This window comes from Dendrobates tinctorius, unplaced genomic scaffold (assembly GCF_039654945.1).
Source record: "Dendrobates tinctorius isolate UK_male_01 unplaced genomic scaffold, ASM3965494v1 ptg000351l, whole genome shotgun sequence".
Lineage (NCBI taxonomy): Eukaryota > Metazoa > Chordata > Amphibia > Anura > Dendrobatidae > Dendrobates > Dendrobates tinctorius.
The window spans coordinates 360,064-504,242 of NW_027362017.1; positions in this window are offsets into that span (position 1 = coordinate 360,064).

Genomic DNA, 144,179 nt, shown 5'->3' on the forward strand with positions numbered 1-144,179 from the left:
ACAATGATAGAGTCCAGAAATAATTGACCCTGTAATCTTAGAACAAGGCAGGTCCCTGTGTATGGGATAGGCTACGAATTAGCTTATTAAACCTATAGTGCTGATTTTTTTTAGTTAAATCCACTTTGCACATGTACATGGTAAGGCCCTGTGCATTGGGTCCGTATGGCAGTACATGGAGTCTTGATGACCCCTATAACAAAACTTTTGGGCACTATTGTACAAGTTCCATCAGAATTTGTATATTTGAAGAAATGCTTCTAGAGTTCAATGAAGCCCGTGACCGATTTGGTTTATTTTTTTATTACCCGTCATTACATGGCATTATCATATTCCATATCTCTATAAACAAATTACACTTACTCAGATAAGATGATGTCTCCAAATGGCTTCCATCCAATTTGCCTCATCTCAGTAGAATTGTGGGTCCAAGCTGAAAGGAATCAACAAGTATACCAAAAATGTTTTGAATATGAGAAGCTCATGGAATATTTTCAACTTTCCATGAGTATATTCAACAGGTTGAAAGTCTTTTGGACAATGCCTTGGGTTAAACGTATGTAAAACAACTCCTCCTTCTCATCAAAGAAAGTAGTCTCTCCAATGCTATCATAGGTAGCTACCATGTAAATCAACGTCTGGAATTACGGCTTCAACAGAGGCACCCAACTTGTCAGTACACATTAGAATATCCACCTATGGTGGTAGAAAGTTCTCTTCTTACTGTTTTGAAAATATGAGAAGAAACTCAAATGGTGGTGAGTTCTCCTTCAAAAGGAAGTCTTCAAACAGAGGCTGGACAGACATCTGACTGGGATGATATAGCGAATCCTGCTTTGAGCAGGGGGTTGGACCAGATGGCCCAGGAGGTCCCTTCCAACTCTACAATTCTATGATTCTATGATAATGAACACTCTCTTCTACCCAATTTTGCAGAGGAATTTCCCACTTTTCAATAGAATGTATATTTTGTTGTTGCCCAAATTATTGACATTAACCTTAATAACTAGCAAAATATTCTTGAAAAAAACTTCCAAATTGATAAACCACAGAAGAATGCCATGCTCAGCTTGTATTGAAGTTAACCGAAATATATGGCTCTATTATGGCTACTTCTCAGACAAAAGGTTCCCCAATAAATGATCCACCAGTCATCTAAATTCTATAAAAAAACTTGTCCTGTTTGTTGCTTCAAGGTAAAAATACTAATCATGCCAATAAATCATTATTTAATGCATCTTTTGATTGGACAAACCTTGAGTTAAAAGACTTCCAGTATTCAGTCATCTAAAGACTCCAGGACTTTCATCCACTGATGTAACAAAAGGTATGAAAAAGATAATTTAATTCCATCTTGCCTTGCACCTCTAGATTGCAAACTAGCTATCATAGGTTTACCGCAACAGAAAGGAGCCAGAAGACCGCAGTATCTGATTTCTCCCTCTCCTGCCATGATTAGAAACACTTCACGTTCATATTAAATGGTGTAAATTTATTTTTAGCCGTGCAAGGGTTAATCTGCTCAGTTGAGAAGTTGAGAGCTCCTGGAGGTTAAGGCTCTCAGCTGTGCACTGTTATCTCTTACATGATCTGGGTCCTGGTTAGCACTCATTGTCATAGCTTTGCTGCATGGCTGGAGGTTGTCGGTGGTTATTATTGGAGAAGGCGTTTGGTGAATTTATCTGCGACTGTTGCTATGTTTTGAGTGTGTGATAATTCCTGTCCATCTTCAACTTTGGTTTAACCCCATCCTCCACTACCAAACCTCAGTTGTTTATGTGTATATATTTGTAAAATTGGTATTTTCCTTTATCCCTGTTCGTATTACCTTGCTAGTCTGGTTGGTGTATGCCAGTACACTACCACTCCCCTCTTACCTGAGTGGGGGAAGGGTACAGACTGAGCGCAGATTCAGGAGCTAAGGCAAGGTACGTGGCCCTGGAGTTTTCAGCATCAGAATTAATCCAGGGAACATGGTGAGCTAGGGCGCCCCTAGCATTATTAAGAGGGAAGGATCCCCTGTTCCATTTCACTCATCTCGAAAACAAACCCCTAATTTACCTAATTTTTTTAACTAAAAGAAGCATGTGACTTAGCAATTAACTTGATCATTTCATATTGTCTAAATTTAAGACTCCATATATATTTTTGGATCTTTTTCTGTTCTTATAATGATGGATGACAGAAGTCCATAATATGTGTAGTCTAAAAAAAGTATATACAATATTTGAGTGCTAAATATTGCACTCTTTAAGGTCTTGTTCCTTACATCCATTTTTTATGTACATGTTCTATCACTGGTTTTCACAGCTATAGTCCATGACCCTGGGTCACATATGTCTTTGTGGACCAGGAAGAAACCAAGGAGACATGTACATTGACATGTACATGAGACATTTTTTTAGCTGCAATCACAGACAGCTGTAAGAAAGGAGAAAGTAAGATCCTTAATGGCAGATATGTGTCACCGAAGTGGTTGGCCTCAGTGATGTAAGTCCTGGGAGAAAGTGCAATAATAGGTTACTGTGATAGTTTTATGTTTGACTGGATTTTTGGGTCTGGTATTTTGGAGCGACAATAAAAGCCTGGGTGGGACAGGTTGATCACATACTCCTGTCCAGGTCTTACAGGTCTAATAACAGCAGCTGGGTTAGCTAATCAGTTTGTGTTGTATTGAAGCTGGAGAAAGACATGGTGGACAATCTAGGCTAGAAACTGAAAAGTGCCTGTGATACCAAGTGGGTGAGACAATTTTGATTTACTTTGCCTTACCCAAAGAAAGGACTGTTTTGTTATTTATTTGTGCTGATGAAAGGACTGTTTTGCTATTCATTTGTGGTAAAGGAAAGCTGTTTTCGTTTTGGAGCTGTAAAGTTTCTGAAACACAATAAACTTTATTTTGTTTTGATATAAAACCCCTGTGATCATGCGTATCCACGCTGCTACCAGTGAGATGATACCTCCACACAGCTCTCATATGAACTCTGTGGGCAGTCCATATGCTGTCTGGGATTAGCATTACATAGTATAGGAGAAACTTTATAATTTATTTATTTATCTATCCATAGATGAAAAACAATGATGGCAAAAACTGACACACAGATCAATCACTGATGACCAACATGGATATCTGAATAAGACCTCATGCATGTAGTGTCCTGCCTTCTAATATTGTCCTGTTAAAGAGAAAAAATTGCCCCTGATGGGAAAGAAAGCAATAAAATTCTACCATTGACCTAGTGGATTGTTTTATGAGCAATCAGCCTGATCGTTTAGACAGTGGTCAAGACTCAAGAAGTGTTTTGCTGCTGCTCAACTAAGTAAGGACTGTATGACACCGGTATGTTTTATACAAAGATTATTTTCCTGATGTTTCCTATGCAAGGGGTAATAATTGAGGCAATAATGTAGTAGCAGGAGTGGAATTGAGCTCTGTTTCATCAGATTTAATATAAAAAAATTAGGACGGCTCATAACAGGAGAGTTTCTGTGCAAAAGCCAGAAGAGCCGAGTTGTATCATTTTATTGTCTCAGTTGCTCTAAATTAAGTGGCATTTCCTCATCCAGTACTGATAAAAGCCGATTAAAATAGATAGATTGCAAAGAGGAAATCTGATTTACTACAGCTAATAAACTTAATGTAGATATTCCGGGATTCAACCCCTTCACGACATGCGCCAAATATATGCGGCGCTGCGGGATCTGCGTTTCCGCAATCCGCAGTATGTATGCGGCGTGATGATAGTGCAAGCTCATGCTGAGCACCGCAGCGATCAATTGAGTTTGTCAGTGCTATATAAGAGCTGACACCTTGCAGCAAATCCCACAATCGGTATTAGCACCGATCTCGGTCGTTTATCCCCTCCGATTCCACTGTCTTCAATAACAGTGACATCGGTTGGCATCACAGAGAGAGGGAGCTCCCTCTCTGCTCCCATTGGCACAACATGATTGTGATCACGTTGTGCTGGTGATCTCCATGGTGTCACCCAAAGGCGATGCCCTGTAAGCTCAAAATCACGACTCTGTTGTCAGGTGTCCCGGGACCAGGAGCTCCTTCACTGTCTCTAATACTAGAGGTGCCCTAGCTCCTAGCTTTCCTGCTCCCCAGATTACTTCTGACTGTGAAGATGCCAGGGCCATGTACCTTTCCTTATCTCCTGAATCGTCCTCAGTCTGTACCCTTCCACCACCCAGGGCAGAGAGGAGTTTTAGTGCACCGTAGTACATCAACCAGACTCGCAAGGTAATACAAACGGGGTAATGGAAAATGTCAAACATACAAATATACTCAGATATAACAGAGGCATGCATCTGTAAGTGAAGGGAGGGGTTAAACCAAAGTTGGAGAAGGAAGGGAATTGTCACACGCTGAAAACCAAGCAGCTGTCAAATACCCACCAACCATCTACTTAAATAACCACTAAAAACTTCCCTCCAAGCATGCAGCATAAGTTTGCTCTGATGATGTGTGTTAGTCAGGACCCAGATTATGTAGGGGATGGGAGTGGCTAACAGTGCACAGCTGAGAGCCTTAATGCTCCAGGAGCGCTCAACAGAGTAGATTAACCCCTGCAATGCCCAAAGAAATTAACACCATTTAATGAGAAGGTGAAGTGCTTCTATTAAGCGCAGGAGTAGGAGAACTCAGATGCTGCGGTCTTCTGGATCCTCTCTGTCACAGTAACCCAGTGACACTCATGCTCAGAACAGGAGCTGACATGCCAAATCCTTGTATGAGGGACGCTGATCTAATGCCCTGCATTGCAATAGCATTGAAGAGTATAAGATCAGCAATAAGGGCAGGGAACGTTGGGACAGTGTAAAAAAGTAAAAGAAAGTTTGTTAAAATTCTAAAAATATTTTTAAAAAATCACAAATTAAGAAACAAAAAAATGACAAATATTAATCCATTAAATACATTTACTTATATTAACAAAAAATAAATTAAAACGTTCACATATTTGGCATGTCCGCATCCAGTGGGACCCGACCTATAAAACTGCCCCACTAGTTAACTACTTCAGTGAACATCATTAAAAAAACTAAATAAAAAACAGGGCAAAAAATGATTTATAATCATACTAAACAAAATGTGGAATAAAACGCGATCAAAAAGACGAATGTAAATAAAAATGCTACTGCTGAAAACATCATCTTGTCTCATAAAAAAACAAGCCGCCATACAGCTCTGTCAGTGAAAAAATAAAGAAGTTATTGCTCTCAGAATAAAGCGATGCAAAAAAATTTTTTTCTAGAAAATAGTTTTTGCTGTGTAAAAGTGCCAAAACATAAAAATAATATAATGTCGTATCATTGTAATCATATTGACCTGAAGAATAAAGCTGCATTATCAATTTTACCACATGCTGAACAGCATTAAACCCAAAAAACAGTTTCTGAATTGCTGATTTTTGTTCATTCTGCCTACCAAAAATCGGAATAGAAAACGATAAAAAAAATGTAATGTGCCCAAAAACGGAACCAATAAAAGTAAATTTTTCCTGCAAAAGACAAACCCTTACATGATTCTGTCAACTCAAATATGGAAAAATTATAGCTGTGCAAATTTGGGGATGCAAAAACTTGTTATGGCAATAAAAATCGTCTTTTAGTGTGTGACAGCAGCCAAACAGAAAAATCCGATATAAATCTGGTATCGCTGTAATCGCACCAACCCGAAGAATAAAGTCACCTAATTACTTATACTGCACAAGGAATGACGTAAAAAATAAATAAAACCAATTCTACACATGCTGTTGATTTTTTCATTCTGCTTCCCAAAGATCGCAGTGAGGCTCGGAGGCCTGTTCTCTGCACTGAGCGCTTGCACCGGGGTTCCCGTGTAAATCTCTGAAATATCACGAAACAATCACTGACTTCATGGAGACCAGTCAAAGAAAACACTGCGGCAGTTGGCAAAGGCGCTCAATCAGTGAAATCCTAGGTGCATTGCTCCCTGGGAGATACGAATATGCAAATAAAGTCCGTGGAGCCTCATTTAAGAGTCTCAAACACGGGACTGGCCAGATCTTCTTCTAGGAAAGGACCCAGCCAAGGAGTGGCTCCTTTCGGAAACCACTAATACCACCATATCAAGTGGCCCTTTAAGTCAATATCCAGCTCTTTACGAGTTTACAGATATGACAAAGGAAATACCAAGGCCAGGTATCCATCCACAGACAGCTGTTTCGGCGTGTTGCCCCTCATCAGTGTGGAGTAGGATTCTGGCTAGGGTGGAGCAATGCCTAGTAGACCAACATCACGAAACAATCACTGACCTCAGGGAGACCAGTCAAAGAAAACACTGCGGCAGCCGGCAAAGGCGCTCAATCAGTGAAATCCTAGGTGCATTGCTCCCCGGGAAATCTGAATATGCAAATAAAGTCCGTGGAGCCTTATTTAAGAGTCTCAAACACGGGACTGGCCAGATCTTCCTCCAGGAAAGGACCCAGCCAAGGAGTGGCTCCTTTCGGAAACCACCATTACCACCATATTAAGTGGCCCTTTAAGTCAATATCCACCTCTTTACGAGTTTACAGATGTGACAAGGGAAATACCAAGGCCAGGCATCCATCCACAGACAGCTGTTTCGGGGTGTTGCCCCTGATCAGTGTGGAGTAGGATTCTGGCTAGGTGGGAGCAATGCCTAGTAGACCAACATCACGAAGCAATCACTGACCTCAGGGAGACCAGTCAAAGAAAACACTGCGGCAGCTGGCGAAGGCGCTCAATCAGTGAAATCCTAGGTGCATTGCTCCCTGGGAAATACGAATATGCAAATAAAGTCCGTGGAGCCTTATTTAAGAGTCTCAAACACGGGACTGGCCAGATCTTCCTCCAGGAAAGGACCCAGCCAAGGAGTGGCTCCTTTCGGAAACCACCATTACCACCATATTAAGTGGCCCTTTAAGTCAATATCCACCTCTTTACGAGTTTACAGATGTGACAAGGGAAATACCAAGGCCAGGCATCCATCCACAGACAGCTGTTTCGGGGTGTTGCCCCTGATCAGTGTAGAGTAGGATTCTGGCTAGGTGGGAGCAATGCCTAGTAGACCAACATCACAAAGCAATCACTGACCTCAGGGAGACCAGTCAAAGAAAACACTGCGGCAGCCGGCAAAGGCGCTCAATCAGTGAAATCCTAGGTGCATTGCTCCCTGGGAAATACGAATATGCAAATAAAGTTCGTGGAGCCTCATTTAAGAGTCTCCACGGACTTATTTGTTTGAGACTACTGTTTGCGGCATATTCGTATTTCCCAGAGAGCAATGCACCTAGGATTTCACTGATTGAGCGCCTTTGCCGGCTGCCGCAGTGTTTTCTTTGACTGGTCTCCCTGAGGTCAGTGATTGTTTCGTGATGTTGGTCTACTAGGCATTGCTCCCACCTAGCCAGAATCCTACTCCACACTGATGAGGGGCAACCCCCCGAAACAGCTGTCTGTGGATGGATACCTAGCCTTGGTATTTCCCTTGTCATATCTGTAAACTCATAAAGAGCTGGATATTGACTTAAAGGGCCACTTAATATGGTGGTAATGGTGATTTCCGAAAGGAGTCACCCCTTGGCTGGGTGCTTTCCTGGAGTCCCGTGTTTGAGACTCTTAAATGAGGTTCCACGGACTTTATTTGCAATCTCTGAAATATGTGATTCAAAAGGAATCTCTGGTGGAGGCACTGTGGACGCTGTTTGACTTGTGGTCCATCTTTTTTAAGCGTGCATGCAAGCGCGGTCCACTACAGTTTTGTGCACTTCTGAATAGGAGAATGATGAACTGAGGCCAGATGTAGTTCAGAGTAACTCTGCTGCCTCATTATAGCCAGTGGATTATCATAAAGTGCATGTGTATATATATATATATATATATATATATATAACAAATATCATGATTAATCAATTAATAAATAAATAAGTGGACACATAAATATAATTGGACACATGGTGGTGTGGCCTTCCTCCGAGACACACTTGTGCGGAGGACTCGATCTCATAATGGTGGTGTAGCCTTTCTCCGAGACACACTTGTGCGGGTAACTGGATCTCATAATGGTGGTGTAGCCTTCCTCCGAGACACACTTGTGTGTCTGGCTGTTACACTCCAAGATACCCTTTATTTACTTTCCAGTGCAGTATAAGGACAGCGAACGGTGTTATATGACATGTTATTACTGTCATTAAGATAAGGTTGGAGAAGTAGGTGCAGTGACACATTTATGGAAATTTTCTGCTTAATGCACTGCAAGGTACGCGCCCTGATCCATTAATACTGAGAGCTGACTAACCATTATAAAATAAATTGCCCTTAATTGTGATATCAAGTAATAATCCTGGAATGATAGTCCATCCCTGCCACCATATGAGTTGGCTGATGAAGGCTGACTTTAACCTCTCTTAGAAAAGACTGTTCCTCCATTTTTTTGTATGTTCTTACTAATGCTATAGCTTGTTGTCAGGTTTCACTGATTTCAAGTTTTCTTTTAATTTCCCTGAGTTGTGTATTATTTAAATTGGCCCTGGTGCCCATTGTGGAGACATGGAATAATAGGATGGGATGAGTGACAGGTATACAAGGATGCTGTCCAGCAACTCGGACTGTATATCAAGAAAAGTATGTGGCCGTTGTGAGATAAGTGAAGGCATACATATGATGTTTGTAGTGTGTAATGTCTAAACAGCGGTAAAACTTGTCAAGCTGGTTGGAACTGTGTGGGCATATGACATCTATAGCTGGAGCTACAGACACCGAAACACTGTGTAATGCCCATGAGAAAAAGTGCTGGAGGGTATCAGGCCATGAAATGTATAAAGTTCTGGTTGTGATTGTGAACAGTTCAATGACACCTGTGTAAGATCAAGCAGGAACGCGGATGAAGTGACAAGCAGGGGGCAGATCAAGAGTTAAACGGTGTTTAATACAGGGAATAGTCCACGCAGGGAGAGAATAAGGGAGGTATGGAGGTTAAGGTTCAAAACGAGAATAAGCGTTCAATAAATGGGTAAACTTATCAGTCTGATGTTTCCAGAGGATGGAGGGTTGGAGATCCTGTGGTGGTGCCGTAAGTGATGCGTGAAGTCTCTGGCCTGGTCCTGGAGGAATGAAAGGCACTCTCTCCTGACAGCTGTGACATATCCTGGTTCTCCTAGGTGTAAGACGTAGTCTTGTAGTAGCAGAGTGGAGTGTCTGTGGAGGAGGCGTCTGTGGCGCCGGTGTAGAAGGATGGAGGTCAGCGGCGGGGGTTGGGGATATGCTGGTCGACTCTGCATATTTACCCCAGTCCGGCTTGCAGCGTGCATCATGTATAGTCAACGTGATGGTACGGGATGTCTCCCTAGTATCGGAGGTGAGCGGTCCCACAGTCACACGTTGCTCACCGTCTGTCTGAGCGTGTGAGGATAGTCGACAATGCGGCCTGTTCTCCTGATGTCGCGCTGCGGAGAGTGAGTCAACCTTCTCCTGCTGCGCACTCTGTTTTCCCGCCAAAGACCCTGTTTTCGCGCACTCCGTCATTTTTATCTCTGACCCACCCCCTGCAGTCAAGTGCAAAGGTCTGTCTATGTGAGAAAGCGCTCCCCTCGGCATCATTGGTGACAGCCCCAATAGTTCCGGCACCGATACGAGAGAGGTACCACTTGCCCGGTCCATCTCCCTACACCCGCATAGAATCAGGACCGTAGAAGCGATTGCTAGAAAAGGCTCCATAAAGGCTACCTAGAAGTTAGAGCGAGTGTGCCTGGTGTAAAGGCTGCCTAGAAGTTACAGTTAGTGTGCCCGGTGGAACGGTGTGAAGTAAGACCTGGCTAGGCCAAGAAAAAGCCTGAGAGTTCAGTACCAGAGATAGTGCAAGTACTGTATATCTGGAAGTGAGTAAGAGGCTAATAGTTTTGCATAAAGTTCTTTTGCAAAGTAGTTGACTGTGCCTTCTGTTGTAAGTGTTATAGTAAAGGTTGTGGAACTATCTCCTACGTTGTGACTTTTTGTTAGGGGCCTTGGTTTCCTGCCTTGTGTTGGTAGATGAAAAAACCACAACCAGCACCTTTCTAGCAAACCGATCAGCAATAATGCAATTGAGAAGCCTAAAAAAATCTTTGAAAAGTGTCTTGTTGCATGCCATGGTGGCAGAGCTGGCACAACACCCATGTAGAGCTGAGTCATGCAATTTCTAATGGATCCCATGACTGGTAAAGACATGAGTCTCAGTAGAGTGCTGCAAGCCATGTTGGCTCATGCACATAATCTTTAACATAGAATAAACAAGTATTGTGGCTATGGCCAACAACACTACACAAGGAATCAGATGTGTGAGGGCAACTATTGTGAGTGTAATTGGTAGAGAGTGTGTGAAATGGAGGCCAGGGGGGTAGTCGTGGCAGCGGGTGGCAGTATTGGCACACCCTGGCCCTCAGCTCTATTAACACACAGTAGTTCACTCACTTGTAAGTCAGTGTCCATTCCACACGGCCGGGAGTCCTTTTCCTTTAACACCACACAATGACAGTCAGTGTCCAGGTTCATCTTCAACAATATCATTTTACTCAGCTCGTCCAGTTTAGTCACAGGAACAGCACAAGACTCTTCGCAGAATATCACCATTCTGTTCCCTGTACTGTCCCCTCACTCCTCCAGAAATATCCAGCCAGTCCCTCTGCTTCCTTACTGGTCAGTCTAACCGGCTTCAGAAGTTCCCCACCCGCTTCCCTTTCTGAAGGTGAAGTCGAGAAATGGCTCTTCCATTCCTTACAAGGCCCTAGGCCTCGGACGTTTAGGATTGTTCCCACAAAGTTAGCTGCTACCATCTTTAGGCTGCCAGATATTCCTCCATCTTGTGTGACTGTCAGCTCTAGGCTCTGGACTGCTTGGATCCTGGCTTAAACGTTCCCCTCCGGACATAACTGTCCTAGCTCCCGGCTCACACTCCCCCAAACTACCTTGTCTTAGCCCCTCCTAACTAACCTAATCCTATTGGTTGTCTAGTCCTTATTCTATTCTATTGGGCTTCCCCTACTGGGCGAAATCCTATACTATCCCTATATCTATACAACACATGAGCATCAGTACATTTGCAATACATAAGCATAAGTACAGCGTTATACAGAATATATACACGTATATACGTTACACAACACATGAAATATGATGTTTCTGTCAGGAACATATTTACACACCAGAGACATATGCAAGGAGTGCAGGGCATTAAACTGGCCCCCGTACCCCCTACACGTGCACCATACCATAGTGGGCCGATACATGAAAAATGAACCCCTGTGAAGTAAAGATCGAGATTAAACCTCCACATACACAATAGACACTTATCTCTCTGACTGTTCTCTATGAGAGAGCCACTGCTAGACTCCTCTATTCTCTCCAGATTCCTCTTGTGGTCGATTTTGTCCCAGATATCAAAAGGAACGACTCCTCCAAAATGGGACTTGTCGGATAATTCTTTCCCCTGTTAGGGTAGAGTTGGGAGGCCACAATACACATTAGACTGTCAACTGATTCTGCAGAATTTGGCAGATTTGGCTGTCGTAAGTCTAATGTGTACGGCATCCTTAGGTGAGTATGTTTGACGATTGAGTGACTGTGTGTGGCTGATATTGAAGAAACTGTAAGGAGAGTTGTGAGTAAGGGTGTGAGGCGGTGTGGTTGGTCACAGCACAATAACCATAACAGATATGTGACAACAGCAATCAATGTGAGATGAGCAATAAACAACGAAACCACGCAATGTGTGCGAAGCCATAAATATGAGTCACGCATTTGATACCTACATGCCAAACCAAACTCACCTTACAATGTGAATGTTTAATATGATATGGCAAGCAAATAGAAAAATATAGAAACATTTTTTCACCATAAAACCAAGATCACAAAAAGCAAAGAACAAGCATACAGCAAAACTATAATAAGGTTTTTCCATTATCATGCAAGTTAAAGGGAATCTGTCACCCCATTTTTGGACTATCAGCTGCCAACACCACCATCAGGGGCTCATCTACAGCATTCTGTAATGCTGTATATAGGCCCCCGATGTAGCCTGAAAGATAAGAAAAATTATTTATATTATACTCACCCAGGGGCGTTCCGGGTCCGGTTTTGGTCCGATGGATGTAGCGGTCCGGACCGGTGCCTCCCAACTTCTAACGGTCATGTCCTCTTCTTTGCTTCCCATCGTGGCTCCTGCGCAGGCACACTTTGCTCTGCCCTGTTGAGGGCAGAGCAGAGTACTGCTGTGTGCAGGCGCCGGACCAGGTCAGAGAGGTCCAGCGCCTGCGCACTACAGTACTTTACTCTGCCCTCAAAAAGGCAGGTAAAGTGCGCCGGAGCCGCAATGGGAATCAAAGAAGAGGACGTCATCGCTAGAAGATGGGAGGCGCCGGACCGCGACACCAATCGGACCAAGACCAGACTGCCACCCGGTGAGTATAATATTACTCATTTTTCTTCTCTTTCAGGTTACATCTGGGGCTTATATACAGCATTACAGAATGCTGTAGAGAAGCCCCTGATGGCGGTGCCGGCAGCTGGGGTAATAGATTCCCTTTAATCTTAATGGGATTGTCCACTACTCATACAACCCCTTCTCAGTCACTGATTCCCCCCATATAAAATAACAACACCTATACTCACCTCCAATGCCAGCGCCTTTCCATCTATGTCAGTGTAAGCAGAAGCACCGGACTAGGGGTACCTTTTTTGCGCCATGTCCGGAACTGTTGGGGATGTCTGCTCTGTTGTCCGAGGGAAAGCTTAAAGAACCAAACCAACCTTTGCATTTGGCAGCAGGGGACGTATCTAAGGTAAAAAAGGGGAAAGTGCTCGCAGACACAGGGAGACTTGGCAGGAACGAACGGCGCGTAGCAGGGGGAGGTGAGTGCTCCGATCTTTGAGCACTGTAGCAGCGCAGGCCCCCGCTCTGGCATCCTCACTGCTGCCCACAGAGCCTTTGAACTGAGAAATACTGTGTACCCATTGGCCCCAGCAAAGCAAGGTGCCAAACACTCTGTGCTTGTGAATACCGCATGCATGCCACCTAAGAAGTATCGGGTGTGTGACCGTGATCTGAATCCTGACCCCTGATGCATGTTTGTCGGGCTACGTTGGGCTCTGACATTGCTATAGCCTGAGCCTTACCCTCCACAGCACCCGTTGGACTGAGGATCCCACAGGAGACACTAGAGACTCCCCGCTGCCGGAAGGACACAGCTCGTTGTTGTCTACAGGACTACACCGGATTAACCCTGCGCTGACCATTGTTGGCGCCACCTCTCGTTTTGTGGACTCTACAGTCTGGAAGTCAACTGATCGGATAAGTGATACCTTAAGAATTTCTACCGTCATTGCCCCCCCCATTTTGTCCAAACTGCATACCCTTTATTACCTACTACCTGCATCATCCCTGTTTAACCCTATATCTCCCTGTGTGGAGTACTTATCTGTTAAAGTAAAATATGTTAACCCTTGCTCTGTCTCCTGTCTGTCACTACATCCCGCAACCTGCTCACATCAGCACTAGATCTCCCAAAGCTTATGGTCAATCGATGGCCACTATACTGACCCTTCTTTTAGACAAATCAAACATTGGCTGCTCTCTCATTTCCTCTGATTTTCAATTATGTTCAAAGGAGGGGCAGCGAAAGCCAGTGACAGTACCGCTGGAATGGCGAAACTTTGGGATTGAGAAGGGGTTGTCTGAGTAGTGGACCCCAGGGTAGTATAAAAACAAAAAAAATCTGTTCTCATTTCTCAAGATCAGTCATGCTCCTCTGCATTCTGTACTGTGTCCCCTGGCATTAAAATACTTTAGGGGTATCACATGACTGCTGATTAACTACCCCATACATGATGGCTCCCACTACATACTGGTTCTAGGAATACAGTACGGAGTGTTAAGAAAAGCATCGATTGGGTGAGACAAAGTTTTTTTGTTTTCTTACATTGCCCTTGGCCCGGCCTATTAAGATTAACCTATATAGTAGTGGACAAACAATTTATCTATATGAAAACCGGTTCAATAACAGTATCCATCAAATAATGTAAAAATTAACCAAAATTATGATGAAGAAAAGACGAGAGCAAAAAGAAGAAAGTATTAAGTTACGTACCGGTAACGGTATTGTTCGGAAGCCCATGACAGCACCACGGGAGAGGGGATCCGCCCTTTAGGAACAGGAAACCTACAGATACAAAAGGGCAGCACCTCTCCCATGCATCAGTTGGATTACAGAGCTTGAGAGGCTACCATGGTTAGTGGCACAGCATATATACAATGTATACAATCTATACATCCTATGTACAATTTATATATAATCTTTACTCCAAAATAAGGTAAATCCGTGAAACAGCCTTATAAGAGGAAGGAGTGCACCCCTATACGTGAACAAGGGAGGGAACTAAGGGTGCTGTCATGGGCTTCCGAAAAATACCGTTACCGGTATGTAACTTAATACTTTATTCGGACTCCCATGACAGCACTAAGAGAGAATTACAGAGATGTAAACTAACTTAGGGAGGGACTACAGCTTGCAGCACCCTTAGCCCAAAGGTGAGATCCGAGGAGGCACCCATATCTAACCAATAGTGGATAAAAAAGGTGGAAGGAGATGACCAGATGGCTGCCTTACATATCTGGTCAATTGACACTCCAGATCTCTCCGCCCAAGATGACGCCATGGCACGAGTGGAATGTGCCCTCAGATTCTGTGGAGCTGGACCGCCCCCTGTTGTGTAAGCAAGAGAGATAGCCTCCCTAATCCACTTTGCTAATGTGCGTTTTGATACCCTAAACCCTTTCTTAGGATCTTGGAAGGATAAAAATAATGCGTTCTTTTTCCTCCAAGGATCAGTAGCGGATATATATTTTAGTAGGCATCTTTTAACATCTAACGCATAAAGCTTCTGCTCTTTAGGGTTGGTAGGATTAGGCAGGAAGGAAGGGAGCACTATCTCTTGTTTCCTGTGAAAGTGTGACGCTACCTTGGGCAAGTATGCTGGGTCTGGTTTTAGGATTACTCTATCATGTAAAAACTCAGTATAAGATGGCAACCTAGAAAGTGCCTGTATATCACTTATCCTAAGTGCAGATGTTATTGCTACCAAAAAAGCTGTCTTAAGGGATATAATCTTTAGCGAGGCCGAATTCAGAGGTTCGAATGGCTTCTCTGTCATAGCTGTAAGGACTAAATTCAAGTCCCATGGTATACCTTTATCCCTGTGAATGGGTCTAGATCTACTAGCAGCTTTGCCAGTAGTTGCTGGCAATATCACAGGTAAATAGGGCCCCCAAGGCTGAAACCTGCACTTTTAAGGTACTTGAGGAAAGAACCAACTCGAGACCCCTCTGAAGGAATTCTAGAATCTGTTTCGTGGGTATTCCATCCCTGAGATTAAACTCAGAGGTGGACAGAAATCGCCTCCAGGTTCTAGCATAGATATTTGTAGTAATCTGCTTCCTCCTCTTCAGGAGGGTATTAATTAAATTTTGGGAGAAACCTCTATAGTTCAACCGTGCCCTCTCAAACTCCATGCCGTCAAATGGAGTCCTGCTACTTGTGGATGGTTGACTGGCCCCTGGTAGAGAAGATTCGGAAGGTTCGGCAGTACCCAGGGATCGCATACTGACATGGTCCTCAACCATGCGAAGCAGGTCCTCCTGGGCCAGAATGGGGCAATTAATATGACCCTTGCTCTATCTTCTCTGATCTTTCTCACCACCAGAGGTAAGAGGACTAACGGTGGAAAGGCATATGCCAGAGAGAAATCCCATTTTATCAGGAAGGCATCCACTGCCAGTGGATTTTCACTGGGGTTCAGAGAGCAGAACTACTATACTTTTCTGTTTTCTTTGCTGGCAAAGAGGTTTACCTCCAGCTGACCCCATCTGCGGACAATCTGGTTGTAAACGTCCGTGTTTAAAGCCCATTCTCCTTGCCTTAGGACCCTGCAGCTTAGAAAGTCTGCCTTCATGTTGTCTTTCCCTCTGATATGGAGCACAGTTAAAGATTGAAAATTTCTCTCGGCTATTTGAAATAGACGTTCTGTTATCCGCATCAGGGCCTCGGAGCCTGTTCCACCTTGGTGGTTGAAATAGGCTACTGCTACCTGGTTGTCTGAGAGGATCTTCACATGATGACCCTGTAGGTACATAATGAGTTTTTTAACTGCCAACTCAATCGCCAACAGCTCCCTCTGCTTAGATGAAGTCTCAGCTTTGGAGTCCCAATGTCCCTGGACCACTATGTCCCCCATATGGGCCCCCCAACCCGAGGGGCTAGCATCTGTGGTTATTATGCTGGTTATCTGCGTCACCCAGGGCACCCCTGAGGATAAGTTGTACTTATTAAGCCACCATCTAAGAGATGTAAGTGTGGCGCCCCTGAGGGTTCAGTCGCCACAGAGGTACTGCACCTCCTCCTGAGGTGTGGTACCCCACCATCCAGGTAAGGTGGAGACACCTGACCACACTCCAACACCTGCATCCCACGCAACACAGTAGTGTAGCAAAGCACCCTTTGGTGGCTCCCTGCTTGGAACACAAAGCGTGCTGGGAGGTGGGTGGAGTTTAGTTGGCACCAAAAGAGCGAGAAGAGTTTAGGATTTGGTCAGTCTGACAGAGTCAGTGGAAGAGTGAAGATCCCTTGAGTGGGATGGATGAAGGAAGTGCTGCAGCCGACCTCAGTAACCTGGGTCCGCTGGCACAGGAAAGGAACATTGATGGAAAGCCTGACTCTCTCCATAAGAAGGAAAGATTAGTACGAAATGTAAGGAGAGGAGGACTAAGGATTAGGGTTAGAGCAGAACCCTTCCCAAGTTCACAGCGCAAGGCCGGGGTCCGGTCCCCGAAGTTGTATGGATACTAATGGTCCTGCGACAGACACCGGAGGAATAGAAGTTGTCACCACTTTATTTCCACACAAAACTTGGGGGCACAACAGCAACGTGAGTGAGCCGGGACTAGGTAGTAAGGAGTCCCCAAAGTAGGCTACAGCTGTCTGCCGTACAAGTAGAGTTCATAGGAACGTTTGACAGGAGGAACTCCAGTGTAACTCAGTACAGTGAGTACTTCACTATAGGCGCAAGAAAGGAGACGTTCAGAAAAGGCACATATGTTGGCGGCGTGTTGGAACGGAGTACTTCATCTTGCCTGGAGGTTGGCTGAGCCCCTGACCCAGAGGGCACGGCACGGATGCGGGCACCTGTATGCACAACAGACTGTGAGTAAAGCTTTGGAACTACATGCCCTGGTGTCCTCTGCTTATTCCTGCGTCAACCCACTCAGCACTGCTACATCTTTGTGCCAAACACTGCACCATCCACGTCTCCCCTCACCGTCACTTCACCTACTCTGCGCTGGGACTACAGCCCTACCTGTGGAGGGCCACACCATCATTGCTGCACTACACCATCTGTCCTAGAGGATCTGCTTGCAGCGTCGGCTTAACATCTCCCTTGCCGAACACCACAGATGGCGTCACAAATCATTCACTCATAAACTTTATTCCATCACTTAACCCCTTTTACATTGGCGCCCAGGGCCACGGACCGGGTCACCGCTGCTGTGACACTTCCCTCTGAGATACCGGCCCAGTACCGAGTACAACACAGCCCTGGGAGGGCGACCCATAAGAGTCAAGGGGCTCAAATATATCTGACCTTGTGGAGACCCCTCTAAGGCCCTGTTGTTAACTAGGACCTCCCTCTGAAGGGATCTAGTGTGAAACTGCGCCCACCTGACTGCTGGCATACATGAGGTCAGGAAGCCTAACAAAGACATGGCTTGCCTGAGGGTCATGGAAGGTTTATCAATCGCCCGAAGTACCTGCTGTTGTTTATATTCTAACTTATCTGATGGCAGAAGACACTGCTGGGTTTCTGAATTTAACAGTAAGTCTAGGAACTTTTGGACTCTTAGGGGCTGAAATCGGGATTTCTCGTAATTTATTATCCATCCGAGGTGCTCTAGTCTGGACTTAACCCTTTTTACCTGGGAGAGACAATGGTCCACCGAATTCCCTACAATCAAAAAATTGTCTAGGTACGGGACAATCAGGATATCAGCCTCCCGTACATGAGCCATGACTTCAGCCACTATCTTCGTAAATACCCGGGGCGCTGCTGAGAGACCAAAAGGGAGAGCCCTAAACTGAAAATGACGGATTAGACCGTCCATTGAAACCGCCACTCTCAGGAACTGCTGGAAGTCTGCGTGGATAGGCACATGATAGTACACGTTTTTCAAATCCACGACTGCCATAAAACACCCTTTAAACAACATCTTTATTACTGAACTGATAGACTCCATCTTAAAGGTTCGGTTAACCAAGAATTCATTAAGGGAATGTAAATTAATAATGGTCCTAAATGGTTTATCCGGCTTTTGGATTAGGAACAGGGAGAGTAGAAGCCTCTACCTCTCTCAGATTTTGGAACCTCCACCAGGACCTTCTTTAAGCATAGACTCAAGACTTCTGCTTCTAAAGCAGCTTGTTGAAGTGGCGAAGATCGCAAGGGAGTTAGTTTAAAGGTTTCCCGAGGAACATAACTAAACTCCAGCTTGAGTCCGGTGGATATTACGTTCCGCACCCAGTCACTATTGGTGATCTGCAGCCATGCTGGGAGGAAGGCTGACAGTCTACCCCCCCATGGGAATCACTAGTCATTGGCCAGGTTTCTTTCGCTCTCTTGAAGAATGCCTGAACATAAAGCCCGTACCTCTCCTCCTTCTATCCTTCCATCTAGAACGGTCTCTATTAGGTGATGGGTTGCGCCTTCTTCTCTGACCGAATTTTCTTCTATTGAACGAACATCGGTAGGATGCGGACCACAGATTAGGGAACTTCTTCTTGTCATCCCCGGCTTTCTCAAGCAACTCATCCAGGACTGTTCCGAACAAATATTCCCCTTGGCATGGGATAGTGCAGAGTTTCGACCTGGATTGAATGTCTCCCGGCCAGCACTTTAGCCACAGGGCTCTACGAGTCGCATTGGAAAGTCCTGCTGCCCTAGCGTCCATTCTAACCGCATCCGCTGAGGCATCCGCTAGGAAGGCTGCAGCCCCCTGGATTACTGGTAGGGCCCCTAAAATTGTCTGTCTAGGCGTCCCTTGTTTTAATTGAGACTCCAATTGGTCTAACCAGATCATCATGGACCTTGCCGTACATGTTGAGGCTACTGCTGGTCTTAAGGAACCGGCTGCCATCTCCCAGATTCCTATAAGGAAGGTATCTGCCTTCCTGTCTAGGTGGTCTTTAAGGGTCCCCATGTCCTCGAAGGGTAGTGAGGATATTTTTGATGCCTTGGCGATTGCCGCATCTAATTTAGGGGCTTTGTCCCAAGTGTTGACCGCAGGATCATCAAAGGGGTATCTACGTTTGAGGGCTGGTGGTAGCGAACCTCTCTTATCTGTTTTTTTCCATTCTCTACGAATTAGATCCTGAATCTTTTCGTTCAAAGGGAAGACCCTTCGCTTTTTCTGATCCAGCCCCCCGAACATGACATCCTGCATGGATAATTGTGGTTTAGGCTCCTTCACTTCCATTGTCCCTCTCACCGCCTTTACCAGCTTGTCCACCCGGTCTAGCGGCAGACAAAACTGGCTGGAATCCTCTTCCTCCGAGGAGGACAAGGGGGATGAGCCAGGGGAGTCCTTACTTCTCCTCCATTCCACCGAGGAATCTGACTTCAAAGGGTCCCTAACCCTCGAGCTCCCCGGTTGGGACAGGGATTTCAGGGTTTCTCTCATCTCTGCCCTGACTATGTCTTTTAGACTTGCAGCTATTTTAGGCGATTCTTCTGCCACCGTATGCTGGATACAGGGGGGACACAACTTTTTTGGGCATTAGTCCGGTAATGGGCATGCACAGAGATTGCATTCCCTGTGTTTTGTCTTACTCGTGGACTTCTTCCCCTGAAAATAAAAACATAGAGGTAGGCCCCGTCACTGAGTGAACATTTACGTAGATCACTTACCAGTGCAGCAATTAAGTACCGGAGAATGAGGGGGATCTTTTTCAGTCGATGCTCCCGTCTGTCTGGAGGATCTTTTATGACTGGATTGGTCACCGTTTGGCACTCTTCTTACTGTCCCGGGAGTCTTTCTTCTTTTGCTTGACCTGCCTCTAGGGGTGGCAGTGCCGCTGCTGCTTCTGCTCTTGTTCGCTCTCCATCATTGCGTGCAATAGTGTGGCCAGAAGCAGGGAACCCCCCTTGGGCCCTGCTTAAATACCCCTCCTCCGGTCAGCAGACATGCCGCGCCCCCCGATTGGTCTCCCATTCCCAGCTGGCGCCGCTATCGGCCATTGAGCCGGCGCTTACCGGGCGCCCGTTCAGATGGGTGCCGCCATCTTGGAATGTTCATGCCTGCGCAGTGGCGCTGCTGACCCGGAAGCGCCCCGCGGCTTCACCCCCGACGTCACCGCGGCCCCGCACTCACTTGCTGTGTAACCGGAAGTCACGCGAGACGCCCGGGCGTCCTCCTACAGCGCTCCCCGGTCCCGGACACCATGCAGCTGCTCTGGCCACACCAACCCCAGCCACCGCTCCGCCGGAGCAGGGAGACCCCTGGGGGCATACTCACTGGCGGCGGCTTTTTCCCACGGAGGCGGATATCCTCCAGACACCGCTCCCTGCTGTAAACGCCACTGCTGTGCAGCCCAGCTAGGACCACCGTAGCGTCTCCAGGAGCTCCGCACCTGGCCGAGGTAGGAGACCCCCCCCGCTACCTGTACCGGCCGGTCGGCCTGGGATCCATCCAGATTCCATCTGTAGGATCCCGTCCCCTCAGGAACAGGAAACCAACTGATGTGTGGGAGAGGTGCCACCCTTTTGTATCTGTAGGTTTCCTGTTCCTGAAGGGCAGATCCCCTCTCTCATGGTGCTGTCATGGGAGTCCGAATAAAAAGTAATGTGGTAAAGGAATGTTGAGGGACCAGTGGGGAAGAAGGAGAAAAGAGCAGGTTAAGGGAGTGGGGACCGTAAAGGAAGAAGTGAAATAATTTTCACTGCTGCAGATCCAGAGCTTCCAAACTGATAACTTCTCTCTACCCAATTCATATACACTAAAAAAGGAGGATTTTGGCCCACTGGGACAAAGACATAGCACCCAAGGTGTTTACATCAATCAACCATTTGTGAGAGTATATGGATTTCGATGTTGAAAACGATCCACCCTTTCAAATTCAACAAGAATCTCTTGTTGAGATTTTAGGGGTAGATAGTTTTCAATACTTAAATCCATTTGTTCTTGCCAGTAGTTGGATGATGTTAAGTAGTGATGAGCATGCATACTCGGTAATGCTCGGTGTGTAGAAATCGACGGAACGCGGGATGCAGTGACGAGTAGGAGGCAGAACAAGAGTTAACGGGTTTATTACATGGAATACTCCACGCAGGGAGGTAATGGGTTAATAGAGAGTAAATGTGAATACTATATATACTGTATATGAGAATGATGGTTCATGAAACAGATAAACGTATCAGTCTGCTGGTGTCCTGGGTGTGAAGGCTTGCAATTCCATGGCGGCGTCCACGTAGGTGACGCGCAAAGTCTCTGACGTGATCCTGAAAATAGTTGAGAAGCTGGTTATCAACGAAGGCGGCGTATCCAGGTTCTCCTAAGCATGGTCTTGCGTTACCAGGCTGATGATCATGCGATGTCACTGTCCGTGGAATCACCGAAGCATGGCTCAGATCAGAGGTGGCAGCAGGGTTGAAACTGCCCGGCTCTAGGGGCATGGCCTAGGCTCTGAGCATGTAGGCAGTAAGAGCTCTAAGCTCCCACATTCACATTCTAAAGCTACAAAATAAGCATGCATAGGGTTAACCAAAATAACCTTGCTGGACTCTATTTTATTTATGAAGTTTGGGTGCCCATTTTGAGACAAAAAGCAGGACTCTGGTCCAAAGAGGACTGAAGAAATAAGCTTTTACAAGTCTGGATGGCTGCGGTGCAGCAGAAGCTGAGGGACATCACCCTACATCATCTGCCCTTCTGTGAAGAGATCGGAGTGCCAGCGCAGGCTTTACTGAAGCCAGGATTGATCTGGAGGATCATTATTGGTACTGAGGTCTTTATTTGGACCCCCCAGTAAGGCACAACGTGGATCCAGCTGTCTGCACGGCTTTCTGTGGTGTGTGGAGGATAACAGTGTGGCTGTGGTGGAGGGATACAGACTCCTGCATGTTCATCCCTGCTGATTACACCTGAGTGCCGCTGGAATTCTGACTGCTGTAACATCAGGGTGAGGTTAGCGGGGACAGAGGAGCTCCCTTGACATATTCTGGCGTGGCACGCTGAAGAGGAAAGCAAAGACACCGGCGGCACCGCAGCCATGTTGGTTGTGGCATTACAGTGATTAACTGGCCGCACAGCATCATCAGGACTATATCAGACCTGGCGCTGCCCTGCTCATGCCAGTCAGCTCCAGAATCACCAGTGTAGGGAGAGTTGCTGCAGTGATGGGACAGAATAGATGGGGTATCAGTTACTGTGGGTATACCATAATTGAATACACATCCAGCTAAATGAACAGTCCTTCTAAGGACTAATTATGGCGGGGTATATAGATATCAGTGCTAGATAGGCAGAGAGTGTATGTGGGTACATACATGTCAGTGCAAGGCATGCAGGCAGTGTATGTGGGTATATAGAAATCACTGCTAGGCAGGCAGGCAGTGTATGTGGCACACTTCATTGGATACATCAAGAGGGTCCATTCCATTACTGTCTGCTGCTTATTACATATATTGACCGTATATACAGTACATAGCTCCAGGTAACAATGGACAGGAATATTTTTTTTGCATCTTAATCCTGATTATTTATTTCAAAAGCAATCCAGAGCACATGTTTTTTTCTCCTTTTGCTTGTTGACACTGCAGAATACAGCCAGATCCTTTTCAAAGTACAGCGTGAAAATCCAGCTATTTTAAACGGGTTTGCCCGTCCTAGCGATCACATCTGAGTGCGCAGAAAATGCTGCCATTTTTGTGGTACAGCAAAATTTTTTGGAGTGTCTTATACAATTTCTTGACACTATTTTGCTGTCAAAAAAATATTTAGCTACAGGAGGAGTAGTCTCGAAAGCTTGCAATGTATTACCATCTTTTCAGTTAGCCATTAAAAGGTATCAACTACTGAGGACTCTCAATCCTGAATATTTTTCTAGCTACAGGACAGATATTTTCCATGAGGTTATATCCGCCATACAGATCGCATATCATTGCGGTCAAAATTGTGCCATTTCAGGCCTCCATAGAATTGTTTTTGTTGTGTCTTAGAATACTTATTGATATTGACACAATTTTACTGGTCAAAAAAAAAAAATACAGGCCACATATTTTACAGCGTGGTATCTCTGTCACATGCCTCATCTATCTGTGGGCTAAAAATTGTGGCATTTTAGGCCTACATTGAACTGTTTTTGCTGTGTACTACCCTAGTTAGCGACACTATTTTGCTGTAAAAAATAAAAATACAGGCCACATATTTTACAATGTGTCTTTGGCTAGTTATTTACACTATTTTTCTCTTTTTAAACAATATACCTGCCAGATAATTTAAAGTCTGGTATCTCTATCACCCAAATCACCTATCTGTTGTCCAAAAATTGTGGCATTTCAGGCCTACATTGAAATTTTTTTGCTGTGTCTTAGCCTAGTTATTGACACAGTTTTGCTGTGAAATTAATACAGGCCAGATATTTGAAAGTGGGGCATCATCGTCACATGGCTCATCTCTCTGTGGGCTACAAATTGTGCCATTTGAGGGCTCCATTGAAATTGGTTTGCTGTATCTTATCCTACTTATTGAAACAATTTTGCTGTAAAACAAAAAAAACTGAGTACGGATAATTTAAAGTCTGGTATCTCCATCACACGACTCACCTATCTGTGGGCTAACAATTGTGGCATTTTTGTTGCTCCATTGAACGGTTTTTGCTGTGTATTAGCTTAGTTATAGACACTATTTTGCTGTTTTAAAACATAAAACAGGCCAGATATTTTAAAGTGTGGTATCTCCGTTACACGCCTCACCTATATGTGGGCTAAAAGCTGAAAATTGTGTCATTTGAGGGCTCCACCAAGATGGTGAGCGGTAATGACGCCATAAGTAGCATCACCAGCCTACTTCTCTCTGTTCTGAAATGCTCTCTGCTCACAATCAAAGAGGTTGCATTGCAGGTGGAGATAGATGAAATGGAGTAAGGAACCATACAGGGTGATTACACACACCCAGCCTCATTTCATCCATACATGTATTGGGTGACAATGAGGAAGAGGAGGAGGAAGAACAGGAGCTACTTTCACGCACTCTAGACAGTACTACAAGCACAACTGTCATACCGTCTGTTCAGTGTGGATGGCCTGAGGACAGGGAGGAGTAAGAGAGCATGGTCAGTCGTCCTCTTGGTGAGGACACAAAAGTTTGCCTGTTAGCAGTCTGGCACACATGGCTGAGCTTGTTACGCTGCCTTTCCCGTGACCCTCTCAAATTTTTGGATGTCAGTCATTACTGGTTGGTGACACTTCTAGATCCACGCTACAAGGAGAACTTTCTATCTCTTATTCCAGAGGCAGACAGGTCTACTAAAATGGGGCAGTACCAGAGGGCCCTTGTTGCGGAATTATCAAAACAATTCCCATCTGAAAATGCTGGCAGCAGAGGTCACAGTTTGTTGGACAACCAAGGAGTACAGGTGAGAGAGACACAACTCCAATCCAGTAGAGGCGGGATTACACTGGCAAAGTTCTGGGAGAGTTATCTCAGACCCTCCCATCGCACAGACCCTGAGGTGCAGGGTACTCTCACAAGGAGTGCAAAGTTTTAGAAGATGCTGAGGGAGTACTGTGCTGACCGTACCAACATCCTCTGTGATTCCTCTGTGCCTTATAATTATTGGGTATCCAAGAGTCATGTCGGACGCTATTCACATCACAGCGTCCGGCAGGCAGCGGTAGTTCCATCTCCGTCCACTATAGCCTCAGTGGCGCCGGCTTGATTTTACTCAGGTTATTGGGGGTTAATCTAGCTGGAAATCAGGTGGGATGTTTGGTCACACCCACGGTCTTTAAATAGTCGTGCTGTCCTATGGGCGTCGCCAATTATAGCTTGTGTTTTATGCCAAGTGGTTCCGGTCTGGAGTGGAGGTGTTGGAGAGAGAAATTCGTAGCTGGTGGCGTATGATCCGTTGTTACCTTTTTGCCTTCCTATATTTGTGCTTTGTTTTGCCCTGTTCACATTACGGTATTGTCCTGTGTGTATGCGGCGCGGTGCGGTTTAAGTTCTCCCTGTCTGTCATTACTGTGTGGGCTTTGGAGGTTTGACGACTCACTGGGTGGAGGGTGGAGGGTTCAGCTTAGGGCTGAGCAGGAGATAAGGAAAGGTTGGAGGCTCAGGCATTTGCACCATTAGCAAAAACCCTGGGTTGAGGGTCAGACAGAGTTTTCCCTAGTTGGAGGGACTCCGCAGGGGCCCGGGGTATTTCAGCCTTCTTTGACCTAAGCCCCGCATAACATTATAATCGGCCCACAATATTTTGGTAGTCCATGGATTCCATGACTTCCATAAACCGACAGTTGGCGGCGCTGTCCTTACAGGTCACCGAGTTGAAGGGGGCAGTTCAGCAGCAGGGCCTGGTTGTAGCTAATGTGCAAGCGGCTTCTGCAGGTGCAGGTGCAGGTGCAGAGCCGAAGATTCCGCTGCCTGAACGATTTGCTGGGGAACGCAGCAAATTTGTCATCTTTCGGGAGGCCTGCAAGTTATACTTTCGCATGCGCCCTGTCTCCTCAGGTAATGAGGCTCAGCGGGTGGGTCTGGTGTTATCCTTACTGAGTGGGGACCCCCAAGCATGGGCGTTTTCCTTACCAGCTGACTTTGCTACGTTTCATTCGGTTGAGAGTGTTTTTTCAGCACTCGGCCTCATTTATGATGGTCCCGACAAATTGGCTCTAGCGGAATCTAAAATCCGCGCCCTCCGTCAGGGGGAACGTATGGCGGAAGACTATTGTTCAGAATTTCGCCGTTGGGCAGTAGACACACAGTGGAACGACCCAGCGCTGCGGAGTCAGTTTATTCATGGGGTTTCAGGAAGAGTTAAACAGGCCCTCCAGATGTATGAGACTCCTGCATTGTTAGAATCTGCCATGAGTTTGGTTATTCGTATTGATCGCCGTTTGCGTTAGGGGGCGCAGGAGACGCTGCCCCTAGGGGAAAGCAGGGGTGCAAGTGTGGTTACTGCAGGTGAGCCCACGGAACCTATGCAAATCGCTGGGGTATCACATGTTAAGCGTCGCGTTCCTGGGTTCAGGAAGCCTGGAGCATGTTTTTACTGTGGTAAAAGAGATCATTATGTAAATGCTTGTCCTGTGCTACTTAAGAAAGTCGCACCGGCGGAAAACTGGTAAGCTCAGAGGGTATGGAGGAGGCCCAACTGAGCGTATGCATATCCTCCATGATGGTATCTCAATGTATGCTCCCTGCCAGGGTTATTATTGCGGGCAGAGAGCTACCAATATCAATGTTTGTGGATAGCGGTTCCACCACCAATCTCATGGATGAGGAGTTTGCACGCACGGCCGGTTTTAAGATCAAAAAACTCCCTCATCCTATTCGCGTGGTTACCATTAATGCCGCTCCCCTCCCACAGGGGGAGATTACTGAGTTTGTAGCTGAGGTTAAACTCCACATTGGGGTCCTACATTCTGAGTGGGTTACATGTAGGGTACTCAATAATCTCCCAGCACAAATGGTCCTGGGTTTCCCATAGTTGTCCAAGCACAACCCGGTGATTGACTGGAGAACCCAGGACATAGTCCAGTGGAGTGGTTTCTGCCAGGAAAATTGCTTGGCCACAGGTGTGTCCGCCGTGAAGTCCAGCCTTCCGGAGGCATTGCTGGATTTTGCGGACGTATTCTCTGAGAGTGGTTGCTCAGAACTACCTCCACATCGAACCTATGACTGTGTGATTAGGTTAAAACCCGGGGCCAAATTGCCAAAGGCTAGGATGTTTAGTATTTCTGGTCCGGAGAGACAAGCTCTTAAAGACTACATCGCGGAGAGTTTAAGTAAAGGGCACATCCGGCCTTCATCCTCGCCTGTAGCAGCGGGGTTTTCTTCATTAAGAAGAAAGATGGGGGGTTACGCCCGTGTCTGGATTTCCGGGAGTTAAACCAGATTACGGTCCGTGATCCCTCCCGATGCCTCTGATCCCTGATTTGTTCAACCAGGTGGCTGGTGCGAAGTGGTTTTCCAAACTTGACCTCAGGGGGGCGTACAACCTCATAAGGGTCCGTCAGGGGGATGAGTGGAAGACGGCGTTTAATACCCCTGAGGGTCATTTTGAAAGCCTAGTTATGCCATTTGGGTTGACAACCGCGCCTGCTGTTTTCTATCATTTCATAAATGATGTATTCGCTCATGTGCTGGGGAAATTTGTGATTGTGCACCTGAATGATATCCTCATTTATTCGCGTGACCGGGACACTCATTTAGAGCATGTCAGGCAGGTGTTATAGTTGCTCCGTGAGAATAAGCTCTATGCTAAGCTTGAAAAATGCGTATTTTTTGTTCAGGAGTTGCCTTTTTTGGGATATATTGTGTCCGCTGCAGGGTTTAAAATGGACGCCGCGAAGGTGCAAGCGGTGCTGCGATGGGAATGGCCTGATAATCTAAAAGCGCTCCAGCGGTTCCTTGGGTTTGCCAACTATTATAGGAAGTTTAGTAAGAATTTTTCTACTATAGCCAAACCGCTCACGGACATAACGAGAAAAGGTACCAATCTCGCTATCTGGTCTGAGGTGGCGGTGCGTGCATTTGAGCTTCTGAAAAACTGTTTTGCTTCAGCCCCCATTCTGGTGCAACCGGATGTATCTAAACCTTTTACTGTGGAGGTCGATGCGTCTGAGGTGGGAGTGGGGGCAGTACTGTCACAGGGCTCGTCCTTGAACAATATGCGTCCATGCGCCTACTTCTCCAAGAAGCTGTCGCCTGCCGAACGGAATTACGATATCGGCAACAGGGAGTTGTTGGCCATCAAATTGGCTTTTGAAGAATGGCGAGACTTCTTGGAGGGGGCAGTCCACCAGGTCACAGTCATCACCGACCATAAAAACCTGCTCTTTCTGGAGTCAGCCAAGCGTCTGTCTCCCCGGCAGGCTCACTGGGCATTGTTTTTTACTCGATTTAACTTTCTGGTGACTTACCGTCCTGGGGCTAAAAACACCAAGGCGGATGCTTTGTCCAGGTGTTTTCCGGGGGGAGAACCTTGGGAAGATCCGGTACCCATCCTCCAGGAAGGTGTAGTGGTTTCGGCTCTCACGACTGAGGTAGAGGCGGAGATTGCCGAGGCCCAGGAGGAGGTACCGCCAGGACTTCCCACTAACAAGTCATTCGTACCCCTTCATCTTCGTCTTAAGGTGTTGGGGGAACACCACGACTCTGTCCTGGCCGGTCATCCAGGGGTTAGGGGCACCTTGGAGCTGGTATCGCGCCGCTTCTGGTGGCCAAAGATCCGGCAGGACGTGGTCTCGTACGTGGCAGCTTGCATCACATGCGCCAGGGCCAAGTCGCCCAGATCCCGTCCTGCTGGCACTCTACAGCCTCTGGGGGTACCTAGTAGGCCATGGACAGAAATCTCCATGGACTTTATCACAGACTTGCCTGCCTCGGCGGGGAACACGGTCATCCTGGTGGTGGTTGATCGATTTTCGAAGATGGCGCATTTTGTGTCGTTGCCTTCCTTGCCCAATGTGAAGACGTTGGCTCAGGTTTTTGTGCAGGAGGTGGTCAGACTACACGGAGTTACGTCGGACATAGTGTCTGATAGGGGTACCCAGTTTGTGGCGACATTTTGGAAAGCTTTTTGCTCACGATTGGGGATCAAGTTGTCTCATTCGTCGGCATTTCATCCGCAGTCAAATGGTCAAACTGAGCGCATGAACCAAAATCTGGAGCAGTATTTGCAATGTTTTGTGTCTGACAACCAAGAGGAGTGGTCGACATTCCTTCCCTTGGCCGAGTTCGCGTTAAATAATCACCGCCAAGAATCATCGGGAGAGTCTCCGTTCTTTTGTGTTTATGGGCACCATCCTCAATTTTGTACCTTGCGTCAGGGTGGCTCTGGGGGCGTCCCGGAGGAGGACCAGCTAGGAGTTCAACTATCATCAGTCTGGAGGAGTGTGAAACAGTGATTGCTGAGCATGAGTGCAAGGAACAAACGAGTGGCTGACGCTAGACGCGTGCCAGGTCCGGACCTGTGTGTGGGTGATTGGGTGTGGTTAGCTACTAAAAACATAAAACTCAAAATTCCATCATTGAAATTGTGTCCAAGGTTTATTGGCCCTTTTAAGATTGCTGCCATCATTAACCCGGTTGCTTATCGGTTGGAACTTCCTGCGGTATACAAGATACACAACGTGTTTCACAGGGCTTTATTGAAAAAGGTGGTAGGCTCTGTGGACACGACGCCGATGCTACCTCCAGTCATGGTGGATGGCGATTTAGAGTTTGAAGTCTCCAAGGTGGTGGACTCTCGAGTACTGCGCCATACTCTTCAGTATTTGGTACACTGGCCGGGGTATGGTCCGGAGGAGAGGTCTTGGGTACCAGCCACGGACATACATGCGGATCGGCTGGTCAGTTCGTTTCACCGCCGTCATCTGGACAAGCCGGGTCCTTTGAGTCTTGAGGGCCCTGGGGTCCCTCGTAGAAGACGGGGTACTGTCATGTCAGACGCTATTCACACCACAGCGTCTGTCAGGCAGCGGTAGTTCCATCTCCGTCCACTATAGCCTCAGTGGCGCCGGCTTGATTTTACTCAGGTTATTGGGGGTTAATCTAGCTGGAAATCAGGTGGGATGTTTGGTCACACCCACGGTCTTTAAATAGTCGTGCTGGCCTATGGGCGTCGCCGATTATAGCTTGTGTTTTATGCCAAGTGGTTCCGGTCTGGAGAGGAGGTGTTGGAGAGAGAAATTCGTAGCTGGTGGCGTATGATCCGTTGTTACCTTTTTGCCTTCCTATATTTGTGTTTTGTTTTGCCCTGTTCACATTACGGTATTGTCATGTGTGTATGCGGCGCGGTGCGGTTTAAGTTCTCCCTGTCTGTCATTACTGTGTGGGCTTTGGTGGTTTGACGACTCACTGGGTGGAGGGTGGAGGGTTCAGCTTAGGGCTGAGCAGGAAATAAGGAAAGGTTGGAGGCTCAGGCATTTGCACCATTAGTAAAAACCCTGGGTTGAGGGTCAGACAGGGTTTTCCCTAGTTGGAGGGACTCCGCAGGGGCCCCTGGTATTTCAGCCTTCTTTGACCTAAGTCCCGCGTAACACCAAGCTGGACACTTGGCATGAACTGGAGTTCCTGGCCTACCCTGCCACTAGCATATTGTCAGAGCGGATATTTAGTGCATCTAACTGATAAGCGCATCCGCCTGTCAACAGAAAATGCTGACAGGCTGACTCTTATAAAAATGAACAAGGGCTTGATTAGGCCAGACTTCTGTACACCACCGAGTGATAGCAGCGAAACATAAACTGTAATCCAGTGTCTTTTTTTGGGAACTCTATTACCATGCTCCTCTTTACACCCACACATGGGTATAAGCTTCCTGATTTTGCCTATTTGCTGTTGTCGTCCTCCTCCTTCTCCTCATCCTCATCATCCAGCACCACTAGAACACCATGGTGATCATGGTCCTTGATGCAACAGCCGCGTTATTGTGTTAAAGGGTGTTTTTGATGCCATTAAAAAAAATGTTTACACATTATGTTGTTGTATACCCCCCAGGAGGAAATGTTTGTCAGACTATACACTTAATGTATGGGCATTACAAGTATAGGACACCCGCTCCTTTGTAATAGGAAACATTTTTTATGAGGCACTCCTCCACGTTTCTTCCCAAGGGGGTTTGGTGTGCATGCAAATTTAGGGCAGGCCTTGCATTCATTTTATAGCTGAACAGTATGGGAGACCCAGTTCATAATAATGAGAACTGTCATGAACTCATTTTCTGCTCCACCAGTTGAGAGTTCCCCTTCCGTTCTCCCTCTGGTGGTGACAGGAGGTAGTGCTGTTGGTTTAAGTGGTAGTGATCTACCACCTGATGAGGAAGATAACGATTGGATCTCTGGAGTATCAGACTGGATATAAGACAGCCGACGCCCTATCCGGGTGCTGGTGATTCGGTCTGCTTCTCAGGTCCTGGACTTCAGCTCTCTTCCAGTCTTCTCAAGTTAAGTTTGTTTTTTGCTAATGTTCACACTTGCGCTTACTGGTCAATTCAGTTTTTTGTGTAATCAGCTTGCCCCTGCTGGGGCTATGCTGACATTCCACTCCTATTAATCAGTATTTGCCAATCTACTTTTTGTTCCTTATTAGATTGGCCTCTTTTTTGCTCTGTCTCAGAATATTTCAGAGTGCTGATATAGGTTTAGAAGTCTAGTGACTTCAGGGTTAATTTTGCTATCAGAAGTGTTGGACAATATTTTTGTAGGTTTTTTTGGCAGATTGCAGACAGTGTCTTTCCTTTCCTGTCCTTTTTAGTTAGCCGGGCCCATCGTTTGCTCAGCCTATTTTCCTGCCTTTGCTTGTAATTTCATCTTGTTTCACCATCAATACATTTGGGGGGCTGTCTTTCCTTTGGGGTCTGCTCTGGGGCAGTTAGTTTTCCTTTTTTCCTGCTTTAGGCTTATGTAGTTCTCCAGTTGTGACGAGGCGTCTAGGACCAACGTAGGAACGCTCCACGACTGCTGCTAGTTGTGCGGTTAAGTTCAGGGATCTGCAATCTGCATAGTTACCAACTTCTCTGGTTTTCTGAGACTTAGCTTGTTGTTTATTTTTTCCTCCTTGGTGACCCATTCATAACAGGGAACTGTAGGGGTTGATCAGCTGCTTCAACAATGCAATTCCCAACTTTTGAGTCTTAATCCTCAACAATGAGATTCTCCACTGCAGGTTCTTCAGCCTCAACACTGCAATTCTCCACTCCAGGTTCTTCATCCAAAAACACTGCAATTCTCCGATGCAGGTTCTTCAGGCTTAACACTGCAATTCACTGCATAGTCAAATAGTATGGTAGTACCAACTTCCTAATAATGGGAAGTTTGGTTTCATGTGGCCATCCAGTATGTCAGTTCAAAGGGATATTGGAGTGCGTGTAACTTTGGAGCAAGGCAGGCGTTCCATTCAATGGATAGGCAAACACTATGGGAGACCCACTTTCTTATAATGGGAACTTTTTTTATGAGAACCTGCTGTACGTCTCGTCAAAGGGGTATTGGGGTGCGTCCTAATTTTTGGCAGCCCAGCCACTCACTGCATAGGCAATAACAGTATAGGAGACCCACTGTTTAATAATGGAAACAACAAAGCATAGCCGGGTGATGGTCCTTTAAGAATATTACTGCAAGATGATATTTTGAATTCATCAAGCATTGTGCTGTGTTGAGTGGTCTCCGTTACTTTATTTATTGTGTTTGGGACTCCCAGGAAAAAGTCTAATGCTGTATTCGACTATTTCTGACAGTCCTATTAACAATGAATGGAGAGGCGTTAAAGCATAAACTTTTCTGCTCCATTCAAGATGGGGATCCAGAGCTTCAGGATCGCTAGGGTTTCCTACTGTAGAACCCCCAGGGATTAATAAGCTATTCCTTAATCATTGGATAAGGGTAACTTGTATTTTTTGGGAATAACTCTATATGGTTAATTCCCTTTCTAATTCTTCCAAGGCTCTTAACTTTTGTTCATTTGCTGTAGGAAATCAAGTACTCAATTCTTCATTGTGGATCCAGTCTTTTTGTGAAGTTTTTTTTTTTAACCAAAAATATGTATAGCTTTAACAGTTGTGAATAAATTGAAATTTGGAGGAAAGTTATGCCTTTTTCTAATATTAATAAGTCAATAATATCAATAAGTTGGCGTGGAAAATGGTTCATTACTTTTAAAATGTTCATTGAAAATCAAAAAGGATTCCCTTGTTTATGCTTGATACAAGCCTGATGAAGTCCCATTTTCTCTATCAGTTCTTGCTAAGCCATGTGGTTATAGAATAGCTGGATACATCTATTCCTTATGATGTTGACATAGAGGAAAGGCTCAGGGTTCGCACTGGATATCATTGTTGTGGTCAGTTTCCTGGCTCTGGTGTTCTCCTGAGATACTTTCTGGCTTTATCTCTTCTGATTCTGAAATGTGCTGTTGGTGCTGGGTAGGTAGCAAAGAGGCTGAGGACAATACATAGCACTGGTCCTGCTGGAAGTAGTTACCAAAAAACTAAAGACTGTGAAAAGTGGAAAGACTCTCTCAAAAGGCCGTGTGGCATTCTGCATGGAGTTGGATTTCTATCCATTTGATACAAGTTTTCTATGACCGGTTCAAGGACATAAATAGTGGTGAATAAATATAGTTTTGGTCTGCATAGAACAGATGGACCGAAGAATGCAGGAATCCGTGCATCAAGAGTTAAAGGACTTACAAAACCTTGATTTGTTACTGTTTTATTGAATATTGGTTATGGTATTGTTACTCACATGCACAAGTCCATTAGATTTTCTTGTGCTCTATCTCAAGCTTTGAAAGTAGCCTGGCATGCTCCTATGTGTTGCTGTCACATGGCTGTGGTTTGAAATCCGCGGGCTAAGGGTTCCTTCCCTATCCCTAAAGCTAGGTGTGTCCTAGCTGTCCCTGCTTCCAGGATCACTTCTAAGGCCGGGATCACACATGCAAGAAACTCGACCGAGTCTCGCATCCTAATATCCGGCACTGCCGCCGACACTCGGGAGCAGAGCGTGCGGCTGCATAGAAAGACATACTGCCACATGCTCCGCTCCCGAGTGCCGGTGGCAGTGCCGGGTATTTACGTGCTAGATTCGTCCGAGTTTCTCGCCTGTGTGATCCTAGCCTAATGGTGAAGATGCTAGGGGCCACATAGAGTTTAAATCAAAAGTTTACATACACTATGTAATAAAAATGTCTTAAAACATTCTCTTTCATTCATTATTATGGCATTTGGCAAATATTAATAGTTATGGTAATCATAAGTGGTCCTAAAACAGGAAAGGTTTATTCTGATTTCATGTCAGATACTGAGAAAACATGCAGATGTGTCTTTTATATAATGGATGCAAACTTCTGGTTTCAACTGTACCTTGCTGAGCTCCTGAATCAGCCCTTATCTGTCCCCTCCCCCACCCAGTGTAGTGGGGAGTAGTAGTTGTATATAACAATACTCAATAAAGACTAACAATGGAAGACGTACAGGGATAAATGAAAATGCCAATCATACAAATATGCACTTGTAAACAACACAGTGGATCACCAGGAAGTCTCTGTCATGGTAAACCCATGAGAGCTGTATTTTCTGGGCCTATATAAGGCCTCGAAAGACACACACCTGGTTTGGTATTGCACTAAGACAGTCTAGCATCTGTTTTAGTTGTCTGTGCACAGTTCCAGTCTACAGTCATCAGGACATCTCCTGCTTGACTATGATTTCCCGTCCATGAGTTACTTGTCTGCGACATTCAGTAACCTTGCTACCTGTCAATGAAGGACTTTACCTGTTTGTCTGTGGTTTCTGGTAACCTTGCTACCTGTCAGTGGTCTTCACCTGCTTGTCTGCGATTTACATTAAACTTGCTACTTGTCAGTGGAGGACTTCACCTGCTTGTCTGTAGCTACTTGCCAGTGGTGTTCAGGACTTCATCTGTTTGTCTGAGGTTTTGCATAACCTTACTACCTCTTAGTAGTTTTCAGGATTTCATCTGCTTGTCTGTGTTTCCAGTTATCCTGCTATCTGACAGTGATCTTTAGTACTTCAACTGCTTGTCTGTGTCTTCTGGAAACTTTCCTACTTGTCAGTGATCTTCAGGACTTCACCTGCTTGCTTTGGTTTTCAGTAACCTTGTGTGATGACAACACATTTATTCTTAATTATGCCAGGCGCATTATTTAGTAGGCCGAGAGACATATGCTATAGTTCATATGAGCCTGAACATTGACTGCTGTTGAATTGATTATTAATCTGCTATCCTTGAGTGACAAAGGCACAGTTTAAGTGAACAATCGGTGTTTGTTAATTTGGTGAATGCCTGCTGACTACCTATTGTATCAGTCTATGCAGCTTGTTGTTCTGCAATCATTGAAGAACAAAATATGCAGGTTAATTGAATACTCGAACAATGAGAGATTAACTTCTCCCACCTCCCCCTAAACTTGTGGATAATGCCTTGAAGGACAGCTATTGGTATGAAAAGGACCTCACTCTTTTTACAGGGAGAATCTAGAGGACAGTAGCCAAAGCACCATGACTCCAACCGGAGGAATACAGATTTGATCCACTACCCATCACTGAACCCATGGAGACGTTTGGAGAACCCATGTTGGGACAATCAGGTCAACAGGCCACATACCTTAATGGAGCCTGTCAGCTTAATCTTCTTGTCACTACCTCCTCCCTGTTGGTGCCCACCAAAAGTGGAATGCTACTGATTGGGGTGGTCCGAGGTATAATCCAACTCAAGCAAAGACTAAGAACTATTGTTCGAAACGCGTCTGCCCACTCTACTATTCCCACATGGGGGTTGTGATTTTTTACACTGTGTGACCATTTTTTAATGAAAAATAATTTTTCAATACAATTTTTTTTTATTTGTAATGTACTTGTTTGAGCTGGATTATAGTTTGGACCATTGCTTTTCCTGTTGCAGTACAGTTTCCGTGCTTGTAGTCCAGTAACAACTGATGGGTGAGCTGACTATTTGCTTTTCTACTACTGGTTGGGGTAGTTGGCCCTAGAACCCCCGAAGTCACAGATCTTCTAATTTCTGGTGAGCCAGCGGAAAAGTGAAACTCTGTCATTTGCAACATTTTATGTACTTCTTGTACTATATGTTGTTGACTGTTGGTGATCCAATGAAGTATCACCACCCTGTGTTGTCTGAGTAGTATTATGCTCACGGAGAAGGAGAATAGGTGTTCAGTGGGATGAGCCTTGGTCCATGCGGTCTTTCTAAAGTCAGCCAGGCTAGCGGATGAAAGCACCCACTGACCCTCGTGTCTCCACACCTAGCTCCTGGTTAATGGTCTTCACAACTTCACCTGCTTGTCTGTGGCTTCCAGTAACCTTGCTACCTGTCAGTGGAGAACTTCTTCTATCTGCCTGCAGCTTCCATGGTTTTTGAACTTTCAAGTTACTCTGGCGTTCTGTATGCTACCTGTTCCCGGTCTTCTAGGACGTCTGTTGCATGTCTGGCAGTTTCCTGACTGTCTCCAAGCTGCCTGCAGCTTTCATGGTATTTGGAATTTTTTATTACTCTAGAGTTTTGTCTGCTACCTGTATGCATTTCTATGATGCCTCCTGTCTGCCTGCTTCTTCCAGCCCTTGAGTATCTTCAATATTTCTGAAGTATTCAGTAACTTGGCAATCAGTCTGGATGTCTTCTGCCTGCTTGCCTGTGGTCCCCTAGAGTCTCTAGCTTGCCTGCGGTTTCCAACATCCAGCATTTCACCTGTCTACCAAAACTGCATTGTCTGTGAATGCTACCTAGGCCTAATGCCTACCAGAGAGAGTGAATCCCTACATGTCATTCATTCTGGTTGTGGGAAGTCAAGTGCTCAACATCCCATACAATGGTCTTTAACCCCTTCCTGCTGTGACCAATTTCTGTTTTTTTGTTTGTTTTTTCCTCTCCTTTCCAGATCCATACATGTTTTATTTATTTTTTGCCACATACACATATCAGGGCATCTTTTTGTCAGATGGCTTGTACTTTTAAATGACACAAAGAATTTTACCAAATAGTGTGCAGGAAAAAAATTCCAAGTGTGAAATTGAAAAAAAGCAAAAAATGTTACAATGTATTGTAAAAGTGATTTGGAAATATGATTCTGCTCATTAATACGATTACAATGATACCAAACTTGTCCAGGTTTGTATTAATTTAGTGGTAAAAAAAAATCAGACTTTTTTTAAAAAAAAACATTTTTTTTATTGTGTCGCCATTTTCCAAAACCTGTAACACTTTCATTTTTCAGTTGATGAAGCTGTGTGAGGATTTATCTTTTGGGGGAGCGAGACAACATTTTTATTCATTTCAGTTTGAATACATATGATATTTTGATCGCTTCTTACAGCATTTTTTGTTGCATTGCAGCGACCTCCAAAAATAAAATTTTAGCAGTTTGAATTTTTTTTGTATACGAAGTTTACCGATCTGGTTAATTATTCTTATATTTTTATAGATCAGACTTTTCTGTATGCAACAATACTACAGTTGTTTATTTTTTTATTTTTTTTTACGAAGTATTTTTTTTCTAAAACTTTTTTTTTACTTTTCGTTTTATTTATTAGTCCCCTAAGGGGACTTGAACCTGCAATTGTTTGATCACTTGTACTATGTACAGAGATGCTATAAAGCACTCCTTTTTTGGCTACTGAAGGTGGGTCCAGGCTGTAACACACCGCCATTACCTGCAGTGTATGGGACCAACTCCATACACTCGCTGCAGACTTGCGCCATACATGTACAGTGGATATCGTGAAGAAGTTAAAGCACAAAGCCTTTTAAAAGAAATTGGCACTTTTTACCTATGAACGTGCACATCGTCATCAGCATAAAATCCTCATAAGGGATCAGCTGAGATGCTAGGACAGGTAAATCTGGTAAAACCATCCCAGCCCTATAAGGAATCCAACAAAATAATGGTCAAATAATTCATTCAAATCAATTCCTGAACCGTTCAGATTTGCAAGAGTTTGAATTTTTCAAGAAATTTGCAACAAACTTGATTTGTTAAAGATCAATGCACTCTATTATTGGGGTCTCTTAATCACTGAGGGGGTGATCCAGAAAATTGGACCTTTAGGCTGAGTTCACACGTGGCTTTTTTTCGCGTTTCCGCGGCGGTTTTAACCGCGCGATTTTGCCGCAAAAACGCGAAAAATAAGCATCCCATGCATTCCTATGGGATTCCGCAATGCTGTGCTAATGCTGCGGTTTTTACCGCGGTGGAATCGCTTCGCGGTAAAAACCGCAGCATGCTCATTAATTTTGCGGAATCGCGGTGATCCCGCACCCATAGGAATGCATTGTTCCGCTTACTTCCCGCATGTGGCTGTGCACACCATGCTGAAAGTAAGCAGAACATTTGCTGATGGTACCCACGGTCCGGAGGAGAGGAGACTGTCCTCCGGGCTTTGGGTACCATATCCCTGTAAAAAAATAGAATTTAAAATAAAAAATATTGTTATTCTTACCTTCCGGCGTCCCGCGCAGCCTTCCCGCTTCTCTCCACTCTCTCGTTCCCAGTAATCCTTTGCGAAAATGCCCGCGATGACGTCCGTTCTCGCGGGATCGCGAAGTCTCGCGGTCATTCGTGCGACGTCATCGCGAAATACCGTGAGACATTGCGATCCCGCGAGAACGGACGTCATCGTGGGCATTTTCGCAAAGGATTACTGGGAACGGCTGCGCGGGACGTCGGAAGGTAAGAATAACACCATTTTTTATTTTTTTTTACATTTTATCTTTTACTACTGATGCTGCATAGGCGGCCTCAATAGTAAAAAGTTGGTCACACTTGTCAAACACTGTGTTTGACGAGTGTGACCAACCTGTCAATCAGTTCTCCAAGCGATGCTACAGATCGCTTGGAAAACGCTAGCATTTTGCAAGCTAAATACACTTGCAAAATGCTAGTTTTTCCGCGGGAATTTAAAATGCGATTTTCCCGAGGAATGGAATTCCGGAATTCTCGCGGTAATTTCCGCGAGAGTTCCGGTACGTGTGCACATAGCCTAAGGAATAAACCAAGACATACCAACAAGCTAAAGAAGAGGAGGCCATGGTGAAAAGGTTTTTTTTTTATCACTGGGTCCAAAGGTGGTTTTAGTGAAAGTGCCTGAAGCCAGACCGGACAAGTAAAGACAAGAATTTCATAAACACAAACTGGAATCTTCAAGACGTCTATAAACCTTTTATAGGACAATTTCTGAAAGGTTATTGGAGATAATGATATTTTTACTTCTCTCTTTAAAAGGGTTTGTCACATGCGTCAGAGAATATACAGTATATGGCATAGCAGCTCATCCACATTCACTCATTCAAGTAGATGGGCGTTGGGTACAAACCCTGGACAGATGTAGAGCTGTTTTTGGAAAAAAATAGAGACATATTCACCTTTTTGGCAGAATTTCTCTCAAATACACATGTCAAAAAAATGGATTGGTATGATGGCCTGATACATACTGTGAGAAGTTGGAGGATTTCAGACTACCTCAGACTCCAACAGGCAATGCAACTAAACTGGAGTCACAAATTTAACCTAAGATAAGAGCAAAATAAGCAAACACCCTGTAGTAATAAAACAGGGTACTTAGTTGATACTGTTTTTATGAAAAAAAGTGTAGTTTGTACATATGGCGGCATGGCCCATTTTTTGGGCTGTGTATCTCGTTATTATAGCTATTCTTAGGCAGTGTCACGCTGGGTGAAGAATAAGCAAGTGCACAACAATAGGGAGATGGAAGGGGAGCCCAAACACTAGGGAAGTGGGGAAAGGAGATCGCTAAGCAGATCTAAAATTACACTGTCTGCCCTGTCGCTATAGGTTCTGCACCTATCGCCGAGCAGGAACCTAATCCCTGCCTGACCCTAGCAATAGGCTCTGGTTAGGGAGGGGATGGGGTAAGCACTAGTCATTCCCCACTGCATCTAAAGACAGAGAGGGTAGACAAACAAGGGGAACATTTAGCTTGAGAAGACAACCGAGACGTCATGCCAGCAATCTTCCGAGAGTCCTCTGAGAAGGATCTAACTGACTGCTAGACAGAGACATGTAAGAGCTAGTGTAGGAGGGAGAGTCCCCGCTGTGCAACCAAATCAGAACCAAGGGGACTGTCACCAAGGTTCCGAGGGAGACTGTTTCCAGGGGACATATTGAGAGGACGGACCAGAGACAGTTCCAGAAGGAGTGGGGGCAGAGGCAATATAAATGGAGCTGAGGACTCCAGCAGGGGGCAGTCGACAGAACAGGAGAGAAGGAGCAGGAGGTCTAGGCAACGCCAGAGAGCCAGAGCCCGCAGGAGTGAGCGACAGCCAGAGAGGATGGAGGGAGATCCATGACTGCCAGGAGGGAGACAGCCCCGGGCGGTCCAGGAGGGGATGCCGACCAGACGACCACGCACTCCCCCGTCACTCCAGTGCGTGGCCGCAGCCCACCCGCTTCCCTCCGCGGCCGCCACTGCCCCACTCCAGTCAACGGATGCGGCCTAAGCGCTACCGCCACTGCCCAACTCCAGCCCGTGGTTGCGGCCTACCCACTGCCATCCGCGGACACCATCGGCCAACTCCATTCTGCGGCCTGGGCCTCCCCGCGGTCGCCTGTGGCCGCCACTGCCCAACTCCAGCTTGTGGCTGTGGCCCATCCACTGCAGCCAGCAGCCACTGCCGGCCAGCCACAGCCCGCGGCTGTGCCCTGCCTGCTGCCGCCTGCGGCCAACGCCGTTCAACTCCAGCCCGCGGCCAGGTTGTACACACTCCGGGCCCCGACCATCGTCACATCGCCATTGCCAGGAGGCGCCACGCACAGGAATTCCACGGGGGCCTGTTGTGCCCTCGCTCCATCTGGGTGTAGGAATGCCAGAAGCCTGTGACAGCTCCTCGTCGGCTAGGCCCAGCAGCTGAGACGTCAAGTAGACATTGTTCACCATCCTGCCGGATGTCAGAGGAGGATAAGTGACACGCCGTAGTTGTATAATCATAGTTTCTGGACCCATAGTCGGCTGCATCGCGGCCTTATAGCTACCGGTTCCAACTGGGCAGTAAATAGTGTATTACTTGTGTATTGTTGTTCTGATCCCTGCAAGGATAACATTTGTTATTTTGCTGGTTACTCAAGATAGCCCTAAAGGGAAATCCACATATATCTATATAAAAGTTACAGTTAAAGGTTACTCCGGCTCCCGTCTCGTCACTGCATCCCACGTGCCTGCGATTACTACATTTGGCGTAGTCGGCAGGATGCAGTCTCCGAGCGTGAGCGTGAACCTTGGGGGCTATGCTGAGTAACCTGCCCCGGTTCTCTGGCAGCAACACGATGCTGTGGAGGTGGACGGAACGGATGCAAAGGCTATTTAGGATGCATCCAATGACCCCTGACCTAGAGGCAGAAGTGGCCCTAATGGCGTTGGACGGGGAGGCCCGGGATTCTGTGATGTTGAGGCCCCCGGTACAGTGAAACACCATTGTCAGGGTCTTGCAGATCTTGGAGGAGAGCCATGGGGACCCGACAGACGTGGGAGAGCTGAGGACCCGGTTATTCAGTCCTATGCAAGGGGAAGGGGAGACAGTCACCCAATACATGAATGTCCTTCAGGAGTTATATACAGCCATTGAACGAAAGGACGGTGTCGGTGTAGGGCCCATTGACATAACCCTATGCGACCTCTTAGTGACCAGGCTCCAAGACCCCCTGACTAAGCAAGCATTGCGGGAACGGGTCCGGGTAAACCCACGCATGGCTTTCTCTGAGGTGGGGAGCCAGGCACGCGCCTGGGAGCAAGAACAAGGGTTGACAGTCCCCGTGGGAAAGGTCTGGAGCACTGAAGTCTCTGTAAACGCCATCAGAGAGCCTCAATGGGTTGAAGAAATGAAACAAGAGCTGAAGAGCATCAGAGGCGAGTTGGCTGAGGTGAAGAGTAGGGCCGAGACCACAAGTGGACAGCCTGGACCGGGCCCAGTGCCCTGGGGCCCTCGTAATCCCAGGGGCGGTCGGACCCTGCGGCCTCGGGAATGCTTTGGATGTGGCGAGCTGGACCACTTTGCCTGAGAGTGTCTGCGGTGTGGGAGATACCCACACTGGCAGCCATTAAACTAAAGGGCTCTGAGCTGGGAGGACGCCGCTCGGAGCCAGAAACCACAACACGGGGTGGTGGAAGTCACAAAGATCTGATTGCAAAATGTCCAGTTATATGGGCAGAGTTAGAAGGATGTGCAGTGCGCTGCATGGTAGATACCTCGCCCTATCTTGGATCTCATACCTTTCAAACCGCACATTCAGTGTCTCCCACTCCCACAGTACCTCCTCATCCCGCCCTCTCTCTGTTGGAGTCCCCCAAGGCTCTGTTATAGGACCCCTACTCTTCTCAATTTATACCCTTGGCCTGGATCAACTCATAAAGTCCCATGGATTCCAGTACCACCTTTATGCTGATGACAATCAGATCTACCTCTCTGGCCCAGACATCACCTCTCTGCTGTCCAGAATCCCGGAGTGTCTATCAGCCATATCCTCCTTCTTCTCCTCTCACTTCCTCAAGCTCAATGTGGACAAATCTGAAATCATCATCTTTCCTCCATCTCACAGATCTTCCTTTCCTGACCTATCTATCACACTTAATGACATCACGCTTTCCCCAGTACCGGAAGTCACCTGCCTCGGAGTAACCCTTGATTATGCCCTGTCCTTCAAACCGCACATCCAAGCTCTTTCTACCTCCTGTCGCCTCCAGCTAAAAAATATTTCCAGAATCCGTCCTTTCCTCAACTCTCAATCTACTAAAATGCTTGTGCATGCCCTCATCATCTTCCGCCTCGATTACTGCAACATCCTTTTCTGTGGTCTCCCTGCTAACACCCTCGCACCTCTCCAGTCCATCCTTAACTCTGCTGCCCGACTAATTCATCTCTCTCCTCGCTACTCCTCTGAAAATCTCTTCACTGGCTTCCATTCCCTCAGCGTATCCAGTTCAAATTACTAATACTGACCTACAAGGCCATCTATAACCTGTCTCCTCCATATGTCTCTGAACTAATCTCCCGATACCTTCCGTCACGTAATCTACGGTCATCCCAAGACCTCCTCTCTTCTCCACACTTATTCGCTCTTCACCCAACCACCTCCAAGACTTCTCCCGAATAGCCCCCTTCCTCTGGAATTCTTTGCCCCAACATGTCCGACTATCAACCACATTCGAATCCTTCAGACGGAACCTGAAAATCCACCTCTTCAAGAAAGCCTACAGCCTGCAATGACCCCGCTACCTCCTCACTACTTGAGATATCACCTCAACCAACACTGGAACTGGTGCAACCCACCAACCTACTGTCTCCTTCCCCACCATCCTGTAGCATGTAAGCCCGAAAGGGCAGGGTCCTCTCCCCTCTGTATCAGTGTCATTGTAAGTTTGTTTACTGTAAGTGATATCTGTAATTTGTATGTAACCCCTTCTTATGTACAGCACCATGGAATCAATGGTGCTGTATAAATAAATAATAATAATAATATGTGGTCGCAAGTTACAGCCATGCCAGCTACTTATTTTCGACAGCACTTTCCCGAAGCTGTGAGGCCCCAGTGGGAGTCCATGATAAAGTTACTAGCCACTAAACAGCTACCAGTCCCTGTCGTCGGAGTAGCCTTGATGCAAATTTCATTGTGCGGCAAACAGCTCAGCCATCGAGGGGTGATCCTGACCCATGGAGATGCGAACGAAAAACACCCTGGGTATGAACATATTGAAAGAATTCGGCAGCCTGCTCTTCAGTGAACCTACGCAAGAGACTCTGAGACAATGGGGCTCCCGCACTCAACAAAGACAGGTCTTCCATCAGTTGGTGCGGGTGGCATGGGTCCTACAGGATTGCCAGGAGGGAGAGGCACTGGGGAGAGTGATCGCATCAGCTCATGTTGCCGCCAGGGCAGATGGTGGTAGCCCTGCCCATCCGGGCCCATGTGCCTCTGGAGGAAGTAGAGGTGCAGGTGGAGCCGTGTTTCTCAGAGCGCCTACCCCCTGGAGTACTAGTGGCCCGTGCCTTGGTCACCGTGAGAAAGGGGACCGCTCTGGTGTGCTGTGTCAACCTGGAAGACCAAGATGTCATCCTAAAACCGTGCCCCGAAATGGTAAAATTAATGATACCTTTGTAGGAGGTGCTACCGACCCCAGCATTTCAGCTAAAAGTGCAGGCGAGGGACCCATGGGCGGTGACAATTCGTTCCATCCAAACCGCCGGGGCCTCGCCCGAAGAGAAGGGCCGAGCTATCCTAGAGAAAATGCGAGCATAACTCTATGGCCTGACCCCGGCCCAAATACAGCAGGTAAAAGCACTCCTGGGCCAGTACCATGAGGTATTCGCTAACCACGAAGACGACTTCGGATGCACCACGACCATCACGCACGGCATTCCCACTGAAGCGTCGGCCCCTATCAGACAGCGATATCGGCATATTCTGCCACAGCTGTACCAATAAGTAAAAACAATGCTGGGCCAAATGCTGCGAAAAGGGGTTATCCAGGAAAGCCAGAGTCCTTAGGCAGCCCCCATTGTGTTGGTCCGTAAGAAAGACGGTACCTTGCGGTTCTGTGCGGATTATCGAAAGTTGAACGCTTGTACCATCAAGAACTTGTACCCGCTTCCCCGTATAGAGGAATCCCTATCAGCATTGGGAAATGCTACGTATTTTTCTATTTGGCCAGCGAGTACTGGCAGGTGCCAAAGTCAGAGGAAGAACAGGCCAAGACCACGCTCATTCTACCCATGGGACTGTTCGAGTTTAATCGTATGCCGTTCGGACTAGCCAATGCCCCCGGGACCTTCCAACGGCTAATGGAGCAATGTCTAGGAGATCTCAATTTCGAGGCCACTTTGATATACCTAGACGATATCATCTTCTAAGCTGCCACGTTTGAAGATCACTTGCAGCGGTTGGGGCAGGTGCTTGGCCGGCTGCAAAAGTACAGGTTGAAAGTAAAGCCCCAGAAATGCTACCTGTTCCGTACGCAGATAATAATAATACATTTTATTTCTATAGCGCCAACATATTCCGCAGCACTTTACATTTCAGTGGGGACTTGTACAGACGATAGACATTACAGCATGACAATAATCACATAGATCATAACAGATACCAAGAGGAATGACAGCCCTGCTCGCAAGCTTACAATCTATGAGGAAAAAGGTAGACACGAAAGGTGGGTGGTAACAATTGCCCTGATTGTTTGGATCAGCCATAATGTTAAGTTTGTAACAGTACAGACAAAGAGGGCTGATAGATGCATAAAGCATGTGGGAACTTGATACGGGGAACCTGGTTATGGTAAAACTTTTGGCTGTGCCACACAGGGATAGTTAGGTTAATTGTGTTGAGGCGGTAGATCGAATACCTAGCGATACAGGGGTGGCCTACTCCTGAGACGGTAAAAGATGTACAAGCTTTTCTGGGGTTAGCCGGATATTACCGTCGCTTCGTAAAAAACTTCACCCACCGGGCCCGAGCTCTACAGGACCTGTTGAAGGGGGCCCTTGCCGGGGCCAATGGCTGGAAAATCCAGTGGCGAGAACCGCAGGAAGTGGCCTTTCAAGATCTCAAAACCGCACTTTCAGGAACCCCAGTGTTAGCCTAAGCGGATTTCTCGTAGCCGTTCATACTGCACACCGACGGGAGCTTACACGGGCTGTGTTGTCACAAGTCCAAAACGGCCGGGAAAGGGTGATCGCTTATGGTAGTCGATCACTCCATGACTCCGAGCGCAACCCCGACAATTACAGCTCCTTTAAACTCGAGCTCCTCGTGGAAGTGTGGGCCATGATGGAACGGTTCGTGGAGTACCTGACAGGCCAAATTCAAATATAAAGTCATCTACAAAAGGGGAGTGGAAAATGTACATGCTGATGCCCTCTCCAGAATTTGATGTGCGACCCCTGGGCAAAGCCGAGACGACGAGCTGGAAGGAGAAGAGACGCCGTTCGCTCTGGCCTCCGCCGGAATCACAGCTGTAACCCGGGAGCAATCCCACACAGGACCTGCTAGGGGCATGTTAGAACAATCCCCAGACGAATGAATACAACAGCAACAAGAAGATGGAGAGATAGGCCCCCTGCATCAAAGGGTGGCCACAAAGCAGCTACCCAGAGACAACCAAAGAAAGACATTGACTCAAGACACTTTGCTAATGCTACTCCCGTGGGAGAAACTGGTTATCAAAGGAGGATTATTGTACCGAAAGACACTGCTGCGCACAACATCGACGACCGCCTGGCAGGTCGTGATTCTGGGAGCTCGGCTCACTGAATTTGTTCATGAGGCCCATGAAAAGGGGACTAATTTTGGGGCACAAAAGACTTTTCAGGGGCTACAACAAATGGCCTACCACCCCAGTTTGCAAGCCACAGTGGAAGAAGTTTGCCGCGCATGCCGCCTGTGCGAATTAACTAAACCGCCTGAGCAACAGGCCCCAGCGCAAACAATAGTAACAGCAGCACCCCTCAAACTCCTAATGATAGACTATTTAACCATTGGCCCCGCTCACCAGGGGTACAAGCATTGCCTAGTCATGGTGGAACCTTTTACCAAATTCGCCGTGGTGACCCCTACTCGAGATCATCGAGGTCAAATGGTGGAATCGGCCACCTATGCGAACTGTACTAACTTTATTCAGGTATACGGCTGCCCCCAGTGGATTCATTCAGACCAGGGTGCGTGCTTTCTGGGAAAGGTAATGGAAGAATGACATCGCTTATACGCGATCGATAAATCCCGAACTACGCCATACCATCCCCAAGGAAATGGGGCCTGTGAGCAAGTTAATCGGACATTAATTCAGTTGCTACGCACCCTGGAGAGTGACCGGAAAGCCCGCTGGCCCGAATACATCCCCGAACTGGACTGAGTCTGCAACAACTGGGTGCATCGAGTCACCGGCTATACCCCGTTCTCGCTACTGTTTGGCCCGGGAGGGCAAAGGAATCACCGAGGTGGAGTTAAACCCAGAAGAAGAACTACCGTGGACGGGAGTCTCCTCGTGGGCCTGGAACCACCAGTATCGGCTGCAAACCCTGCACCGAATCGTCCACACAAAACTTCAGGACCTGGAACACTCGGGGAAGACTCCGTCCCAACTCACTGAATTTCAGGCAGGAGATCGTGTACTCGTACGAGATTAACACCCCCAGAACAAATTAGGGCACCACTGGGAAGAAAGTCCCTACCTAGTACTGCGCCGAATAAGCCCAGATGGACCAGTGTATGAAATACAAACTGAGCAAGAAGGAGACCACCCTGCCCGAACTGTGCACCGCAATATGTTGCAGCCCTGCACTTCCACTGACCCTGAACGACCCGAGGCCCCTCCTCAGGTCACAGGACCTCTGCCGACAGTGTGGAATGAGGATGACGAGGAAGACCCTCCGGTGATACAGACGGACACTTCAAGAACCAATACCCCAACAACCCCAGTCGATCCAGCAACCCCAGTCGATCCACCACATTCCACCTCCCAGAAGACTCCACCATAGTTGAACCATGCTGCTCCGAGCGGTCTACAGCTGGAAAATCGCCCGAATGCTAAGAACAGGACCAGTTCGTGTGGCAGAAAAGACTTTTACATCAAGAAGCAGGCCCAAGCCCCTCTAAGTCCTTGCCCGAGGACTGGTGAGCATACGGGATGGGGGAGTGTAGGAGGGAGAGTCCCCGCTGTTTAACTGGACCGGAACCAAGGGGACTGTCACCAAGGTTCCCAGGGAGACTGTTTCCGGGGGACATATTGTGAGGACGGACCAGAGACAGTTCCAGAAGGAGTGCTGCCACTGCCCAACTCCAGCCCACGGTTGCGGCCTACCCGCTGCCATCCGCGGATGCCGTCGGCAAACTCCAGTCCAGGGGTGCAGCCTACTCGCGGTCGCCTGTGGTCGCCACTGCCCAACTCCAGCCGGCATCTGTGGCCCGTCCACTGCATCTCGCGGCCACTGCCGGCCAGCTTCAGCCTGTGGCTGCGGCCTGCCTGCTGCCGCTCATGGGCGGCACCGTTCGACTCCAGCCAGTGGCCGGGGCCTACACGCTCCGGGCCCCAACCATCATCACATCGCCATCGCCGGGAGGCGCCACGCAGAGGAATTTCATGTCGAATAGACATCGTTCACCACCCTGCCGGACGTCAGAGGAGGAAAAGCGACGTCTGGTTTCTGGACCCATAGTCGGCTACATCGCAGCGTTAAAGTATAGGTACCGGTTCCAACCGGGCAGTTATTATTGTGTTACCTGTGTATGGTTGTTCTGATCCCTGCGAGGATAATGTTTGTTATTTTGCTGGTTACTGGAGATAGCCCTAAAGGGAAATCCACATATATCTATATAAAAGTTACAGTTAAAGGTTACTCCGGCTCCCGTCTCGTCACTGCATCCCGCATGCCTGCGATTACTACACTAACACCAGCAACATGCTGCAGACACGGAATGAACATAAACCTTCAGCAAAGGTGTCTAATTAGCAGCAGAAGGTGGAAGTAATCATTGGGTCCTAAAATGAGAGGGATATCGCTCCACAACAGAGATACAAAAATAATGAAGGTGCTTGAGCTTTTTGCAAAGACCTTCTACAGCCAGATCCAGGATGAGACACACTCGGGACAGGCAGGTAGGCAGGTATTCAAACAGTAAAGCTTTGGTCCAATACCCCTGTCTACTGAAGCTTGCTGGCACATAGAGGTATAACACTACAGATAAGACCATTCTGATTGGTTACAACTTGTCGTGGTGGGATGGCTTTTATGCTTTTTTGATCAAAATAGTCAACGTAGTACCCAATATTATTTACATGTACTATTACTATTTACGGGTTAAATTATGAGAGGACATTTGCTAATTTTGTTATTATCCTAGGTTAAGTTTGTTAATAGCCACAGTTTGAACGTGCACCCAAAAGTTGCACTTATAACAGCATGTTGTTATAATAGTGTAGCAAATCAGTCAGGAAAATAGGTAACACACTAAAAACTACAACTGACCCTGCCAGATCCTAAGCACACTAGAGATCCTTACCCCGTAGTCCCTAGTGGTTCCTGCAGGTTCCTGAGATAGCCCAAACCTTAGACTAGACAATGGCAGAAGGGAAAGTATGCTGAAATAGTAAGAGATCACAGAGTAAGAAAAACAAACCACAAAATGCAAAATAAAGAAAAGTATATAAAGCTGCACCCAAAAGGTGATAGGGCAGAAAAATGAGTAAATGAAAACACATGTCACCCTAAATAGACTGAAGTAAGATAGCAAAAAACAAACACCCAGAGAAAAGCTGTATCTGCTTTGTCTCGGCGAAAAGAGAAGCCAACCATAAAGCACAGGCTCAACTGTTATGAATGAGTCACCAGAGGAGGAAAAAACAAAAATGCAAGCTAAGTCCAGAAAACCAGAGAAGTTGGTAGCTAGCGGATTGCAGACCCCTGATCCTATTCACAACAACTAACAGTAGCCGTGGAGCGTTCCTACGGTGGTCCTAGACGCCTCTTCACAGCCGGAGAACTAAATAAGCCTAAAGAATGAAAGGGGAAATCTAAGCTGCCCCAGAGCAGATCCCAAAGCAATAGACAGCCCCCAACATGTATTGTCGGTGAAAACAGATGAAAACACAAACACAGACAGAAAGACAGGCAGAGCAAATGATGGGGCCCAACTAACAAGATAGGAAAGGACAGAAAAGATGCTGGCTGCAATCCGCAAAAACCCTACCAAAAATGTCCCAACACGTCTGATAGGAAAAACGGCCCTGAAGTCACTAGACTTCAAAATCCCTATATCAGCACTCCGATATATTCTGAAGACAGAGCAAAAGAGATTTAACCGATCAGGGACAAAAATGGAAATTCAGCAAGGCCCCAGCCGGGGCTGGCTGAACACAAAACTAAGCAAATCAGAAAAAATCTCATGGAACAATAACAGGGCAAATCTTAGCTTTAGAAGACAGGAACTGAACTGGAGGCCAGAGCTCAGAGCAGAGAAATCACCAGCAACCCTACAGGGCATCGGCTGCCTTATATCCACTCAGAGATTCCGGATGTCCAATCGCAATCCACCTGTTCAGGTGACAGGTCTCTCCCATCCAAATCAGTCTCACCACCTCCCTTCACCAGCAGAGGGAGTTCATCGAACATCAAAGGTGAACGAGAAAATGAGCTCACAACAGTACCTCCCCCTTGAGGAGGGGTCACAGAACCCTCATCCACGCCACCAGGCCAATCAGGATGGGCCCGATGAAAAGCATGAACCAATCTTTTGGCATGAATATCAGATGCAGAGACCCAAGAATTATCCTCCTGGCCATAACCCTTCCACTTAACCAAATACTGGAGTCTCCGTCTAGCCAGACGAGAATCCAGTATCTTCTCAACCTCATATTCCACATTACCTTCAACCAATACAGGGTCAGGAGGTGCCACCACAGGAACTACTGGCTCAACAAACCTCTTCAACAGAGACTTATGAAACACGTTATGGATCTTAAATTTAACAGGAAGAGCCAATCGAAAAGAGACCGGATTAAGAATCTCCAAAATCTTGTAAAGTCCAATAAATCTAGGTTTAAACTTTGGAGAAGCCACCTTCATAGAGATATTCTTTGATGACAACCAAACCATATCACCCACCTTAAACCAGGGACCGATGGTCCTATGCCGGTTGGAAAACCACTGGGCCTTTTCCTGGGAGAGTGACAACTTATTCACCACTTGGTCCCAAATCTGGTGCATTCTCTCCACCACAGTGTCAACACCTGGGCAGGCAGAAGACTCGAGGATGAAACCCAAAGTTACAAAAAAAAGGTGACATCAAAGTGGCAGAACTAGCTCTATTATTTAAAGCAAATTCGGCCAAGGGCAAAAATGAGACCCAATCATCCTGATCAGCAGAGATAAAACATCTCAAATAAGACTCCAAAGTCTGATTTGTTCTCTCCATCTGCCCATTGGTCTGAGGGTGAAACGCAGAGGAGAAGGACAACTGAATTCCCAGCTTGGAACAAAAAGTCCTCCAAAATCTAGAGACAAACTGAACTCCTCTGTCAGATACAATGTTCTCGGGAATCCCATGCAAGCGAACCACCTGTTGCAAAAACAAGGGCACCAACTCTGAGGAAGATGGCAACTTAGGGAGTGGTACAAGATGGACCATCTTAGAGAATCTATCACAAATCACCCAGATAACAGTCATTCTCTGAGAGACAGGCAGATCAGAAACAAAATCCATTGAAATATGGGTCCATGGCCTCCTGGGCACCGGCAAAGGCATCGACAACCCATTAGAGCGAGAACAAGGTTTAGACCGGGAGCAAGTCCCACAGGACTGCACAAAATTCCTGACATCACGAGATAAGGCGGGCCACCAAAAAGACCGACTCAACAAATCTCTAGTACCAAAAATACCTGGATGACCAGCCAATGCGGAGCAATGAACTTCAGACATTACTCTCTTCCTCCACTGGTCAGGAACATACAATTTTCCAATGGGACAACGCTCAGGTTTGTCCTCCTGAAACTCTTCCAGAGCACGTCTCAAATTGGGCGAGATGGCAGAAAGAACTACCCCCTCACCTAAGATGGTAGCAGGCTTGGTCACAATAGGAGAGTCAGCAAAGAAACTCCTAGAGAGGGCGTCTGCCTTGACATTCTTAGTGTCCGGAATAAAAGAGACCACAAAATCAAAACGTGTAAAAAGCAAGGCCCACCTAGCCTGTCTAGGATTCAAGCGTTTGGCCGACTCAAGGTAAATCAAATTCTTGTGGTCAGTGAGGACCACGACTGGATGTCTAGCTCCCTCCAACCAATGTCTCCACTCCTCAAATGCCCATTTCATGGCTAATAGTTCCCGATTCCCCACGTCATAGTTGCATTCAGATGGGGAGAACTTTCGGGAAAAGAAAGCACAGGGATTCATTTTAGATGTTACAGGATCTTTTTGGGACAAAACAGCTCCTGCACCAAGCTCAGAAGCGTCCACCTCTACCTGAAACGGGAGTGAGACATCAGGTTGACGCAAAACCGAAGCAGAAGTGAACCTCCGCTTCAGCTCCTGAAAGGAAGAAACAGCCTCTTGAGACCAATTCAGCACATCAGCACCCTTCTTAGTCAAATCAGTCAATGGTTTGGCAATACCAGAAAAATTAGCTATAAATTTACGATAAAAATTAGCAAAACCCAAAAACTTCTGGAGGGACTTCAAAGAAGTGGGCTGAACCCAATCATAAATGGCCTGTACCTTGGCCGGATCCATTTCAATAGTTGACGGAGACAAAATAAATTCCAAAAATTAAATCCTCTGTACACCAAAAAGGCATTTCGATCCCTTAACACACAGGGAATTCTCCCTCAAAATCCGGAACACAGTCCGCATATGTTCCAAATGAGAGTCCCAATCCCTGGAAAAGATCAAAATATCATCCAGATAGATGATCAAAAATTTATCCACAAAGTCCCGGAAAATATCATTCATGAAGCACTGGAAGACAGAAGAGGCATTAGTGAGCCCAAAAGGCATCACCAGGTACTCAAAATCTCCCTCCGGAGTATTAAACGCCGTCTTCCATTCATCCCCATGCCTAATGCGAATAAGATTATACGCCCCCCTGAGGTCAAGCTGGGTAAACCAGCAAGCACCTTTAACTCTGGAGAATAGATCAGAAATCAGGGGTAATGGATACTGATATTTAACAGTAATTTTGTTTAGGGAACGATAGTCAATACAAGGCCTTAATGAACCATCTTTCTTGGCCACAAAAAAAAACCCAGCACCCAAGGGTGAAGAGGATGGTCTAATATGACCCTTCTCTAATGACTCCTTAATATAAGATCGCATAGCCTCGTGCTCGGGTACAGATAAATTGAAAAGTCGACCCTTGGGAAATTTACACCCAGGGCTCAGCTCAATTGCACAGTTATAACTCCTATGAGGAGGCAAAGACGCAGACTTATTCTCACTAAATACATCATAAAAATCAGCCAAATAGTCAGGAACATCATGCGACTGGGGAGAGGTGGAGAAAACAGGAGCGTCACTAAGAGCACACCGACAACCCCAACTCACCACAGGCACAGCTTTCCAATCCAAAACTGGATTATGGATTTGCAACCAGGGAAACCCCAGAAAAATGGTATCATGCAAATTATGCAACACCAAAAATCTGCAATTTTCTTGATGGTCTGGGCGACCCGCATTACCACCTGGGTCCAAAACTGAGGTTTATTCTTCGCCAAAGGAGTAGCATCAATACCCCTCAAAGGGATAGGCGTCCGCAGAGGTGTCATAGGAAACCCACAACGTTTAGCAAAATCCAAGTCCATCAGGTTCAGAGCCGCTCCTGAATCCACAAAAGCCTTAGCGGAAAATGTGGACAGGGAGCAGATCAGAGTAATTGCCAGAAGAAACTTATATTGTACACCACCCACAGCAAATGTGTGTGCAAAATGTTTCTCTCGTTTAGGGCAGACGGAAATAATATGAGAGGCATCTCCACAGAAAAAACACAGCTTATTGCGTCTTCTGAACTCCTGACGTTGCGCCCTAGGCAAAACTCTATCACATTGCATAGGGTCAGACATTTGTTCAACAGGTGGCAACATTTCTCGTGTAATTTTACGTTTACGTAAACGCCAATCAACCTGAATGGCTAATGACATAGAATCGTCAAGACCAGAGGGAACAGGAAATCCCACCACAGTATCTTTTACGGTTTCTGACAAACCCTTCCGAAAGAGAGCTGCCAAGTCACCATCATTCCAGGTAGTAAGGACCGCCCACTTTCTGAATTTTTGACAGTACATCTGTGCAGAATCCTGACCCTGGCTCAATGCCAACAGGAATTTTTCAGCTTGATCAATAGCATTAGGTTCATCATACAACAACCCCAAGGCTTGAAAAAATGCATCCACATTAGTTAGAATAGGATCATCAGGTGTCAAAGAAAACGCCCAATCCTGGGGATCGCCGCGCAGCAAAGAGATGACAATTTTAACCTGCTGCGCAGAGATCCCCGATAAGCTAGGCATCAAGGCAAGAAATAATTTACAATTATTCTTAAAATTCAAAAATGTAGACCGATCCCCAAAAAACACATCAGGAGTAGGGATCTTTGGTTCAGCAGCATGTGAATGAGCAAGATAGGTGGAAATTCACTGCACTTCAGCAGTGAGCTGCTCCACACGATCAGACAATTGCTTAATCTCCATTAAGAAAAAATTCCTCCTACGGCCCCAGAGAAAAAGAGGAAAAAATATACATTAAAAAAAAAATTCTGATTTTTTTTGTTTTTGTTTTTTACAATTCTTTCCTGCTATTAAGTACCCTAGAATCTGCGGTATGGCTGGTGATTCTGTTATGAATGAGTCACCGGAGGAGGAAAAAACAAAAATGCAAGCTAAGTCCAGAAAACCAGAGAAGTTGGTAGCTAGCGGATTGCAGACCCCTGATCCTATTCACAACAACTAACAGTAGCCGTGGAGCGTTCCTACGGTGGTCCTAGATGCCTCTTCACAACCGGAGAACTAAATAAGCCTAAAGAAAGAAAGGGGAAATCTAAGCTGCCCCAGAGCAGACCCCAAAGCAATAGACAGCCCCCAACATGTATTGTCGGTGAAAACAGATGAAAACACAAACACAGACAGAAAGACAGGCAGAGCAAATGATGGGACCCAACTAACTAGATAGGAAAGGACAGAAAAGATGCTGGCTGCAATCCGCAAAAACCCTACCAAAAATGTCCCAACACGTCTGATAGCAAAAACGGCCCTGAAGTCACTAGACTTCAAAATCCCTATATCAGAACTCCGATATATTCTGAAGACAGAGCAAAAGAGATTTAACCGATCAGGGACAAAAATGGAAATTCAGCAAGGCCCCAGCCGGGGCTGGCTGAACACAAAACTAAGCAAATCAGAAAAAATCTCATGGAACAATAACAGGGCAAATCTTAGCTTTAGAAGACAGGAACTGAACTGGAGGCCAGAGCTCAGAGCAGAGAAATCACCAGCAACCCTACAGGGCATCAGCTGCCTTATATCCACTCAGAGATTCCGGATGTCCAATCGCAATCCACCTGTTCAGGTGACAGGTCTCTCCCATCCAAATCAGTCTCACGACCTCCCTTCACCAGCAGAGGGAGTTCATCGAACATCAAAGGTGAACGAGAAAATGAGCTCACAACACTCAACGGTTTGAACCCTGATGCGTGACATGTGTTTTCTAGCTCCTTTCTTTGGTTTTGCTTTAGTTTTTTTGGAGTTTGTGAATACAGGGGCATGGCTCCCCATTTTTGGGCTGTGCATTTAGTTTATGGTTATGTCTTTCAGCTCATTTCTATGGTTTTGATAGTTATAGCTGTACCATCAGCCATGATAATCAACAGTTTTATATTAGTTTCTAATAAACTAGAAGAATTTTTACATTTCGAAAGAAATTTACGAAATTAAATGACACAAAGATAAAACATGTTTTTGACTTGCGACAGCTTTTTCTGCACGTATTGCCTTTTAACGTTAAGATTCCTTGGTAACAAGTGAGACTGACTAATATGTTTCACTGACGTGCCATGTCTAAGATGGCTCATATATCCTATTTATTCTCCTAAGCTTGTTTCCTCCTAGCTTTGGTATTTATCAGGTATTCTGCAGAACAAGAGATTCTTGATGATTGATTGATGTTTCAATGCTGAAGAAGTATTCACATTCAGAAGTTTTCACTTAAAGGGACAAGGACTACTCCGCTGAATATTTTTCACTATAGATTTTAAGGGAGAAAAAAATTACAAGTCCATCGAGTTCAATTTATAACCTAACAACATGTTGATTCAGAAATAGAAAAAAAAACAATGAGGCAGATGCTAATTGCCCTAAATTAAGATAAAAATTCCTTCCCGACTCCACATACGGCAATCCGACTAGATCTCTGGATCAAAATCCCCATCACGGAATCTAGTGCCCTTAACCGGTAATATATTTTTCAAGAAAGTCATCCAGGCCTTCTCCGCATCGACTATTATGTCATGTTTCAGATAGTTCCATAATCTCACTGCTCGCGTAAAAAATAATCCATAATCTCGCGGCTTGAACAGTAAAGACTCCTTCCCTTTGTTGATGGTTAAACCTTAGCAGATGTCCTCTTGTCATAACTACCGGGTTGAGTGTAAGAATATCATGGTAAAGATCTCAGTACTGTTCCTTCATATATTTGTACAATCTAATGCGATTCTGAACCTTCATTTTTCCAAATGGAGTAGCCTCAAGCTTGATAACTTATCTTGGCTTTGCGGTGAATTCGAATTCATTCCCTTAATAACCTTGTCTGCTCTTCTCTTCACCCGCTCTAGCTCAGCTTCTTACATACTGGAGCCCAGAATTGTACACAGTATTCTACGTGTGGCTGCACTAGTGACTTGTATAGGCGAAAACTGTTCTTGACATTTATTTGCCTTGGCAGCAGCTACTAAAGTACCGTATTTTTCGGACTATACCGTATAATCGGAATATACTTAAAAAACACTGTGGCAGCAGTCCCAGTCCAATGCTGCAGGGTGATGCAGCCTCCCTTCCCAGGCTGGTGCGGCGGTGATGCTCTATGATGCGGCGGTGTTGCTCTGTGGTGCGGTGGTGGTGCTCTGGGTTGTGGGGGGACATTTTGTGAAAGCCAGGAGACCCCACGCAGATCCATTGCTGTGATGCAGTGGCTTCCGGGAAAATGGTCGCCGGGGGCGGGGCATGCTCAGATTGAGATCTCGGCACTGAGATCTCGTCCCGAGATCTCGGGAGACGAGATATCAAACAAGATGTCATTGCCGAGATCTGAATCTGAGCATGCGCCCCATTTTCCTGGAGGCCACCGCATAGCAGCAGATCTCAATATGAGCATGCGCCACCCCCTGTGGCTATTTTCACGGACGCACCCGCAACGTAGCAGTGGATCTGCGGGGGCCTCCAGGCTTTCACAAAATGCCGACAGAGCCCCGCCACACCTGTCACAAAATGCCGGTGGAGCCCCACTGCACCACAGAGCATCACTACTGCACCTGTCGCAAAATGCCGGTAGAGCCCCGCCTCACCACCGCCGAACCTGTTGCAAAATATTTAGGTGGGAAAAATAAAATTTTTCATTCCTGCCATGCCACTTTTCATTAATTCCTGAAGGGTTAGTAAACTACCTGACAGCAGTTTTGAATATGTTTGAGGGATGATATTTTTAAAATGGTCTCAGTGTTGTTATTTTCCAGTACAGTATATAGGACTCGCAAAGACACTTAAAACTGAATAGGTCCCTACAAAAATAAGATTTGTAAATTTCCTTGAAAAAATCAAAAATTGCTGCTAAATTTTTAAAGCTTCTAAGATACTGACAAAATAAAAGAACATTTTACAGATGGCACTGATGTAAGGCAGACATTAGGGAAATGTTATGTATTACCTGTTTTGTATGTTATGGTGATCTGGATTAAAGGGGGGAATAACTTAAAGTTTGAATATTGCAAATTTTTTTGAAATTTTTATCAAATTTCTGTTATTTTTTATAAATGAACTCAGAACATATCGACCACAATTTATCATTAGTATTAATTATTATATTGCAAGAAAAAAAGAGTCTCAAAATCACTAGGATATGTTGAAGCATTCCAGAGCTTTTGCCACATAAAATGACACTGGTCAGATTAGTACATTTTGACCTCATCACTTGGAAAGTGATGGAAAGTCCTAATAGGGGAGATCCTCGGCCTCAGCCTGGTCCAGAGGAGCTTGCCTTCTGATAAAAGCTGATCGGTTTAGTCTATGAGCCCGTGTAAAACATGTACAGCACATGGATGGTGTCTGTGTGCCGTCAATGTGACCTCCGTGTGCCGTCCATGTGTTGGACGTGTTTAACATTGCAAAGTGTAAGAAAGCTCTGAAAATTATTTTTCTTAAGTCACATTGGAAATAAAACACATGGCACACGGGAGGCTCACTGATGACACATTGACTAATAACGCTAATGACCGTTTTTTCCGGTAATGGTATACAGATGTGTGAAGGGAGCCTAAAACATTTGGGCTCCGATTAATCATTTATGGTTTATTTAAATGGGTATTCCCATCTCCAAGATCCTATTCCAATATGTACACTGTGTGCAGAATTATTAGGCGAGTTGTATTTGAGAGGATTCTTTTTATTATTGAACAACAACTATGTTCTCAATCAACCCAAAAGACTCATAGATATCAAAGCTTAATATTTTTGGAAGTTGGAGTGGTTTTGTTTATAGATTTGGCTATCTTAGGAGGATATCTGTTTGTGCAGGTAACTATTACTGTGCAGATTTATTAGGCAACTTAATAAAAAACAAATATATACCCATCTCACTTGTTTATTTTCTCCGGGTAAACCAATATAACAACACAAAATTTAGAAATAAACATTTCTGACATTCAAAACAAAAAAAAAAAAAAGTGACCAACATAGCCACCTTTCTTTACGATGAAATTCAAAAGCCTTCCAACCATAGATTCTGTCAGTTGCTTGATTTGTTTACGATCAACATTGCGTGCCGCAGCCACCACAGCCTCGCAGACACTTTTCCGAGAGGTGTACTGTTTTCCCTCCCTGTAGATCTCACATTTTAGGAGGGACCACAGGTTCTCTATGGGGTTCAGATCAGGTGAACAAGGGGGCCATGTCATTATTTTTTCTTCTTTTAGACCTTTACTGGGCAGCCACGCTGTGGAGTATTTGGATGCATGTGATGGAGCATTGTCCTGCATGAAAAACATGTTTTTTTTTAACGATACCGACTTCTTCCTGTACCACTGCTTGAAGAAGGTGTCTTCCAGAAACTGGCAGTAGGTCTGGGAATTGAGCTTCACTCCATCCTCAACCAGAAAAGGTCCCACAAGTTCATCTTTGATGATACCAGCCCATACCAGTACCCCGCCTCCACCTTGCTGGCGTCTGAGTCAGAGAGGAGCTCTCTGGCCTTTACTGATCCAGCCTCAGGCCCATCCATCTGGCCCATCAAGAGTCACTCTCATTTCATCAAATGAAAACCTGGCTCTCAACTTAGTGCTGTGAAGATAATTTATTGCACCAAATAAAATATTTTGGTCAGTTAGACCTTCATCAGTTACGTGCTAAAGGTAGTTTTTATATATAGTTTTTGAAGGAATGGAGGGCGCTTTAGTAATGTCCCGTGTCAGACAGCCAGTATTAGTAAGATGCTCAAAGGCAAAATGTATAAGGCTCTATCTTCATGGATAGCGGGGAGAAAGCGCAAGCCTGGTCCTCCTGGACATGATATCCACCGTTTGTTGAGTGCCAGGCTTTCATTTGCTATATACATGGTTTGGGAACCTACCTTGGCACCCCTTTAGTTGTGCACATGGTGTTTTTTATTATACGACTCTCATTTCATCAGTCCATAAAACCTTAGAAAAATCAGTCTTAACTTAAGATATTTCTTGGCCCAATCTTGATGTTTTATCTTATGTTTCTTGTTCAAAGTTAGTGGTTTTTCAGCCTTCCTTACCTTGGCCATGTCCCTGAGTATGGCACGCCTTGTGCTTTCTGATACTCCAGTAACGTTGCAGCTCTGAAATATGTCAAAACTGGTGGCAAATGGCATCTTGGCAGCCTCACGCTTAATTTTCCTCAATTCATGGGCAGTTATTTTGTGCCTTTTTTTTTATCAACGACCCTTTTGGATATTTACCATGAAACGTTTGATTGTACGGTGATCACGCTTCAAAAGTTTGGCAATTTCAAGACCGCTGAATCCCTCTGCAAGATATCTAGCAATTTTTGACTTTTCAGAGTCCGTCAAATCTCTCTTCTGATCCATTTTGCCAAAGGAAAGGAAGTTGCCTAATAATTAAGCACACCGTATATAGGGTGTTGATGTCATTAGACCACACCACTTCTCATTACAGAGATGCAAATCACCTGATTTACTTAATTGGCAGTTGGCTTTCAAACCTATACAGCTTGGAGTAGGACAGAATGTATAAAAAGGATGATGTGGGCAAAATACTCATTTGCCTAATAATTCTGCACACAGTGTAGTAAGAGTAATAATGATATTAGCAAATACCTCCAATTAGTATAGTTTTTCTGATTCGCTATGTTCTCTCTCCTCAAGTGCAGGATCTTAGGTATCCATGGTTACAACCACTAACAACTAGCTAACTGTCACGATGTGACACGACTCAACGGGGGGTTGGTCAGCGGACGGCGCAACGCATACACAATGGGATGGAAAAGGGGAGAGGAAGGCCCTACTGATAAGGAAAAGGGGGAAGGTCACCAGCTGGGCTCAAACCAGAGCCTATCCCTGCAATCCCCTAACGCCCGAAGTGGGTTCTTCCCCCCACCGCCATAAGGAACCTCATCCCTTGCTGTCACCTAGCACTGCCCTGGCTAGTGCACTGGCCGGCAACGGGCGCCAGCCTCACCACTGCAGATAGTACAACACAGGAGACATGAGAAGGACAAGGAATAATCACAACACTTAGCTTCCAGACACCCCTGCCAAGCTCCACACTGCAGACGACACAGAAAAAGGACTCCAAACACCAAAAGTAGCAGACACAAGAGAATTGCAACTGCTCGGCTGGTCTCCATAGAGGAACTCTATCACCAACAGTCAGCTGATGCATCAGGTGACCATTTAAAGGATGGTGGGAGTGGTCACCACCCACATCAGCTAACCCAGCAACTCTGCAGTTACAGCAGACTGCCAGTGGGGGGAAAACTGACATTAACCCTCTCTGGTACTGAAAGGAAAAAAACCACATCAAAAACAGAGTGGAACCAGAACTGCCACGAATCCAAAAATTTATCGCGACACTAGCTCTCACTATATCAGTGGTCATACCTAAGGTCCTGCAATGCCTGCACATGAGTAAAAAGACATAGTGAATCAGAAAAACTATACTACACAGTGGCTATTCCCTGATTCTTCTTTCAAGCATTCTTGCAGCACGTGTTTCTACACACCTGAGTCATACAGATTAATACTTTGATAAAGGCCCATGTTAGGCCAAAACGTTGGTGGTTCTGTGTGACTGATCATATTATTATTATTATTATTATTATTATTATTATTATTATTATTATTATTATTATTATTAATAATAAATATATGAACTGCTTTTCAAGACCACTTATTTTATGCCTCAGGTCTTCATTATTCCTATCTTTAGGTGCTGCTTGAAACCCCCCCACTCAGTTTTATACTGTCCTTCCGCTCAGCTTTACTGCTGTCCTTGCGGAGAGTAGGTGTGACCTCCATGGCCTCTCAGGCTCATTGCACCTGAAGGTTCTCACTTTTGAAGGTTCCTACATTCTGGGGGGGTTTTCATCACAGTTGTTAATTTTGCTCATTTATGAATGAATAATGCAAAGTTTGTGGATGATTTGTAGAAATAAGTAGGGTTTTCTTACAAATAGGAGGGTTTTTTAGAAATGGCCACTCAGGCACTATGCGCCCGAACACGTAATAATAACCTCTGATATGATAAAATGATCAGCCAACCTTACTTTCTCTCTGCCAATTGTTTCTTCTCCTGAACTTTTAATGTCTTAATCTGAGTGAATATGACTCCCGAATAGTGTTGAGCATTCCGATACCGCAAATATCGGGTATCAGACGATATTCGAGGCATCGGAATTCCGATACCGAGTACCGATATTTTTACAATATCGAATACCGGAATCGGAAGTTCCCATAATGCAATGAGCCAGTTGTGTTAGCCATGTTAACTAATGGCATGGCTGTGATTGGCTGCTGAAATGATGTCATCATTATGCGCGGTCTGTGCGGGCCTGCCGGGGGTCTGTGCGGGCCTGCCGGGGGTCTTTGCAGGCCTGCCAGGGGTCTGTGTGGGCTTCTGGGGGTCAGTGCGGGCCTGCCGGGGGTCTTTGCAGGCCTGCCAGGGGTCTGTGTGGGCTTCTGGGGGTCTGTGCGGGCCTGCCGGGGGTCTGTTCGGGCCTGCCGGGGGTCTGTGCGGGCCTGCCGGGGGTCTGTGCGGGCTGCCGGGGGTCTGTGCGGGCCTATCGGGGGTCTGTGCGGGTTGCCGGGGGTCTGTGCGGGCCTGCCGGGGGTTGTGTGTGTGTGCAGGCATCGTCCGATGGGACTACAAGTCCCATCGAGCTATGCCTGCTACAATGACAGTGATTGACACATTAGCCAATGATGGGACAGTAGTAGTCCCATCATCCGGCTAATGTGTTGAATGTAAAAAAAAACATACGTACTACATACTACATACATACTACATATATACTACATTCATACAACATACATACATACTACATACATGCTCCATACATACTACATATATACTACATTCATACAACATACATACATACTACATACATACTACTACTACATTCATACAACATACATACATACTACATACAAACTTCATATATACTACATTCATACAACATACATATATACTACATACATACAGCATACATACTACATAATACATACATAGCTTGGTGTAGATTTTTTTGCGCAAAAAAAGTATCGACTAAATACCCTGTATTTGTTATCCAGCACTTGCTGATTACTGCCATTTTTATTACAGAGTATTTTTGCAAATCTGTCATTCTGTGTTTTCTTGTATCTCAGTTAGTGGGTGGTGTGAGCATTGTCTGATCGACGTATTCACATTTGTGCATGTCACATGTGTGTTTTTAATCCGTTTTTTTTCCTTGTTTAGCATGGTTTGGGAGACCCCACCCCTCTCTTGTGTGACGTGCACATAAGAGCTGTCTCAGACCACAAGCCCATACTAGGGAGTGGCCTGTCTGAATCCTGTTCATATTAGACACTGTTCACATGTTCAGGTTTTTAATACATTAGATAGGGACTGCTTCAATAGGGTTACCTTGATGTGGTGGAGCAGCTTGGTGTACATTTTTTTGCGCAAAAAAATTTTATCGACTAAATACCCTGTATTTGTTATCCAGCACTTGCTGATTACTGCCATTTTTTATTGCAGAGTATTTTTGCAAATCTGTCATTCTGTGTTTTCTTGTTCTATCTCAGTTAGTGGATGATGTGAGCATTGTCTGATCGACGTGTTCACATTTGTGCATGTCACATGTGTGTTTATAATACATACATACTACATATATACTACATTCATACAACATGCATACATACATACTACATACTTACTACATACTTACTACATACACACAGCATATATACTACATATATACTACATTCATACAGCATACATACATACTACATAATACATACATACTACATATATACTACATTCATACAACATACTACATACATACTACATTCATACAACATACATACTACATAATACATACATACTACATATATACTACATTCATACAACATACATACATACATACATACTACATGTATACTACATATATACTACATTCATACAACATACATACATATATACTACATACTTACTACATACATACAACATACGTACTACATACATACAACATACATACAACATGCTACATACATACAACATGCATACAACATACATACTACATACATACTACATACAAAACATTCATACATTCATACAATACATACATATAGACATACAGTACATATAACATAGAGTACATACTCACCATCACTTGTCACTTTGATCCCGAAGCCAGTGTCATTTCATTATAGAAAATATTAAAATAACAAACAACCAATATACTCCCTGATCCTCAAAAATCCACGAGTGTCCCATGACGATCTCCTGCAGTGCATCACTGAGAGATTACTATAGTTCACTGTTCTCACTTTATGGCAAAAGCTGCGTGGGAACTTTCTCACACAGCAATGCCAAAAGTGAGACTAGGGACTATTTTTTTACAGTGGCGGAGGAATACAGTGTGGAAGGATACCTACCTCCCGTCATTGTATTCCTGGGGCCCCTGGGGCCCCTGTTCTCCACAGGAGATCGGCGTGGGACACTCGTGGATTTCTGCAGATCAGGGAGTATATTGCTTGTTTGTTATTTTAATATTTTTTACAGATGACACTGGCTTCGGGGATCAAAGTGACAAGTGATGGTGAGTATGTACTCTATGTTATATGTACTGTATGTCTATATGTATGTATTGTATGAATGTATGAATGTATTGTATGTAGTATGTATGTAGTATGCATGTAGTATGTATGTTGTATGTCTGTAGCATGTTTTATGTTTGTTGTATGTCTGTAGTATGTATGATGTACTATGTATGTATGTATGTTGTATGAATGTAGTATATATGTAGTATGTATGTATGTATGTTGTATGAATGTAGTAAATATGTAGTATGTATGTAGTATGTACACTCACTGGCCACTTTATTAGGTACACCTGTCCAACTGTGTGTTAAGACTTAATTTCTAATCAGCCAATCACATGGCGGCAACTCAGTGCATTTAGGCATGTAGACATGGTCAAGACAATCTCCTGCAGTTCAAACCGAGCATCAGTATGGGGAAGAAAGGTGATTTGAGTGCCTTTGAACGTGGCATGATTGTTGGTGCCAGAAGGGCTGGTCTGAGAATTTCAGAAACTGCTGATCTACTGGGATTTTCACGCACAACCATCTCTAGGGTTTACAGAGAATGGTCCGAAAAAGAAAAAAAATCCAGTGAGCGGCAGTTCTGTGGCCGGAAATGCCATGTTGATGCCAGAGGTCAGAGGAGAATGGGCAGACTGGTTCAAGCTGATAGAAAGGCAACAGTGACTCAAATTGCCACCCGTTACAACCAAGGTAGGCAGAAGAGCATCTCTGAACGCACAGTGCGTCGAACTTTGAGGCAGATGGGCTACAGCAGCAGAAGACCACACTGGGTACCACTCCTCTCAGCTAAGAACAGGAAACTGAGGCTACAATTTGCACAAGCTCATCGAAATTGGACAGTAGAAGATTGGAAAAACGTTGCCTGGTCTGATGAGTCTCGATTTCTGCTGCGACATTCGGATGGTAGGGTCAGAATTTGGCGTAAACAACATGAAAGCATGGATCCATCCTGCCTTGTATCAACGGTTCAGGCTGGTGGTGGTGGTGTCATGGTGTGGGGAATTTTTTCTGGGCACTCTTTGGGCCCCTTGGTACCAATTGAGCATCGTTGCAACGCCACAGCCTACCTGAGTATTGTTGCTGACCATGTCCATCCCTTTATGACCACAATGTACCCAACATCTGATGGCTACTTTCAGCAGGATAATGCGCCATGTCATAAAGCTCGAATCATCTCAGATTGGTTTCTTGAACATGACAATGAGTTTACTGTACTCAAATGGCCTCCTCAGTCACCAGATCTCAATCCAATAGAGCATCTTTGGGATGTGGTGGAACGGGAGATTCGCATCAGGGATGTGCAGCTGACAAATCTGCGCCAACTGTGTGATGCCATCATGTCAATATGGTCCAAAATCTCTGAGGAATGCTTCCAGCACCTTGTTGAATCTCTGCCACGAAGAATTGAGGCAGTTCTGAAGGCAAAAGGGGGTCCAACCCCTTACTAGCATGGTGTACCTAATAAAGTGGCCAGTGAGTGTATGTTGTATGAATGTAGTATATACAGTATGTAGTATGTATGTATGTATGTTGCATGAATGTAGTATATATGTAGTATGTATGTAGTATATATGTATGTTGTATATATGTAGTATGTATGTAGTATGTATGTAGTATGTATGTATGTTGTATGAATGTAGTATATATGAAGTATGTATGTAGTATGTATATATGTTGTATATATGTAGTATGTATGTAGTATGTATGTATGTTGTATGAATGTAGTATATATGTAGTATGTACAGTCATGGCCAAAAGTTTAGAGAATGACACAAATATTATATTTTCACATGATCTGCTGCCCTCTGGTTTTTATGTGTGTTTGTCAGATGTTTTTATCACATACAGAAATATAATTGCAATCATATTATGAGTAACAAAAGGTTATATTGACAGTTAGAATGAGTTAATGCAGCAAGTCAATATTTGCAGTGTTGACCCTTCTTCTTCAGGACCTCAGCAATTCTCCCTGGCATGGTCTCAATCAACTTCTGGATCAAATCCTGACTGATAGCAGTCCATTCTTGCAAAATCAATGCTTTTATTTTGTCTGAATTTGAAGGTTTTTGTTTGTCCACCCGTCTCTTGATGATTGACCACAAGTTCTCAATGGGATTAAGATCTGGGGAGTTTCCAGGCCATGGTCCCAAAATCTCTATGTTTTGTTCCCTGAGCCATTTAGTTATCACCTTTGCTTTATGGCAAGGTGCTCCATCATGTTGAAAAAGGCATTGTTGAGCGCTCACCTGGTCTTCTCCGAATAAGTTGTTTTCCAGATGTCCCAAGCAACCGAAAAGGGGATTCATCAGAGAAAATGACTTTACCCCAGTCCTCAGCAGTCCACTCCCTGTACCTCTTGCAGAATATCAGTCTGTCCATGATGTTTTTTTCTGGAGAGAAGTGGCTTCTTTGCTGCCCTCCTTGAGACCAGGCCTTGCTCCAAGAGTCTCCGCCTCACAGTGCGTGCAGATGCACTCACACCTGAATGCTGCCATTCCTGAGCAAGCTCTGCACTGCTGGTAGCCCGATCCCGCAGCTGAAACACTTTTAAGAGATGGTCCTGGCACTTGCTGGTCTTTCTTGGTCGCCCTGGAGCCTTTTTGGCAACAAGGGAACCTCTCTCCTTGAAGTTCTTGATGATGAGATAGATTGTTGACTGAGGTGCAATCTTTCTAGCTGCGATACTCTTCCCTGTTAGGCCATTTTTGTGCAGTGCAATGATGACTGCACGTGTTTCTTTAGATATAACCATGGTTAACAGAAGAGAAACAATGATGCCAAGCACCAGCCTCCTTTTAAAGTGTCCAGTGGTGTCATTCTTACTTAATCATGACAGATTGATCTCCAGCCCTGTCCTCATCAACACCCACACCTGTGTTAATGGAGCAATCACTGAAATGATGTTAGCTGGTCCTTTTAAGGCAGGGCTGCAATGATGTTGAAATGTGTTTTGGGGGATAAAGTTAATTTTCTAGGCAAATATTGACTTTGCAAGTAATTGCTGTTAAGCTGATCACTCTTTATAACATTCTGGAGTATATGCAAATTGCCATTAGAAAAAATGAAGCAGTAGACTTTGTAAAAATTAATATTTGTGTCATTCTCTAAACTTTTGGCCATGACTGTATGTATGTTGTTTGAATGTAGTATATATGAAGTGTGTATGTAGTATGTATGTATGTTGTATGAATGTAGTATATATGTAGTATGTACTGTATGTAGTATGTATGTATGTTGTATGAATGCAGTATATATGTAGTATGTATGTATGTTGTATGAATGTAGTATATATGTAGTATGTATGTAGTATGTATGTATGTATGTTGTATGAATGTAGTATGTATGTTATATATATGTAGTATGTATGTATGTATGTTGTATGACTGTAGTATATATGTAGCATGTATGTAGTATGTAGTATGTATGGGGTTTTTTTACATTCAACACATTAGCCGGATGATGGGACTACTACTGTCCCATCATTAGCTAATGTGTCAATCACTGTCATTGTAGCAGGCATAGCCCGATGGGACTTGTTGTCTTATCGGACGATGCCTGCACACACACACAACCCCCGGCAGGCCCGTACAGACCCCCGGCAGGCCCGCACAGACCCCCGGCAGCCGCACAGACCCCCAGCAGGCCCGCACAGACCCCCGGCAGCCCACACAGACCCCCGGGAGGCCCGTACAGGCCCCCGGCAGGCCCGCACGGGCCCCCGGCAGGCTGCACAGACCCCCGGCAGGCCCGTACAGACCCCCGGCAGCCCGCACAGACCCCCGGCAGGCCCGCACAGACCCCCAGCAGCCCACACAGACTCCTGGCAGGCCCGCACAGACCCTCGGCAGCTCGCACAGACCCCCGGCAGGCCCGCACAGACCTCCGGCAGGCCCGCACAGACCCCCGAGAGGCCCGTACAGACCCCGCCCACACACACAGACACCACAGTGTCCGCCCACACTCTTCCCCCCTCCTGAACTGGATGTGCAAGTAAAGAAAGGGTTTTTTTAATTCCGATATTTGTGGCCCATTGACTTGCATGGGTTTCCGGTATCGGAATCGGCGATGTAACGGGGTCTTCCTATCTTGGGTACCTCTTTCAGTTCCACCCCATGTTTCCGGAGGTCCACTCTGCTTTGGCTGGAGTCTGAATGAAGGACGCTGGCTGGAATTCCTTGGTTACATGGGTGCATATAAAAGATCACTGCTTCTCCATGTATTTCCAGTCTGACAACACTTTACTCACAGGACACAGAATATATCACACAGATACAGGGGGCAGGCCAATAGAAAAGCGGCAGGCCAGACATACATTACAATAGCCGCAGGTGGCCGGAGCCTGCCGATATTTACTGTGGGAATTACAAAGGTGGGGGGCGGACAAAAGGGGAATATCGTGTCCCCTCTGCCCAGGGGCGCAGCCTGTGGGCTGATGCATTAGGGACATGCATCTCCCATGGAACCTATTATACATACATATAAATGCACAACATATTCTGGGTGCTGAGTGGTTCCGTAACACGTAACAGGCGATACCCGATACTTTTTGGGTATCGGTCCGATCCAATCCGATCCGATACTTCACGATATCGGATGGTATCGCTCAACGCTACTCCCGAAGCATCTAGGTGCCTTACAGTTAAGTTTTTTTCCTTATTTTAATGTTTTGTACTCATTATGTCCTGAAAACTGGAGGCTATTTGATGATACTTGTCATATCTGGGTACTTTTTGTTTTATTACATTTATGGTTATTGCATTTTATTTTGCATTTGATTTTTTGTAGTCTCTTTCTCAAGATCTCCCTATGAAGGTCACTGAATACTTTTAGAGCCCAGAAATTGAGATATGGCGTCCCCTCTAATTTTAATAACCAGCAAAGGCTGGAGTGGTCCATGGATATTGACCCTTTCCCATCCTAATAAAATCAGCCCTCAGATGCCCCAGAAATGGCGAATCAATTAAATGCACTCATTCTGGTTCTTAGACTCAGCTTTTCTCGATTGTCCTGGACTCCTGGTGCATTGGCAATCTGAGTAATAGGTTTATAGGGTTGATGTTAGCAGCTGTCGCTGACATCAAGCCCTGGGGTTAGTAATGGAGAGGTATCTGTCAGACGCCACCATTACTAACCCCATAGACAAAAGAACACAGACAGTGCAAAGTCCTTTATTTGTAAAAATCATTCCCCAACAATTTCCCTCTTTCACCCATTTATTTTTAAAAAATTCACACTGGTCCACCATAATCCAAAAAATAGAGGTCCCACAATGATCCCCATCTTCTATGTCCAGTGTATGGAGCCACGTACAGAGAACAAAGCTTTGTAGTTTGGAGCAGCAGTCAATGATGGATGTAACACTAACATCAGCTGTCTGCTTCGCCTTTGCTGGTTATTAAAAAATAGGGGGAACACTACATCATTTTTTTAGGACCCCCCATTTTTAATAGCCAGTAAAAGCTAAGCAGGTACCTGTAAACTGATATTAATAGGCTGGGAATCTCCAAGGTTATTAGACCCTTCCCAGCATAACAAGACCAGTACACAGCTGTCTGCTTTTCCTTAGCTGGTTTTTAAAAATAGGGGGGACCTCACTCCATTGTTTTGCATCCCTCCCTTTTTAATAACCAGTAAAGTCTAAGCAGACAGCTGTAAGATAATATTAATAGATCGGAAAGCTTCATGGTTATTGGGCCCTTCCAAGAATAATAAGACCAGCTCACAGCTGCCTGCTTTTCCTTTGCTGGTTATTAAAAATAACACAATTTTTTCATTAATTTAGCTATTTATTAGCTTAATATATGTACAGTAAACTACACACGCACAGCACTAATTATGCATCTCACGGACATCTATCTATATATTCTATCTATATATGTATATAAAATTGATTTATTAGTTTGTAAGCTGGCTTTGTAAAAGATTATGTTAAAAACACTGCATATGGATGCTAGGTGGAATAAAGCACATTGTAATCAAATGACACTCGCATGAACATTGGACCGATTGATATCACAGCTTTCATAAAAGTATTTCTGTACCTACCCCAAAATGGTATCAGTAATAACGGCAGCTTAAGGCGCCAAAACATAAGCCACATATCCCGAAAAATTGAAAGTGTTACGAGTCTCGGAAAAAGGAGACAGAAGAAAAGTTTTTTTCTATCTGAATTTCTAAAAAAAATTTCGCCATTTAAATAAAAAAAAAAATTCATGTTTGGTATCAGTGTAATAGTACTGACCTTCAGAATCATATTTCCAGGTTACTTTTACTATATATTGAACACTGTAAATAAAAAAAAAAAAATGTGAAATTGCACTTTTTTTTTGTAATTTCAATGCACTTGGAATTTTTACCCGCTTTCTAGTGCATCAAACAATAAAATGAACGGTGTCATTCAAAAGTACAACTTGTCCCGCAAAAATCAAGCCCTCCTATGACTATGTGGACAGAAAAATAAAAAGTTCTGGCTCTTGGAAGAAGAGAAAGAGAAAACAAAGAAAAATAAAACAGAAAATGGCCGTGGTGTGATGTGTAATGTAAGAATTAATTGATCGTAACTCATTTTTAAAATTCAATTTAATTGCAGATTTTTTTTTTTTTTTTTAAGTAATAAAATATTCGTAAATGATTTTACCAATAAATTACAATAAAATAATTACACATCACTGTATGGATTGTCTGAATGTCAGAGCTTATTACAGCCAGTCCGTCCAGTGAAGAGAATGAATAAATATATTAATAAATTCAGTGTATACAGCGGGATCAGAGTATCTTCTGGAATATGCACAGATATTTAGACATACTCATCCGCGTCTCCATCGGCATGCACTACTACACTCAGCCAGCAGGGGGCATTGGTTCTTCCCTGTACCACCTATGCAGTCAGCTGAGCTTTTGGGAGAGACACCTGGTAAGAAAAAAAAATATAATTTCAGCAAAACGTCTGTATAACTTAGATCATTCTGATGAAAAATGTCACTAAAATGCATTTTATAAAGAACTAAGGAGGAACAAAATATAAAAAAAAAACAATTATTTTTGATCATACAGTGGCGCTCGCTTGCATAAAAAGTACCAGCAGCACTAGTAGAAGACAATAGTCACCACAACTGTCAAAGTAAAACCTGAAAAAAATATTAACAAGTGCGCTTGGTATCTTTTTTAGTGTTGGGGTTACTCTGGAACTCTCTACCACAACATATCAGACTCTCACCTACCATCGAAACCTTCAAAAAGAGCCTGAAGACCCACCTCTTCCGACAAGCATATAACCTGCAGTAAACACTGATCGACCAAATCGCTGCATGATCAGCTCTACCCTCGCCTACTGTATTATCACCCATCCCTTGTAGATTGTGAGCCTTCGCGGGCAGGGTCCTCTCTCATCCTGTACCAGTTATGACTTGTATTGTTTAACATTATTGTGCTTGTTTTTATTATGTATACCCCTCCACACATGTAAAGCGCCATGGAATAAATGGCGCTATAGCAATAAATAATAATAATAATAAAATGAAGATTAAAAACAAACCTTAAAAAACTGGTATTGTCATTAAAAGACCAATTAAAAATACTTAGGGCAATCAGAGTATAACTAGTTCATTCAAAATGGTAATGTGCACAATTAGATCAGGATAAGAATGTACCTCATGTGACTGGATGCAAATAATTCAATGACGTCCTGAAGAAATAGTCCAAGTTGCAGTCAAAGAAGCAATGATGCACGGTAAAGATAATCCGGGTGCTTGTGAAAAGGTCCCAGAAGAGTTGTTGAGTAGATTAGTTTATAACACGGTGCTGCTCCGGCTGGTAGCAGACACTGTTAGGCTTACCACCCGGGAAAGACAGGCAATAACCACCACGCTCACTGGTCACGCTTGTGCTCTTCAGCACAGGACCTTGCGTGACGTCAGAGTCACGTATTATGCCTGACTGCAGCCAAAATGAAAAAAAGGTACAGATCGCAATGTGGGCCAGAAAACTATCTGACGCGTTTCGGAGACTCCGGTCGCAAGTCTTTCTAACAAAGTCTATAAAGCACGTTGAGCCTCCCACGCACCAACCGGCCCCTTTTTATCTGTTCTACTGACCCCAGCCAGCCACAGTACCATATGTAAAAACTGTATATGATGGCCCTGCTCACTCGCGCTGTCCCTCTGCAGGCGTGCCTCTCTAGTCATTGTCTCCTCTTGGATCTTTGCTGCTTAACCGCCGGCGATGGTCTTTTGGAATGGGAGCAGAGAGCACAGGGGCTCGGCTCTTGAAAGGCGACGTCTGGTCTCTGGTTTTTGATCGGAGTAGGGCGCAGGTCCTGGTCTTGACGGCGCAGCCAGAACTCTGGGTCCTCCTGGACGTAGTCCAAACCTAGTCAGACGGTGATCGGCACCTTGGTGGTGCAGACTTCCTGTTGAGGCCTGTCACACTGGCCTCAGTGCCATCACTGCTCCACGTTGGCTCTTCTCTCTCTCTTGGTGCCAAATCTGCCTGCGGTTTGTCAAGCAGGGATTTTATACGTGAAGCTGAACTATCAATATGGAAAGGAGAGAAACAGCTGTGGCAGTAAATATTGGAGCAATTCATAGATAAGGAGTGTGAAAGTTTAATTGTCCCCTGATGAGTTCTGAATGTTGTGATGTACATTCTGAGGAGCACATTCCGTAATGATGGAGAAAGACCTAAATCCATGCGACACATTCATTCCTGCTCTGATGTTGACGGGTTGTCATGAGCTCCTTTCAAAGGGTCTTCTCTCTATCGGGTAGTTTGAGGTTTTCTTTCAATACTAATGTTTTCATGCCGTGATCAGGGCTACAAAAATGTTTGGCTATTCTTTTTTTATTGTGTAGCAACAAGAATTAATCCTGATTCCAATATTTTGTCTTTTCTCCCCTCCATAAAGACCCCCAGAAGGTGAGGCACAGCTGAAGATTACTGAACTCTTGTAGTTACTTCACTACATCTTTGTCTCTTCCTTATGTTCATGACGTACCCTCCCAGCTTTTGACCTCGGACTCCTTGACTATCCCAACTCATGGCTTGTCCATGAGAAATGACTCAGCATCACATTATGTATGGATTATAAGCTTTTCTTTTTCGCCAGTATGGATCCTGTTCACTAGCTTAATGACCAGGTGGTGAATTTAACCCAAATGACTCCAGATCTGGCTGAGAAATGCCAGAGTCAGGAGTCATCACAATATCAGTTGTCACATAATTACTGTAATTTATGAATACATCCTATAACCCTCCACTACCAGCAGTGGCTGTAACATCAGTACCCTCTGATGTACAGTTGATCTCTCCCGAACCTGTAATGGCCCTCCCTGATAAATTTATGGGAGAGAACGACCAGTTTAGGGTATTCAGGAAGAGCTGTAGGCTATTTTTTACTCTGCGCCCCTTGTTATCAGGGAATGAGTTCCAGCGGGTGGGAATAATTATGTCCTTAATTCGAGGGGGTCCTCAGACCTGGGCATTTTCCTTGTCCCCACAAGACCCAGAACGGTCTTGTGTTGATGCCCTTATTGACATTTTAGGTCTGATCTATGATTAACCTGAGAGGATCAAGGTCACTGAGGCTAAGATCATAACCTGGCATAGGGGGTGCACAGCTGAGGACTTCTGTACTGATTTCCAGCAGTTTTCCACTGAAGTTGTGTGGAACGATGCAGCTCTTAGGTGTGAGTTCCATGAAGGCCTTTCCAAAACTCTTAAGGATGCTCTGGTCCTTCATGACGTTCCTTGTTCTCTGGTTGAGGCCATGACCCAGGCCATATTAATGGAATGCAGAGTTCGTGACAAGCATTGTGAACAGCAGGCTGACCGATATACTTCCCTGGAGCAGGTCCATTTACCAAAGATGGAGTCATTAGAGGTTAGAGTTGTCAGTCTATATGTTGTGGAGAAAAGACATAGACAATATCTTGGACTCTGTACTGTTGTCTCTCTGGACATTTTCTCAATAATTGTCCAACTCGATATCAGTCTAGCAAACCATCCGGAGAACATGTGAATCTGGCTAACTGCCGAGGAGGTCATCCAGAATTACAGGTACCTTTTTCTTCCTCTGATAAAGTAATGATCAATACAGTATTATCCTTCAAGACCCAGGTGTTATCAACATTGTTGTTCATTGACTGCGGATCTGCTGTTAATTTTATTGATTCGGGACTGGTTCTGAAATCAGTATTAGGGACAGTTAGTTTAGAAAGACCCATTCAAATATTTGCCCTTTACACAATACCGTAAGCCCGGAATTTGATCAAGAAGGTAATGGTGGATTTCACTCTCCAAGTGGAAGTATTCTACTCTGAATCCATCTCCTGGTTTTGTTTTGGAAAATTTACATGCTGGATTGGTACTGGGGTTTCCGACTCACAATCCAGTTTTTGATTGGTGTCAGAAGAAGATTGTTAAATGGAGTCCCCATCGTTGCAAAAAAAGTCTAAAAACTGTATAAATATGCTCCACTAGTCTGATGGTTCTGCCGGAGTACCTTAAAGACTTCGGAGATGTGTTCTCGGGAAAAAAGGTGGAGATACTAACTCCCCATAGTCCTAATGATTAATTCTTATTAATCTTGTCCCTAATGCCAAATTACCTAAAGCTCGCCTTTTACAATTTGTCTGGGCCTGAATGGACCACCATAAAAGAATACATTATCGAAAGTTTACAGAAAGGTCATATCTGTCCTTCCTCCTCCCCTATAGCTGCCATTTTTTTAAAAAAAAAGAAAGATGGGGGTTTCTGTGATTGCTTCAATTTCTGAGAATTAAACAAAATCACAGGTAAAAATTATTACTGACTTCCACTCGTCCCTGACCTATATAATCAGCTTCTGGGGGCCAGATTGGTTTCGTAACTGGATCTTAGAGGAGCTTACAATTTGATATGCATCTGGATGGTTGATGAGTGGAAAACTGCATTTTTAACGTCTGAGGATCTATTTGAAAATCTTGTCATGCCATTCGGATTATCCAATGCACTTGCTGTTTCAACATTTTATAAATGATATTAAAAATTTTATATCCATCTATGAAGTCTGCACACGCACTAAAGTCAGTCATGCAAGTAGCTGGCCGGCCAGGGAATTGGCTCTATTGCCAATTCCAGATAGACAATGAACTCATTTGTCCATGGATTTCATCTCAGATTTGTCTCTGGTGTGAAAACTGCTATCTGGGTGGTAATTGACGGATTCAGCAAACAAGCTCATTTTGATGAATTGTCAGGATTGCTTAATACATAGACACTCTCTCTCCAGGTTGTTTATTTCTCATACTGTAAGGTTACATGGGATCCCTCTTAACATGGTGTCTGACAGGGGAGTACAATGTGTATCTAAACTCTGGAGAGATTTTTATAGTAAACTTGAGATTGACTTGTCATTTTCATCTACTTACCACCCTGAAATCAATGGTCAGACTGAGAGGACAAATCAATCTTTGGAGCAAATTTTAAGGTGCATTGTGGTGACTTGGCAGAAGGGCTGGTCTTCATTTTCACCTCTCGCTGAGTTTGCCTTTAACAGTCAAGTAAATTTTTCTGTAATTATGTTTTTCATTCCTATTTTGTTGAATTTTCTAGAATTAGTTCTGAATACTCAGGGATGGAGGTTGCTGTGCAGAAACTTGGGGATGTCTGCAGGGAGGTTCAAAAGAATATTGTGAATGCTCAGATTTGCCAATAACGGAAGGCCGATAGAAGACGTTCGGTGGGTCCTGTTTTTTGGGGATAAGGTTTGGTCACCAACTAGGAACATTAACATTAAAGTGTCGTTGACAAAGTTGGGTCCAAGGTTTATTGGTCCATATGAGATCCTAGAGGTGATCAATCCGGTGACGTTCTGATTAAAAGATCCTCCATCCCCAATGTGTTCTATGAATCCCCATTAAAGGAGTTTTTTCCTTTGGCAATGTCTGTCTCATCCCCGCCTCCTCTGGTTTCCATTGATGGTGGCCTGGAGTATAAGGTTCAGAGGAACTGAAATTCCCTCCAATACCTTATCCACTGGAGGGGATATGGACCAGAAGATAGCTCCTGGATCCCAGTTTGAGATGTGAAGGCTGAGCGGTTAATCAAGGCCTTTCATCTAAAATTTCCTGGGAATCCTGGGGGTCCAGTGGGCCCCACCTAGAAGAGGGGGAACTGTCATGATTTCACCCCTCATTATGTCTGGGATGCAATTACTGACTGCTCAGTTGTTCAATCTCGTACTAGTGCGTGCTGAATCTATCACTACTTTGACAGCTCAGTCGTCCAGTCTGGTGCAGAGGCATGCTGAGCTGTCGGCAGGTGTTCATTGTCCCAGATGAATGCCAGGCTACTTAACTGGGCTGTTAGTTCCAGACCTCTGCCAGATATACAATCAGCTTTTGTGCCTTGTGTTCTGTTTATTGATCTTTCATTGCCAGACCTTGGACCTTGTTCTGACCATCACTCTGTTTAACCCCTTTGTTGTTATCCACTATCCTCCTGGTATTTTGACATCGGACTGTTAACTGACTATGCCTTTGTCTCTTCCTTCTGTTTATGACATACCCTCCTGGCTTTTGACCTTGGACTACTTGACTGTCCTGACTCACGGCTTGTCCGTAAGAAGTGACTCAGTGACACAGTAGACTGATGTATTATTTGTGAGTATTGCGTTACCATTATCTGGAGGTTAAAAGATAATTTTCTTTTATGTTTCTCATGTTATATGTATTATATTCTGAATTTTAAAAAAATGTTTTTCAGTTAGCCATTAAAAGGTTTTAACCAATCAGGATACTCAGTTTTTATTATTTTTTTTATATAAACAGTGATACAGTATGTGATTATGTGATTATTCATAAAAACAGTGGTTCTTATCTTGGACACCCCCTTTCAACCAGATTCCTAGCTACACTATAAACCACTATTTTACCTTAGTGTTTGGTTTCATTTTCTCCTGGTTGATCTTGCAAGTTCCACGAGACCCTGAAAAATGATCATGAAGATTATTTCAAATCCTTATCATCACAAATTGAGAAAAATGTAAGTGTCATAGATTTACTTGTAAAATCTATAAAGCCATCTCATAGCTTTCATACAAAACATTGAAGCATGGCTTCATTGTCAATTTTGGGGACCAAAATCTAGTACTATATTAACTTCCACATGGCCCTTATTTGGCTGGGATACCCTTGCCCTTGTTGCAAACAGGTAATTAAAGTTGGTAATCTCATGATCACAGACATGAATTCCAGTATACCGCCTTGGAAATGTGGATTACGTCCGCACTGCCTTAATAACGAAATTCCAGAGGAATGATTAAGTTTAAACGGTGGTTTATTCAACACGTTTCAAGGTCATTAGGACCCCTTCTTCAGGAAATACAGCATACCTATTTTTGGGATGAAATGGTCGTCGCATCAGTCCCAAATTAATATCTGATCGATGGTTAACATTATATATGCCATTTTTCCTATCTATGGAAAGCTCAAATCATAATAGGAAGTATGACGGTAATATCTCTCACCTGGGATCTCCAAGGATCAAGATATCCTGAAAGTTGGAGATCTCTTATTTTTGGGCACCTTAACCATATCCCATGACCAGCCTCCATATGATCTCACCGAAGAGAGTTATGTGGGTGTGTTTTTTTAACTAATAAAATCAAAGATCTAAGTTTTTGTTATTTTCAGTCCTGAAAGATACAGTTCGCTGTAGCTCTCTGCCATTTCCAAAAACGAAGAGCTCCCCTGCACAGTCTTCGTCATAGTCATTCCTGCAACATCAGGTTTAGTACATTTTTATTTTTTTTATATATAATTGTATATTCTGTATTGTTTTGTCCATTTTGTAACATCTTTGTATATTCATAACCACTGCCTACTTTTCGGATTATATATATAGTATCACAGCTTTGGTCCTCTTGCTCTATACGCCGCACCCCTGAAGCCATAAGCTATCTGTATTTTGTAACAGTGTCCAATTGGCCTGTATAAACAATTGGCTGTGGCAGCTTGCTCCTCGTATTAGTGTTGAATTTGGCAGTGATCATACTGGTTATATTATATATATATATAGTGGGGAAAAAAAGTATTTAGTCAGTCAGCAATAGTGCAAGTTCCACCACTTAAAAAGATGAGAGGCGTCTGTAATTTACATCGTAGGTAGACCTCAACTATGGGAGACAAACTGAGAAAAAAAAATCCAGAAAATCACATTGTCTGTTTTTTTTTTCATTTTATTTGCATATTATGGTGGAAAATAAGTATTTGGTCAGAAACAAAATTTCATCTCAATACTTTGTGATATATCCTTTGTTGGCAATGACAGAGGTCAAACGTTTTCTGTAAGTCTTCACAAGGTTGCCACACACTGTTGTTGGTATGTTGGCCCATTCCTCCATGCAGATCTCCTCTTGAGCAGTGATGTTTTTGGCTTTTCGCTTGGCAACACGGAGTTTCAACTCCCTCCAAAGGTTTTCTATAGGGTTGAGATCTGGAGACTGGCTAGGCCACTCCAGGACCTTGAAATGCTTCTTACGAAGCCACTCCTTAGTTGCCCTGGTGGTGTGCTTTGGATCATTGTCATGTTGAAAGACCCAGCCACGTTTCATCTTCAATGCCCTTGCTGATGGAAGGAGGTTTGCACTCAAAATCTCACGATACATGGCCCCATTCATTCTTTCATGTACCCGGATCAGTCGTCCTGGCCCCTTTGCAGAGAAACAGCCCCAAAGCATGATGTTTCCACCACCATGCTTTACGGTAGGTATGGTGTTTGATGGATGCAACTCAGTATTCTTTTTCCTCCTAACACGACAAGTTGTGTTTCTACCAAACAGTTCCAGTTTGGTTTCATCAGACCATAGGACATTCTCCCAAAACTCCTCTGGATCATCCAAATGCTCTCTAGCAAACTTCAGACGGGCCCGGACATGTACAGGCTTAAGCAGTGGGACACGTCTGGCACTGCAGGATCTGAGTCCATGGTGGCGTAGTGTGTTACTTATGGTAGGCCTTGTTACATTGGTCCCAGCTCTCTGCAGTTCATTCACTAGGTCCCCCCGCGTGGTTCTGGGATTTTTGCTCACCGTTCTTGTGATCATTCTGACCCCACGGGGTGGGATTTTGCGTGGAGCACCAGATCGAGGGAGATTAACAGTGGTCTTTTATGTCTTCCATTTTCTAATTATTGCTCCCACAGTTGATTTCTTCACTCCAAGCTGGTTGGCTATTGCAGATTCAGTCTTCCCAGCCTGGTGCAGGGCTACAATTTTGTTTCTGGTGTCCTTTGACAGCTCTTTGGTCTTCACCATAGTGGAGTTTGGAGTCAGACTGTTTGAGGGTGTGCACAGGTGTCTTTTTATACTGATAACAAGTTTAAACAGGTGCCATTACTACAGGTAATGAGTGGAGGAAAGAGGAGACTCTTAAAGAAGAAGTTACAGGTCTGTGAGAGCCAGAAATCTTGATTGCTTGTTTCTGACCAAATACTTATTTTCCACCATAATATGCAAATAAAATGAAAAAAAACAGACAATGTGATTTTCTGGATTTTTTTTTCTCAGTTTGTCTCCCATAGTTGAGGTCTACCTATGATGTAAATTACAGACGCCTCTCATCTTTTTAAGTGGTGGAACTTGCACTATTGCTGACTGACTAAATACTTTTTTTCCCCACTATATATATATATATATATATATATATATATATATATATATATATATATATTGTAAGGTAGCGCTTGTCATTCAGGTTGGGGATACTCGCTTTGCAGCCAAATAATCAGATCAGGCACGGGTTTTCATAAAAACATCAACAGTCCATGTGGTTTATTCAGGCATCATAAACCAAAGCAATATGCAACAGTCTCTTCGTCTCAACAGCATAACGTTCATGACAGAGCTCTCCTCTGTTAACCCTGTAGTCACACTGGTCATGCAATGTCCAATACGCAGGCTCTCTAGCCTCACAGTTATCTCATCCCGTCAGGGTTACCTCATGGCTGCTTCATACTCCAGACATTCATTCCCTCTCCTGGGAACTGTCAGACACTTTCAGCCATTACACAGAGCGTCCACATGTGCTGTTAGGAAGGCAGCCACATCTTCCTGACAAGACCTTCCATACGGACCAATCGGGTCCAAGCATTCACTCATGTGACCTACCCTGGTCACCTTATATGGTGCATAGCCACGCCCACCACATCACATGGCTATGACCTCATCGCAGGTCCTACAAGCACACTTTATTATTATTATTTATTGTTATAGCGCCATTTATTCCATGGCGCTTTACATGTAAGGAGGGGTATACATAGTAAAAACAAGTACAATAATGTTAAACAATACAAGTCATAACTGGTATAGGAGGAGAGAGGACCCTGCCCGCGAAGGCTCACAATCTACAAGGGATGGGTGAGAATACAGTAGGCGAGGGTAGAGCTGGTCATGCAGCGGTTTGGTCGATCGGTGGTTACTGCAGGTTATAGGCTTGTCGGAAGAGGTGGGTCTTCAGGCTCTTTTTGAAGGTTTCGATGGTAGGTGAGAGTCTGATATGTTGTGGTAGAGAGTTCCAGAGTAGGGGTGATGCGCGAGAGAAATCTTGTATGCGATTGTGGGAAGAGGAGATAAGAGGGGAGTAGAGAAGGAGATCTTGTGAGGATCGGAGGTTGCGTGCAAGAAAGTACCGGGAGACGAGGTCACAGATGTATGGAGGAGACAGGTTGTGGATGGCTTTGTATGTCATGGTTAAGGTTTTGTACTGGAGTCTCTGGGCAATGGGGATTCAGTGAAGGGATTGACAGAGGGGAGAAGCTGGGGAATAGCGGGGGGACAGGTGGATTAGTCGGGCAGCAGAGTTTGGAATAGATTGGAGGGGTACGAGAGTGTTCAAGGGGAGGCCACTGAGCAGGAGGTTGCAGTAGTCAAGGCGAGAGATGATGAGGGCATGGACTAGGGTTTTTGCAGATTTTTGGTTGAGGAATGAACGGATTCGTGAAATATTTTTGAGTTGAAGTCGGCAGGAAGTGGAAAGGGCTTGGATATGTGGTTTGAAGGAGAGATCAGCGTCAAGGATTACCCAGAGGCAGCGAGCTTGTGGGACTGGGGAGAGTGGGCAGCCATTTACTGTAATGGATAGGTTCGTTGGGGGGGTCACGTGAGATGGGGGAAAGATGATGAATTCTGTTTTGTCCATGTTAAGTTTCAGAAATCTAGCAGAGAAGAAGGATGAAATAGTAGACAGACATTGAGGGATTCTGGTTAGTAGGGAGGTGATATCTGGTCCAGGGATGTAGATCTGTGTGTCATCAGCATAGAGATGATACTGAAAGCCATGAGATTCTATGACCTGTCCCAGGCCAAAGATGTAAATGGAGAAGAGCAGGGGTCCTAGGACTGAACCTTGTGGGACTCCGACAGATAGGGAGCGAGGTGGTGGTGTGTGAGTGGGAGACGCTGAATGTCCGGTCTGTTAGGTATGATGAGATCCAGGATAGGGCCAAGTCTGTGATGCCAAGGGAAGAGAGGGTCTGTAATAATAGGGAATGGTCCACTGTGTCAAAGGCAGCCGACAGTTCCAGGAGGAGGAGGACAGAGTAGTGTCACTTGCTCTTGGCGGTTAAGAGGTCATTGGTGACCTTAGTAACGGCAGTTTCAGTGGAGTGGTGTGACCGGAAGCCAGATTGTAAGCGGTCGAAGAGGGAGCAAGAAGAGAGATGGTAGGACACTTACATAGTCTTTACTATAGGCGTTTTTAAACACACACCTCTGGGTGGATTTGTAGGTAGCTGGTTCAGCCGGCCCATCTCACCAGCTACCTGAAGACTTCCCTAAGACATTGAAACAGAATCTCAGCAGTATCACTGCTGATCATCACATAAACAAGTCTTCATCCCAAGGCCACCCACCTTGGGATACATAACGATCGTTCAGCACCCTGCCACTCATCCTCTCTTCTGGGACACCCACACAGCGCCCCCTAGCGGACACAGTGGTCACTACACCACAATATATATATACAGTATATAATATACAGTATATATACATATATATTCCATAGGTTAAAATCGGAGATGTATATGCTTTACGTTCACTGTGAGTTCCCCAATAACTGGCCTAGTAGTGAAAACCGCTGCGGCCTCTCCCACCACTCATCATTCAAGTGCTTAATTGTCCGCGTGATTCCTTGGATGCTTCTACTTGACAAACTGGTGGCAGTGGTGGGCTATGCGTGATCACCATGCTGTTCGTCATTACAATAAGTTTATAGCAAAAATTTCCCAAAATAGCAATTGACAAGGTGAAACAAAATAAGGAGATGCATTCACACAGGAGTAGTTGAAAGTGACCAAGGCGTATACTGGTAAGTGGTAACCTCTATGCTGTGGTGTATTGTACATCTTATAACCCATAATACAATATACAGTACAAAGTGGTTTTGTGAGCTACATTGAAAGTTTATGGTAAATCTTCACTATTTACTGCTGCTGAATCTCTTCTCACCTAGAAAGGTTTGACCGCTCTTCAGTGTCCCCCTTTCTAGTGCTGCTGAAATGCTGCCTTTCCCACGTGATCGAAAGCTCCTCAGAGTACCTCCTCTTTGTGCCTGAATCCCCTCTTATCTGACCTCATTGAAAGCTCCTCAGTAGGGATGAGCGAGCATAATCGTGGGTATTCGGTACTCGGCGAGTAATGACGTACTCGCGGTACTCGGAACATAGCGAGTATTTCACTACTCGCCTCGTACTACTCGGATCTCCCGCCCAGCATTTGCCAATCACAGTAATACCGCAGCCTTCCTATGATTGCTATGCTATTGCTATGATAGCCTGGCTCTATGTAAACCCTGCCTGCCGCCGCCATTTTCTGCACATTGCATGCAGAACACAGCTAGTGTAGGGAGAGTGTGAGCAGCTGCTGGGGAGAGTTGTGTTTTTTTTGTGCAAATCATCCAGAAATCCTTTGTAAAACCCAAAACCTCTTTTCAGAGCTGAAAGTATAAGGTCAGGGACTGAGTAGTGACAGTTTTCCCAGCCATTTTTGGGGTCTCATTTATCCCTGCAGGGCAGTTTTTTTGTGCTGTTGCGGTGCTGTGTTCACAGCGAATAGGACGCATGCACGGTACTGCACAACTGACACGCAGTCAGCACCGCTGTCTTGTATGGTGATTGGGGTGCGTAATCTCGCCTTAAATCTCAGGGCAATTTTTTAGTGGCAGCCCTGCTGTCTTGTGTGGTTACTGGGGTGCGTAATCTCACCTTAAACCTCAGGGCAATATTTTTGTGCTGCTGCGGTGCTGTTTGTAAAACACAAAGCAGTACTAGCCTGTAGTGCTACCTTCCTCAAAGCACTAACTGCTCCTTGTTCCCCAATATCTGCATTGGAACATCTGCAACTATGGCAGAAAAATCCAAAATTCCTAAAAAGGCTGTTGGTAAGGGACAGGGATGTGGATGTGGGGTTGTCAATGGTGCTCAACAAGGCACAGAGTCTGGGAGACCGAAGAAGGTTGATGCAACTAGGTTCCTGGCAAAATTTCCTGGTCTGGAACATAAATGGGTCTGGAAGCCAGAAGAACAAGAGCAGATACTGTCTTGGATGGCTGATAAGGCCTCAACGAAGTGTTCTAGCAGCACCGATTCCTTCATGACAAAACAGTCTACTGTCCATACAGATAACGCTGGGTCATCCTATTCTCAGCCTGTTCCTAGTTCATCACCCGGTCAGGAGTCACAGGAAACATTTGACCCCAACCTTGGTCACTCCGAGGATCTGTTTGATCCATTTTCTTTCGTTGCCTCTGGCCTCTCACCGCTCGACATTGAAGAGGAACGTGAGGGGGTATCGTCTGTTGATGATGGCCAAATATTTGAAACCCAATAGCCAGAAAAAAACCACTTTCATCCATGTGATATACCGGGTGAAGAGGTGGAGGCTGATGGTGATGACACACAGTTGCCATCTGGCCAGTCGCCAATATCAACATGGAAGGAGGATGACATGGACGACGAGGTGGTCGATGATGAGACCACCGATCCGACCTGGACCGTTGGCACGCATAGCCAGCACAGCAGCACTAAGGAAGAAGGTGGATACGTAGCACCAACAAAGGCACCAAGGGCTACTGGTTTGAGCAGAGTGAGAAATGTGTCAACTGTTGCCAAGAGCAATCCCTCTGTGCCCCAAGTCAAGGCAAGGGTGCGTTCAGCCGCTGTCTGGAAATTATTTTCTGATAGTCCTTCTGAACCAAATGTTGTCATCTGAAGCAGAGGTCAGGGCAAAGGCAACCAAAGCACCACCCGTATGCGGAAACACATGGCAGCCAAGCACCCTAGTCAGTGGGCTCAACAACAGGGTACCAAATCAGTGTCTGCGACTGCGGGTCAAACCACTGCCATGTTGCCTGTGATACGTCCTTTCCAATCTGCTGGGCAGGAAGTAGGTGATCATCATATCTCTTGCTCACAAGCTGAGGTTGCACAGACAAAGGCCACAACAAGCTCATCCACTTGTTTGTCCCAGGAAAGCGTCCAATTGGCGTGCCCCAGATGTATGAAGGGAGGCGTAAATACCAAGCCACGCACCCACAAGCACAAATACTGAACGCACACATTGCCAAGTTGCTAGGCATGGAGATGTTGCGGTTTAGGCTTTCCATGATTTTTTGGCTGTGGCTGCCCCACGATACTCGGTTCCTAGCCAGCACTATTTTTCCCGCTGTGTCGTCCCCGCGTTACACCAGCACATCTTAAACAATCTAAAGCGTTCTCTCACCAACACCATAACCGAGAAGGTCCATCTTACAACAGACACGTGGACAAGTACTTGTGGCCAGGGACGATACATCTCTGTCACACTGGCTCAACCTAGTGGAGGGTGGGACAAAGGTTCAAACTGGACCATCAAAACATATCCTACCCACGCCACGAATAGCGAGCCCAACCTCAATCAGGGTTTCCACCTCATCATATACGTCCAGTCTCCCCTCTTCCTCCTCCTCCGCCTCGTCATCCTATGCTGAATTACCCTCCACATCACTCCCTAGTTGGGAGCTGTGCAGCAGCGCATCGGCAAAGTGGCAAAATGAGGTGCTGAAGCTGATCTGCTTAGATAAAACACCACACACTGCAGCAGAGCTGTGGCAAGGACTAAAACAACAGACCGATCAGTGGCTCTCCCCACTGCAACTCCAACCTGGTCTGGTTGACTGCGACAATGGGTGTAATCTGGTGGTGGCTTTAAAGCTCGGGAAGCTGGTACACGTGCCAAGCATGGCTCACGTGCTGAACGTAGTGGTGCAGAAATTTATAAAAACTTACCCTGACGTGCCGTACCAACTTGAGAAGATGCGCCGTATTTGCGCCCATTTCCGCCATTCCTCAACCGCTGTTGCCGGTCTTGCAGCGCCTCAAAAGCAATTTAATTTACCAAACCACAGACTCATTTGCGACTTGCCAACACGGTGGAATTCAGCATATCATATGTTGGCAAGGATAAGTGATCAGCAGAGGGCACTTGTTGAATACCAGCTTAAACATGCCCGTCACACTGAGACTCAGCCAAGACAAATAACAACGGTCGAGTGGGTGTGGATCGCTGATATTAGTGAGGTGCTTGATAACTTTGAGTACTGCACCAAGCTTGTGAGCAGTGATCAGGCTATTATCAGCGTAACCATCCCTATGCTATGTCTGCTGAAAAAATCGCTGAAGAATCAAAAAATGGAATCTTTGCGTGCCCAGCAGCTGGGTATGGAGCAAGATTTCACAATGGGTGATCCTACCCAGCCCAGCCAATATCATCAGGTAACATTGGGGGATGAAGACGATGATGAAAATGAGGAGGGAGAGGACTTCTTTTTCAGTGGTACCGAGGGGACACCTCATGCTACAGAGGGAATCCCAACCCCAGGTTCATGTCTGTCCAGCATGGGTGGGCTGGAGAGGAGGAGGTGGAGGAGGAGAGTCAGTGTGAGGAGAGGATGGGTATTGTTCCTCCTTCTGGGGTCACAGAAGATTGGACTCTTTGCAGCTTGGCACACATGGCACCCTTCATATCTGACCGTCTGTGCCAAGACCCTCGCGTAATCCACATTTTCAATAGCAACCTATACTAGTTGTCCACCTCTCTAGACCCACTGTACAAGGGCAAATTTCCTTTGCTACTGTTGCAGTCACCAAGGGGTTTCACAATGGAATCCTTCAAGAAGGCCGTTGTCGATCATTTGAAGGCAACAGCACCCTCAGAAACCACTGCTAGCAGAGGTACCAGCTCTGTGCAACAGCATGCATTAATGGGGAGAGATATGCCAAACAGGTCCATAAGAGGTGGTGGTAAAATGTCTACAAACTGGGCCATCTTCAATAAACCAGCTCATCACCAAGGACTAGCTGGAACAGTAACAATGTCAAGGAGGGAGAAGTTGAACAAGATGGTCAACGACTATCTAAGTGACCATACCTGTGTCCTTCCTGATGCTTCTGTTCCGTTTAATTACTGGGTATCCAAGCTGCATAGTTGGCCAGACCTCTCCTTCTATGCCTTGGAGGTGCTGGCCTGCCCTGCTGCTAGTGTGATGTCAGAGCGTGTTTTCAGTGACGCTGGGGCAATCATCACAGATACACGCATACGGTTGACTACACAGAATGCAGACAGGCTGACTCTAATAAAATTTAACAAGGACTGGATTTCGCAACGGTATTTAAGCCCTCCAGATGACTGTATCCCAACCTAAAGTCACCCAAAACGTTATTTTTTGTTAAAATTGGTGATCAGTCACGTCCATCCCTTCCCATACAAGCCCCTTTTCTTCTTCTTACACATGTTTTCAAATCCTGCTTCTGCCACATGTACCTCATGGTAAATAATAATAAGCTAAAAATAATATTACGCTAAATAATATTTCCCATCGGAGACACTTGTGATGAGAGTGAGACCCTTCTTCCTTCATCAACCATGGTATCATGCCCCTTGGGTAATTTTTGGACACACTATGGCTATGCCTGGACACTGGGTACTGCAACTACTATGCTAGTAGTCCTAGCTTCATCATAATTGTTTGGTCCTTCAGACCTGCCTTGCTTCCTTCATCAACCATGAGACAGCCCCTAGGGCTAATGTTTTGAAGACACTATGTATATGCCTACACATTGGGCAGTGGAACAACAAGGATAGTAGCACAAGCTTTATTATTGTTAATCCCTTTTGATGATGATGAAGGGTGGCTTCTTCCTGCATTAACCATCACACAGCCCCTAGGGTAGATTGGTCTCCTTACACCACTTACACAATTAGCTGTCAGAAGATTGCCTCTATCATCACTCGCTCTTACGGCACTTCTGATATATCAATGGCACTGCGTTAGTGGTGTACGAGTCCCGCTCTGCTGGCAAAAAAACCACAGGACTTCAAATAGTGTTTGTACATTCTAGTGAAGCAGTGGTGTAAAACCACTTGTGCAGCCCCTGACCAGGTGCCCCCATGTTATATACATTTGTTTACAGCATACATTTTTTTTAACATTTACACATTTTTTAGCCTTTTCCTCAGCCCCCAGACCACTTTGTAGGGTCCAGCAGACAATTACTCGCATTTTCCATTGACTATCATTGGACTTGCTAATCGTACCGAATACCCGAGTATTACGGTATATTCGGTACGAGTATAGCGAGTCCGAATACTTCAGTACGCGCTCATCCCTACTCCTCAGTGTTACTCCTCCGTTCTACTGCAGAATCTCTACACAGTCAGGTTTATTGACAGTTCCTAAGTGTACGTCCTCCCTTCAGGTGCTGCTGGATCTTCTCATATCTGTCAGGGTCCTGACAGCGCCAGCGTACAGCCTCCGCTAAGCAGGGACTCACCCGCACTGTAGGGACCCCTGGGGACAAGAACAGCCAGAAAATAAAGATGCACAGGACCTGAATGTAGAAGTTTAGCAAGCCGGCATAGGACGTATGGTCATGAGAACGGTCATGTGATTGCAAGGGGGCAGGGCTTAGCGTCCTGCTTTCATAGAAGGTAGAAAACTCAGAGTCAGGCAAAGCAGAGGTCAAGCACAATACAGGCAAGCGAGGTACAGGAGGGATAAACAGACGGGAGGTCAGACAAAGCCAAAGGTCATACACAAGATATCAGTACAGTACCAGGGATGAGACAGAACGGATAGTCAGGGCCAAGCAGAGATCAAAAACCCAAAGCGATATCCAGAGAACAGACCGAGTCATACACAGAGAATCAAGCAACCAGAACACAGCACTAACACACTCAGGGGTCACCACACAATGCTAAGGGCGAAAGTATAACTGACGGGGGATGGGAGCTTCCTGAGGCTATAAGAAGCCTCCCCAGAACCAGGGAGAGGCCACCATAATAGGTCCCAGGTGTGCAGGTGAGAGTCTGCACTGAGATCAGAACATTAACCCCAGATGTGGCGGTCACCCAGCACTGGTATCATGACAATATCTAGCCTGAATGAAAGCTCCTCAATGACCCTCCTCACTGCTGCTGAATATCTGCCCAGCTTGACTGATGACTTCACAGTTATCTTTCTATTTGCATCTGTTTGATCTCCTCCCATCTAGTCTGATTGACAGTAGCTCATCTGGGCAATAATGCTAAGTCTTTAGTCATCCCTCACCAAACATCATCTTGTCCGTTTCTGGATTCACAACTTTTCCCTTGACTTTGTAACTCTTTCGTCTTGAGAAGCGATGCCATTGAGGCTTTTGTTCTACCAACCTTCAAGGAGACAAGAGAAAAAAGAAGGAACATCAGAGGTTAGATAAAAAAAATAGTGAAAAATTAGATGGTTGAATAGTGTAGAGAGTAGAGATGTGTCCAAATCTATAATGTACAGCCAAAAGTCATACTTTCCATTAAATGAATATGTCAAGCAAGGGCATGACGAGTAAATATGAGGTCCAATGTTGGAACGAGACCAAGCAATGAACTATCATAGGAGTTGTCAGATTTTAGCAAGAGTATTGGATTATTTTCATCTTTCATTCTGCATTTTACCTCTACTTATTTGACTCTCATCTCCACCATTCAGATGCACCACTGCCACCAACATCTGAAAATTCTTAACGAAGACCTGTCAACACGTCAAAAGTGTCCAGTTTTTGTTATTTTCTTTCCTCTAATCTCCTGAGTAATCTATTTGTCTTTTTTTTTTTGTTCCAGAAATATTGGCCTTCATTTAGTGCTAATTTAATGGTCTTTGCGAAGGTGATGTGGCTGACAGGATTCTTTGGGGGTGAGACTGGAAAATTACCTTGTGACTGGTAAAGTCCATAAAAATTAGCAGCAAATACTGTATAAAGCCCGATATCTCTGGAACCGTATGGAAGATTTTAAAAGCACAACAACAAAAAAATAAATAAATAGAATACTCCCAGGAGCAGCGTGAATAAAATAAGAGCAAAAACTGCCGCTACTGAGCTGGTGGCGGGTCCTCTTTCACTATCTATATTTGGTTTCCACGCTTGCTTTTATTTGTCCAATCTGAAACCCATAAAAGGCCACACCAATGTAGCGTTCTGTCGTTGCACTGGGCCAATTTTTGTTTTTGCATATTCATTTTTTCCTTCCCTTTTTCAATGATCCATAACTTTTCTTTTTTTTTTTCCATCTACATAATCTTATGACGGCTTGTTTCTTTTGCATATGTTGTTGTTGTTGCTTTTGCCATAGAAAATACCTGAAAAATTTGAAAAAAAATTCCAAGTGTGGTAAAATGTTTAAAATGCTTTGGTTTCATTTTTAGAGCATTAATTATGATGACGGAAATGCCACATGTATCTTTTTTATTGTTTTAGTGACTTAAAAAATTCTGTGATTTGCTCTGCCATTTTCCTAGACACATAACTTTTTTATGTTTCCCTCAACCCTGAAAACTGGTGTTTTTATAGATACCATTATGGGGTGCATACTACGTTTTGATCGCTTTTCATGACATTTTTTGGAAAAGGTCTAGCAACAATTTAGGGGTTTCAATTTTTTTCTTACGAAAATTACCTAACAAGTTAAACAGTTTTATATTTTTAAAAGATTGGTCTTTTACAGATGCAGAGATACCAAATATGTATATTTTTATTGTTTTCATACCTGTTTTTCAAAGATAAATAGGGGAAATTGGAATTAGCGTGTTTTTTTATTTTTTTTTAAATCTTATTTTTTCTTTTTCTTTTTTTTTCAGTCTTAACATGGGCCTTGAACTTGCACTTGATTGATTTCTTTTACTATAGGACAGCACAGGATCCCAAATGATTCCTTCTTGGAGGTAAAACATTGTTAAGAAACAGGCAGGGAAATGTTTTATCGCACCATAATAATCAACTGTGATCCCCTGCTGAACTGTCTGAATACTCTTTTGCTTCCTCCCCTGCCCAGGAGATGTAGTATGATCAGACCATGTCCCTGTACAGCCAGACATGGCCATTACACAGTACACAGCAGGGGCACGTTAATTAGATTATCTCAGCACAGAAACATTTGTTTTAACACAGCCAATTGTGAAACTTATTGGTATTCCAAGATCTACTGATTCAAATGAACTTTTTTTTGTGGGACAACCCCTTTAAATGCCACTGTCAGTGATTGACAGTGGCATTTAAGGGGTTAGCATCAAATATCGGCACTAGTGCTGATTGCTGCTGTCAGAGGCATATGCTGGCTATGTTTAACACCAATCCATTATTCAACCCCAAGGACATGCAATGTATTTCAACAAAATGCTGATGTAATTATATTTGCCTTTAGTTGTTTTCCACTTTTCACTAAAAAAAATGAAAAAATTATTAAAATAAAAAGTTAAACACTATTAGAATTTTCAATTTTATGTAATATATGTATTTACATATTATTCTTCTTAGTATTTTGTATTTTTATTTTGAATGTAATTATTATATTAGACTAGCCTTAGCTGTAACCCTTGTCCTATTCCTAACCCTAAACTAACTGCAGACTTAACTCTGGTTAGGGGTAGAAAAAGTGCAGAAATTTAAAACCTAATCCTAGTAATCAATTAATCATGAGAGCATTATTTCATGATTTCTTCATTCATATTGTTGCGTATTCAGAGAGCAGCACCTGATGACAAACTCATCTCGACCTCTGCACTCTGCATGGACAATGCCAGGAGAGCATTCACTGTGATGCTCCAGGAGCAAGCCATGTTTGCCGGCTCTGCTCATTTAACAGTGGAGGGGATTTTACAATGCTGCAACCCTCATAGACTTTTGGACCCGTTCAACTGCCACCCCAAACTACACCACGGATCCTTAGGACGTTCCAACCGTTGACATCTCCCAGTCAGTACAGTGGAAATGTCCTCATTCCCATGCAGCCTAGTTCTGCTTACACAAGTGAAAACTGTCATAATGTATAAGTTCTAACCATGCTTTAAAGGGAAGCTGTCACCTTGGATTAAGTCATTTACCTGCAGAGTAATCTTCAGGTACATAGTGTTATGATGTGGATTTTTTGGTTGGGTGAATTTACCCGTGTGTGTACTGTGGCCTGTCCTGATTAGACAGAGTCTTATTGAGCACTCAAAGGAAAAGAGGAAGCTACACTTAGTTAGCAACAACTCATTTCAGCAGAACTCTGGAAACTTTATTGAATATACTTGGTTTAATCAGCTGTACAGAAAGGAGTGGTTACTCATTAACATAAAGGCTTTACTTCTTAGCTAATTGGTCAGTTTGAATACATGAACATATATGGGTGTCCGACCTGGGGTTACTTAGACACCACATGATTTACTGTCCGGAGTCTTGCACTCGTCAGCAAGTCTCCAATATCGGCTGGACCATCTGGCCTTACTTCCTTATTTCCTATGTCTGCTAGATATTTCTCAAGTCACAAGACAGTGAGATGACTGGGTAGCAGGTTATTTCCACCAACTAGTTATAAGGTTCAAACTGTGAATATGTATCTGTGTGCAGTATGGCTATATAAGAATACATGAGTATATAGCAGTTTATAGCCTATAGCAGGCAAGTGAGATCTAGATGAAATACATATATATTTCCATAACAGTTATAATGCTGGCCAGCTACCTTTATATTTCCTCACAGGAACCGCTGAATTTCAGTCATAGAGGTATTGAGAAAGCTACATGCGAAACGCGCGTCGGGGCAGCATTGATGGGCTCATTCTGTCTTCCCTATCATGGGTAAGCAGCACTATATGCCAACCTACACTTTTTGTATCCCATTTCTTTTGCCTATGGTCACATGGCCATTTTTTGCTGAATATGTGGCTTTTTGCAATATACTCAGTGTACTTTATTTAATTAATGCTACTATGTACAATAGACTGTTTTGATGTTCCCCATTTTTTCCTTCTTATCCAGACTCATAAGTTTAGTATGGTATACTATTTAGTGAATTTTTGCAATAAATTAATTTTTAACTTTATTGGTGGTTTATGGTGACTCCTTTTGTTTTGCTGCTTCTGTCAATATGATTGGCGGCTGCAGGCATTCTCCGGGACTTTGATTGACAGTTCGCTCTGCACAATTCTGCTGCATTGTGAGCTGTCAATCAAAGTGACAGGGCGTGCTCTACTTCTTATTAGTATTTGCACGTTATTCTCTACACATTTTGCAACAACTTTTTTAGTTTATTTTTTTATCTAATTTTTTTTTTTTTTGCTTAACAACTTTGCATATCCAGATATTTTAGAAACATTCATGAAATGCAAGTTTTACCAAATGTCACTTTTTTTGGGGTGTACCTCCACTCAAGTTTCTGTTTGTAGTAAGGTTTTTTTCTTATTTCAGTTTTTACTTTGGGGCGTTTTAAGACAGCCATGTGACTTTTAAAAGTATTTGTGGCTTTTTGTGCTATAAAAATAGTTAAAAAGATCTGTCATAAGGATCAACACATCCAACCTAATATATGGGCATGTAGGTCTTTAAAATGGAAATCCACTTTCACTTCTCTATCTTCTATCTTTTACTGTATTTCCAAGAAATTAGAGGTTTAATTAACATGCAAATTAGCCATTAAGTGCTTTGGGGGTGACATAGCTCTTAAAAAGTCTCTGCCTCTCAAGGTTTTATCCCAACCCAGCATTAGCCTCTTTATCTTGATTGATAGCTCACTGCATGTTTGATGTCATACTGCAAGATACAAAGTCAGACAATGAGCAATCAATCAAGCTAAAGAGTCTCGTTCTGTGGGAGGAAACAACTTTTTGAGGCAAAGGCTTGTTAAGCACTCTGTCACAGACAGAGCACTTAATGACTCATTTTCTTATGAATTAAAACACTAATCACTCGGGTCAGAAATGCAGCAACAGATAAAATATATCAAGGTGTCAGTGGATCTAAATTTCAAAGACCTGCATGGCCAGATATGAAGTTTGGGGTGTTAATCTTATTGATTCATTTTAAAGACAAAAAATAAGGAATTTTTTTATTTTGTGCCAAATTCATTAACCGCTTGCACCATTTTGAAGAATTTGGTGCAAAAAAACATTAGCAAATACCAAAGAGCAAAAATAAAATAATTAACTTCAGAAAGCTGCAAAACTTTTCATTATGTATTGATTAATTTAAAAACTACGAGACTGAAAAAGCCACTCACAGATCTTCATCGGACCGGTACCGACGCCGATGTAAAGCAACAACAAGAATCACGATGATGACGACAAGCACAATCAGGCCAACTGTGACTCCACTATAGACACCAGGCTTGCTAATTGGTGTCTGACATTGATCTCCTGTATACCAGAACTGGTCCGAAGTGTCACAACTGAAATGGAAAGACAGTAATGTTTTTTTTTACATATAACAGGAAAGTAAATTAAAAAATCATATTTGATATAAAAAGAAAAATTATGTACGGCTTTCTCAAGCTCAAATAGGGGCTGTTTATAGAGTTGGTGTCAGTTGTATCCACAGATATCATATTGGCATTATCATGGGTTAAGCAACAGACTTTTCATGGCATTATGGGTGAGACCTAGAAATAAACAGGAAAAAAGGCTCTCATTCTCTTACATCTGTAGCATGTTCAAAAAGCTCCTCCTACATTTTGTGGTTGGCCCTAAGTGGTGGTCTACCACTGACAGGTACACAAGGTGGCTAATAAACTGTTCACTTCTGACTTTACCGATCTCACGGGAGCAGTTTATTAGCCACCTTGTGTACCTGTCGGTGGTAGACCACCACTTAGGACCAACCACAAAATGTAGAAGGAGCTTTTTGAACATGCTACAGATGTAAGAGAATGAGAGCATTTTTCCTGTTTATTACTAGGTCTCGCCCATAATGTCATAATACCCATATGGCATTATGGCATTGGGCTCTATGTGGGACCTTCCATCAACAATCCAGTCAGATTTAGCATTATGATGAGGGTGAAGGATTCATTTTGTAATAAAATAAATTATTAGTTGTCAGAATAATTTATATTAGCCGGAATATTTTTTTCAATACTACTTACTCCAGCAAAATGACCTCCAACTAACTTCCATTTTGCTGGGTTGGTTGGGAAGTAGTGATGTGCAAGTAGCATCATTGTTCGGGTCTACCCGAGCATGCTCGAGTTGTCTCCTAGTATTTTGGCATGCTCGGAGATTTAATTTTCCTCGTTTCAGCTGCATGCTTTGCAACTTGTACACGGGCTGAATACATGTGGGAATTCCCTAACAAACAGGCATTCCTCACATGTAATCAAGCTGTCTAGTAGTCGCAAATCATGTAGCTGAGAGGAGGAAAACTAAATCTCCGAGCACACCAAAATACTCGGAGACCACCCGAGCATGCTCGGGAAAACCCGAGCAACGAGTATAATCGCTCATCACTACTGGGAAGGAGTTAAAAAACCCTTATACTCGGCTCTGCCCAGACTTTCCCCTAGCTCTCTTGTCTGACTTTCGATTGGGTCCTCAGTCTCCTCTCTTCTGTTTCCCATTTTCTATCTTCAGCTCTCCAGTGCTTCCGTTCTCCAGTAGCCTCCAAGACTTCATGTAAGTCACAACAAAGCATAGGCCCGTATGAGAAGATAGAAGACAGAGGAGTTGATCGAAGGACTGACAGGAGAGGCCTGGGGAGGTTAAAGCAGAGGTGAGTACAATTTTTTCATAACTCCTTGACAAATTTGATTCTCACTGAATTTACTTGATGTACATTATTATTATTATTATTATTATTATTATTATGCATTTATTTAGCGCCATTTATTCCATGGCGCTTTACATGTGAAAAGGAGAAATATAGACAAGTATATTAAACATGTGTAAGACAAGGGACACACAAGTACATAAGGAGAGGGGACCCTGCCCGCGAGGGTTCACAGTCTACAGGGATGGGTGAGGATAAAGTAGGAGAGGGTAGAGCTGGTCGTCTGGTGGTTCAGTACACCGAGGATCATTGCAGGCTGTAGGCTTGTCGGAACAGGTGGCTCTTCAGGTTCTTCTTGAAGGTTTCCGTTGATGGTGAGAGTCTGATGTGTTGCGGCAGAGAGTTCCAGAGTATGGGGGAAGCACGGGAGAAGTCATGTATGCGGTTGTGGGAAGAAGAAATAAGGGGGGAGTAGAGAAGGAGATCTTGAGATGATCGAAGGTTGCGTGTGGGTAGGTACCTAGAGACCATGTCAAAGATGTATGGAGGAGACAGGTTGTGGATGGCTTTGTATGTCAAGGTTAGGGTTTTGAATTGGAGTCTCAGGGCAATAGGAAGCCAGTGAAGGGCCTGGCATAGGGGGGAGGCTGGGGAATAGCGGGGAGACAGGTGGATTAGTCGGGCAGCAGAGTGTAGGATGGACTGGAGCGGAGCCAGAGTGCTAGAGGGGAGGCCAGAGAGTATGAGGTTGCAGTAGTCGAGGTGGGAGATGATAAGAACATGCACTAGTGTTTTTGTGGTTTCGTGGTTGAGGAATGAGCGGATCTGGGAAATATTTTTGAGTTTGAGGTGGCAGGAGGAGGCGAGGGCTTGGATATGTGGTTTGAAAGAGAGCGCAGAGTCGAGGATCACCCCAAGGCACCGAGCGTGCGGGACTGGGGAAAGAAAGCAGCCATTGACATTGATGGATAGGTCTGGTGGAGGGGTAGAGTGAGATGGGGGAAAGATGATGAATTCTGTTTTGTCCATGTTCAGTTTGAGAAAGCGAGCAGAGAAGAAGGCTGAGATAGCAGACAGACATTGTGGGATTTCAGTCAGTAAGGAGGTGAGGTTGGGTCCAGATAGGTAGATCTGCATGTCATCGGCATAGAGAGATGATACTGCAAACCGTAGGATTCTATGAGCTGTCCCAAGCCAAAGGTGTAGATGGAAAATAGTAGGGGTCCTAGGACAGAGCCTTGAGGAACACCAACAGACAGGGGGCGAGGTGAGGAGGTGGTGTGTTTGAGAGGGACACACTAAATGTTCGGTCTGTTAGGTATGGTGAGATCCAGGATAGGGCCAGGTCTGTGATGCCAAGCGATGAGAGAGTCTGTAGCAGGAGGGAATGGTGTACGGTGTCGAAGGCAGAGGACAGGTCCAGGAGAAGGAGGACAGAGTAGTGTTGCTTGCTCTTGGCGGTTAGTAAGTCGTTAGTGACTTTAGTTAGGGCAGTTTCAGTTGAGTGATGCGGTCGGAAGCCAGATTGTAACCGGTCAAAGAGGGAACAGGAGGAGAGGTGGGAGGAGAGTTCAAGATATACATGCTGTTCCAGTAGTTTTGAGGCGTAAGACACAGAGGATAGACCTAGGGAGGGCTTTTTGAGGATGGGTGTGATTGAGGCATGTTTGAAGGATGAGGGAAAGACACCATTTGTAAGTGAAAGGTTGAAGAGGTGTGTTAGAGATGGGATGAAGACTGTGGCCAAGTTAGGGATGAGGTGAGATGGGAGTGATCTTCTGTCATGGTGGAGAAGTTGGCTTTTGCAGAACAGGGCTGAGCGGCTAAGAGGGGCATTGGGGGCTGCGGGCCAAAGTTTTGTCCGATCTTGTCGATCTTCTGCTTAAAGAAGGAGGCAAAGTCTTCAGCAGAAATGAGAGGAGGGGGAGGAGGTGCTGTGGGATGGAGTAGAGAACTGAAAGTGTTGAAGAGTTGTTTAGGGTTGTGAGACAGGGAGGATATGAGCGATGCAAAGTAAGTTTGTTTAGCGGCAGAGAGCGTGGACTTAAAGCTGGCAAGGGACTGCTTGTATGCGCTGAAGTGCTCAGTTGAATGGGTTCTCCTCCAACTCCGCTCAGTGGCCCTGGAAACCTGACTCAGTTCTTTGGTCAGGCTGGTCAGCCAGGGCTGCCTGTTGATTGTACGAGTTTTGCTCTGCGTGAGGGGGGCAGCCGAATCAAGCGTTGCTGCTATTGTGGTGTTATAAAAAGTGGCAGCAGCATCTGTGTCATGAAGGGAAACTATGTCTGTAAGAGGGAGAAGGGACACAGAGAGTGATTGTAAATTGAGGTGTTTGAGATTCCTGCGAGGGTGAGCGAGTTTATGGAGCAGGGGTTGCGCAGTAGGAGAGGAGAGGGAAGAGAATGTCAGTAGGTTGTGGTCAGACAGGGGGAGGGGTGAGTTATTGAGATTAGTGAGGGAACAGAGACAGGTGAAGATAAGGTCCAGCGTGTGACCATCTTTGTGAGTGGGCGCAGAGGACCATTGAGTGAGGCCACGGGCCAATGTACATTGAATTTCTTGGCAAAATTTGAGCTAATCGTCCAAATTAAAATTTTGGCAGGCTCGCTCAACTCTACTTTTTACTGATTGATTTCACCTGCACCAACTACATTTTGAAAGACTTTTGCTGTTTTTTTTTTGTAGAGCTTAAGTGTATATCTTGGTTGAGTACCTGAGGAGAATAATGCAAAAGTGAACTTTTTCCTTTTTGAACTACCAACAAATGAGAATTTGGCCCTTGACACCACTCATGGTGATGTTGGAATTTGGACACTTTAATCAAGACTGCAGGTTGGCCAAAGTTATTGAAATGTGTTAAAAAAAAGATCTGGCAATAAAGCTACAATATCTGTAGATATAAGGCTCCATTCACAGACGTGACGATAAAGCACGATGATAAGAAGACAATGATAAAGGAAAGGATGCATGAATTATAAAAGTCTTACAAGCAGCGTGGCCCCGCATCGCGGACCACCAAGCACTCTCCCCAGTTACAGTCTATCGGAGAATGGTGCCTGACACTGCACTCGGAGACACACAGTAGACGACCGGACACGTTCAGACCATAAAAATAATGCTGCACGTCTTGGGGAATGGACTCTTCTTCCAAGCACAGATCTAGAAAAGAGAACATTAAAAGCTAAAAGAAATCTTATATGGTCATAGTACCCGATTTCTTACTGAATTTCCCAAATTTTTCCTAGCTTGTGGTGTTTTTGTCTTGTTTTTAATTTGCACCATATTCATCTTTTAACTTGGGCTTCTTCTAAAGCGTATTTTATGTTTTTTTCATTTCATTTTTTATGTTGCCCATTGTGGGCAAGGTTTCTGAATCATTAATTGTGACATTTTTTAAAAGACAATAACTTTTTTCGTTCTCCAGCGCCTCTTAGGGGGATTTTATACCCATCTGGAATTCTTTTTTGTGTGCCAATAAAGCAAGATCATATTGGAGCATGCTCTAAAAAGGCACAACAAAAGGTAAAAGACAAAGATAAAGAGCATTTTTTATTTTCTGCAACATTCATGAACTAGGAGTTATTTGGTGCAAAAAATTGGTATATATTTTAAAATTGTATATTTGCGAAAAAAAGAAGCAAAATAGCTTTGACATTCTGAAAAAAATGGGAAAAAAATAAATGCAAAAGATCAATTAAAATACAATAATAAAAATTGTCATATACCAAAAATTATTTTTATTTTTTGCAAAAACAGTGCCACATTTAAGCCACATTGAATGCTGAGATATCAGGAAATGCATATGGAAAAGAGTGGACAGATTTTTTAACCCCTTTCTGACATTGGGCAGACAGGGGGGTCGAATACTGAGTCTTTGTTTCAGTTAAAAATCAAATTTTCCCATATTAAAAATTAAAAAAATAAAAACAATAAAAAAATAGACATACATGGTATCACTGTGTCTATAAAAGTTTAACAAAACATAAAATTAATTAATTCAAAATGTAAAATATAATGAAAAAAAATCAACATGACAGAATTGTACGGTAGTTTTTCAGTCACCACAACATTGCAAAAAAATGCAAAAAACATAAAAAATATTGTACCACCACAATAGTAGCAATAAAAACATTAGCAAAAAATGAGACCTCACACAGCTCCATCACTAAATTGGATTAAAAACACATGTGACATGCACACATATGAACAAGTCGGTAGGACACTGTTCACACCACCCGCTGATAAAAAGCACTTCCTGACTACTGTTATATGTTTTACTGCAGGATATTTCTGCACAATTGTCATTCTGTGCTCTCTGTTTGTGTTTGAGTCAGTGGCTGGTGTGAACAGTGTCCTACTGACTTGTTCATATGTGTGCATGTCACATGTGTTTTTAATCCAGTTTTTTGCGTGCCTATGCATGATTTCAGAGACCACACCCCTCTCTTGTGTGACATGCACATAAAGAGCTGGCTTACACCACGTGCCCTTACTAAGAAGCGCCTGTCTTCATCCTGTTCATTTAGACACTGTTCACATGTTCAGTTTTTAAATACATTAGATAGGGACTGCGTCAATAGGGGTTACCTTGATGCGGTGGAGCAGCTTGGTATACATTTTTTTGCAAAAAAAGTATTGACTAAATACCCTGTATTTGTTATCATCTTTTTATCAGCACTTGCTGACTACTGTTATATGTTTTACTGCAGGATATTTCTGCACAATTGTCATTCTGTGCTCTCTGTTTGTGTTTCCATCAATAAATTGGTATAGGTTTCAGAAAAAGGAAACCCAAGCTAAATTTTTCATTTTTTTTTAGGTATCATCAAATTTCTTTTCACCATTTTGCCAGATTTTAAGAATGTTGAGAAATTCCACCCAAAATTTTGTTTTCTTTAGAACTTATGCGCTTGAAAAATTGCCCATTATTGTTTTTTTTACCCGAATCTTTGATATATTTTCTATTGATTGTTGTTTTGGTCACATTGAAGCAAAGTCTGGCTGCAAAAAAAAAAAAAAAGATAGATGAGAGAAAGCGATAAATGGAAAGATAAGATAGATGAGAACAAAAAATGGAAGCAGCACTCCAAACATGGTGTAAATGATAGGACTTTAATGGCCCATGTGGTGACGTTTTGGTTCATAGTGTGAACCTTTCTCATTCTGTGAACCGAAACGTCGTCAGATGAGCCATTGAACCCCTATAATTTGCACCATTTCTGGAGTGCTGTTCCATTTTTCGGTTCTACCATTCAGGTTAGGCTCATGCCTGGGGAGCTTTGCAATCCCATTTGTTCTTTGATTTATACATAATTGGTGCTTTTCTTTCCAATGGACGCATGGACCAGTATTGAAATTACAACACCAAGCAGGAAAAAATTGCAAAATTATGGAAATCGCAGGATTAGTAGACATGCTAATGAAATGGAAATGATGAAAAAATGAAAAGAAAATTTTTAAAAACCTCTTGCTGCAGACCATGGTAGAACGTTCAGACCAGGTAAACTGCTCATAGTAGCATGACCGGCATAGTTTCATAGTTTTAAGGTTGAAGGTAGACTTAAGCCCATTGAGTTTAACCTATAGAATATAGAACCTATAGAACATGTTAATCTAGAGGAAGGGAACAAAAACTTTATGAGGCAAACATTAATAGCTCCATTTTATGTGGAAAAATCCTTCCCGACTCCATACGGCAGTCAGACCTGTTCTCTGGATCAATGTCCCATCACAGATTCTAGTGTCCATAGCCTGTAATATCATACTTATCAAAAAAGGCATCCAGGCCCCTTTTGAATTTTAGACCAGAGTTGTGTCAATAAAACGAGTCTTATAATAATTATATTTAATTTCCATTATTTTAGAGTTAATTTATCCTCACAGAAAGGTCAAACGAAGGTCATGTTTTTGTACAGTGGGGTCACCAGAACAGGTCATAACTGGTTCTGAACAGTTGCCTTGGCGCCGTTTTAACGGGCCATGATTGGCTGGAATGGGTTTTGGCGGTCTGTTTGAGTTTATATAAAGCCCTGTTTGGGCGTTTTTTACCTCATTCAACGGTTTTCCTGGAAAAAAGAAGATTCTCCCTCCTTCCCTCTTTTTTATGTTAACTGTCGTGATGTTTTATTGTGGGAAAGTGGCACGTTAAGGGGCGGATTGTTTCTCTGGTTTGGTTGTTATTTATTTATTATTAACTCAAAATAAACTCACGGCCACTTTTCTTCCACTATTAAATGGTGTTGTGTCCTTTATTTATTAATATCGGTCTTGTAGGGCCATGTCTATGTCATGTCAATCTGAGGCTACTCTACATTACGCCACCCAACACCCACACCATAGTAAGACCAATATGATGTTCCCTCAAGAATGCTTCACATAGTATTGTCAGATTCCAAGAATGGCAAATTGTGATCCATTGTGAAAGTGAAGTTGGATACCACATACCAAGCCTATGGAATCAAATGGTGTCTACACAAACCTTCATAAGCCATTTACATTACTTTGGGCTACGAGCCAGAAGTCCAACTATAAGTGTTCTATTGACCTTACACCATCGCTCTTAAAAGCTACCATTGTGCAAAAAATAGCCAGCAATGGAGGCTGGAATACAGGTCTATCTTCTTGAGTGATGTGTCCCCTTTTAGTCTTCGATGCCAGATAGCTGGAGATTGGCCTGGAGACCATGTAGGCAGCGTTATGAAGAGGCCTTCATGAGCAGATGCTAATCTAGCAGGTGCCCCCTTCATATTTGAGTAGACATAATGTGACTGCTCATATGCGATTTGCATGCTTCCAGTCATGTGCCGATTAGCTTTTCTTCTTGATTCTCTAAATGTTCAATGAGAAACTACAGCCCCTGCTTTACTGAGAGAAGGAAGAAGAGAAGCTTGTCGCTATGTGAAAATCACATATGAGTGGTCACCTGTCAACTGATCAAACCGGCAAACAGAGCCAAATCCTGGCAGTGAGAATATTACACACTGTTAGATCTTGAAACTAATAGCAACGCCACAAAAGAGGACTGAAAATCCTCCAAAAATTCAAAAAAAAATGTCAGCTGTATTTCTGTTAGATCTTGGCATGCTACAGTGCTTGCTGAAAATCTGCTCTGGCTCGGAAAACCCCTTTAACCTACATAATATTGTGCATTTATTAAACAGGGGTCACAAACGTCATATGAACAGAGGATTTCCCAAGATATTTGTGTTTATTCTGGTAAACAATATAAACAATAGGGCTATTAAAATCCATAGTTTGATAAAACCTAAAAACAAAATGAGCAAATACCCTGCAGAAAATAAATAAATAGGATATGGAAATAATATATGGTACTTAGTTGACATTATTTGGATCAAAAGAGCGTAAAAGCTATCCCACCGCGACAAGGTGTACCAGGTCAGGATGGACCTTAATTTTTGCAGTTCACCTCTCTACATGTCAACAGACCTCAAAATAGACAGGTACAGAACAGCACGAGGATTTCCTAAGAACAGTAGATTTTCCAATGTATTTTTGGTTATTCTGATTTAAAAAATCAATACAGCTAATTATAACTTATTGGCAAATTATGGATCATATCACTTATTATTTGTCACATTTTGGAACTTTGTTTCAGCTATAAAACACAAGGCTAGGCCCACAGATGTTGGCACAATGTTCTCTGAGTTGATGTTCTATAGTTAAGATATGACATGCCCCAAAGCCTTTCGACGGAATTAGCCTTTAAAACTAATATTTGGTTACGTCTTGCTTACAAATTTTTTATGTATTGCTGATATCAAACATTTTTTTTGTTTGGGCATACGCAGACACTCCATGACAGTGAGCCTGAAGTTCCATTTTATAGCCTATCTTTATCTCATTTATTTGTAAGCCTGGACCTTTTGCAAGGAGTATATGCTTCCATATCAATTTCAGACATACTGTATAAAATAACAAACTCCGTTATACTCGCGTTCTGCAGGTCAGTCGCTACCTCTCCATTGCTGCTCTGCTCTTTGTTCACAGGCTGAAGTGTTGACATCCCGATTGTAGCTCGCATGATCACTAGGTTCAGCGGTGGGCATGGTGTTTTCAGGGTTATGTGCAGGGTTAGTTTTTCGACATCCATAGCACTGTGCATTTAGCCCAAAAAGTTAAACTTTGGTCTCATCTGACCAGAGCACCTTCTTCCACATGCCATATAAGGGACACAGCTAGCATGTTAGAACTTATAGGGCTTAACGCAAATGCTATCAGTAGTGGAAAACTAACAATCACTCTAATATCACCCTGAAAACACCATCCCCACAGTCAAATATGGTGGCAGCACCATGCTGTGGGGAGGCTTTTCTTCAGCAGGAACAAGGAAGCTTGTATGAATTGATGGGAAGATGGATGGAGCTAAATAAAGGGCAATAGCTGAGGAAAACAGAGGCTGCAAATGATTTGAGACTGGGGCATAGGTTCAACAGGACAACAACCCTAAAGATATTGCCACAGCTACAATGAATGGTTTAGATCACAGCAAATTCATATATGTGAATGGCCAAGTTAAGGTCCAGACATATCCCATTGAGAATCTGTGGCAAGATGTGAAAATTGCTGTTCACAGACCCCTCTATCCAACCTCACTGAGCAAGAGTACAAAGGAGAAGGGGCAAAAATGTCACCTCTAGATGTGCAAAGCTGGTAGAGACAGACCCCAAAAGACTGCAGTAGTAATTGCAGTGAAAGATGGTCCTAAAATTATTGACTTGGGGGCTGAATGCAAATATATGTCACAATTTTCAGATTTATATTATTAAAATAATTAGAAATAATTTCCTTTACACTTCAAAAATACTTGTAACCTTACACAAGGTTGGTAGATCACAAAAAATCCCAATAAAATACATTTAACTTTGTGACGGTAATGTGAAAAAATGTGGAAAAGTTCACAGTTCATGAATACTTTTCCAAAGCACCATATATACCAGCACGCCCACACACATACACAAACACTAACAGACTCGTAATATCCTTGAATAAAGAATAAGTGCCCTATGGTGCGGAAAAAAAAATTGTGTTTCAATGTGCTCCCAGCACAAAATTTGTCCTTCACGCTGTTCTCATGGTACATGAAGTCCACACTTTGCCCACTTCTGATCTATGACCACCACACTGTCCACCTTAAGAAATAAAAATGCCACACTGTCCGCCCTTCTTAGTTATAACCACCACACTATCCACCCTTATTAGCTATTACCAGAACTTGGTCCTGATCTTCAGGGTTTCCATAATTCTCTCTTTCCATACTTGGTCTCCTCTTCACACTTTACCCTCAAGCAGTGTCCCCCTATACTGTAGAGTCTTTATACTGTTCCTTCCTCACACTTTCCCCTTTACATAGTTTCCCCCATTCTGCTCCCTCACACCTTATCATCCTCATAATGACCAGGCTATGTACTATGCCCCCATGACCCTCAGGCTTTTCCCCACTCTACATACTGTCCCTTCCATATTTTGCCTTCATACTGCCCATCTATGCTGCCCCATCTGTATACTGCCCCCATACCGTCCCCTCAAACTGTGTTCCCCCACACTTTACAGTCTCTATAATGAGTCCCTCAAACTTTCATTCCCCATACTGTCCTCAAATCTATTCCACCCAATAAAAGTCACTTGCATCTTTTGCTCCATTGGATCACTTACCTTCCCACTGTCTTCTTCTCCTCTACGGCGGGAGAGGTATGCCAGTAGCATACTCGGATAAAGTCATCCAGGTTCTGTACATTTCTGTCAGCCTGGAAGTACCTGTGCTCAGAGCTTCAAATGTACAGCTCAATATGAAGCATTTCTTACATAGGTTTGATCTTCTGCTTTTTGTATTTTTAGGCTATGTGCACACGTTGCGGATTTTATGCATTTTTGCTGCATTTTTTAGCCTCAAAAATGCTGCGAAAACGCATACATTAAGCAACCCATTGTATTCAATGGCATTCCGCACATGCTGTGCTAATGCTGAGTATTTTTCCGTGACGGAATCGCATCGCGGAAAAATACGCAGCATGCTCATTCTTTTTGTGGAATCGCTGGAATTCCGCCTACATAGGAATCCATTGTTACGCTTACTTTCCGCATGTGGCTGTACCCACCATGTGCAAAGTAAGCAGAAAATGTGCGGATGGTACCCAGGGTCTGGAGGAGAGGAGACTGTCCTCCAGGCTCTGGGTACCATATCCCTGTTAAAAAAAAAATTAAAATAAAAAATCATAATCTTCTCACCTTCCGGCGGCCGCTGCAGCCTTCCCGATCCTCGTGATGCTCCCGGCAAGTTCTGCTCCCAGTGATGCCTTGCGATAATGACCTGTGATGATGTAGTTCTCTCGCGAAATGCTACGTCATCTGGGGTCATTGTCACAAGGCATCGCTGGGAACGGAACTTGCCGGGAGCATCGCTGAGGCCCGGGAACGCTGGGGGCCGCCGGAAGGTGAGAATATCACAATTTTTTTTAATAATTATTATTTTTGACATTAGATCTTTTTACTCTTGATGCTGCATAGGCGGCCTCAATAGTAAAAAGTTGATCACACTCGTCAAACACTATGTTTGACGAGTGTGACCAACCTGTCAATCAGTTCTCCAAGCGATTCTACAGATCGCTTGGAAAACGCTAGCATTCTGCAAGCTAATTACGCTTGCAAAACGCTAGTGTTTAGCGGGAATTCTGCATGCGGATATCCCGCGAATTTCCTGCTGCAGGGAGTTGCAGAATTGCCGCGGAACTTTCCGCTGCAATTCCACACGTGTGCACATAGTCAGGGACAGTGAGCTCAGGTACACTGTGGTGGGTCTAGCATTTCAGAGCTTCAAATATATTTGTGTCTGAAAGATGGCTGTACAATTGACAGCAGAGGACTGACCTTTTACCTGTCCTACAAGCCAGCTAGGAGTTTAACAAACAGCTTTGATTATGACCAAAATTCCACTTCTGGGGTGCGAAGAAAAATTCCAACTTCTCGGAGACACCTCAGACCACCCGAGGAGGTAAGATGCTAATCTCGGCTCATATCAGAAGGAGCCCGATTGCCATTCTGCTGACTGAGCGCAGGAAATATGCCCTGCATGCCCCCCCTAATTATGCTATTTTCACGAGGGCTTATGAATGTGTCCCAAGATCTGGATTTCACCACTGAAAAGCCAGGCAGCCTGTTGCTCATTTTATTGTGAGCAGCCTGTGTGGTCTAAATGTGTTACTATTGAATGCAGGAATTGTCTGCCTGAAGCACATCTGTGACGTCATTGGTTAACAGTTACAAAGGGAGCTGCCAGCAAAGGACCTTGATGAATTGTTCATCCAAGTGCATTCCGTGCGTCAGGACAATCCTAAGACAACCACTAATAACTTCATTGGCCTGTAAGTGCATGGTTTCATACTCGATGCTGAATAAATTTAGATGTTTTTAAAAACTTGCTTCCAATTTTTCATCATGTGTACATCATTAGCATGTCTTTCGATCCTGTCATTTTCATAGCTCCACAAATTTTTCTTCTTTGTGTTGCAATTTCTTTTTGAATAGTAATAGATAGATAGATAGATAGATAGATAGATAGATAGATAGATAGCTATGGAAAAGCAGTAACTACTTCAGTCTATCATCATATAACATCAGATCACTTTAGTGCCACCTAATGAATGCAATACCTACTGAAAAACCCTGTAAACTGAACACATACCATGGAACCCTCACAATTTGTTACCTGTCCTATTAGATGAGCAATGCAGTTGACTCAAGGTGGCCCATAGTTGACTTTCTGCCTCTCGTGTTGCCTCCAAGTAGTTTCCATAATTCACCTTTAGTAGAACCTCATGGTCCACGATTATACTGCCTTGTCTAGTAGAAATATTAAATATGAAGCTTTCAGCCAGCTCATGACATGATGCCACTTATCAGGTTATTTCTATACTGCTGCTACCTCCACTAGGGGTGTTCAGAAACACCAAGAGTTACCAAAGTGGAAAAACATCAACTCAAAGAATACAAACTGTAGCGCCTTCATCTCTGTCTGCAGTCCCTCTCTCCCTGCAGGGATACCAGCTTACTCACCACCAACGCTCTCGTCCTGCTCCTTTCGGGTCTGCTGCTGCACGGTGTGCACACACTCCTAGCAGATCTCCAGGCACTGTGCTTAGAGTGCGTGCGTGCACACTTCCACTTTCTTAAAGGGGCCACGCGTGTTCCCCAGTCAATAGCTGGAGGTCTATTACTATTTAAAGTGCCTCCTCCAACATGGAGGTGCCTGTGCTATGTTGTGAGCATGGTTCTAACATGCTTGTCAGTTCTCAGGTCCTAGTACTTACATCTTAGTCTGCTGCCCCCACCAATGCTTCCTTCAACAGCAGCTGAGTCTGCTGCACCCGCCAGTGCTTTCCTCAACAGCAGCCAAGCCAGCTGCACCCGCCATGCTCATCTCAATGGCAGCAGAGCCAGCTGCACCCGCCAGTGCTCACTTCAATGGCAGCTGAGCCAGCTGCACCCGCCAGTGCTCATTTCTCTGTCAGACTGTACTGTCTGCACCTGCAGTTCCTGTCATATTCTATGCCTGCCTGCATCTGTTGAACATTTCCCTGGGCCAGCCCAGCTACCCGTTCCTAGGCGTCAGCTGCTATCTACCCAAGGTCAGTCCTGGAGTAGCACCTGGATCACTTCCCTTGTCTCTCCACGGACCTCAGTGTCGTGAGCTGCTGTGTGTCCATGATCAGATTGGGTGAGGCTCCTAGTCACGCCCCTTCAGGTCTTCCTTGGGCTTTGCCACAGGGGTTCCACCACCCAGCCCATAACACAAACATACCTGAAAGATACAACTCTTATCTTCTTGAAACCAGAAAGTGTCCTTTTATAATGATCCCCCATCTAAATAATGGAAGAAAGATATTAAATTCAACATTTATTAAAAGTCCTCTACCAAAGGTTGATTGGTAGTGATGGGCGGACCCTGGGATGTTCGGGTCAATCGGCTTCAGCCAAACATTAAAAAAAGTTTGGTTTGGATATCAGAACGGTACCAGAACTGGAACCCGTACCAGGGCTCCATTCAAATGAATGGGAGGCCCAAACATCTGGCATTTCCCATGCTGTTATTTGTGACATCTGCTAATATAAAACAGCTGACGCCAACTCCAAAATTATTACCCCACTTGTCACCACACAAGGGCAACTGGGAAGAGCCAGAAAAAGTGTCAGAATTAGCGCATCTAATGGATGAGCTTTTTCTGGCGAAGTTGTGGGCTGCTATTTTTAGGCTGGTCAGGCCAATATCCATTGCCCTTTACCAGCAAGAAAATACCTCCCAACTGTCCGCTTTAGCTTGGCTTGTTATCAAAAATGGGGACCCCTCTATTTTTGATAACCAGCCAAGATAAAGTGGCAACTGGGAGCTGCAGCCTGCAGCTGTCAGTTTTTCCTGTGCTGTTTATCACAAATAGACAAGACCCCACATATTTTATCTTTTTCAAGGTGTGCGCCAGCCAATCACAGCCATTTCAATACTTGACATGGCTGTGATTGAGCCAGAAGTTCCCACACAGCAAAGCTTGTTGAGCCTTTCAACAAGCTTTGTTCAGGCTGCCGTACCCGACTAGTAACATGGAGAACTCCATGTTCGGGGACCGTGCATGTATCCCGAACTTTACAGTTCGGGTTAACCCATCTCTATTGATTGATCATCAAAAACTAACCATAAATCTTATGATTATCTTACATGAAAATCTACTTAGCATATCGGTTCCACTTTTAAAATTTCTGCTTGTTGCTAATTACTGTATCCAATAGTGTAACTTGAAGATTTAGGGCCCCAATGCAAAATTGCAACAGGATCCCCAACTGGTTTTTAAAAGTATTGGTCTTCTCATATGGACCAAAGAGTTCTTTGGGAATCTAGGCTCATATGTGATTGCAACCACTTTCCTCATTAATGTTATATATTTGGTTATATACCTGTTCAGTTCAATTTCATCTGCTCAGCTGGACAAAATTTTGGTAAAATTTGAATGCATATGGACAAATTTCAAGGCATGACTCATCTTCTCTAAGGCCTCTTTCACACTTCCGTTTTTGACCATCAGTCAAAATCCGCCAGGTTTTGAAAAAAACGGATCCGCCATTTTTTTTTTTGCAGATCCGTTATTTTCCCCATAGAGTTGCATTACTGGCGGATCTTGATGGATGGCCATCCGTTGGAACCGTTTTAGTGAGGATCCTCCAAATTTTTTTCGTCCGCCGGCATGCCTGGACGGACCTTGCAACTTTTTTTTGTTGTTGGATCCGCATTTTCCATTGCGCATGCCCGGAGAAAGGAACTCAGGGAGAAAATTAACCCTGAAATCCTTTCTGGCGGACGAAAAAATTCTCTCTCTCTCCCCTTCCCGGCCAGCGGTTCCTTTAAAATTCCTCATTCTGCGGATCCGTCACAAAACGGATCCTGTGGCATCCGTTCACATCAGTTAGGAACGGATCCGCTTTTCCGCCTTTTTGGCGGATTTTAACGGACACAAAAAACTGAAGTGTGAAAGGTCTAAGCCAGATCCCTTTTTTCATTGAAACCTGCTTTTTTTCTAAGCCTTCTCCCTTTAGTAGACTTGATATAACACTTTGAAATAGTATTTGGAGATTGTTACCTCATTAAGAAACCTCTCATGGAAATTTTGGTATTGTGAAGACATTGGATCTTTTAGGGAGGAGTTGAATTCATCATTCAGCACCCTAACAGAAATTTCCATCTTAGCAGTTACCAAACCTGCAAAAGGAGAGGCGAAACGAATTAGAAACTAAGATTTTCTATCCAAGGTCTTCCATACTTTTTTCCATTCATCTAGATCAGTTTTTTCCAAACCCCGTCCTCAAGAGGTGAGAGAACCTGTGGCAGTTTCTGATCCCTTAATAATAATTCCATCTCCTGTGCAATACGAAGGAAATCCTGAAAACACGACATGTCATGGACCGTGAAGACTGGAGTTTGTCAAACACTGATCTAAAGAGTGGGAGACTTGAGTGCTTTATATTACCACAATGTCTGTCTGCTATTTGATTCTTCTTCTCCGCTAGATTTCAAAAACTTAACATGGACAAAACAGAATTCATCATTTTTACCGCATCTCACTCGACTCCCCTAACAGACCTATCCATTAAAGTAAATGAGCTGCTCACTCGCCCCAGTCCCACAAGCTCGCTGCCTTGGGGTAATCCTTGACTCTAATCTCTCTTTCAAACCACATATCCAGGCCCTCTCCACTTTCTGCCGACTTCAACTCAAAAATATTTCCCGGATCCGTACATTTCTCAACCAAGAATCTGCAAAAACACTAGTCCATGCCCTCATCATCTCCCACCTTGACTACTGCAACCTCCTGCTCTGTGGCCTCCCCACTATCACTCTCGTACCCTTCCAATCTATCCTAAACTCTGCTGCCCAACAAATCTACCTGTCCCTCCACTATTCCCCGGCCTTTCCTCTCTGTCAATCCCTTCACTGGCTCCCCATTACCCAGATACTCCAGTTCAAAACCCAAACCAAAGCATGCAAAGTCATCCACAATCTGTCTCCTCCATACATTTTTGACATTACATTTTGAAATCCATAGTCTTCAAAAAGCGATTGTTAATTTCACTATACAATGCAATATTGCAGTATTTCACTACATAGTTCAAACTATTGCAGGTTTAATTTTGTAATACTTAGTAAAAAAAATAGATTAAAAGAACACATAAAAGTTGGAATTACATTTGAGATTACTAAATTATTTAACCTGTGCCTCTAAATGGCGTAAAGCAAAATAAAAAAAATACTGTGCAGCGCCATAGGAGGAATTGTCAGCTCATCCCTAATTGCTGTGGCATACGCTGCACAGTAGGAAAGAGGCGGAGGGATTTGAGGGAGACGGTGACCCGCCGAGCACTACTGCGCATGCCCAAGATTCCCAGCCCCGCAGTGTGAATAAATCAGAAGAGACTGCGGGGCGGGATCTTTGGCCACGCGTCCAGGCGCGATAGGAAGGACATCATGTGATGTCAGAGGACGGGCAGAGCTAACTACGCATGCCCAAGAAAAGATATTACAGCGCAGGCGCCAGGAATTGAAATGAATGCTGAGGAGGCGGAGACAAGACTGAAAGAGAAAATGACTGATGGATGTGAGGCACCTGTGTCCGGGGGGGGGGAAAGACCTGCCCTCAGACAAACTACAGGTATGTCTGACAAATTTTAAAAAAGCTTATTTCTGCGGTGGAAGGGATGCAAAATAAAAGAGCCACCTTGACAGAATGCAGCGTTAGTGCTGCACAAGGTGGCTGTTTTACTTAAAAATGCCTGGAGGGGGTGACAGGGAATGAACATCACAGTCATTAGACAAAATAATAAACATAAATAACATAGAAGCTATAAAGAAAGAGATTGCTATAAACAGAACCATGTGTACCGTCAGTGGTGGTCCTGCTGGAAGATCTAGGAACTGTATCTTCTTTAGTTGTTAAATCATCCTGTATTATCCCCGAAGTCTGACTAGTTCCTTTTGTAATGTCAGTCGGGTGTAGAGGTGTTGTCTGACTATAATCGATTGTTTTTTTCGCTGTAGAACTAATTGACGTTTCTTCTACAACTGTTGTATCGCTCAGGTATTGAGATTTTGTGTGACTATCGTTGGTTGCAGTTTTTCTTGTAGTACGCGGTACTTTTGTAGCATCACTTAGATGTTGAAGTTTTGTCGGAAGATCGTCGATTGTAGTTTTCTTTGTATGGTCACTTTTAGTATAAATTACTTTTGTAGTGTCAGTCAAGTGTTGAGATTTTGTCCAAATATCATAAATTGTAGATTTATTTGTAGTACGCCGTGCTTTTGAAGTGTCACTTAGATGTTCAGGTTTTGTCTGACTATCGTCGATTGTAGCTTTACTAGCATGGCTACTTTGAGTATGCAGTACTTTTGTTGTGTCATTTAAGTGTTGTGGATTTGTCCGAATATTATTGACTGTAGTTTTCCTTGTGTGACTACTTGGAGTATGTAGTACTTTTGTAATGTCAGTCAGATGTTGATGTGTGGCTTGACTATTGCTGATTGTTGGTTTCCCTGTAGGACTACGTGGAGTTTCTACCACTACTGTTGAATCACTCAGGTGTTGAGATTCTGTTTGACTATCGTCGGTTGTTGTTTTTCTTGTATGGCTACTTGTAGTATGCAGTACTTTTATAGTGTCACTTAGGTGTTGAGGTTTTGTCCAGCTATTATCGATTGTAGTGTCAGTCAAACGGTGAGGTTTTGTCCAAATATCATAAACTGTAGATGCTCTTGCTTTGCTACTTGTGGAACGCAGTGCTTTAGAAGAGTAACTGAGATGTTCAGGTTTTGTCTGAGTATCATCAATTGTAGTTTTTCTTCTATGGCTACTTTGAGTATGCAGTACTTTTGTAGTGTCATTTAGGTGTTGGGGATTTGTCCGAATATTATTGATCGTAGTTTTCCTTGTGTGGCTGCTTGGAGTATGCAGTACTTTTGTAATGTCACTTGGGTGTTGAGGTTTTGTTCCACTATTAACACCAGTAATTTTCTTTGTATGGCTGCTTGTGGTATGCAGTATTTTTGTAGCATTGGTATGAAGTTGAGGTTTTGTCCGAGTATCATAAATTGTAGTTTTTCTTGTTTTACTACATGTAGTTCGCAGTTCTCTTGTTGCGTCACTTAGGTGTTGAGGTTTTGTCCCACTATCATAGATTGTAGATTTTTTTTTGGGTAACTGCTTGAAGCGTAATTTATTGTTGTAGTGTCAGTCAGGTGTTGAGGTTTTGTCTGAATATCATAGACTGTAGTTTTCCTTGGTTCGCTTCTTGTAGTTAGCAGTCGTTTTGTGGTGAGACTTGAGTTTTGTGGTTTTGACTGGATATCATCATTTGTTGTTTTCGATGTATGGCTACTTATAGTATGCAGTATTTTTGTAGTGTCAGTCAGGAGTTGAGTTTTTGCCCAAATGTCACATATTGTGGTTTTTCCTGTTTTGTTACTTGTAGTTTGCAGTCCTTTTGTAGCGTCACTTGGGTGTTGAGGCTTTGTTCCATTATCAACGCTTGTAGTTTTCTTTGTATGGCTACTTGTAGTATGCAGTATTGTTGTAGCGTCAGGCCGGAGTTCAGGTTTTGTCATAATATCAAAGATTGTAGATTTCCTTGTATGGCTACTTGTAGTAGTAAATACTGTTTTGGTGTCAGTCAGGTGTTCAGGTTTTGTCTGAATATCACATATTGTAGTTTTTTTGGGTTTCCTACTTGTAATATGCAGTCCTTTTGTAGTGTCACTGGGGTGTTGAGGTTTTGTCATAACATCAAAGATTGTACTTTTGTTTGCATGGCTACTTGTAGTAGGTAGCACTTTTTTAGTGTCAGTCATGTGTTGAGGTTTTGTCCAAATATCATAAATTGTAGTTTTACTACCTGTAGTTCGCAGCTCTCTTGTTGCGTCACTTAGGTGTTGAGGTTTTGTCCAACTACCATCGATTGTAGATTTTTCCATGTAGATACTTGAGGTATAATTTGTTGTAGTGTCAGTCAGGTGTTGAGGTTTTGTCTGCATATCATAGACTGTAGTTTTCCTTGGTTCACTACTTGTAGTTTGCAGTGGTTTGTCGCTTGTAGTTTTCTGTGTATGGCTACTTGTGGTATGCAGTATTTTTGTAGTGTCAGTCCGGAGTTGAGGTTTTGTACGAATATCATATATAGTAGTTTTTCTTGGTTTGCTACTTGTAGTTTGCAGTCCTGTTGTAGTGTCACTTGGTTGTTGAGGATTTGTCCACCTATCATCTTTTGTGGTTTTCTGTGTATGGCTACTTATGGTATGCAGTACTTTTGTAGTGTCAGTCTGGTGTTGAGGTTTTATCCGAATATCAAAGATTGTAGTTTTATTAGTATGGTTATTTTCAGTGTGCATTACTTTTGCAGTGTCAGTCAGGTGACTGTCAGAGATTGTTGTTTTACTTGCATGACTACTTGTAATATCTGTCACTATTGGTTTGTCTGTAGCTTTAGCTGTAATGTAAGTATCTTGCATCAAAGTTGTTTGACTATGTGGATCTTTACTTATTTTTTGACTGATTAGAAATGTGCTTTGGCTTAGTGTATGAGTAGTTGTGTTATCCTGAGTTCTAATTGTTCCAATTGTATCAATGATACCGGAAAGACTTTTTGTATGATCCCTTCCGTTAGAAAGTTTTGTTGGCTGGGTGCTGGTAGGTATTGTAGGAGGATCACAGTCTCTTGGGTCCTCCGTTAGTTCCTCACACTCGCTGGTAGTGCCTTGAGCTGTTGAACAGTCTATGACTGAAATCCTGGTTACACATTCTGTTGTTTGCTCTGTCGTTTCATCACATTCAGGCTTTTCACCGAGGACGTCATTACAAATTATCATTTCAGAACTTCTTTCTGAATACTGCATGCCTGAAATAAAAAAAAATAAAATAAAATAAAATAAATAAAATAATAATAATAATAATAATAAAATACATAAAATAAAAAAAAATAAATAAAAAAAAGTCTGTTATTACAAATATAGACGTAAATGAGTTATTTCTAGTGAGGAGGAAATCTGCTGAAATTTCTGTTCGGGAGAACTCTTGATCTTAACCAGAAAATTTAATTTGCATTGAATTTATTTGGTGCAAATTGATAATGCCATATTATTAAAAAGACCACAGAGCATTAAAAATATAGTATGAAAAAATTATAAAAACATAATACCTACTGTGAAGACATGGGGATCAGCCTGTGCTCTAGTCCGCTATGCTGTGTCGTCACACTTAGCTATCACCCTGCCTCAGTTCTTATCCAGTCCTTCATCTATTTCCCTTTGGTCTGTTTTTCTATCTCAACTCTTTGATGGGGCTTTCTGCTTTGCATAGGCCATCGATTTCACGATTCATACTCTTGTGATGCACTTCGAGAGTAACAAGTCATTATGTCTAGATGTCATGGTGATGAGAGAGATCTAACTCAGTGCCAGCAACCCCAATGGAGAGTACAGATGTGGTCTCCTCTCGAGAAGAAGATGTCAAGTACTGTGGAGAAGTAAAGAAGAGGCTGCAAGGAGATGTGCAGAGGACAAGAAGGAACTGAGGTGGTGGGACATCTGACCACCGAGGTGAGTATTATTATTATTATTATTTAACCATTTTTTCTGACCCTTTGTAAATCAGCAAAATTGTAGGTATGCGAATCACAAAAATAAAATCATGCTAGAAAGAATCTAAATGTTTAGCAAATTTCAAGATGAAATCAATTTGCCTTGAACTGATTGACTTATGTGTAGCCCTTATTGTACCGTAATAACATACCAATACTTTTTCTGCTGGACTTCTTAGGATTAGGGATGAATGAACCTTTCAATGTTCAGTTCGCCGAACATACCTGAACCCCATTAGATTTAATGGGAGGTAAAAACAAACACATAGACAACACCTTTGGGGGTGACAAAAAGCTTCCCTAACAGCTAAAATTAAGGACAGACACCTTGAAAAGTGGCATCAATTGACCCACAGTAGAAATTTTCAAATGGCACAGCAGCAGTCAGCCATGGGCCATGCGTGAGGTATCAGGGTCTGGTCCAGCATTTAAAGCTTGGTATTGAAGTTTTAATGAGGACCTGGAGGGGAGCAGTGTAAGCCTTCTTAGCTGGGAGACCTCATACCTCATGCAACAGGCTTTTTTTTCTTAATTTTTTTTTATTCCAGTCACACTCAGGTGGCACAAACTTAGAGTCCCCACATTTCAAAAGATAATTGTCACACAGAACTAGAAACAGTACACCGTATTTTTCGCTTTATAAGACGCTCCGGATTATAAGATGCACCACAAATTTTGAGGAGAAAAATAGGAAAAAAAGTTTTTTTAATAAAATGGTGGTGCCTCTTATAATCCAGGTGTCTTATTGCTTACCGGGGGTGGTGGCTGCGGTGAAGTGGGATCCCAAGGTCGCTGCTGGAGGAGGGAGGAGTGGGGTGATACTGCAGGCCGCAGGAAGGGATGAGAGGGTGCTCCGATGTGCAGCGCGCTGCCAGGGGGCTCGTGCTGCTACCAGGGGGCTCGTGCTGCTACTAGGGGGGCTCGCGCTGCTGCCAGTGGGGCTCACGCTGCTGCCAGGGGGGTCTGTGCTGCTGCCAGGGGGGCTCATGCTGCTACCAGGGGGGCTTGCGCTGCTGCCAGGGGGGCTGTACTGCTGCCAGGGGGGGTCTGTGCTGCTGCCAGGGGGGATCATGCTGCTACCAGGGGGGGCTCATGCTGCTGCCAGGGGGGGCTGTACTACTGCCAGGGGGGCTCATGCTGCTACCAGGGGGGGCTCATGCTGCTATCAGGGGGGGCTTGCGCTGCTGCCAAGGGGGCTGTACTGCTGCCAGGGGGGGCTCATGCTGCTACCAGGGGGGCTTGCGCTGCTGCCAAGGGGGCTGTACTGCTGCCAGGGGGGGCTCATGCTGCTACCAGGTGGGCATGCGCTGCCGCCAGGGGGGCTGTACTGCTGCCAGGGGGGGCTCATGCTGCTACCAGGGGAGGCTTGAGCTGCTGCCAAGGGGGCTGTACTGCTGCCAGGGGGGGCTCATGCTGCTACCAGGGGGGGCTTGCGCTGCTGCCAAGGGGGCTGTACTGCTGCCAGGGGGGCTCATGCTGCTACCAGGTGGGCTTGCGCTGCCGCCAGGGGGGCTGTACTGCTGCCAGGGGGGGCTCATGCTGCTACCAGGGGGGGCTTGAGCTGCTGCCAAGAGGGCTGTACTGCTGCCAGGGGGGTCTCATGCTGCTACCAGGGGAGGCATGCGCTGCTGCCAGGGGGCTGTACTGCTGCCAGGGAGGTCTGTGCAGCAGCCCGGGGCTCTGCCCACATTTACCGGGTGTCCGTCGGCGCTGTGGGTGTCTCCGGGTGCCCAGCCATGTCTCCATGCGCCCAGCGGTGTCTCCGGTTCCTATCCAATCCAGCAATATGGCGGCCGTCGCCGGGGGCAGCGCATGCGCTGATGGTGATCTCGGGACTGAGATCTCGAGAGATGAGATTTCAGCGAGATCTGTCCCGAGATCACCATCAGCGCATGCGCCGCCCCCGGCGGCGGCCGCCATATTGCCAGAGCCCAAAACAGAGGGAACCGAGAGGGAGCCCCGGGGCTCTGGCCTGTCGCAAAATGTCGCAAGAGCCCCGGGATTGGAGCCGGAGACACCGCTGGGCACGTGGAGACATGGCTGGGCACCCGGAGACACCCACAGCGCCGACGGACAGCCGGACACCCCTGCGGCCTGCACCCGGTAATGTATATCCTCTTTGTAAGACGCACCCCCATTTTCCCCCCAAGTTTGGGGAAAAAAAAGTGCGTCTTACAAAGCGGAAAATACGGATAGGCCTCTGACACACTTTCCGCTATAGGCAATTGATCAGTCAACAACCTGTGTTACTTTCCTTACATTTTTCTATCAATAGTAGTCTATGAAACTGATATTTGTGCCATCTGAGTATGGCTGGGAAAAAAACAAACCTGTTGCATGAGGTATCAGGGCTCCCAGCAAAGAAGAATTACTTAATTCCAAGCTGTAAATGCTGGGCCAGACCTTGATACCTCATGCATGGCCCATGGCTCGCTGCTATTGTGCCATTTGCAAATTTCTACTGTGGGTCAAGTGCTGCCACTTTTCATGGTCTCTGCCCTTAATTTTAGCTCTTTGGAAAGCTTTATGTTGGAAAGGTGTTGTGTATACGTTTGGTTTGGCCTCCCATTGAATTTAATGGGGTTCGATGAACATCGGTACGATCAGCAAACTGAACCTTGAAACCTTCACTCATCTCTACTTAGCATCTTAATGAAAAAAATAAAGACATGTTCATCTTCCACCATAGTGATGTAATTGTAAATTGTAGTCTTGAAAGAGCATTGCATGTCAACACATGTGCCTCTGCATCATCACACTTTGACTTTTTCATGCACATACAGTACCTCTAGCTGCAATATGAGGAGTGGAAGCTACACAGTCAAATTCTGTGACTTATTACAGCCTGTCTCCTTGATAAATATGTGACCACATGTGTTCCAGTCATGCGTTCCAGCGCCCATGAACGGGAAGTCACTTTTGAACTAATGGGATCTCTGCAGATGTGCAATGTGTCACTAATACCGTCAGCGGCATTAGCTTTGTCGTGTCACCTCCCTTTTGGCTGACAAGATATTTATTAAGACACAGCCCACTGCCCTAATAGATGCCCCCAGAAGAAGCTGGGCGAAACGGAATCAGGGTGGAGGGACACATGCAGTGGAGCCCTACTGGCAGCTTAACAAGTCTATCTAGCTAACGTTACTATTTTGTTGTATTGCTATAGTTGACAAATGCTATCTAACCTAATGTCAGGGCGGACTGGCCATCTGGCATTTCTGGCAAATGCCAGAAGAGCCTGTCTGGTGGTGGTCCACCTTGTCTGCTTTGTTTACTGAATCGGTGTTCTCAAGACACCTATACTGTTAAGAGTTGTAACAGAGGCATCATTAGAAATATTGGTCTGGTAGTAAATCTTCCTTTCCTCCATTCAGGGTAATATTAGTAATATATCCCATCTGGTGCATGGGGACGGGGACAGCATGGGCCTGTGTGATTTCAAATGCCTGGACTGAATTTCATCCCCAGTCCGTACCTGCCTAATGTCTTAGATTGGTCTAATTTAGTCTGATAGTTACACAGAGGATAATGAATGGTTAACTATCTAATATAAGGAGCACTCTCACTTTTCTACTCTTCACCTTTTATTTGTGGACCCGTTCCATCCAAAATGCTCTAGGTTGGTTCTCCAAAATTTATGTCATGTGCCCCTATATTTGTGGCGATCCCTGTAAATAGATTTAGTGTTTTCCTACTTTCTAATTGTTTCACTAAAAATTATTATTTTTTAGTAGTTTTTTGGCCTACGTCTCTTCTTATTTTGGGATAATATCATTCTCCTAGGTGGCGCGTAAATATTCTTAATCGAAGTGGGATGCACTTATTACGTTTAGGACTACTTGATGCGTTTTCTGTCTCCTTCATATCCTAGCTGTCTGTCTGTTTGTAAGCTCAAAAAAACCAAGCCTCATACGTCTATGTAGACAGAAAGATAAAAAAAAAATACGTTATGGCTCTTAGAAGAAGGGGAGGAAAAAATGAAAATGCAAAAATGGAAATTGGCCATGATGGGAGGGGTTATCATAGATAAGTTGCCTAGAAACTGCAGATTCATCATTCTTCCAACCCAACTCTCAATTACCACCTAAATGGAAATCTTTAATTTCACCTAGTATTTCCAAACTTATTATCAAAATTTCTATTTACGCTTTTGCTGCTCAAAATAATAAATTACAATCTTACCAGAGAGAATGGACGCTGTGGATCTCCGAGTTTTATGCATCATTGAATGGTGAGAATTCATTCTAATCATTCTTAAAAAAATATCCAACATTTAGTATTGTTTTAGTTAGATTTACATTTTGCTGTGATTTTGACACAAAACGCTTCATCAAGACTTGTTTATATCAATATGTTTTGTTTTATCCAGTTGCATTTGCCGGTACCTCCGAATTGGCGAACATGGTTTTCCTTAGTTTCTTTTCCACTTTGTTATCTTTCCCTTTTCCCTATCTTCCCTTTTTCCTATTCGATGCTAGTTTCATCCCCTCTGCCTCTTTATATTTTATTCTTATCATTATTATCTGTATAATCGTAAGTCTCAATAAATATTCAGTAGCGATAATAATAAAAAAAATTATACAAAATAAAACCAATAATAAAATAAATGATAAAATAATAAATAATGAAAAAAATAGTAAGAAACAGTTTGGAACTAGACTGACTTCTCTCTTAATTCTCTAAAGGATCTTATGGAGTTTGCAATCTCCAAATTATGGTTATCAGGATAGTCAAGGACAATGTCAGTATTAGGTTAGGTTCACATTTGCGGATGGCCGAGCAGTGGAGGGCTGCGGACTTCCTCCGTGAAGCTCCGCCCATTGCCACACCTCCTCTGGCCAGCTCCACCTACGTCTGCATGCGGCCTGTGTACCTATCTTTAACATTGGGTACGCAGGCTGTGTGGATTTATGTAGCTGCCTCCGCATGCGTCATTTTGACAATGCGGCGACCACATCCATATTTGAATTCGACACAGGTTGCCGCATCGTCAAAATGACGCAGGCGTAGGCATCCGCATACATCCACATGGCCTGTGGAGGAGAAGGTGTGGCAGTGGACGGAGCTTCATGGAGGAAGTCCGCTTCCATCCGCAGCTCGGCCATCCACAAATCTGAACCTAGCCTTACTGATGCATAGTCAGGAATGATGCCAAAGGTTGTCATCAGGAAAGTAGTCATGGTGCGACTAGTCAGAGTATGACATGGGACCGCAGCCAGGAATGGTGCCCAAGACTCATATCCAGGAAATGGACACTTGTGACCAGGTATAAGGCCAAGATTAGGAACAAGAAAAGTAGCCATTAGCAACTCAGAAGAATAAAATCCATAAAAGTTATGACTCTTGAACACAAGGTAGTACTTGACAGGAAGAGGTCCTTAAAATAAGGTCCCCTCTTTAGGTTCCTTTACCAAGTTAAGCTCACTGACAGGCATTTTGAGAAGGACAGCAACTGCCTGAACCAGTAGGTCTTTAACAGAATCCAGAACATGGAGCAGAAGACAAAAAGTCCAGCGTAGCTAGTAACCAATTATAGGCATTGGCAGTCACTCACCAGAACGTGGCGATAAAACCAGACGTTGGGGAAAACACAGCGTAAATAATACAGTGACATGATAAGCAACTTCCTTATTAACACTGATATCATGGCATTATTCTGGGTAAAACTTAAAAATCTCTACCTCATTGTAAGTCTTAGGAGCCAGGAGTGCATAATTATTTTTCAGAGGCTTAGTGCCATGGAAAAGAATATCTTTGGAAAGATTTAAGAGTGAAAGAACCTTCCTCACTTCAAAAAGGGTTTCCAGTAGCATTAAGAAAATGGGGCTAGAGGCCTAATAATAAAGTTCAAGAAATAATTCATTTAAAACTACCATTAAAATTATTGAAAAGTCAGGCGGCAAGGAGAAGAGATAGGACTAGATTCCAAAGGGACGGCTGACAAAGTAGGGATTTCTAAAATACTAGAGTCAAAACTTAACTGTCCCCTCCTTACATTAAATAAAGAAGGAAGTGGCCAAAGCCAAACACATAAAAAAGTAAGTATATAAAGCTTGTCATGCACACTGGGTAACAATTAATATAATTTATTAGGTGAATCTGTACAAATAATTTATGTGGCAAATAAATGTATTAAAAACATTTAAAAAGTTCATAGCAGCACAAAACTAAATATAAGTGGCTGCTGGCTGGTAAAGCGAGCTGGCAGAGAATAGTTGTGATGCTGGGTCAAAACTAGAAGGTCAAGGTCAGGCACAGTTGGGTCATCTGAAATATGAACCACGGTCAAGATTCAAGAAGCAGGATAATCCAGACCTGGATTCTTTGATGGGGTGGAACTTCAAGTCCTAGCCACTAGAGATGATCGAGTATGCTCGTTGCTCAGGTTTTCCCAAGCACTCTCGGATGAGCTCCGAGCATTTTGGCGTGTTCGGAGATTTAGTGTTTGTCAACGCAGCTGCATGATTTGCGGCTGCTAGACAGGCTGAATACATGTGGGGGTTGCCTGTTTGTTAGAATTTCCACACATGTATTCAGGCTGTCTAGCAGCCACAAATCATGCAGCTGCGTTGACAAACACTAAATCTCCGAGCACGCCAAAATACTCGGAGCTCATCCGAGCATGATCGGAAAAACCAGAGGAACGAGTATACTCGCTCATTACTACTAGCCACACATATTAAACAGAACCATTCTTTCATCCTCCAGTGCAATCTGCAGTGTAAGTGCAGCACCGACAGCAACAGAGGCAGAGGTCACACAAGAGGGTAGGTCCTCTAAAGGCTTATTCATATGTTTCTTTCCTGTGAAAAATGGAGAATTTTTCATAGTATTTTGCAAAGTGAATGATATTTGTGAAAGAGAGTTTGGGTTCAAGTCCCAGTAGTGGACTTTTTTAATTAATATTATAATCATGGTGGCTCAGTGGTTAGCACCGCAGCCTTGCAGGGCTGGGATCCTGGGTTCAAATCCCACCAAGGACAACATCTACAAGGAGTTTGTATGTTCTCCCCATGTTTGTGTGGGTTTCCTCCGGGTTCTCCAGTTTCCTCCCACATTCCAAAGACATACTGATAGGGAATTTAGATTGTGAGCCCCATTGGGGACAACGATGATAATGTGTGAAAGCTGTAAAGCGATGCGGAATATGTTAGCGCTATATAAAAACAAAGAGTATTATTATTATTACTAGCTTGACCCGTGCAAAATCTTCGCACATTGGTCGGCGGCGGCACAGGCAATTTCAGAAAAAGCAAGCTGGTCTAATGTAAATGTATTTCATGATCTGATGAACACAGGCAGGTATTTATACATGTAGATTGGTCATACAATGTATTGTTTTGATAAGCAGAGGCCAAAAAATGTCTTCCGGTTGAGGTGCCACCTGCAGGTCATTGTGTCTTTCTGCAGGTTTATGAAAATGAATGTTTAAACTGTATTTAGTGAATGTGTGGTTTGTTTGGCTGTTTTCTTGCTGAAGGGAGCAAGTTTACCTTTCAAATGGTGTATCATGTGTGTGTGTGGGGCGAAGTAATCGTCAAAAAAGCAGTGAATGTTAGCAAATGTGTTGGTAGTGTGCTTTGGGGTACTGTGGTGCCACCTGCAGGTCATTTATCCATACTGCAGGTTTATGAAAATTAAGATTTAAACTGTATTTTGTGATCAAATAGTGGATGTGTGGTTTGTTTGGTTATTTTCTTGCTGAAGGAGGCAAGTTTAGCTTTCAAATGGTGTATCGTGTGGGTGCAGTATGAATGGGGATACAAAGGAATCACCGAAAAACAGTGTTTAGAAATAATAGAATAGATTATTAATCCTTTCAAACCAAAACTATGTGTGACACAGGTGCCTTGCCATTGAGCTATAGGTTCATTATTTATTTGATTAAATATTTAGGTAGTAATATATAATTTGCAAACAATAAGTTAGGTGTCAGTATCTGAGTTCAAACTCAGTCATAAAAGTCAGTTGTCAAAGCCACATGTCAGAGTTACATATAAAAGTCAGTTTTCAAAGTCGATTGTCAAAGTCACATGTCAAAGTCACATATCAAAGTCAAATGTCAAGGTTAAATGTCAAAGTAACATGTCAAATTCACATATCAAAGTCGGCTGTCAAAGTTTGATGTCAAAGTCAGATATCAAAGTCATAATAAAGTCGGTTGTCAAAGTCCCATGTCAGAGTTACATATCAAAGTCAAATGTCAAGGTTAAATGTCAAAGTCAAATGTCAAAGTAACATGTCAAATTCACATATCAAAGTCGGCTGTCAAAGTCAGATATCAAAGTTACATATGAAAGTCAGCTGTCAAAGTTTGATGTCAAAGTCAGATATCAAAGTCATATAATAAAGTCGGTTGTCAAAGTCACATATCAAAGTCACATATGAAAGTCGGCTGTCAAAGTCTGATGTAAAAGTCACATATCAAAGTCAGTTCTAAGGCAGGGTATTTAGCCTCAAACTGACATTATTCTGATGTTTGATTTTGATATCTGATCAGGTCCTAGAAAAAACCCTATACACTGTACCTATGCTGTTCTCCATCTTTCAATCAATCTAATCTGTAATAAGACCATGAAACTTTGGCTGAAGTCAGGTCCAGAAGGATTCAGTGATGCTGTAATTTTTGCCAATGTAGCCACCGGAAATATTATAAATTTTGTATCTACTTTGGTGGTAAGGCAGCTCACTCTACATTTTTATGACCACCAAAAAATATTATTGAGTAGATTAAAGACCATGATTCAATGGTCAAGATAAAAATTTATATCAAATAAATCAGTTATGGTGGGAGAAGACAATGGTCTCTTTGATCTTTTACTGTTAAGCACACATTGATCGACTTTCATCAGTTGAATTAAAGTAACTTACCTCCTACTTGGCATAAACGTAATAGGAGAATGAGTAGACCTATGTGAAGATCCATTGTCCAGAAGTAAAAAAAAAAGTCTCTAGAAGGCTTCAGGTCATATCTCTTTATCATAATAGACTCTTTGCCTAAGTTCAGCACTTTTTGTCATTTTGCAGGTATGGTTGTCACGTTAGTGATAATTGCTGTCAACTTTGCTCTTCATTCTTATCTACTGAGTGTTAGTCATATAAAATGTGGGCTGGACATAAATAAGGATGTTTAGGTTTCTCTATCAGGTTGAAGATATTTTTATATTGTATAACATAAAAGATCCTTAAGTCTTAAAACTTTATGCTCTATAGTAAAATAAATGGGCCGCACGGTGGCTCAGTGGTTGGCACTAGGGATGAGCGAGCGTGCTTGATAATACTCGGATATCACTCAAGTATCTGGGTGCTCGGATGTGCTTGGCTTGGCACTCGGATTTGAAACTTGAATCCCCGCCCTGCATGTTTGGCGCCTGTTGCACAGCTGGTAAGCATGCAGGGATTGCCTGCGAGTCACAGAAATGCCATAGCTATCTTGGTAGTAGTATTACTGTGATTGGCTGGCCGCATTATCATATCAGTGGTTATAAAAGGAGCGGTGCCGCCATCCTCGGCTCACTGATGCCATTGCACAGCTCAGGAACAGTTCTTATTGGAGAGAGAGAGTGCTCATCCAGGCTTGTGTGTGCACAGTTTAATGAATCAGAGTCCTCTAGTGTTGATTGATACTAGTGCTGATGCTGAACCATCATACTAAGACCCCTTCTAAGGGCTAATCTTGTGCTTTGCGGTTTGTAGCAGATACATTCCGCATTTAGCCTAGGGAGGGACAGTTTCAGGAGCAGTGAGAGTGGCTGAATACAGTCTCTTGGCAGGGCACTGCAGTCTGTTGCAAAATATGTAGTGGCGGCTGTTGACAACATTCTTTTTTGGGGTGAAAAAATCACTATATTGTGATCCATAGAGTATTACATTTTTTGTGGTACATAACACTTCCAATAGCAATGACATTTCTTAATGTACTCAATTACTCATCCATAGAGTTATGTAACTCTGTGGAATATAACACTACAAAAAAAGCGATGAAAATATTTTCTGCATTCGATTACTAATTCATGGAGTATTATGTGATTTGTTCAATATAACACTCCAAAAAAGCATTGAAGAATTTTTCTGGATTCCATTACTTGCCATTAGAGTATTACATGCTTTTCTGTACATTTTGGTGTTATATAACACTACAAAAAAGAGTTAAACATGTTTTCTGGATTCAATTACTCAGTCATAAGGTATTACATGCGTTACAGTACATTTTGCTGATGTATAACATTCCAAAATAGTGTTTAAAATTTTTCTGGAATCTATTACTCACCCAGAGAGTATTCCGTGTTTTTTGTTACATTTTGGTGGTATATAACACTCAAAAAAGGCATTGAAAAATATTTCTGGATTCCCTTAGCCATCCATAGAGTATTACGCTCTGTCTGTTTCATTTCTGTGGGATATAACACTACAAAAAAGCGTTTAAAATATTTTCTTGATTCATTGTCATCCATAGAGTATTACTTGTCTTCTGCTACATTTCAGTGGTATATAACAGTACAAAAATGCGCTGAAACAGTTTTCTTGATTCAATTAGTCATCCATACAGTATTTTGTGCTTCCTGTTACATTTTGCTAGTATGCAACACTCCAAAAAAAGCGTTCAAAAATTTTCTGGATTCAATTGCTCACCCATAGAGTATTATGTGCTTTACGGTACATTTTGGTGTTATATATCACTTAAAAAAAGTGTTGAAAATGTTTTCTGTATTCAAATACTCATTCACAGAGTATTATTTGTTTTGTGGTACATCTCAGTGGTATATAACACTAATAAAACATTGAAAACTTGTTCTTTATTGAATTTGTCATCCGTACACTTTTTTTAATTAAAAATAAACTTGGCTTAAAAAGACCTAGCAATTAGAAAATGAGTAAGGTGTGCAGAAAGGGACAGGGAAGTGCTGATGATGGTGCACTCAGATGCCGAGCACATGGAGCAGGTGCGACTATACCTTTTGCTGCAGTACAAGAAATGCACCCATTCAGGACACATAGGGTCCTGTCATGCATTGCAAAGAGGCACAGTATACCACATTACTTCTAAAGCCAGAGTAGTGGTCGGTTGGATAGCAGACAATGCTCCCAGAATGTTTCGCAGCACCACCCAGTCTTCCACATAGTCCAGTCTACCAATCAACATTCTGCATCACTTAAACCTCACCCTGATTCTCCTTCCTCCTGCCATGTTGAGTCCCAGGAGACTAATGATCCCACACTTGGACACTCCAAGGAGCTCTGTACAACATAATTTCTTTATTGTTGCCTCTCAACCTGCATTTTCCAAGAGGAACAGGAGGACATGCTGTTTAGTAATGGACAAAACTTAGAGCAGGAATGGCCACAAGAAGATGAGGGTGGGGCAGGGCATATTTTGCCTAAGGAGGAAGATGATGTTGATGATACACAGTTGCTGATAAGTCAGGTTGTTGTTAAGTCCACAAGTTAGGAGGACCAGGGTGCGGCAGTGGAAAATGAGGTGGTAGATGACGAACTCTCCAACCCAACATGGGAATCTGGCAAGCATAGCAAGGACAATAGGGCAGAGGGGGAGAGATTGGCAGCACCAAAACAGGTGGGAAGAGGCTGGCAATTGTCCCGCAGAGCACCAACACTCATGAATTTCTCTGTCAAAGAGTTAGGCGCTCCTCAGTCTCAGGACATATTTAAGAAAGTTCTAAGACAAAAAAAATGGTCATTTGCAACCTGTGAAATGCCAAGATCAGCAGGGGCCTGACCATTAAGAGTCTAATCACCACCATCATGATCAGGCACATGTCATCTAAGCACCCAACTCTGTGGGCCAAACACCTAGGTCTTCAATTGACTCCAGCGGGTGACACCACTTCCTCTTCCTCTGTCCCAGGTACTTCCCAATCCCCTGTCCATGACACTAGCACAGATGCCTCCTGCTCTGCATCTGCCATTGCACATTTTGATGCACCATCATCAGGCACTTACCAATCCTTGTCACAGCACAGCATTCAGTTGTCCCTTCCCCTGGTCTTGGAACAAAAGAGAAAGTTTACACCCACCCACAGGCCCAAATGCTAAACAAGCAAATTTCACAGCTGCTTGTAGTGGAAATATTGCTGTTTAGGCTTATTGACACAGAGAATTTCTGCTGAATTATGGCGGAAGCCATCCCTTGGTGCTCGGTTCCGAGCCGCCAATGTTTTTCCCTGTGTGGACAAGCGCTTGTGGCCAAGTATGCTGCATTTCCCTGAGAGCATACTGCGTGAACATTGTGGAGGCTGGGGCTGAGTATCACCGTGGAACAGCCATGTGCTCCCGACACTGAGAATTGCTGACCCTACTTCTATTAGGGTTTCCTCCACCTCCTCCATCAGTTTCTGCAGCACTGCCTCAGCAAAGTGGAAACAGGCTCTGCTGAAGCTAATTTGTCTAGGACACCAACCGCACTCTGTAGCAGAGTTACTTAAAGGAAGAGCAGTCTGAAGAGCTCTGTGGCTTTTTCCGCAGAACATCTAAACAGGCATTGTGGTGTGGGACCCATCAACAAAAGTCCTGTATAATAAGGGCACTTCACCTCAGAATATAACACTAATCCCATATATCGCTACACAGGATAACGATGAGGTCCCAAATGTAATAAAAAATAATAATTTTTATTTCAAATGAATAAAAAACATCATAAAAAAGCAAAATGCCGTATGTAGGAGACGTCAGAGTACAAAAATTACAAAAATGCACTAATATCATAATTACTCCATAACACTTGTGAACAGAATTGAGATCCACTGTATAATAACAATAAATGTACTTGATATAAATATATATAAAACAGCAGTGCAAAAAATGATATATGCTGGAAAACACCTATACAATAACACTTGCTCAAAAGAGCTAACACTATCTCATAGCACTATGTATTCAAAACACTGCTTAACCTATATACATAAATCACAGTGGAATAACCCATAAATATGCCACAAGTATGGAAAAGTGCTTTATGAATATGACCTAGGGAACAGTCAGTAAATTCTGGGTAGAAAAGAAAATAATGAATTAAATAAATAAATAAACAAATAAACAGGAGTCACATGTAAGGTAACATGGACCCGCTATATCACAAGGGGAAATCCAGGCTAACAATGAAAAATAACCAGAGTCACATGTAAGTAGACCCTCTTTATCGCAAAGGAAAATCCCCCAGTCCTAAAGTCATACAAGTCCCATGTATATTCTCAATATTTACCAATGTCTATGAGTGCCCGTGGCGTCTCCTCACCCCGACGTGCGTTTCGCCGCCAGCTTCTTCCAGGGGGCATCCCCTCTGGCATCCCCTGGAAGAAGCTGGTGGCGAAACGCGCGTCGGGGTGAGGAGATGCCACGGGCACTCATACACATACAGTCTCCTCTTTTCCAGAAGTATAGAAAATCCCTTTTTACACCCATATCTGTGATTCAGGTCATCATCCACAGATCACAGAGGAGGTGTTGATGAGTTTAACTGTCATTTTTTGAGTATTTAATTAATCTGCATAGTTTGTCCTTCTCTATTTTGCAGGTCAACAAGCTAGCTGGACTTATACAATGGTTAATCAACATATTAGCAAACATCTATTGTTCAATTACCCTATGTCCCTGTCTTGCAAATATAGTAGACAATAACCTGTAGGAGCTGATATAAGAGGCAAGCAGCAGCCATTTATCATTTCAGAAACAAAAATTCAATAGTCAAAAGTTAAAACAATAGTCTATGATTCTTCACCTTCACTTAATAAAAACACATCAATTCTATAGTCAACATTCAACCAGTAGCCTATTTTTCCTGGCCTAAAGAAAATAAACGTCTGGATAATTAAGATTAAATGCTGTGTTGTCACAGATGTCTCATATTTGTGTGGTTCTCCAAGACTTTGAAGAGTCCACAAAGGACAGAGAGTGGAGGGAACCATGTCTATCTAGCACCTAGCACTTTAGAAACCTTATTCTTAAGATACAAGTTTTTAGTCCCCTTAGGAATTACTTGGAAGAAGCGTGTCTGGTCATGCAATAAAGGAGAGTGCAGGGCCTCTAATACAGGGCCAGTTGTTGACTGCTGTTGTCAGGGCTGGAGTACTCGGGGTTAGAATCCGATACAGCCAGTATAGGGACCTATAGGACTAGTCTGCACCTCATCTTCTCCCTGGATGAATACTCCAGGATGGAGGACATCCCGATCTACTGTCAAGGTAGCTGTTGAGGGAGAGCCAAATTAACCCTTCACGGTTGACCTGGTGATTTCCAAATTAATCCACAAGATGTTGCTAGCAACTGAGAATGACCAGACAGAGACGTGTCTCTGTATGGGAGGATCAAAGGAGATCGCTAACCCCGTTTATTATGTCACCTTTTTATAGTATTTTGCTTAATTATGCAAAGTACACAGCTACCAATAGCATCGTCGTGACACATTTACTTTATAAGCCAATAATATTGCAAGAAAACCGGAAACTACATTTATGTCCATATCTACGTAGCATAGAGAAGAGAACAATAGCACTTTCTTCAGGGCCTCATATCTCATATCTTGTTCAGACTGGGACAGTCTGGTTTTATTACAACCGTGAACTTTCCCCTAGTTACAAAATTTTATCTGGTAAACAACAAAATGGCATCGCAAGCACAAAAATGGACTCTTTGAGAACAAGATGTCCCGTACATCTGAATACTGTACTTCACACTGACATGAAGAGCACTAAATGTGTGAGAATGTTCTAATTTACCTCCCTGCATCATGTGTTCTAAGTCACACTATGTACTAATACATTCTTGTATGCTTTACCTGGTCTGATTTCATATTCCGATATATTCTGTTGGTCCTAATCTGACCACTGTCAATATTGGACCTTTTATTTACATCAGTGAATAATGTATGTAACAACAGACATGGATACACAGGTTATTGTCTTATTATTTTATATGCAATAGGATCTTTTGTCTTCTGGAAGTGACTTGATCATTTGTAGTGGTCGGCCAGGGCAGTAGTCGTGGCTGAGTTCATCAGGCCTTGCGTGCCCTGGCCTCCTAATACATATAAATCATGTTTCACTGTCAGCTTACTTGTCTCTCTGCCCCCTGCGCCGTCAGGGCCTTTTCTCTGTTCTTTAAGGTCACCTCTGGCCGCTTCTGAATAAACAGAGACACAGTCCAGGTGCAACTCAAAAGGTAAAACTTTACTCTCATGTCTTCGCAGCACATCCAGATTCATTACAATATCATCGACAGCTTGTATGTTACACGTTGCTTCATCTTTCCCTGCATTCCTCTCCTTATCACACTGCACGTGCTTGGGTCGGATCATTTCCAACAGCTCCTCAGCATCCTCCCTGGCCAGTCTCACTGGATCTGAGGGCATCAGTTCAAGCAATGACCTGCCACATGGTGAGCGACCTGCCCTGTTGTGCTGCGGTGACTGGCCCAATGACTTTGGATGGCTGGGTTCCTCTTTAAACATTGCAGGGTGCTCAGTAGCTCGGGCATATAGCACACCCGAGCACTTCGGGCTACCTACTCCTTCTGAATCTAACCAGACACTCCCCAGCTAACCCCTCCTATATTAACTACTTACACTGTCTATCACACTGAGGTGTCACATATCCCATCTAGTGGCTGATCATGGCACTACACTTTCCCTATTCGACACCATAGATAAATATATACAGTATAGACTATAGACAAGAACAAACGAGAAATACACCATAACATATATATACAGGGTGGGCCTTTTAAATGGATACACCTAAATAAAATGGGAATGGTTGGTGATATCAACTTCCTGTTTGTGGCACATTAGTGTATGGGAGGGGGGAAACTTTTCAAGATGGGTGGTGACCATGGCGGCCATTTTGAAGTTGGCAATTTTGGATCCAACTTTATTTTTTCCAACGGGAAGAGAGAGTGATGTGACACATCAAACTTATTGAGAATTTCACAAGAAAACTTTAGTGTGCTTGGTCTTAATGTATCTGTATTCTTTCATGAGTTATTTACAAGTTTATGATCACTTATAAAATGTGTTCAGAGTGCTGCCCATTGTGTTGGATTGTCAATGCAACCCTCTTCTCCCACTCTGGACACACTGATAGCAACACCGCAGAAACAATTATTTTTGCGCCGCTTTATTATGAGAGCTCTGACTTTTTTTTATTTTTCAGCTGATGGAGCTGTATGACAGCTTGTTTTTTGCAGTACAATATAATGTTTTCAGCGGTACCATTTTTATTTACATTCGTCTTTTTGATTGCGTTTTATTCCACTTTTAGTTCGGCGGTATGATAATAACTGTCATGCCCTACCGGTGTCATGCCCTCTACCGGCCATACTTACCAGCGCGGCCCCGCTGCTCTCCTGCACGCCTCTCCGGCGTGCTCCTGCTCCACGTCACGTCCCCGCTCCAGACATCTGGACTCCCCGTCGTCGTTCCTGCGCGCCTGCGCCGGCCTATTCCCTTGGCGCTCGGACCTCTGGGAGCAGTGACGCAGTGGCTCCGCCCACAACATGGCGGCACCCACCGGCTATTTCAGCAAGGCATCTTGTCAGGTAAGAAGCCTGATTATCTTCTGCGGTGATGCTGTTCCTGCTCTAGCGTTTCCGCTCCTCTCAGGTCCCTGTATCCTCTGCGCTATCCTGCTGTCCTGTTTGCGCTGCCTCCGGTAGCTTCTCTGCTCCGTGGCCCCACCTGCCTTGTCCAGTGTCTCTGTCTTGTCCTTAGTGCCTCTCTGGTCCGTTACCCTCTGCTATCCATCCGTCCGCTCTGTGTGTTGTCCGTACATGGCTCTCCTTCCTCTCTCGCCCACAGTCACCAGCCTCCATCTGGCCCTAATGCTCCCGGTCCTGCTTGTCTCTATTCTCCTTAGTTCTTGCAGTCCCTCCGTGCGCCTGGGCTCTGTCCCTCCTCGCCACAGACTCTCTTATCTCTAGCCCTGGTCGTCCCTTTGGCTCCGGCTGTTACGGTTCCATCCCTCGGGGGCCTGCTCCTAACGCTCCCTGTATAGGGGGTGGGTTTCACCTGGTCGGCTCGCCCTCGGGGGCTCTGGAGCCATGACCCAGAGGGTCCACCTCCAGGTTCCTCCTTTATTTTCCACACCGTAACAGCATAATCAGGCTATGGATCCCGCTGGAGCCTTGGTTACTCAGAAGGAGTTAGTGTCTTTACGGGAGAATCAAGTACGCATAATGTCCTTAATGAAATCTTTGGACTCGCACTTTTCTGCTCTCCAATCCGCTGATCCAGGGAATGCTTCTCAGCTGGTGGGTTTACAGCAGTAGTTGGCCCAGCAGCGAGATACCCAAACGCATTTTCTTAGCTTCATGGCCTCTGTGGACACTCGATTGCTCTCCTTGCAGTCGGCTGCCTCAGCGTCTCCTCCCATTGCGCTTTCTCACCCTCTGCCACGCTTCGCCAAACCGCACCAGTATGGTGGTGATGCTAAACTATGCCAGGGTTTCCTGAACCAATGTAGTCTCCATTTTGAACTGTTGCCCCAACAGTATCCCACTGACCGGTCCAAGGTGGCCTTTATTGTTTCTCATTTAGAGGAGGACGCTTTGGCTTGGGTGAATCCTCTTTGGGAGCGTGACGATCCCGTAGTTTCCCAGCTGGCCCTTTTTCTGGACACTTTTCGGCGAGTGTTCAACGAACCAGGTCGTCTAGCCTCCACTACGGAGTCCCTGTTCAGCCTTTGTCAGGGTTCACAAACCGTGAGTCAGTATGCCATCCAATTTCGGACCCTGTCGTCCGACTTAGGGTGGAACAATGAGGCATTGGTAGGAGCCTTTTGGCGGGGGCTCTCGGGTCGTATAAAGGACGAACTCGCTGGTCGCGATAGCCCCACCGCTCTGGAGGATCTAATTTCTCTAGCCACGCGGATTGACCTCCGGTTCCAAGAGCGGTCCCGCGAGAAATGACTTTCTCGTCCAATGCCATATGCCCGCAAATCACCCAGTCCTCGACCCAGGGCTTCTACCTCCGATCCCGTTCCGGAGCTTCTCCGCCTAGGTCAGGTAAGGGTGGCCTCCCTAGGTGGTCAAGATACCGCTCAACCCCTTACTTTGACGGTCCTCCTGCATGTCGGTAGTAAGCGGGTTTCTTTGATGGCCTATGTGGATTCGGGTGCTGCTGGAAATTTTATCAGGCTCGATGAGGTCACCAAATTGTCTATCCCCGTTAGGACCCTCGAAAAGCCTCAGGTCCTCGCCTCTGTGGATGGCAGACCTTTGCTAGAGACCGTTACGTTGGTAACACAGGAGGTAGAGTTACAGGTAGGGGCCTTGCACAAGGAGAGAATTTCATTCTATGTTTTGGCTGGTATTTCACATCCCGTCCTTCTCGGCCTTCCTTGGCTGCAGCTCCACGAGCCCACCTTGGATTGGCGTAATGGCAATGTTCTTCGCTGGGGGGAGTCTTGTCGGGCTCGGTGTCTGCTGCCGGTTCGTCCAGTAGGTATTCCCCTTCCCCTCCCTGTCCTCTCCGGGCTGCCGTCCGCGTACAGTTCCTTCTCGGATGTCTTCAGCAAGAAAGAAGCTGAAGTCCTTCCTCCTCACCGTTCCTACAATTGCCCCATTGAGCTCATTCCTGGTACTATGCCTCCTCGTGGAAGGATTTACCCTCTCTCTCCAGCGGAGTCTCAGACCATGTCCGAATATGTTCAAGAAAACCTAGCCCGAGGCTTCATTCGGAAATCCTCGTCCCCTGCTGGAGCAGGCTTCTTCTTTGTGAAAAAGAAGGATGGGTCTCTTCGTCCATGTATCGATTATCGTGGCCTGAACCGCATTACAGTGAAGAACAAATATCCACTGCCGCTTATCTCAGAGCTTTTTGACCGCTTGAGGGGAGCAAGAGTCTTTACCAAGCTGGACCTGCGAGGAGCCTATAACCTTGTTCGCATACGATCAGGAGATGAGTGGAAGACCGCATTCAACACGCGAGACGGCCACTACGAATATTTAGTCATGCCTTTTGGCCTCTGTAACGCGCCAGCAGTCTTCCAGGAGCTCGTTAATGACATCTTCCGAGACCTCCTATACTCCTGTGTCGTAGTCTACCTAGATGACATATCTTGATCTTCTCCCCAGACCTATCCACTCATCGCCGAGATGTCTGCCAGGTTCTCCAACGCCTCAGGGAAAATCTCCTTTTTGCCAAATTGGAGAAGTGCATTTTTGAGCTATCTTCGCTGCCCTTTCTTGGGTACATCGTCTCGAGCTCCGGGTTGGAGATGGATCCTGAGAAGGTTTCTGCGGTCCTCGATTGGCCACGTCCACTTGGGGTGAAGGCAATCCAGTGTTTTTTGGGATTTGCCAATTATTATAGGCAATTTATCCCTCATTTTTCGACTCTGACTAAGCCCATTTCTGCTCTTGTCTGCAAGGGGCCAATCCTAACCACTGGCCCACGGACGCTGAGGTCGCCTTCGAGGCTCTGAAACAAGAATTCGCAAAATCTCCTGTGCTCCACCACCCTGATGCCAATAGGCCATTCATCCTCGAGGTGGACGCATCTTCAGTTGGAGCAGGAGCGGTTCTTTTGCAGAAATCCTCCTCTGGCCGCTTAGTCACCTGCAGATTCTTCTCTAAAGCCTTTTCCGCCCCAGAACGAAATTACTCCATTGGGGATAGAGAGTTGCTGGCCATTAAGCTAGCCCTCGAGGAGTGGCGCTATCTCCTCGAAGGGGCAGTTCATCATCTTCACGGATCACAAAAATTTGGAGTATGTTCAGTCCGCCCAAAGACTCAACCCACGGCAGGCCAGGTGGTCTTTGTTCTTTGGGCGATTCGATTTTGAACTCCACTTCCGACCGGGGGACAAGAACATCAAGGCTGACGCCCTATCCCGGTCATTTTTGCCCATGGACAGCGAGGATGAACCTACACATATTATTAACCCGGCCAAGATTTTCACCGTGGTCCTGCTAAGCCTAGCCTCTCCACCACTGGGCAAAACCTTTGTGTCAAGTGGGGACAGGCAGAAGGTCCTACGATGGAGCCATTCCTCGAAGTTTTCCGGGCATGCTGGAACCAAGAAGACCCTCTCTCTCGTCTCCCGCCACTATTGGTGGCTCTCGCTTCACCAAGACGTAGTGGAGTTCATCGCCTCCTGTCCCTCCTGCGCTAGAAACAAAGTCCCTAGACAACGTCCTTTTGGTCTCATACACCCGTTGCCTGTGCCTTCGGTCCCATGGACCCACATTGCTATGGACTTTATTACCGATTTACCTTCGTCCTCTAAGTACTCAGTGATCCTGGTGGTCGTAGATCGGTTTTCCAAAATGGCCCATTTCATTCCCTTACCTGGTCTGCCTACGGCCCCCGAGTTGGCGAAGATTTTCTTGCTCCACATCTTCCGCCTCCATGGTTTTCCTCAACATGTTGTCTTGGACCGAGGAGTCCAGTTTACCTCCCGCTTTTGGCGAGCTCTCTGCGGATTAATGAAGATCACTCTAGATTTCTCCTCGGCTTATCATCCGCAGTCGAATGGGCATGTTGAACGAGTCAACCAAACTCTAACTTCCTATCTCCGGCATTTTTCCAACGCCCATCAGGACGACTGGGTTTCTCTTCTGCCCTGGGCCGAATTCGACTACAATAATCATCCCAGTGTAGCCTCTTCCAAGTCTCCTTTTTTCATAGTTTTTGGACAACATCCCGGCATTCCCCTTCCCGTTTCCCCCACCTCTGGTGTGCCGGCGGCGGACTCCGTGACTGCGGACTTCTCTCAGATTTGGAGAGAGACTAAGGGGGCTCTTGAAGCTGCCAGTTGCAAAATGAAGCAGTATGCCGACAAAAAACGTTTAGACGCTCCTCCGTACCGCCCAGGAGATAAGGTTTGGCTGTCCTCACGATACATCAGGCTAAAAATCCCGTCCTATAAGTTAGGTCCACGTTACATTGGCCCCTTGGAAATTGTAAAACGCATCAACGACGTGGCCTACAAATTGAAATTACCTGCCTCTCTGCGTATCCCTGACGTCTTTCACGTATCACTCCTCAAACCAGCAGTGTTTAATTGTTTCCACTCAGCTCCTTCCCTCACCCCCCTACCAAATAGTGCTGACAACACTTTTGAGGTGAAGGATATACTTGCTATGAAGACGGTTAGGGGAAAGACTTTGTTTTTGGTCGATTGGAGGGGTTTTGGTCCTGAGGAGAGATCTTGGGAACCCCGAGAGAATATTGATGCTCCTCGTATTATGAAAAGATTTCTCTCCAGCGTTAGAAAGAGGGGGAGTAAAGGGGGGGTGCTGTCATGCCTCCTACCGGTGTCATGCCCTCTACCGGCCATACTTACAAGCGCGGCCCCGCTGCTCTCCTGCACGCCTCCCGGCGCGCTCCTGCTCCACGTCGCGTCCCCGCTCCAGACATCCGGACTCACCGTCGTCGTTCCTGCGCACCTGCGCCGGCCTATTCCCTTGGCGCTGGGACCTCTGGGAGCAGTGACGCAGTGGCTTCGCCCACAACATGGCGGCGCCCACCGGCTATTTCAGCAAGGCATCTTGTCAGGTAAGATGCCTGATTATCTTCTGCGGTGACGCTGTTCCTGCTCTAGCGTTTCCGCTCCTCTCAGGTCCCTGTATCCTCTGCGCTATCCTGCTGTCCTGTTTGCGCTGCCTCCGGTAGCTTCTCTGCTCCGTGGCCCCACCTGCCTTGTCCAGTGTCTCTGTCTTGTCCTTAGTGCCTCTCTGGTCCGTTACCCTCTGCTATCCATCCGTCCGCACTGTGTGTTGTCCGTACCTGGCTCTCCTTCCTCTCTCGCCCACAGTCACCAGCCTCCGTCTGGCCCTAATGCTCCCGGTCCTGCTTGTCTCTATTCTCCTTAGTTCTTGCAGTCCCTCTGTGCGCCTGGGCTCTGTCCCTCCTCGCCACAGACTCTCTTATTTCTAGCCCTGGTCGTCCCTTTGGCTCCGGCTGTTACGGTTCCATCCCTCGGGGGCCTGCTCCTAACGCTCCCTGTATAGGGGGTGGGTTTCACCTGGTCGGCTCGCCCTCGGGGGCTCTGGAGCCGTGACCCAGAGGGTCCACCTCCAGGTTCCTCCTTTATTTCCCACACCGTAACCATAACTCATAGTTTTCTGCCTCGTTTAATATTTATTTTTTTAACGGTGTTCGCTGAAGGGGTTAACTAGTGAGGCAGTTTTATAGAGTGGGTCATGGTTTATTTTTACTTTTACATAAATAAATATATTCAGTGAATTTATATTTTTCCTCTTCTTTGCTCTTTATTTTGTCATTTTTTAAAATATGTTTACAATCTCAACTTTTTTTTCTAGTTTTTTTTACACTGTCCCAGGACGGAACATCAACTTTCCTCACACTGATAGCTGATCTAATACTGTGCAATGCTTCTGCAGGAGCTTGCACGCTGCCGTCCCTTTGAAACCCCTTGGCCACCTTTCGGCCTGGGGTCACTATAGAGACTATCGGCACAACGCAATTGCAATCGCTTTGTGCCTATGGGAGGACTGATGGCGCTCCATCCCTCTGCGATGCCCTCGCAATATCACTGTCACTATTGACGTCGGAATCAGAGGGGTTAAACGCCCTCAATCAGTGCTAGCACCAATCATGGACACTGCTCCAGGGTGTCAGCTATCATATAGAGCTGACATCCGCATTTGATCTCGGCGGCTCCAAGTTTGAGCCTGTGCGATCATCGCGCAGTATATATGGCAAGTTGCAGAAACGCAGCTCCCGCGCATGTTGGGAAGGGGTTAAACTGTATGGATGACAAATACAGTCAATTTTTTCACCCAAAAAACCTGTAGTCTCTCTTACTGAAAGACCAAAATTCTAATAGTGTCAATAATTATATTTAAAGATTTTCAAAAAAAAGAAAGCCTCCGAGTCCTCACCTTTTCCTAATTATACAGCTGTTAGTCATGTTACCAGGAATGCCACTGGCATCAAGCACTTGGTACCAAGGTTCTGATTTTGTACTCAGTGCCTCAAATCTCCAGCATGCACAACTTCCAACTTTGGCCTCATTTTTATGGCACTTTTACTGCTGAGGGCATTCTGTTTTCCTTTGTTGAAGACATATCATTGAACAATAATATCATGGAGCGCCATGTAGATATTATTAATATTGTTGTATTATTAGAGCACTATGGCACTGCCTACATTGGAGGACAATTTGGGCACTATTATTGTTGGTGGTACTCCGAATGGCCAATTCACTTGGTTAAACTGTGAGATGACATTCACCCTTGACATTAAGACGGTACTTTGACCTTTGCCTTGGGTGTTGTTATTGACTGCTTTTTCCAATTTTGAGAAAAAAGATTCTAAGGCCTCTGTGTGGTTATTGCTTAGATTCTGGAAGTTTAGTGCGTCAAGAAAGAAATTTATGAAAGAGGTCGACTGAAGCAAGTGTTGATCTGAATAGGCATTTTGGTGGTAGTGTAGTCATGAGAAAATCTTCCAAATTTGATTTCAGCCTGAATTTGACAAGGACATTTGAATCCGGTTATTTGATTCAAATCAATTATTCCTTATTATACTCCTATAATAATAAGCATAAGGTTGTAGAAAAAACAAATGGTAATATTCACTTCACTGCTCACCTGATCTGCTGCAGCCACAGCTCATTCTTCTGCTCCTTCTGGCCTCGCGAGATGGACATGGTGACCTGTGTCATGATATCAGAGACGTACTTGGTGCAAAGTTTACGAAAGTTAAGGCGTCATGTTAAAAAGAGGCCAGGTGAAGCGAAGGACCACCTGGTGGTTGCCACTGCATGACACTGGAGCAGCAATGTGAGCATAATTTTTTTTTAACCCATTTGACTGCCCTATACAACTTATCAACATGACAGATGGCTGACATTTTACTGTTTGTTTTTTTAAGATGCCTACTTTTCGGTTTTATTATTCTTTTACTTATTGGTCCAAACAAGGGATCACCATTTCTATTTGGACATTTAAATTTTGCCAACAAAAGAAAAAAAACAGTCGTTCACCTTGGTAGCCATCTTTAGGTGTGTTCCTCCACACATATTATTAAGAAGAGTCCCTCAATATTTTGGCTCTTCTTGAGAAAGACTAGAAGGTTCAACCTTGTCCTAGGAGAGCGTGAGAGAAGGAAGAGGTCCTAAAGAGGCTCGTAGTAGTAGAAGCTTAGTCATTAATGACTGACTCACCATCAACTTATTTAGGGTGCGGACTACACAAATCCTTTCCTACGCTACTCTCTAGGGTTTTTGTTGTGAAAAAAAAAAAGAAATATAGAAATAATGATACAAAACATTAAGTTAATTACAAAAGTTGTTAATGATTCTTTTTTTATAGTTTTGACTTTGACAAGATTTTTCAGTCCTTCAAAATTTGCAAATGTAAAAATGGTCTTCCAGGTCACTAAACATATAACTATCATTGTAGCAATTTGATAATTTGGGAATCTGTTTTAAGATTTTTCTTTATTATCTTACTATCGTTAAAAACCATACAGAAATCCTTGAACACAATTACAGCGCCCATAAATCCAATAAACCCAGTGATGCCCTCACAATAGAACCATCACCCATGTTTTCAACTCACACAAAGAAATTCAGATTCCCACATGCTGGAATAAAACACATGAAATCTTAGGATATGGCAGGTAAAGTTATTGACTTCTATTTTGACAGCCCAAAATATGAAATTATCCTGTTCCCAATAGTGCAGTAATGTCTCCCATCTTGGTTCCCAACTCGTAGTTATATTTGTATTCTGTAGTAATGCCCTCCATCCTTGTCCCCATATTGCAGTAATGCCCTCCATCCTTGTCCCCATATTGCAACAATGTCACCCATCCTGGTCCCCATATAGCAGCCATGTCCCCCATTCTGGTCCCAGTATAGACGCCATGTTCCCCAGCCTGGCCCCCATATAGCAGCCATGTTCCTCAGCCTGGTCCTAGCATAGAAGTCATGTCCCCCAGCCTTGTCCCCATATATTAGCCATGTCCCCCAGCCTGGTGCCCACATAGCAGGCTTGTACTCCTGTCTGGTACTCATATAGCGGCCATGTACCCCATCCTGGTCCCCATATACAGCCATGTACCCCAGTCTGGTGCCCACATAGCAGCCATGTACCCCAGTCTGGTGCTCATATAGCAGCCATGTCCCCCAGTCTGGTGCCCACATAGCAGCCATGTCCCCCACCCTGGTACCCATATAGCAGTCATGTTCCCCAGCCTGGTGCATACATAGCAGCCATGTACCCCAGCCTGGTCCTTATATAGTAGCCATGTCCCCTAGCCTGGTCCCCATATAGCAGCCATGTCCCCAGTCTGGTGCCCACATAGCAGCCATGTCCCCCACCCTGGTACCCATATAGCAGTCATGTTCCCCAGCCTGGTGCATACATAGCAGCTATGTACCCCAGCCTGGTCCTTATATAGTAGCCATGTCCCCTAGCCTGGTCCCCATATAGCAGCCATGTCCCCAGTCTGGTGCCCACATAGCAGCCATGTCCCCCACCCTGGTCCCCATATAGCAGTCATGTCCCCCAGCCTGGTGCCCATATAGCAGGCTTGTACTCCAGTCTGGTCATCATATAGCAGCCATGTCCCTCAGCCTGGTGCCTATATAGCAGCCACGCCCCCTAGCCTGGTCCCCATATAGCAGCCATGTCCCCAGTCTGGTGCCCACATAGAAGCCATGTCCCCCACCCTGGTCCCCATATAGCAGTCATGTCCCCCACCTTGGTGCCCATATAGCAGGCTTGTACTCCAGTCTGGTCATCATGTAGCAGCCATGTCTCCCACCCTGTTCCCCATACAGCAGTCATGTCCCCCAGCCTGATGCCCACATAGCAGCCATGTACTCCAGTCTGGTACTCATATAGCAGCCATGTCCCCCATCCTGGTCCCCATATAGCAGCCATGTCCTCCATCCTGGTCACCATATAGCAGCCATGTTCCCCAGCCTGTTTACCATAGAGCAGTCATGTCCCCCAGTCTGGTCACCATATAACAGTCATGTCCACCAGCCTGGTCACCATATAGCAGCCATGCTACCCACCCTGTTTCCCATAGAGCAGTCATGTCCCCCAGTCTGGTCACCATATAACAGTCATGTCCACCAGCCTGTTCACCATATATCAGCCATGTACCCCAGTCTGGTGCCCACATAGCAGCCATGTCCCCCACCTTGGTACCTATATGGCAGTCATGTTCCCCAGCCTGGTGCATACATAGCAGCCATGTACCCCAGCCTGGTCCTCATATAGCAGCCATGTCCCCTAGCCTGGTCACCATATAGCAGCCATGTCCCCAGTCTGGTGCCCACATAGCAGCCATGTCCCCCACCCTGGTCCCCATATAGCAGTCATGTCCCCCAGCCTGGTTCCCAAATAGCAGACATGTCCCCCAGCCTGGTTCCCATATTGCAGCCATATTCCCCAGCCTGTTTCCTATATAGCAGACATGTCTCCCAGCCTGGTTCCCATATAGCAGCCATGTCCCCCAGCCTGGTTTCCATATAGCAGACATGTCCCCCAGCCTGGTTCCCATATTGCAGCCATGTTCCCCAGCCTGGTTCCCATATAGCAGACATGTCCCCCAGCCTGGTCACCATATAGCAGCCATGATCCCAAGCCTGTTTCCCATACAGCAGTCATGTCCCCCAGCCTGGTCACCATATAGCAGCCATGTCCCCCAGTCTGGTCCCCATATAGCAGCCATGTCCTCCAGCCTGGTGCCCACATAGCAGGCTTGTATTCCAGTCTGGTACTCACAGCACCCATGTCCCCCATCCTGTTCCCCATATAACAGCCATGTCCCCATTCTGTTCCTCACATTGCAACCATGTCCCCCAGCCATGTACCCCAGCCTGGTCCCCTCATAGCAGCCATGACTCCCAGCCTGGTGCCCACATAGCAGCCATGTCCCCCAGCCTGGTCCCTATATAGCAGAATTGAACCCCAGCCTGGTCCCCATATAGCAGACATGTTCCGGAGCATGGTCCCCATCTAGCAGTCTTGTCTCGCAGCTTGGTACCCATCTAGCAGCCATGTTCCCAGCCAGGTCCCCGTAAGACAGCCATGTCCCCAAGCCTGGTCCCGTATAGCAGCCATGTACCCCAGCTTGGTCACCATAAAGCAGCCGTGTTCCCCAGCCTGGTCCCCACATAGCAGCCATTATCCCCTTTGTGCCGCTCTTCAAACTACACATTAAAAAAATCCTTCTCACTTGTCATTCCCAACATGGGAAAACCATCCTCGTCTTCTTCCACAGCCGGAATAGTACATGACAGTGACATCTTACACAGAGGGCATGATGACATCAGATGCTGGCTTCTGATTGGTCAGTGGCTGCTATTGGTATTGCAGCGCAGAGAACTCGTCTCTCTGCATATTTGAGACCCCTGTCTTAAGGTAACCTGAAAGCTGGTTCATACTGCTTGAATCAAGGGCAGCATGAATCAGAATTTGGCTCAATGATTTCGCCATGCATGTGCAAGGCTCATCTGGTGAAGATGGATCCATGTAGCCATAGATCAGGGTGGACACTTGGACCTAGGGCGTCAGTACAGCAGACTGGGAGGTACATGGTACCATGAACACTTGGACAACAAGCAATGTTGGACGGCAGACAAACCGGCAATGAAAGACAACCTGATAGCCAAAAAAACAGGAGGGCAGAACTAGGAAACAGCAGGTTAGAAGAAGGCACAGAGGTTTAGATAATGCAAACATACTCTAATAACAGTCCAGGTAGTGAATTAAACAGCAGCTTAGGTAATGCAAACAGATTTTAAAAAAAGTTGAAGACGCTTATGACAAGGGATGAGTTAACCAGATGATATGTTGTAGTATTCACAGAAGTCCGAGGAGCTAACAGGAGCCAAACCGTGGAAATAGTCAGAATTCTCCCCGGCAGTGTTTGGCGTTTAGTCACGGTGCGGCGCCAGTGCTGGTTCAGTCACTGCTCTGAGTATAGAGAGTGGTGGCTGTAACTGCACCTCTGGCCCCGACTGACACTGACTCTACATTAGACATGACTGTCAGTCAGGGCCGGAGGTGTAGTTATATCAGCCGCTCTGTGTGCTCAGAGAGGTGACTGAATCTGTGCTGGCACCGGCCTCATAACTGAAACCGGAACGCTGCCAGGGGGAATAAAGTTCATTTTATCCCCTCAGCATTCGCAGTGCTGCCGGCTGTGAGGAGCTACAGTTCATTGACTGAACCATGAATGCCAACATGTACTGTGACATACTGAAGCAGAGCATGATTCCTTCACTTTGGAAGCTGGGCAGCAAGGAAGAAGTCCAACATGATAATGACCCCAACTACTCCTCAAAGATGACCACAGCCTTACTAAAAAGACTGAGGGTAAAGGTGCTGCACTGGCCAAGCATGTCTCCAGACCTACCCCCTATTGACCATCTGTGGGACATCCTCAAAGGGAAGGTGGAGAAGCACAAGGTTCCCAACACCCACCAGCTCCGTGATGTCATCATGGAGGAGTGGAAGAGGATTCTAGTGGCCACCGGTGAAGCTCTAGTGAACTCCACACCCATGAGACTTAAAGCAGTGCTGAGAAATAATGGTGGCCACAGAAAATATTGACACTTTGGGTACAATTTGGCCATTTTGACTTAGTAGTGTATTCACTTTTGTTGCCAGTGATTTAGACCTCAATGGCTCTTTTTATTTTCTTTAGCGGGCCCTCCAAATTTACACCTTTATACAGTCTCTATCTACAATGACTACTTTACATTGTATCAAAGTGTCATTTCTTTAGTGTTGTCCCATGAAAAGAGATAAAATATTTACAAAAATGTGAGGGGTGTACTCACTTTTCTGATACACTGTATATTAAGAGCAATTTGTCATTACTAAGGCAGTGTTTGTGCTAAAGGGAGAGAGGAACTGTGATGGACTGAGTTTTTATGCTCACCTAAAAAGTCAGACATTGCCGGATAATAGGCAGCCAGACTGCGTCCACAATGCCGCCATCTGGCCATGATTAAGGCTCTTAGGAGCTGAAACGCGTTGGTTCTTATTCACACTGGCTGGAGTTGCCAATCATCATGATTTTACTTGTGTAATTCTACAATAAATTCTGGATTTTATTCTACTCACCTGCTCACCTGAAGTCACGCCGGATTTC